The sequence below is a fragment of the Anastrepha obliqua genome, chromosome 2 (assembly GCF_027943255.1).
Source record: "Anastrepha obliqua isolate idAnaObli1 chromosome 2, idAnaObli1_1.0, whole genome shotgun sequence".
Lineage (NCBI taxonomy): Eukaryota > Metazoa > Arthropoda > Insecta > Diptera > Tephritidae > Anastrepha > Anastrepha obliqua.
The window spans coordinates 8,674,643-8,784,392 of NC_072893.1; the positions used below are offsets into that span (position 1 = coordinate 8,674,643).

General features: G+C 37.1%; 1 protein-coding gene across 3 annotated transcripts; it reads left to right on the forward strand.

Annotated features, from left to right (window-relative positions):
- Nucleotides 1-10,200: 10,200 nt before the first annotated feature.
- LOC129236752 (uncharacterized) lies at nt 10,201-100,476 on the forward strand. Of its 3 annotated transcripts, none has more exons than XM_054870948.1 (5): nt 10,201-11,078; nt 44,531-44,935; nt 45,044-45,273; nt 98,123-98,274; nt 100,244-100,476. In XM_054870948.1, the coding sequence occupies exons 1-5, from the start codon at nt 10,688-10,690 to the stop codon at nt 100,341-100,343; spliced, it is 1,278 nt and encodes a 425-aa protein (XP_054726923.1). In that variant the 5' UTR covers nt 10,201-10,687; the 3' UTR covers nt 100,344-100,476. The 3 variants fall into 3 exon arrangements, with proteins under 3 accessions (XP_054726923.1, XP_054726921.1, XP_054726922.1); XM_054870946.1 differs by lacking the exon at nt 10,201-11,078 and adding exons at nt 35,831-36,118; nt 36,201-36,779 and having other exon boundaries at nt 44,531-45,273; XM_054870947.1 differs by lacking the exon at nt 10,201-11,078 and adding exons at nt 35,831-36,025; nt 36,201-36,779 and having other exon boundaries at nt 44,531-45,273.
- The last annotated feature ends 9,274 nt before the right edge of the window (nt 100,477-109,750 follow it).

Genomic DNA, 109,750 nt, shown 5'->3' on the forward strand with positions numbered 1-109,750 from the left:
CTAATCAGGGGTACCTGGTCATAGCGACATTACAGGAAACTGCAAAGCGGACGAGCTGGCAAGGCAAGGGACCTTAGAAGTAGTTTCCCCGTGAAAGGAGAGGATCGAGATTAACTTGCACGCTATTTCTGGGTCTCGCGTCAACTCTGGAAAAGTCCATAAACTTGTAAGGTCACGAAATCCTTGTGGAGGTCACGTGTGGATCGGAGGCATTCGAGGGATGTTTCGAGGATGACAAAACCTCAGCTCTCAAACTTCGTGTGTGTCCTCACGGGGCACTATCCGCGAGGTACGCCGTGAGACTTGTAATTATTTCAAGTCCTTTTCGCATCAGCTGTATGGGAAATGAGACCAAATCATCTCAGCATCATCTCGTTAGATGCTCCGCTCTCGCAGGATTAAGATTTAAGCATCTTGGTTCTAACTTCTTTCCTACGCTTGCTGATGTAGCAGGCCTTGATACCAAAAATTTGATATCAGCATAAAGCGGCTAACATTACCGCAAATTAGTCACCGTTCGTAAGCCACAAATACTCAAACCCCTCCTTCATCCCCTTCCCCCTCTCTTTCACCTCTTTTCCTTTGCAATGATATCATAAAGGATGAACTGAAACTCTTTGTCCAAGTGGGCCCACTTTCTGGGCAACCTTTATAGCCTAACCTAACCTCACCTGCCTCACCCAAAGTCACTTTCAGTATTCACTTTTAATTGCCCTTTCTATGTTTCTTTTCCTTAGGTAGAAATTTGGTTGACCTCTGCCGACTCACTGAGCTACACATTTACACCAACAAACTCACATGTTTGGAAAATTTGATTCACATCACCTACAACAATCCACTGCGAGTGCTAGTAATTCCCAATGATCAGGAAGTATTCTCCGAAAAATACGCGTTTGAAATGGTCGAAAACTTAAAGTATCTCGAAGAGCTTGTGGTCGAGTATAATCACTGCGAATCTTGGCAATTGATTGGCACTTTACCCCTACTAAAGAAGCTTTGGATTTGGAATTTCGTTGTTCCCGTATGTGATTTACTCGGCTTATTATATGATACGTGCGCTGCCCCCCACGACAAAATCCTATTTGATGAACTGCGCAAAAGAAATCAATTGGAGGAGCTCACTTTTTATAATGGTCATATATCTGAATATCCTCTAAACCGCATTTCTGAATTGAGAAGCTTGCGGGTATTGAAACTTTCGGGCGCGGCTCACGAAGTCTCGCTAGATATATTTAAAGAATTGATTAATTTGGAGGAGTTACATTTTGGCGGTCAGGCAATAATTCCAGAAGAATCACTCGAATTTATAGAAAATTGTCAAAAATTAAGAGTCATACATTTTTGGGACGCAGCTGGCATAAATGCAAACTTTATTTCGAACGCAAATGATATCGTAAGTAAAAGGAAGTCGTCAACGGTTAAACATTTAACGCTTGGATTCAGCTCAATCACGGAAGACATGATCAGAGTGAGTACTGAAAAAGTTATACACTACGTGAAATTCACTTAAAGGTAATGGTATTTCTTCATTTCTTTACTTTCTGCATCATTTTTAAGTTGGGCATGAAATCATTTGAGTTTATACGTAAGCTTAAAATTTAGATTTTATATAACTACATAGTATCTGATTGAATACGCCTTAAATTCTCATAAAAAGTCATCAATCGAAGAGAAAAACAGCAAATGAGGAAAGAGCTGACATTCCAATGGATAGCCGAAGCATTTGCAAAGTTGTTAGAGTGGTAAAGTCTCTTAAAAGTAACAAGGCACGAGAAGATCTCGCCTGAATTGTTGAAAAATTATCTCGTGGTCAGCGCGAGCTTATTCCACCTATTGATTTCGAAATTCTGGGAAACATGCCGCTTGCCTCATGAACTGCAGAAAGGCGTGATCGTGAAAATCCCTAAGGAAGGCAACTGACGAAATGTAAGAACTGGAGGGGCATTACCTTGCCCAATGTGATCAACAAAATAATCGCACAAATCATAAACAGAAGACTTTCCGCGATGCTGCAACCAGAACTCAGACAGGAACAGGCGAGCTTCAGAGCGAACCGTTAATACTTCGACCACATCAACAATCTTCGAGTTATCGGTTAAAAGTAAGTGGAGTGGAGGACCCCACTCTATCTCATCTTTCTTCCAAAAAGCGTTCGATAATTTACTTCACAGCGCTATTCGTAACGCCCCACAGTGCGGCCGATTCCCGAAAAGCTGGCCAAAACTCAAAAAAATAAGTAATTGATTCAAAATTTCTTACTCGGGGGTTGTCGGGGTCGCTGATTACGAATTTGATCTTAAAATTTTGAAAATCCACCCCTATTGGCCACCCCCTCACGTGAAATAGCGTATATTCAAGAACATAATCGAGATGCATGTAAATTTATATGTTTTCGGGATCGCAAGGTAGCAAGTGGTAGCAGCTGAATCTTGTTTTATTCAGTAACCATTACTCTTTTGAGTAACCTTTAATAGGTTTCAAAGCAGCATATGACGGCGTTGTATTACTATACAGTTTGAAAACTCAAATTTTATAAAAAAATTGCAAAAAATGTATCTATGTATTGCTGCAGCTAAAAATTTTGTGTCGAGGTATTGATATGTACTAAAGATTTCTCGTATTTTACTAACCTTCCGAAGATGATTCCATTTGGTTTTGTTCAATTTACTCCATTACAAAATCTTTCAAATGTGTACAACTTTCACTATTCATCGACAGTAATACGATGCTCAAACGAAGGCCACGTTGCGACTGAAAATACAGAGGATACTTAGGGTACAGGACGTTGCTATGAACGGTTTTCACTACTCAAGGCATTACTGTAGCCAACCCAAAGACAAAAGAACTCTATCTAGAAACTTTTTTTTTCGACTTTTGGCCAGCTTTTTTGGAATCGGCCGCACTGTGCGCCCTCGAGTGCAGAGGGGTCCCATCGAACTGATTCAGCTCATCGATGCACTTTACACGGACGAAACCTGTCGGATATGAAAAACTTCTGGTACAAAATATTAGCAGGTGTACGGCACGGACATCGTACATCGTTTTGGACGTTGCCATGAAAAACGCCTCTTCATCTGGAGGCGGTATTACCAGGGGCAAGGGTGCCTAGCAGATCTTAACTATGCAAATGACATCTGTCTTCTGTCCCACAACTATCTTGATATGACGGTGAAGATTCAAACAGTGCGAGAAGCAGCTGAGAAAGCCGGTCTGAAGATCAGTATCCAGAAAACCAAAGTCATGTGTATAAACGCAGGAAATACTTAAAACTTCTCAATTGATGGTATCGATCTCGCAGACAATCTTTCTGCCATTAAGACTCGACGATTAAGGTCACTGGGTTCTACTTTCTTCGACAGCCTAGAGCAGTATCAATACTTGTAAGTGACTTAAACTTACCAGTGTGCAAAAAATTTCAGCTGCAGGTAATCGATTATTTTGGAAAAACTTGAGTCAAAGCCAACTCTGACGGAGCCATACAAACGTGGCGAGCTAGACTTTGCAAAACAGGACATGTCGTGGACCGATGAGGAGAAAAATGTGTTATTTTCGGACGAAAACCATTCAATGTCGATGATCCGACTTGTTTAAATTATTAGAAATATCGTTTGAAAAGCCTTGAGTATTCTTTCATCAAGCGAAACTTTTGAAGTGGCTCTTTGGTCGCGACCACAGAAAAAATGATTCATTACAATTCAATCCTCACAAAATGAAAAGGGAGAACTAAGTTGACATGACTATAAAACATAACTGAAGGCTTTAGGAAGCTTAAAATAAAAAAAAACTGGCGAGTTAAATGGGAGAGGATCGTTGAGGAAGCTGCAGCTCACCGCGAGCTGTACTGCTGATGGGTGATGATGATAATGAACTCAGATGGCTACATAAATTTATAGAACAAAGTCTTGATTAAATTTAAAGAGGATGTAATGCCTCATTTTAGCTGACTAACGCAGACATATTTGTCTCACGTGGCAGCCGAAGTTGGCTTGAGGAGAAACAGATTCAAGTATTTGAGTGAAAATCACGGTCCCCGAACTTAAATCCGATCGAGGACATGTGGAGGATTATTCATCGTCGAGAATACACTGGAAGGTTTAAGCTTCAGTTCTTTAATAAGGTATGCAAAGTGGTTATGAGGGAATAGTCGCGAATTCCACTTTCGTACTATCAAAATGTCCTTGCTTCGATGCCAAAACGGACCTTTGAAGGGATAAATAAAACTAAGGACTGGACTTTCTATTCATTTTATGTAACCAATATTTAGCATGTTTTTCTGAATAATTTCTTTGTTGTGGAAGCAGTGCCTTTAATCGAATTTCCTATTAAATTTGGTTGTGTTTACAAAAGAAATAGTATTTCAAGTTCTCATTGTGTGTAAATTTTATTTTTTATTTTTTGAACTCCTAATGAAACTCGCTACAGATTGTAAACAAACTATGTTTTTTAGGGTTTTTATTCAAACTACTTCAGGAAAAACAAGGTGCTTTTAATTGAATTTCGCGGAGTGTATATGTATATGTGAATATGGACTTATTAATTAATTTATTGCTATTTCCAGGGTTTGTGTATTCGGACACCAGTTTTGCATATAAGAATTACGATCTTAAGTCAGCATTATATTGGTGTAGAAGAATCGTATGAGTCAAATATAGAGGAAGCATTATGGAAGAGTATGGATTCAAAGTTCATATGGAAATTTCTAGAGTGAGTAGTTGCAAAATATGTACTTGTATAGGGTCCGGCACTCGAAGTGTAACCAACTTCAGACCGCTCGCGTAGCTGATGGGCATCAACTGTCTGTTAGTTGGCTAAATAACAGTCCAGAGTATTGTTTACAAGCGTGCGGAAGCATTTTGCCGAGAGTAAACGCGAAACAAGAAAATCAGTAATGGATTTCAAACGGAAGCGATTATTCATGAGCTCTAGCTCCTTAAATTAAATAAAGTTTTTATTTATCGCACCATTACTCGTTACAATGATACTGGTAGCATAGCGAAACGTCATGGAGGTGGTCATAAAAAAACTGCACCGTCACGTGAAATGGTTCAAAACGTGAAGAAGTGACTTGAGCGAAATCCCCGACGTAGTGCCAATCAAATGGCGAAAGAACTGAAAATATCCGACCGTAGCACCCGCCGCATACTGAAAAATTATCTCAAAGTCAAGCCTTACAAGATAGAAAAGACGCATGCTCTCACACCAAAGTAGCAACAAGTCAGACTTGAGAGAGCGAAGGAGTTGCTTCGCTTGTGTTTTCCGACAAGAAAATTTTTCAAATTGATCAATTCTTAAACTCCCAAAACAATAGGGTTTATGGGTCGATTGGCCACCAGCAGGCAGCATCCGCCACAGGTAATGGTTTCGCCACTGTAATCGCAGATGAGGGCTCTCCAATCGTTTTCATCGACCCTGGCGTCAAGGTAAATGCGAAATATTATCGGGAAAGTATTCTGGAGGTTGCTTTGAAAATCATGGACGTTTCTTCAGGAGTCGGCACGGTCTCACAAAGCTCGATTGAACCAAGAATGGCTAACAAACTACGTTCCGAACTTCATAACGTACACACAATGGCTCTCAAATTCACCAGACGCCAATCCGATGAATTATTCCCATTAGGGCATTTTGAAGAGCAAGGTCCGATCTAAAAGATTTCACCAGTCTGAAGGCGCTGAAAAAAGCCATTGCCCGCGAGTGGGTCGGGCAGCTTGCGATTCGTTTCTGGAGAGTCTCAAGGCCATAGTCAAGGCAAAAAAGGTGGTCGAGCAACACACATTTTTTACTTTGAATAGAATAAAATTAATTTTCCAAACTAAATTTATGGCCCTTTTAATTGGTTACACTTCCAGTGCTGGGCCCTGCATATTTAGATAAATAACACTGTGTAACAAAAAAAAAACGAAATATACTTTTATGGAGACCTAGCACAACTTGTCGATATAGGAAAACTTAAGAAAATGGTATAGGCGAAATTTTTAATACATCCCCAAAATCTTATCTTATGGTCAAAAAACCGTCTTCCAGTAGGTTGATGTGAACAATCACTCCTAACTTCGCCAATTTCCATCCGATTTCTAATTTTTTTTTAGTTCGGGGGGTGTATTGGAAACTTCTCCTATACCATTTTTACCTACAAGTTGTGCTAGGTCTCCATAAAAGTATAATATCACTGTCGCACAGTGTAATAATTTTGTATTATCCTTTTCTTATATAATTAGCATGAATACGGTAACCGAAGAGGAGGAAGTTGACATGGAAAACTTTCGTGGAACCGCAGCGTCAGAGGAGGGAAGTGAAGAGTCAGAGGAGGGAAGTGAAGAGGACGAATAAGAACACAAGAGTTGAAAGAAAAGGGCCCTGAAATTTGATTTAAAAGATAAAGAGGTTATAACTAATTTGAATATTATACAGCAAAACGAAAAATAAACAAAAAAAGCAAGCAAGACAAAACTTTTGTGTATCTCTTTTTTTGGATATTTGTGCTTTTCGTCTTTTTGTTTTTCCACAAATGGAGGAACGTACATTCTCAAGCCGCCTCAAAACGACAGATGTTTTTTTATGAAAGGCTTTTTTATGAGGCAACAATAAGGAGATATTCATTAATTATTGGCCATACGAGAAGTGTATTTCGCATGATTGTCTTGTTGAAATTTCCAAATCACCGACAAATTCTTTTCTGCATAAGGCAGCATTGCATTTTGAAGTATCTGAACGTACTTGACGTAGATAGATTAGATGGATTGGCCACATCATAAGAATGAACAACGAAAGAATCCAAAAAGGGTGTTTACTTTGCGTCCAATTGGAGGAAGAAAGAGAGGCCGACCAAGAAAGAGATGGCTTGATGACCTCGAAGTAGACTTAAAAACGATGAACGTTCGCAATTAGAGAAATGAAGCAAGAGAGCGACCGAATTGGAGGAGAATTGTTGATGAAGCTATGGCCCACCACAGAGTGTGAAGATAAGAGAGAGAGAGAGAGAATACTTGACCACATCCGCATGACCTGCAATACGATGAAGTAGCTCCACACCGTTCCACAAAAAACAGCGCCATTATTGAGCCTCACCCGTGCTTTATGATTGGGGAAGCGAATTCGGTGTCGAATGCTGCATATCTTGGCCACCGCACGTACGTCCTAACATCTGGACTAACTGTATTTATTTTCGATTCCTTGGCGGAAAAAAATATAACGCCACTGATTTTGAGTCCTGGGCATGTGCTCTCGATTCGGCATTGTCGTTGCGATGCTGTTACCAATAACTTCTTGCATGCCAGTCGGCCGTGAAGCGCTGCTTCTGTCAGGCGAAGCGCAACTCCTCTTTTCGTTATTGGCTTTTCCAGGTTAACAAAAATTTCTTGAAGGAAGTCAGCAGGTCTGTTTCTGCGATCCTGTTTTAATAAACTAATGATCATCCCATTAATCTGGCTAGTAGGCTTTCGCGCTTCTCTTCTGGGAGCTTTTTCTCTTGTTTTATACTCAGAAAAATGTTTCAATGTATTAGAAACCAACGTTTGTGTTCAAATAGCGCTGTAGGATAATCGTTTCTTAACCCTCCGTTAGGCATCCTTTTTAAACCCACCCTTCAGTTGGGCACCCTTGTCTGGCCTTTTTTCGCCCTGTTCGAGAATCGTTTTTAAAAGGTTATATCCGGAAGAAGCTACCAGGAAGCTCAAGACGTTAGCTATACTAGAAATATGTTAAATTCAATTCAGAAATATCTTAAAAATGAATAGTCCCGTCTGGCCAGATCCGGGTGCCCAACGGAAGGTTAAGTTTATTTCTCACAAAAATATCAGTGCTCTTACTAAAAATCGAAAGATCAACGCGAATCCTTCAAGAGAAATAAATAAATGTGATCACAGCGAGCGCAGAGAGTACCGTTATGGCATCGTAGTCGATAAAATATGCACATAACATAACTCGAAAAGTTATGGGTATTCTACTATGAAACTTTCAGGAATTACTGAGCACAGGCCCAACTATTAATGAAAAATATTGTTAATGAGAGATTTAGAAAAAACAAATTAGTTTTTAAGAAATTAGCAAACAAAATTGTTTCCATAGAAATTTTTAACAAAAACATTATTTACGAAGAAAATTTTCAAAGAAAAGTGGTATATTACAAAGCAAAAAATTTTAAATACATTTTATCCCAAAAAATTTTTAACAAACAAAATATAAAAACAATTATTACGAAGAACATTTTCAAAGAAAAGTGATATTTTACTAAGTAAAAAACTTTTAAATATTATCAAAAAAAAATTTTATAAAGAAAAATTTAAGAAGTTTTACGAAGAAAAATTTTTTACCCAGAAAAATTTTTTTACAAATAAAAACTTTTTTAGTTTTTGATTAATATATTTTATCCAAAATATTTTTAACAAATTTTACGAGCAAAAAAATTTTACAAAGAAAAAACACACAGAAAAATGTGTTTACTTGTTTTTACAAAGAAAAATTTTTTATAAAGAAAAATTTTTTTACAAAGAAAAATTTTTTACAAAGAAACATTTTTTTACAAAGAAAAATTTTTTACAAAGAAAAACTTGTTTATAAGGAAAAGTTTTTGATTAATATATTTTATCCAGAAACATTTTTAACACATTTTTTTTACCAATAAATTTTTTTACCAAAATAATTTTTTTTAGTATTTACTTACTTTCCTCAGTTCTTACCTTCTCGTGAAGCATAAAAAACGCAAAATATTGAAAAAACTACCAAAAAAATACATTTCCACAGAGATTTTTAACAAAAAAAATGTTTAGGAACTTTTGAAAAAAAATAGTATTTACAAGGAAATTTTATTATTCTGAAAAAATGGTTACATGTGAATCATTGAAAGTATTGCCGATCGCTGGCTACTACTTTTTTCCATCTTTCTGGAAGATCTCGTATACCGTTACGGTAAAACTGTTCATCTTTTGAGGCTATCCAAGGATCAAGCCATTTTTTGATGTCTTCATATGAATGGAACTGCTGGTCAGCTAGACCATGTGCCATCGATCGGAACAGGTGATAATCGGAGGGCGCAATATCTGGAGAATATGGCGGATGGGGTAGGATTTCCCATTTCAGTGTTTCCAGGTAGGTTTTAACGGGTTTGGCAACGTGAGGCCGAGCGTTATCACGCTGTAGAATCACTTTTTCACGCCCCTCCGCGTATTACGGCCGCTTCTCGCACAGTGCTCAGCTCAATCGCATCAATTGAAGTCGATACCGATCCCCAGTGATGGTTTCGCTTGGTTTTAACAGTTCATAATAAATAACACCATCTTGGTCCCACCAAATATGTAGCATAATCTTCGCAGCGTGAATATTCGGCCGAGGCGATGACGTAGAAGCATGACCGGGCAGACCCCATGACTTTCTTTTCTTTGGATTGCTGTAATGAATCCATTTTTCACCTTCCTTTTTTGCCGCTGGAGCAGTTGTTGGTATTAATATTAGGTAGGCTGCTGTTTTGACAATACATAAATGTAATCTTTGTAAGACTGTGATATTTCACTTAAAATATGGAAAGCTTAAATATCATACTTCTTAATTTTTTATAAGCGTGCGTAATTTTCGTTCTTATGACAATTATTTCTATACTAAACGTTTTCTAAGAATCCCTAACTATTTTGCATTTGAATTCTAAATATAACAGAATCATTTCCACTAGAAAACTTAAAGCAACGAGCTGTGATTCATTCCTTATTTTAAATTTCCCATAATTTCCCATGAAAATATGTACGTGTCACATGTAAGCATGCAATATTTTCTCAGAGTCAACCAAAACACCGGCTCTGAATGCGCGCTCTATTATTGACCCGATACAAAGCAAGCCCACAGTTGATTAATGCTTTCACTCTTCCTCGGCAAAATTCCATGCGAATTTGATAGGTGATAGCCGCTATTGAACGGTCATAGGTGCCATACATACACGCTTGTAAGTATGCTTTATTAATGCATTTGGATGTGAGTAGAGCAGAGAGTAAATTTGAGATGCATACTTCTTGATCGAATGCAATGCAACAAAAGCAATATTTGCGAGCGAGGCAGTAACAGTACGAGTTGAGTTCAAAACAACAATGTGTAAACACTGAGAGATGATTCTCTATGAGAGCTGCATTCGGTGATATGCAAAAATTATAGCACTCTATATACAAATTGCAAGCACAGAGTTTGATTACTTTCAGTTCATAAAATCGAATGGGGGTGTAAACATTTATTTAGTGGATTGGAGATGAAATTCCCGTAGAGGAATTATAAATCAATTAGTGGAAGTGAAAAATCATACGAAAGATATAATTATTAAATATGTGATTTACTGCTTTTAGACACAAGGCGCTCAAAAAACAAAATTACATATATCCTCCAATCAGTTGATTGTTGTGCGCTGTACGATCAGCCAATGTAAAGTAGATGCATCAAACTTCCTTACTTCTCGCAGTGGTGGGGTGAAACGCTAGCTCTTGTGAAATTCCCGGCCTAATAAGATTTTAAAAAGTAACTTGAAAAAAAAAGCGTGCGGATAAAGACGAATTTTTTAATGGAACCTGTTAGTTTTCTAAATAATTCGCTGCGATAATCTTTATAAACATATATACATATATGTATATATACAAAAATAGTAACAGTTGTGAATTCAAAATATGGTTTGCGTTTTTTTTACACTTTATAACACAGTAAAAAACGAAAGAGAACAATGGTGACAATACTCGACTTGCCTGATGAATGCTTGATAAACATTTGTAAGCGATTGGATCACGATATCCAGCGTTACCACTGGGTGAATGTGTGCAAAAGATTCCAGTACATCTACTATGAGTATTTCCATAACTGGACGGAAGTTAATGATTATTTAGCTCAAAACTTTGGTCACCTAATCGGCACCGACGATTTTCCCATGCAAATAATCAAGCGAATTAATTTATCGAAATCGAAGTGTTCTAAACGATTTTTAAACAAACTACGCAAATCTCATCCAGAGATTGAGGAAGCAAAACTCTTTTCGTTCACTGATCAGCATATGGCTGAGCTTTTGCCTTTGCCAAATCTGAAAGTTTTAATCTGCATTGGCACTTACGATCTACGTGGTAATTTATTAATATACATCAATATTTTATTATTTCATTTGCATGTAATGTTTATTGGGTGTTATGAGCTGTTTGCATGTACATATATGAATATAATTATAGTATATAGAAAAAATATCAATAATTCTCTGCTAATTTTTTTATATACATTCTGTGTCAGATGAAAAGAGCCGGTTTTTTTTTTCTTCTATCTTCAAGAAATATTTCGCTCTACTTTTTGTTGCGTAATAGTCCCACTCAAGGGCTAGGACGCCAGTGCTAACTCAGGTTAGTGTCGTTCGAAACTTTCCCCTAAACGCAACCAAACAAAAATAAGTAAGAAGTACGCGAAGCGTTTTGAGGCGGTATTTTTATGCACGCATTCGAAAGGGCCGAAATTATCTTAAACCCCAAAAGTGATTAAAAAATCAAAAAAGTATGTTGTGATGTGGAATCAGCGGTATAAGGTGCAGAATAATGTTGATGAATATTCCGAGCGCGGCTTGAAGCGAGTGACAACAAAGAAGCAGAATAAAGTGATCGTTCAACTTTTTACCCTTCTTTGTGACTACGCCAATCACGATCAGTTCTTGCTAAAAAGGGAATAAATATGAGTATCAACACCATCGAAGGAGACGAACATTTTCTGCCGTCCCACATCATCAAAACCACTGTTCTCAGGAAAACACATTGAGAACCAACAAAACAAGAAACAAAAAATATATATATAATTGGCGCGTACACCCTTTTTGGGTGTTTGGCCGAGCTCTTCCTCCTATTTGTGGCGTCCTATCCACAAAATGGAACAAAACAAGAAAATGGTTTCACAGTAATGTACAGGGCTTCCCAATCCCCAGACGCCAACCGCATTGTAAATGAGTGGGGGACTATGGAAACGCATCTTGCCGGAAGGCCATTCCATGATTTAAAGCAACTCGTGCGCCAAATTCACAAAATCTGCTCCTCTTTGTCGACGAACTACGCAGAAAAGCTTCAAAGCATGCCAAGAAGATGTCAGGCTATATTCGACAACGATGGAGACTACACAGCTTATTGAGTGATTACGACTCGTAGTTTTGTACATACTTTTATTTAAAAAAATTTAAATATATATACATACATATTTTATACTTCATGAATAATCGCAGTTCCTTTTTTCTGACACAGAACGAAGACCACCACAAAATAACGTGGGATATATTTTTGGTAGGCAGAATTTGCAATCGGTCTATGAGATAACTCACTTAGACCATTGACGATCCCCTCCTACTCCTTGTTAAACTATTTTGTTTAAAATGGAAAACCAAACAATGCCAAACAGACCTGACTGGCAATCATATCCCTAAGGCCATCAGTATCAGCCAAGAACAATGACAAGAGCAGGGTAGCTGAGAAAAAGGTGCTGAGAAGATTCCACTTCACCTTCCAGACAGCTTCTGCAGAACGGACTTCAGGCAATCTCGAGTCTCACCGCATGGACACTTAACGGACAATGTCCGGTACGGAAACCCACCAAATTCGAGTGCTGCGGCTTTGTTAGCCTTAGAAGCTCCCTCGAGCGCTCCCGATCTACCCGTGGGCAGAAGGGACTCGTCACTTTGCACGTTTGCGTACTATCCCAGCGCTCGCTGAGTTGACGCGAGACCCATCTTTACGGGAGTAGACCACAGGATCTCAAGGGAACCCCAATCCTATCAATTAAAATAAATGCATTGTTCTTAACAGGGAAAATTACGTTAATATCTAAACGAGTCGATGCTTGAACAATGTTAGGAAATATTTATTTATTTATTTATTTAATACACAAACGTCAATCAAAAAGAGAAAAAATGAATTTTGAGGGGAAAAGTTTAAACAAATTAATAGGGTATTTGTAACAATTAATTGATTCAAAAAAAATTTCTGAAATGTTTTTTGACCTAGGGGTATGGTAATAGACGTGATATAATATCTGGTACGTGCTTGCAAATTGTTGATGTGGAACTGGTCATAGATCTCAAGTGTTGATCTGTATCCTCCTTGGCGACTGTATCAGTATTCTAGGCTTCTGCAGACTTTCACTTGTATTCGTTCAACGCGTTTGATTGCAGAGTCAGTAAAAGGAGACCAGATTACAGTGCCATATTCCAGAATTGGAAGGACTAAGAAGGAGAAAAGTCTCAGTAAGGTGTTGGGATTTGTGAAGTTCTTGCTGGTTCTAGTAATAAAACCAAGAGTTTTAAACGCTTGGAGAGTAACCTTGTTAATATGTTTGTTAAATGTCAATCTGTTGTCTATGATGATACCTATTTACATAGATCCTTTATGCTGTCGATTTCACTTATTGCCTCGTTGTTTAAATTGTAGTTGGTTAAAGTACAGACGTGCGATCTTGAGATAGATACTGCTCCACACTTTTTGATATTCAGGCCTAGTTTGTTTCTGCTGCACCAGGCCGACAATAAGTCAATATCACTCTGGAGAATTTTGATGTCTTGTACACTAGTAATCGATCTGAAGATTTTTAAGTCGTCCGCATATAGTAGGTACTCAGACTGTAAATGATCGCCAATGTCGTTAACGAATATGTTGAACAGAGTTGGACCCAGGTGTGATCCTTGGGGCACACCCGACGATACATCATGCTTGGTGGATAGATGACCATCCACCCGCACTTGAAATTGCCTTTCAGATAGATATGAGTGGACCCAGCCCAGAGTATTGCCTTGAATACCGTATCTGTTGAGTTTATTTATCAGGATACAATGATCGACCCTATCGAATGCTTTGCCAAAGTCCATGTAGATGGTGTGCACTTCGGTTCCTTCGTTTAGCGCTTCTTGGAGGTAGTTGACATAGATAAACAAATTCGAAGTAGTAGATCTCCCGCCAACAAACCCGTGCTGCTTGTTGGTGATAACGTTCGAGAAAAATGCTGTGAGTTGGGGGAGAACTATTTTTTCAAAGAGTTTAGCGAGAGAGGATTGTACGCAGATTGCTCTATAGGACCGTCCTTGTAAATGGGACAGGCATAGAAGGATTTTCAAACTGTTGGGAAGGTACACGTTTGTAGAGAGAAATCAAATACAGGGTGGCTGATGAAAGCCGCTACCAAAACAAAATTGAATAACTTTTTTTCTTTTTAAGTTATCTGTTCCATTTTTGTTTTAATTTGCAGATTGATCTTTAAAATTTATTAAAAGGGATAACTGGGACACGCAAACAAGAATTTGGATAGTCCGCCGCTATCACGCACTGGAGTCCGTAGTTTTGGTACAGAGAGAGTACAGGCGGATGTTTGGCGGCGATCCTCCGAGCAGATGGACCATAATGAGACTGGTGAATAATTTTGCTGAGCAAGGAACAGTCACAAGAAGGCCTTATCATCGAAACCCACCAGTTCGGACGGAGGAAACGATCGCTGCTGTAGCTGCAGCTATACAAAGCAATCCAAGGGTTTCAACAAGAAGCTTATCTGCTCAACTTGGTGTCAGCCGACAGTCTTTGCAAACAATAATGCACAAAGATTTAGACTTATTTCCCTACAAAATTCAAATGGTTAACAAACTGAATGCAGCAGACTTGCCGATTCGCTTGGAATTTTGCCAGAAGATCCTGCAAATGGTGGAAGAAGACCAAAACATGTTAAACTGCCTTTTCATGTCTGATGAGGCCCATTTCGATTTAAACGGCAATGTGAACAAACAAAATTGTCGAATATGGAGTACTTCTAACCCACAGATACTCCACGAGACGGAATTGCATCCTCTTCGCGAGACAGTGTGGTGTGCGGTTTCTTCACGCTGTATTGTCGGGCCTTATTTTTTTTGAGAAAATGGTCACACCGTTACGGTTACTGGAGACCGTTATTTGAAAATGCTGAATGCTATCCAGAACTACGCCGAAAGAGAATTCCTTTCAACTCTGTGTGGTTTCAACAAGATGGGGCAACGTCTCACATAGCCCAGACTGTTATGACAGAGTTGTGACGAAAATTTCCCAATAAACTGATTTCAAGAAACTCCGAATTTCGTTGGCCTCCCAGATCGCCTGACCTTACTGCACCTGACTTTTTCTTATGGGGTTTATGTAAACAAGAAGTTTATAAAACAAAGCCAACAAATTTGGATGAACTAAAACAATCCATTCGGGCAACATTCCTGTCGCAACTCTCAAGGCAGCAATGAACAACTTTTTACTAAGATGCCGCACTTGTGTCAACGAGCTGGGGGGCATTTAAATTCAATTATTTTTAAAACTAGTTAAGCTACATTTAATAAAATTTAATGACCTTCAACTTGAAAAAAAAAATGAATGAATTCCACATACTAAAAAAAAAGTTATTTGAGTTTCTTAATGTAGCAAAATTCATCAGCCACCCTGTATATGTGTGAGATGTGGCTGGTAGCACAGTTTTTGAGGAAGGTGTTTGGTAGCCCATCCGGGCCAGCACCTTTCTTTGTATTCAATGTCAGCAGTGCTTTGTAAACATCATTTATATTAATCTTGAAATCGGTGATAGTATTAGTCGGCCTGTGTCCTAGATCCGTTCACGTTAAGCCTCGATGCGGATCCTGATTATATACACTCTTGAAAAAGGATGCGAACATGTTACTAATTTCAATGCCGGAGTCAGCCGACAGATTATTCCAAGTCTTATGTTTAATGAATTTCCAAAATGCACATGTATCAGTCCGAACCTACTGCTCAATCATATCTATATAATTTTTGTAGCATAATGTGTTGAGCTCCTTGCACTCCTGTCTAAGTTCACTAAATTTTCTATAGCACAAATTAGTATCGTTTTTCTTGTATTTCTTGTAGTTGGAATGAGCTTCTTTCTTGAGTAGTGTTTTGAATTTTAATTCACTTGAGAACCAGTAAGGGAAGTGACTTGTTCTTTGGACACGCACAGGAACATATGATGAGATGCCTTCCTGGATTATGTCATAGAGTACTTTTATTTTGCAGTCTAAAGTGCTTGATGAATAAAAGTTAGACCAATCAGCGTTTACGAAGAAGTTATTGAGATTATCATAGTCACCGTTCTTGAAATCATAGTAAGTCGGTGTTGCAGGCTTTAGACTGGGCTGAAGCTCGATAGTGATATCAAGAGCAGGGTGATACAGATTCATCGTGGTGATTGCCTGAGTATATTCTACCTGTAGAGAAATGTTACTAAAGCAGAGATCAAGCAAGTTATTATTATCGATATGGACACTGTTAAATTGTTGGCATTCCAGCGAAGAGAAACCTTCGTATACAGAATTTTCACAGTCAGTGCAGGGTGAGCTGCTAGGAAGGTTGAAGTCGCCAGTGATAAGAAGATTTGCGGCACTATGTTTTTCCTTCAGATAGTGAAGCGTATCAATGAATGTCTAGAAAGCTGCGAGTGAAGCTCTCGGAGGAAAGTAGACGCACCCGACGATGATATCAGAACTATTGAACTTCAATTTTACGTAGATGTGTTCTTCAGCTTCAAGCATTGGTCGTCGAGCAGTCGTCTTAGCTTATTCATTGTAATATTATCGTTATCTTCATCATCATCATCGTATTCAAGATCGTCCGTGGTGGCGACATTAACCTCCAATTTGCAGGAATCACATTTCCACAGGAACCCCTGTAATTTAACTTTGTTAGCTAAATCAGTGAATTCGGATTTGGCAAGCCCCGTACAATTGGTATGAGTCCACGTAAGGCAGGCTACACACAAAATACTAGATGCTCAGTCGCGTGGCAAACACCACATGTGTGCTGTTGCTGGGTGCCTTTTTTAGGAGGCATAGTTTGTCGCAGAAATTCACGTATTACTGAGAGAACTTTTACTGATTTTGATTGTCACTGCACGAGACTATGACTAAACTATTAATTTGAATTATTAATTAACTATAAGTTGCAAAAATAGGTATAAATAAACAGCAGTAAAATTGTGGTGTGCGTTTTGATGTTATTCCACAAATAGAGGGACCTACAGTTTCAAGCCGACTCCGAACGGCAGAAATTTTTCATGAGGAGCTTTTCCATGGCAGAAAAGCACTCGGAGGTTCGCCATTGCCTGCCGAGGGGCGACCGCTTTTAGAAAACATTTTTTTTTAATTTTGAATTCGAACCTACGTTCTCTCTATGAATTCCAAATGATAGTTACGCACTAAACCATTCCGCTACGACGGCCGCCATCGAATACTTTCAGATCTGGAGCGTTTGTATCCATTAAGACAACATGACCAAGTCAACAAAGCCGCTGGATCATTTTTCGCTGCACTATGTCTACATATGTTGCCGTAAATTCCTTTCTTACATGAAGCTATTTCAAATTTCTTCTTTAAAGTTTCAAACGTTAGACTTGGAATTATTTCAAGTCCTTTATGCATCAGCTGTATGGGAGACTCAGCATCTTCTCCTTTAATGCCCCACTCAAGCAGGATTAAGATTTAAGCATCTCGGCTCTCACTTCTTTTCTACGCTTGCTGATGTAGCAGGCCTTGATGTCAAAAATTTGATACCAGCATAAAGCGGCTAACAGTACCGCAAATAAGTCAGCGTTCGTAATCCACAAATACTCAACCTCTTTCTCCTTACCCTTCACCCTCTCCTCTCTCTCCTTTCATCCTATGGGTTTCTTTCACCTCTTTTCCTTTGCAATGATATCACAAAGGATGAACTGAAACTTTTCGTCCAAGTGGGCCCACTTTCTGGGCAACCATTATAACCTAACCTAACCTCACCTGCCCCACCCATAGTCACTTTCAGTATTCACTTTTTATTGCCCTTTCTATGTTTCTTTTCCTTAGGTAGAAGTTTGATTGACCTCTGCCGACTCACTGAGCTACACATTCACACCAACAAATTCATAGATTCGGAAAATTTGATTCACACCACTTACCACAATCCACTGCGAGTGCTAGTAATTCCCAATGATCCGGGAGTATTCTCCGAAAAGTATGCCTTTGAAATGATCGAAAACTTAAAGTATCTCGAGGAGCTTGTAGTTGAGTATAATCACTGCAAATTTTGGCAATTGATTGGCACTTTACCCCTACTTAAGAAGCTTGAGATTTAGGATTTCGTTATTCACGAATGTGATTCATGCGCAGAGAAACCCGATTTATATGAAACGTGCGCTCCCAACCACGACAAAATCCTATTTGATGAACTGCGCAAAAGAAATCAATTAGAGGAGCTCATTTTCTGTGATGGTTCTCTAACTGATTTTCACCTAAACGGAATTTCTGAATTGAGAAGCTTGCGAATATTAAAATTTTCGCGAGTTATTATATCACTCGAAGTCTTACACAAAGTCCCACTCGATATATTTAAAGATTTAGTTAATTTGGAGGAGTTACATTTTGATGGCGGTCAGGAAATAATTCCAGAACAATCACTCGAATTTATAAAAAATTGTCAAAAATTAAAAGTCATAAATTTTTGGTACGCAACTGGCATAAATGCGAACTTTATTTCGAACGCAAATGATATCGTAAATAAACGGAAATTGTCAACGGTTAAACCTTTAACGCTTGGATTCAGCTTTATCACGACCGAAATGATAAGAGTGAGTACTGAAAAAGTTATACGCTACGTGAAATTCACTTAAAGGTAATGGTATTTCTTCATTTCTTTACTTTCTGTGTCATTTTTAAATTTTCACTTTCTATGTCTTCAATTGGATAAGTTGGGCATAAAATCATTTGAATTTAGACGTACCATAAGTTTAAAGTTTAGATTTTACATAACTAGTATCACAACTAGCAATAAAATAACAACATCCTGACCCAGCCTAGTGGAGATTAAGGATGCAATTAAGAACCTGAAGCTCAACAAAGCTGCGGGCGACTATGGCATACAGCCTGAACTAATGACTGCCGACCTGCAAATGTCAGCGGAAATTCTTCATCCCCACATCACCGCCATCTGGAGCAACGAAAAGCAGCCTCCGCCCTGGACAAGAGGCGTCATAGTGAAGCTGCCCAAGAAAGGCGACCTGCGTGACTACGACAACTGGCGAGGAATAACCCTACTTAACAACATCTACGAAATTGTAGCCGTGATCATACAAAGCAGGCTCAGAGATATCGAACGCTCCTTAAGAGACGAGCAAGCTGGCATTTGCCCTCACGCCCCATCGTCCTTGATGAAGTCATGAGCCAACTGACACTGCACAAAAAAGGCATTTTCAGGACCTAGACTTCGCCGATAACATCTACCTCCTCTCTCACAAACTGTCTGACATGCAAGCGAAGGTGGACAAACTAGTCGCGCTGGCACGCACTGTCGGACTGGAGTTCAACATCGCCAAGACCAAAGCTATGAGAGTCAGCCACAAGAAAGCAAGACCTATAATAGTTGACGCGTGTCCGGTGGAATTTGTCGAAAGCTCCTGCTACCTCGGCTGCACTATGACGGCAGATGGTGGAATGGCTAAAGATGTCAACAACAGGTTAAACAAAGCAAGGGCGGTATTTGAGCGAATGCATACAGTATGGGGGAGTTCGCAAATCTCCAGGCGAAAAACATTCAACGTCAATGATCCGACTTGTTTAAATTATTAGAAATATCGTTTGAAAAGCCTTGAGTATTCTTTCACCAAGCCAAACTTTTGAAGTGGCTCTTTGGTCGCGACCACAGAAAAAATGATTCATTACAATTCAATCCTCACAAAATGAAAAGGCACAACTAAGCTGACATGGCTACAAAACATAACTGAAGGCTTTAGGAAGCTTAAAATAAAAAAACTGGAATAAGGTAGCCATTGGCGAGTTAAATGGGAGAGGATCGTTGAAGAAGCTGCAGCTCACCGCGAGCTGTACTGCTGATGGGTGATGATGATAATGAACTCAGATGGCTACATAAATTTATAGAACAAAGTCTTGATTAACTTTAAAGAGGATGAAATGTCTCATTTTTGTGGCCGCCGTAGCCGAATGGGTTGGTGCGTGACTACCATTCGGAATTCACAGAGAGAACATTGGTTCGAATCTCAGTGAAAACATCAAAATTAAGAAAAACATTTTTCTAATAGCGGTCGCCCCTCGGCAGGCAATGGCAAACCTCCGAGTGTATTTCTGCCATGAAAAAGCTCCTCATAAAAATATCTGCCGTTCGGAGACGGCTCGAAACTGTAGGTCCCATTTTTGGAACAACATCAAGACGCACGCCAAACACCCAAAAAGGGTGTACGCGCCAATTATATATATATATATATATATAATGCCTCATTTTAGCTGGCCAACACAGATATACTTGCCAGCCGAAGTTGGCTTGGGGAGAAGCAGATTCAAGTATTTGAGTGGACATCACGGTCCCCGAACCTAAATCCGACCGAGAACATGTGGAGCGATTTTTGGAGTCGAGAATACATTGGAAGGTTTAAGCTTCAGTTCTTAAATGAGGTATGCAACGTCGTTATGAAAGAATAGTCGCGAATTCCACTTTCTGACTATCAAAATGTCCTTGCTTCGATACCAAAACGGACTTTGAAGTGATAAATAAAACTGAGGGCTGGACTTTCTACTAATTTTGTGTAACCAATATTTGTCATGTTTTTCTGAATAGGGTCTTTTTTGTGGAAGCAGTGCCTTTAATTGAATTTCGCTATTAATTTCGATTTTGTTTAAGAAAAAAATAGTATTTCAAATTTTAATTGTGTGTAACGAAAGAACTTTTTATTTTTTGAGCTCCTAATGAAACTCGCTACAGATTGTAAAAAAACTATGTTTTTTACGGTTTTTATTCAAAGTACTTCAGGAAAAACAAGGTGCCTTTAATTGAATTTCGAGGAGTGTATATGTATATGTGAATATGGACTTATTAATTAACTTATTGCTATTTCCAGGGTTTGTGTATTCGGACACCAGTTTTGCATATAAGAATTACGATCTTAAGTAGGAAAAATACTGTTGTAAAAGAATCGTATGAGTCAAATATAGAGGAAGCATTAAGTATGGGTTCAAAGTTCATATGGAAATTTATAGAGTGAGTAGTTGCAAAATATGTGCTTGTATAGGGTCCGGCACTCGAAGTGTAACCAACTTCAGACCGCTCGCGTAGCTGATGGGCATCAACTGTCTGTTAGTTGGCTAAATAACAGTCCAGAGTATTGTTCGCAAGCGTGCGGAAGCATTTGGCCGAGAGTAAACGCGAAACAAGAAAATCAGTAATGGATTTCAAACGGAAGCGATTATTCATGAGCTCTAGCTCCTTAAATTAAATAAAGTTTTTATTTATCGCACCATTACACGTTACAATGGCACTGGTAGCACCGTGAAACGTCATGGAGGTGGTCATCAAAAGACTGTAGCGTTACGTGAAATGGTTCAAAAAGTGCAGAAGCGACTTGAGCGAAATCCCCGACGTAGTGCCAATCAAATGGCGAAAGAACTGAAAATATCCGACCGTAGCACCCGCCGCATACTGAAAAATTATCTCAAAGTCAAGCCTTACAAGATCCAAAAGGCGCATGCTCTCACACCAAAGTAGCAACAAGTCAGACTTGAGAGAGCGAAGGAGTTGCTTCGCTTGTGTTTTCCGACAAGAAAATTTTTCAAATTTATCAATTCTTAAACTCCCAAAACAATAGGGTTTATGTGTGCCGACCGTTCATACGAGAATTTGAGTCATCGATTGGCCACCAGCAGGCAGCACCCGCTACAGGTAATGGTTTGGGCCACTGTAATCGCAGATCGGCGCTCTCCAATCGTTTTCATCGATCCTGGCGTCAAGGTAAATGCGAAATATTATCGGGAAAGTATTCTGGAGGTTGCTTTGAAGCCGTGGGCAGGCAAGTATTTCGGTGGCAGACCATGGACGTTTCAACAGGAGTCGGCACGCTCTCACAAAGCTCGATTGAACCATGAATGGCTAAAAAACTACGTTCCGAACTTCATAACGTCCACACAATGGTTCTCAAATTCACCAGACGCCAATCCGATAGATTATTGGGCCATCTGGTTAAGCAAGGTCTGAACTAAAAAATTCACCAGTCTCGAGGCGCTGAAAAAAGCCATTGTCCGAAAGTGGGCCAAAATACCTGCAAGTCACATTCGGGCAGCTTGAGATTCATTTCTGGACCGTCTCAAGGCCATAGTCAAGGCAAAAGGTGGTCGAGCAACACATTTTTTACTTTGAATCAAACAAAAGTAATTTTCCAACCTAAATTTACGACCCTTTTAATTGGTTACACTTCGAGTGCCGGGGCCTGTATATGTAGATAAAGAACACTTTGTAACAAAAAAAAAACTAAATATACTTTTATGGAGACCTAGCACAACTTGTAGGTATAGAAAAACTTAAGAAAATGGTATAGGAGAAATTTTCCATACACCCCCAAAATCTTATTTTATGGCCAAAAATAATATGCATATGTGCTTATAATGACACTTATTATCATTTTCATGCCTCGAAAGCCGCCCTCATTCCCATTTAGCGTCAGCTATACGTACATACAAAAGTATATTAGTAAAAAAATAAAATCTTAAAACTCACACAACTCTATGAATTTTCAGCCAATTACAATAAAATATAGCTTATTCGACGCAAAATCAAATTTACTATAATATTAGTGTACTAAAAAAATCCTCAATATCGGATAATATCGTAAAAATGATGTCAAAGTTGAAAAAATAGAGAAAAAATCAAAAAATTCCAAATACTTTCGTCTACAGCCTCGTCAGTTATCATTTCAGAAGAATTGTCAATACACTGTCGAAAAGGCTTGTTTTTGTTCTTTCGAACTAAAGAAAAATATTAGAAATCGGATAGAACCTGGCGAAGTTAGGAGTGATTGTTCACATCAACCTACTGAAAAACGGTTTTTTAACCATAAAATAAAATTTTGGGGTTGTTTAGAAAATTTCTCCTATACCATTTTTCTTAGTTTTACTACACCTACAAGTTGTGCTAGGTCTCCATAAATGTATAATGTAACTGTCACACAGTCTAATAATTTTTTATTATCCTTTTCTTATACAATTAGCATGAATATGGTAGCCGAAGAGAGGGAAGTTGACATGGAAATCATAGCTAGAATGGCAGCAAGGGCAGAGTTAGAAGATGCATGTGAAAAAAACGAATAAGAACACAACAGTTGAAGGAAAAGGGCCCTGAAATTTGATTTAAAAGATAAAGAGGTTATAAAAAATTTGAATATTATGCAGTAATAAACTAATAGCAAAACGAAAAATAAACAAAAAACGCAAGCAAGACAAAACTTTTAAAAGTTAAAACTTTTGTGTATCTCTTTTTTCTGGATGTTTGTGGTGTGCGTTTTGATGTTTTTCCATAAATGGAGAGACCTACTTTTTAAAGCACCTCCAAACGGCAGATGGTTTTTTATGAAAAGCTTTTTGATGAGGCAACAATAAGGCAACATTCATTAATATTTTGTTGAAAAGCCTTTTTGCTTTATTACTGCTGCACAGCGTATTAGCATTGATATTATTGTATTAAACCTTTGCAACATTCAACAGGAATTGTGAATCCATGATGCTGATCTCATTTTTCCCCCTCTTGTTCACTACCCTCGAGAGCATAGGGCGTCGACAAGACTTGTCTTGTGTTGGTTTCGTTAATCTATTTGATTTCTGACAGGGCGGGTGATTGGGAACTTCGCTAAAGCGGTCGCCCGCTTCATCTTGCTGATGCCACTGATGAAATATGTAATTGCGTGTTTTTCTTTGTTTTTTTGCTTGTTCTAGCAGCCACAATGCAAATAATGCGCAGACTATTGTGCGGCAGTAAGGATAGAAAGGATAAGTTTTTGGGGTTGAGGAATGGAATTGGAGGATTGCAAAGGACCGTGCTTTATGTGGGATTCGAGCTCACAACCTCTGGGATGGCAGGCTAGTGCACTTATGCTAGACTACCGAGGCCGCTGATCCCATAGCCAATCCAAATTTGTGATATTCTGCTTACTGAGGGCATTTTTTACGTTGCTCCAAAGATGTTCCATTGAATTTTAGGCGACACTCAAGGATAACAAACCGAAAACAATGATCAAACTGTTTTCGGAATAACTTTTTGGCCATACGAGAAGTGTGCTTCGCATGATTGTCTTATTGAAATTTCAAAATCACCGACAAATTCTTTTCTGCATAAGGCAGCATTGCATTTTGAAGTATCTGAACGTACTTGACGTTGATAGATTAGATGGATTGGCCACATCATAAGAATGAACAACGAAAGAATCCAAACAAGGGTGTTTACTTTGCGTCCATTTGGAGGGAGAAAGACTGGCCGACCAAGAAAGAGATGGCTTGATGACTTCGAAGCAGACGTTCGAAGCGATGAACGTTCGCAATTGGAGAAATGAGACAAGAGAGAGACTGATTGGAGGAGAATTGTTGATGAAGCTATGGTCCACCACAGAGTGTGAAGCTAAGAGAGAGAGAGAGAGATAGAGAGAGAGAGAGCACATCCATATGCAATACGATGAAGTAGCTCCACACCGTTCCACGAAAAACAGCCTCACGCCATTATTGAGCCTCACCCGTGCTTTATGATTGAGGAGACGAATTTGGATAAACTGTATTTATTTTCGATTCCTTGGCGGAAAAAAATATAACACCGCTGATTTTGAGTCCTGGACATGTGCTCTCGATTCGGCATTGTCATTGCAATGCTGTTACCAATAACTTCTTGCATGCCAGTCGGCCGTGAAGCGCTGCTTCTGTCAGGCGAAGCGCAACTCCTCTTTTCGTTATTGGCTTTTCCAGGTTAACAAAAATTTCTTGAAGGAAGTCAGCAGGTCTGTTTCTGCGATCCTGTTTTAATAAACTAATGATCATCCCATTAATCTGGCTAGTAGGCTTTCGCGCTTCTCTTCTGGGAGCTTTTTCTCTTGTTTTATACTCAGAAAAATGTTTCAATGTATTAGAAACCAACGTTTGTGTTCAAATAGCGCTGTAGGATAATCGTTTCTTAACCCCCCGTTAGGCATCCTTTTTAAACCCACCCTTCAGTTGGGCACCCTTGTCTGGCCTTTTTTCGCCCTGTTCGAGAATCCTTTTTAAAAGGTTATATCCGGAAGAAGCTACCAGGAAGCTCAAGACGTTAGCTATAATAAAAATATGTTAAATTCAATTCAGAAATATGTTAAAAATGAATAGGCCCGTCTGGCCAGATCCGGATGCCCAACGGAAGGTTAAGTTTATTTCTCACAAAAATATCAGTGATCTTACTAAAAATCGAAAGATCAACGCGAATCCTTCAAGAGAAATAAATAAATGTGATCACAGCGAGCGCAGAGAGTACCGTTATGGCACCGTAGTCGATAAAATATGCACATAACATAACTCGAAAAGTTATGGGTATTCTACTATGAAACTTTCAGGAGTTATTGAGCACAGTCCCAGCTATTAATGAAAAATATTGTTAATGAGAGATTTAGAAAAAAAATCAGTTTTTAAGAAATTAGCGAACAAAATTTTTTCCATAGAAATTTTTAACAAAAAAACATTATTTACGAAGAACATTTTCAAAGAAAAGTGGTATTTTACAAAGAAAAAAATTTTAAATACATTTTATCCCGAAAAATGTTTAACAAACAATATATAAAAAAATTTTTTACGAACAACATTTTCAAAGAAAAGTGATATTTTACTCAGCAAAAACTTTTAAATATATTTTATCAAAAACGAAATTTTTACAAAGAAAAACTTTTTTAGTTTTTGATTAATATATTTTATCCAGAAACATTTTTAACACATTTTTTTTACCAATAAATTTTTTTACCACAATAATTTTTTTTAGTATTTAGAGTAGAATGGGGTAAGATAGGTCTTTTTTTTTTTTGGAGAGCTCTTGCTACGGTGTTTTTCCATTGATTTTGAAAAATAAGCAAGATTTTGAAAGGTTATTTATCTGCTAACATTTTGGTTATACTGACTTATGTTTGGCTAAATATTTTGGAAGCTGCATTCAATAAGACAAAGGTACTTTTTTTCGATATTTTCAAAATCGGAGGGCACGATAGGTCACTATATGTAACTTTTATTTATAGAGTATGAACACTGCACATGTTATTAGGAAGTTTTCTTTAATTCATCACGCGAGCACGTAATGTTTCGAACAGAATTTTAAATTGTTTAGAGGCTGATCGGACACTAGCGCCATCTCGGACTGCCGCGATTGCGTTTTTTACGTCCTCTTCACTTCGTTTCGGCGTTTTTCGCACATAATTACGCACCATTTTGCTGCAAAAACAATTAAAACTTATTTTATTCAATTAAAAGTAGTGACCTATAATGCCCCCAGGCGGCTGACCTATAGTGCCCCCAAGCACATGTTTTATGTTAGTGTCGATATTTTTTTTTTAAAACAAAAATATCAAAAAACTAACACATTATTCGTGTTCAGTATTATTTTCTACGTAAAATAAAATCCACCTGACAAATATTTACACACATTAATTGCACTGCACCGTAGAATAAAAAAAATGCTATGTCGGAAAAAAGCTCACAAAAAACAAAACGACGTCAGAACTAGGATAACTAATCAATGGTGACGGCCGAAATAACAGTCGCCAACGTTGTTCCCCACCACGTATTCAATTCACATAAGACGAGTGACCTCTGCAAAAACAGTGCGACGAAAACCCCACCTACCTATTGTGCCCCCATACCTATCTTACCCCATTCTACTCTACTTACTTTCCTCAGTTCTTACCTTCTCGTGAAGCATAAAAAACGCAAAATATTGAAAAAAACTACCAAAAAATACATTACCACAGAGACTTTTAACAAAAAAAATTTTTAGGAACTTTTGAAAAAAAATAGTGTTTACAAGAAAATTTTTTTTTTTAAATATATTAGGTACGCATCTAAGTTCTCGCTGTTTTTTCACTACTTTATTTTGAAAAAATGGTTACAAGTGAATCATTGAAAGTATTGCCCATCGCTGGCTACTACTTTTTCCCATCTTTCTGGAAGATCTCGTATACCGTTACGGTAAAACTGTTCATCTTTTGAGGCTATCCACAGATCAAGCCATTTTTTGATGTCTTCACACGAATGGAACTGCTGGTCAGCTAGACCATGTGCCATCGATCGGAACAGGTGATAATCGGATGGCGCAATATCTGGAGACTATGGCGAGTGGGGTAGGATTTCCCATTTCAGTATTTCCAGGTAGGTTTTAACGGATTTGGCAACGTGAGGCCGAACGTTGTCATGCTGTAGAATCACTTTTTCATGCCTCTCCACGTAGTGTGGCAGCTTCTCGTGCAGTGCTTGGCTCAATCGCATCAATTGAAGTCGATTCCGATTCCCAGTGATGGTTTCGCTTGGTTTTAACAGTTCATAATAAAAAACACCAACTTGGTCCCAACTTCGCAGCGTGAATATTCGGCCGAGTCGACGACGTAGAAGCATGACCGGGTAGTCCCCATGACGTTCTTTTCTTTGAATTGCTGTAATGAATCCATTTTTCATCACCCGTAACGATGCGATGAAGAATACTCTTCCTTTTTTTGCCGCTGGAGCAGTTGTTCACAGGCGAAAAAACGGCGTTGGGTTTAACTCAGAAGGAATCCAAGTTCCTGTTTCTTAATCATGGAAATGGACTAGACTGGTAACTCCTAGTACTGAAGCAAGCTCTTCGTGCGTTTGACACGGATCCTCATTGAGCAATGTCTCCAATTCCGCGTCCTCGAAGGTTATGGTCTTCCTTTACGCGGACGGTCTCACGGTTCAACCACCGTCTTTAAAGCGACGGAGGCAATCTCGGCACGTTGTGTCACGTAAAGCAGCATCTCCATGAACTTTTTGTAGCTCCCGATGCGCTTCAACCGCCGTTTTTTTCGAATGAAAGAGGAAAATCAACACTTCCCGCAAATGACGATTTTTCGGCACAAAATCAGACATTTCCACTAACCCAAAGGTATATGATGCCAAAACAAAATCACTAATGGGTCGAAGCAGTTTGTTTACCATATGTCTAAGTTTGGTTAATGACGTTCAGGTTATGTCAGAATCGACTAGCGCACACTGCTGGCGGCATCTATTGACAACCAGTTGCGCACCTAATAATTTATTGGGTTGAAATAGCAGTCGTATAGTGAAAGGGTAGACTGACAAAGCAGGGGATGTGTATACAAAAAACCTGAGATTGTGTTGGTGATACACGAAAAAATCAACACAGCCTCCCCTTATGTTGATTCGTTGTCATCTGAACAGCGACCGATTGGCCGAGTGTGTAAATATGTGGGAAACGAGCAGGCAGAAATCGGCTGCCGAGGGCCCTGTGAAGTAGGAGCCGAAGTTGCTCGCACAATTTTGTTTTCCACCATAGCTAAATCTAGTAAATCTTTCATCCTTGCAATAGCAGCACCAGCATATAACAGTATAGGTTTTTTGTATTTCATGGTATTGAACAATCGCGCTTCACACAGAGAATCCCCATATTAAGTTTTGACGGACTATCAACTGCAAACTCTAACTGGAACTTAAGGAGTATCCTTTCTTTTTCCTCAAATCATTTTTTTTTGTTCCTGAGTTATTAATAATTTTCTGTAGCTTAATTGGCCCAACTCTTGAAAATGGTATTGATAACATTTCAGCATTATAAATATAAAAACTACCGAAATTCAAACCTGCCATAGTCAACTCCCATGAAAATATGTACGTGCCACTTGTAAGCTTGCAATATTTTCTCAGAGTCAACCAAAACACCGGCTCTTTGATAGGTGATAGCCGCTATTGAACGATCATAGGTGCCATACACACACGCCAGAGAAGCTTGTAAGCATAGATAACTAGATGTGAAACTTATTCATTTTGAGAGAGAGCGCGCCCATGAGGACGTTTCAAAACTTGGCAGCACTCACACATTATGGGATTTTGAACAGCTGATAGGCGAAATGGCAGACTGCCAGAAGAAATGCGCCAAAAATAACAGACGAAAACAGTTCGTTTTTGCATAATGGAGAAATGACGTGTTAAAATGTTTATAATTATTTTTCTTAAAATTAATTCAATTGAAATGTAATAATTTGAATTTAAGTGAGTTTGTAGAATCCAAAGCTCGTTATATCCTTCTACTTTTAATTAGTCTTATGTACATAATGTAATATTATTGAAAACTGTGTGTTGGTTTATGTAAATTTGTATATACTTAAATATTCTATGGTTGAAAAGCGTAGGTAAGGGAACTGAATTTGTGTTTGAGATATTTTACAAAAATTTAAGGTAATCTGCTTTAACTTATTCTGTTCGTTGTTTGAGATTTTTTTTTTTTTGTTACCCAATTTCTGTGTTATATTAAAAAATCGCAATAAGTCATGTTTTTAATTATAACTTATGTTTTTCGCGTTCATTACTTTATTATTATTAAATTACTTTTGTATTTCAGTTTTAAATCATTTCATTTACATATACATTACATACATTCTGTGTTATATTAAAAAATCGCAATAAGTCATGTTTTTAATTATAACTTATGTTTTTCGCGTTCATTACTTTATTATTATTAAATTACTTTTGTATTTCAGTTTTAAATCATTTCATTTACATATAGATTTTTAAATTTATGTACATATTTCATACGGATTGTGCTTATTTTTAGTATATGTAGGTGTTTACGAGTGATATAAGGCTATTGGACAACCGCACACTAAATACTAACCTCAATGGTGGTGTGGAAACTAAAAATTCCAGACCTTTGGTTCAAAAATACCCAATTCATGTTTCTACCGGTGTGTTCAGCGCTCTCACGAGAAAAAGAGTTTCACATTTAGTCATCTATGCTTGTAAGCATGATGCAAAGAATAATGAGATGGCGCCCATCGTGGTCCCGTTACTTTGCGCTCAGCGAATTTGACAACTAGTTACGTGATTTTAGCTCCAGTATGGCCAGATTGCCATTTTCGTAACTTGATTTAGCATTTTTTTTTTTTTGTTATTTTTATTATTTTTTGTCTCGGAGTTTTAGTTCATTCCACATGACATTTTTCTAGCCTATTCTTATTAAAAGTAATGTTTATAATTTTGTAAAATATACATTTTTTAATAATTATTTAAATAATTCACTCAGTTTTATTTAGCTTTACTTTTTTTTAACATCTGGTGGCATTGCCCGCGATTGCCGGTGTTGTTGGTGTTCTTCTGCTTTCGGCAGTCAAATCTCTCTCTCGCTACTGCAGAGTTGCCTAGCTTTGGATATAAAAACGCACTAAATGCCCATTTAAAGAAAATAAAACACGAAATTTTTATTGTGTTACTTAAAGAACTTTGTATGCGTGACAAATTGTCTGTAGAATGTGCGTTTTTTTTTTAAATAAATGTGTTATGCTTATGTACAATTTAATTTATGAGTTTTTTTCTTAAGCGAAACTCTTTTGTTAAGGGAACGACTTTTTTACTATATTTGAAGTTATGTAACTAGATAAGGTACTCTTTTTGTAAAAATGTCAGTATGGTTTCTTTAGTATTTTCTGGTATTTTGTTGCTTATTTTTACTATGAATACACCTCTTGATGCTCTATGTCTCACTAAGGATTGATGACCGGAAGAAACGATTGCACCTCTATGGTTTTAATTCGCATTCAATAAATTCAAAGGCTTTTTAAAATGTGTAAAAAGGTTTTCAATCTTAAGAAGAGTTGAGAGAGGGGCATTTAATATTTTTGCATAGCCTTAAATGGAGCCAAAAATTAAATTTGCACTTTCAATTTATCAAATTTTATAGGAGTAAAAAAATTTTCATTAGCACTAAAATCTTCTCAGAGTGGCCTTTTTTAAACTTCTTTTGTACAATAATACAGTTTTTTTTTAACCTAAAGTTTCGCTAGCCTTAAATTAAAAACAAAAAGAAACAAACACCAAACTTAAAAATTGTCGCATTTTCGGTATAAAAAAGCACTAAATTTATTGCGAAGAGCAAATGGTTGGCAATACTGCACAACTCAGCAAACGTGACGTCACGTACGCTCTGATGGGCTCAATCTTGTTTCTATCATTCTTGGCTTGTAAGTATACTTTATTAATGCATTTAGATGTGAGTAGAGAAGAGAGTAAATTTGAGATGCATACTTCTTGATCGAATGCAATGCAACAAAAGCAACAAAAGCAATATTTGCGAGCGAGGTAGTAACAGTGCTGCTGTTTTTACTTCGTTTGGAAGATTTTACTTCGCTTTTTTCCAAATATTCCACCATTTCCTCTTTCGAAAAAATGCTTCACTTTTTGCCTCGTTCAAAAAAACACTTTCCTTTTTGCCTGTTTCAACAAAAAAACACTTCACTTTTTAAATACTTTGTTATTTCAATATCCCAATTCATAAATATTTCTATTTCAAATTAATTACCACTCATAGGGTAAACATGAATTTGCTGAACACTCGAAAACCCTATTAACTATTGTGACTGATTGTCATTTTATTCGCTTTGTTTGCTTGACTGGGCAATGTCAATTAATTAGAAGTTGTGCATTTGTATGCATACATACAAACACATTCGAAAAATACCGCTATGTGGCTTCAACTGATTTTACGTTTTGTCTTCATTTGGTTTGGAGTATTTATTTCTCGGAAAGCAAGTGCCTCATAGTTTTACAAAAGTTTTCATTCAAATTATTGTATTTTCGTTTCAAAAAGTGTGCTTTAATTTTAATAGCAAAGCATATCGGAACTCTCGTTTTCTTGGGTGTAAAATCATGGATCGGTAAGAAGAAACATTGTTTAAATGTGCGTGTGATACAAATATCTTAAATTGTACGCATTAGTGTTTTAGTCAAAGCAGATGGCACGCAATATGGTGCAATAAGAAAGGAGCCAACACTTCCAGTGTCTAGTAAATCAGTGTAAGTTGTCGTTAATAATTTGATTGCGAAAACTAATATTTCTAATATTATATTAGTATCAGCTCTTCTGACGAATCAGATGGATCAGCCTCCGAAGATGTGTCCAAAAATTGTAAACAAAAATTCCGTCCACATTGGAAAAATTTACATAGATGGCTTGATACTAAAGAAGGTAAATCGTACTGCGTGATTTGCAAAAAAATCCTTGCCAATAACATAACCAATATTAAAAGACACGGAGAAGGAGAAAGTCATAAAAAAAGGCAAGCAGCTTTGCGAAATCAAATTAAGCTGAGCGACGTTAAAGAAAGGTGTTATGCTACCAAAAATGCAATCAAGATAGCTGAATTAAAAATTATACTTTTTTTGTGCATTTACGATTTACCGTTTACACTCATACCGCCTTTAATAGAACTAATTAAAAGTGTTGCAGCCAATACAAATGTAATAAAAGGCCTGAAATGTGGTAGAACAAAGGCAAAAGAAACCGTAACAAATGTACTACATAAAAATTTTGTTGAAAAGATAAGCGATTGTTTGAGAAATAACAAATTCTCTCTTATAATAGACGAAGCAACAGATGTAAGTTCAGCAAAGTGTTTGGCTCTAGTGGTTCGCTATTTTGATAAAGAAAACGGGAAAATTCGAGATCATTTTTTAAGTTTAATCGAACTTGATAAGACTGATTCCAAAACAATTTTTGAAACAAACTTAATTGGCTTTGCAGCTGACAATGCCTCAGTGATGATGGGTCAAATAAATGGAGTGCAGAGGCTCCTTAAAGATATAAATCCTCACTTGTATGTTATTGGATGTATCTGCCACTCTATGCATTTGTGTTCATCGAAAGCTGCTAAGGCCATTCCAAGTAAAATCGAGAATCTTGTGAGGGATGTATACCTATTTTTTAATTATAGCAGTAAAAGGCAAAAAGAGTTCGTTAAATTTCAAAATTATTTCAATTTAGAAAACCATAAAATTTTGAAAGTATCTAATACCCGTTGGTTGTCTATGGAAAATGCCGTGTCCAGAGTATTGGAACAATGGAAAGCCTTAGTTCATTTTTTTTACTTAACAAATTTTGAACAAAACCATGATATGACAAATAACATACTGACAAATATGAATGATGCAAATAAATGCTATTTGTTTTTTTTTGCATACATTTTGAAAGAAATCAATAAAATTAACTTAGAATTTCAGTCAGAGACTCCACGTTTTCACGTAGCTCTGGAAATGTTGACCCTCTATTTCAAAAATATTTTAAGTAATTTTTTTGACTTAAACCTGTTAAATTTTGAAAGGTTAACAGTGGATAATTTTGATCAGCTAAGTGTATTTAAACCTTTAAAAGGTATTTATCTTGGACAAAAAGCTCAGAGTCTTTTACAAAGTCAGAATTTAACAAATTCACAAACTATTGAAATTCAGCAAAATTGTAAACAGTTTTATATAATTCTCTGCAAGCAAATTTTACGTAGAATCGATTTTAAAAACCCAATTCTGAATGCTGTGAAAATTCTAAACCCTCTTTCTTTAGGCTCTAGTTTAATGCCGTTAACCACTTTATTCCCAAATCTTGTAGAAAATGATGAACATCTAGAACTTTTGGAAAGTGAATGGAGGTTACTTATTCTACAAAATCGGTCCGAAGAAGGTCTTGAGAGTTTCTGGAAACAAATGTTTTGCATGAAACACAGCTTAGGAGATTTAACATAATAGCGCATCCCCTGAGCGTGTGTTTACAAGAATGAATAGTATTAAATCGTTTAGAAGAAATTGTTTGGATGTGGGTACAGTGGACTCCTTACTTTTAGTAAGAGAAATGGTGACTGCAAACGAAATCAATAATTGGGTTCCATCCCATAATATTCTAAGGGAATACAAAAAATCTTCAGAACGCTATATCCTTTTTCAGTATAAAATAATCACCATTTAAATGTTTATTTTTTTTACTTGAATAGTCATTAGATAAAATCTAATATAAAAATTATTTGTACGCCCATTTTATTTCAGTAGTAATATGAAGTCGAGGGATTTATTCAAGTGAATTTATTGGTCTTAAAATTAACTATTTTAATACATATTGTATATGTAAATGCAATTTTTTATAAACTGAATTTGTAAGCCTTTAGTTTAATTAAATGTCAATAAAATTCATTATATCTAACTATAACTAAAATAAATTTATTTATGAGGCTTCATTGTCCATAAAAAGTTTTAAACGCTTCGAAAATTTCGAAAATACAGCACTGGGTAGTAACAGTAAGAGTTGGGTTCAAAACAGTGCTGCCCATCCAAGGTGGATTTATTAAGGTGACAGCATTCACCCAGCTGGCTTACGTCAAAATGATATGCCTTGATAAATTCGCCTTGTGTCCATCCCATACAATGGCATACATCAATTGATCACACGTATTCTTACTCTCCATCGTTCAGTCGTTAGAAAATCAGCAACGAATAAACACCACGTTTGTCCGCGACGCTTAGTGTATGCAATACCCTGTGAGAACTTTTTTATGCTAGAAAATGCCTTTGGCGACTTGCAATGCCTTTTATGTTACAAGTCGTTCAAAGGAAGCTATAGATGTAATATAAAAAGGCATTTCGATTCCTCCCACAAAAATTTTCTACTCCAATCCAATATTTAGTTATTTTGGTTTAAATTTCCCACTGGGCTGCTCCCATTCTCTCATTCTCACTTATACACTCACATTTTTCATTTTGGACAGCACTGGTTCAAAACAACAATGTGTAACCACTGAGAAATGATTCTCTATGAGAGCTGCATACGGTGATATGCAAAAATTATAGAACTCTTTATTCAAACTGCAAGCACAGAGTTTGATTCAGTGATGGTAAATGTAGGGAAAACTCCCTACATGTAGGGATATTTGTCGAAAAAGAAGGACAGATTTTTTTGAATTCTGTAAATGTAGGGCATTTTCAAATAGGACAGAAAAAATTTTACAATAGCGGGAAATATTAAAAAAGTTCATTTAAAATAAAAAGCCGCAGTAAGATTTCATGCCAGTATTTTTTTCCTTATGGCAGCATACTTTTAAAGCGTTAATACGGCAATATTGCCATTTTTTCTTCGTTAACGCTAACACGATTTTTTCTTGGCGCGAAAATTATTATTGGTCCCCCGTTTTTTTTTTTTAGTTTTATCTTTTTTTATATTTACAATTTATATATTTTACAGAAATGAACTCCTCCTCTTCGACTGACTCTTCGGAGGAACACCAGGAGAAAAATTCAAGTATCGGAAACAAAAGTTCAATAACAAGTGGCTTGACGACGCCAATTTTAGTGGCTGGTTGAAAGCTGTGGCTGACGATCCATTCAAATGCAAATGCGCTGAGTGCGACAAAGTTTTGAACTGGGGCAATTCTGAATTGCAGAAGCACGCCGAAGCAAAAACGTACCAAAAAAATATGAAGACAATAAAAAGGACGCCTAAAATAAACAGTTTTTTTTAAGAAAAAGCCAAGTAAACCAAATGGTTCCAAAAATTTCGAAATAAGATTTAGCATGTTCTTCGCTGAGCATAATGTCGCGCTGCAAGTGGTGGACCATTTTATCCCAATCTTAAAAGTAATCGTGCCGGATTCTGAAAAAATAGAAACTCTTTCTTGTTTTAAACAGAACTGAATGTAATGAAAAAGTGTAATTTTTAGTGTTTTTGCTGAAGTTTTCTTCATATATGAGTTTATAATATAATAAATATGTGTATTTATATATATTTTTGAAATAAAATTTCTTATTAAAGTGTCTTATAAAGTGTCAAAATAGCACCAAGCCCAAAACTTAAGCAAATAATTCAATTTTGACGTTGCAAGTGCCTCATTATAGTGTAAACACAGGAGAAAAATATGTGGGAATTTTGTAGGGAAAATGGTTTGAAGCGTAGGGAAAAGTAGTGAATTTTTTTGGGCTGTGTAGGGATTTTTCAAAAACCGTTTACCATCACTGGTTTGATTACTTTCAGTTCATAAACTCGAATGAGAGTGTTAACATTTATTTAGTGAATTGGAGATGAAATTCCCGTAGATTATAAATCAATTAGTGGAAGTGAAAAATCATATGAAAGATATAATTATTAAATATGTGATTTACTGTTTTCAGACGCAAGGCGCTCAAAAAATAAAATTATAGCGTCCAATCAGTTGCCTGTTGTGCGTTGTACGATCAGCCAATGTAAAGTAGATGCATCAAACTTCCTTACTTCTCGCAGTGGTGGGGTGAAACGCTAGCTCTTGTGAAATTCCCGCCCTAATAAGATTTTAAAACGTAACTTCAAAAAAAAGTGCAAGTGCGAGTGTTTTGCATAGATTTTGTTTTTAAAATTACAGATTTATTCTTCAATATATAGCGTGCGGATAAAGACGAATTTTTTAATGGAACCTGTTAGTTTTTTTTAAATAATTCGCTGCTACATATAATCTTTATAAACATAAATACATATGTACATATATGTATATATACAAAAATAGTAGCAGTTGTGAATTCAAAAAATTGTTTGCACTTTACATTTTGTAACACAATAAAAAACGAAAAAGAACAATGGTGACAATACTCGACTTGCCTGACGAATGCTTGATAAACATTTGTAAGCGAATGGATCACGATATCCATCGTTTCCACTGGGTGAATGTGTGCAAAAAGTTTGAGTACATCTACTATGAGTTTTGTCACGGAGCGGAAGTTAATGATTATTTAGTTAAAAAATTTGGTCACCAAATCGGCACCGACGATTTTCCCATGCAAATAATCAAACGCATTTATTTATCCAAATCAGAGTGTTCTAAACGATTTCTAAATAAACTACGCATCTCTCATCCAGAGATTGAGGAAGCAAACCTCTTTTCGTTCACTGATGAGCATATGGCTGAGCTTTTGCCTTTGCCAAATCTGAAAGTTTTAATGTGCATTGGCGCTTCCGATCTAAGTGGTAATTTTTTTATACATCAATATTTTATTTATTTATTTACGTATAATGTTTATTGAGTGTTAACATAAGTATATAAGTATACATATATGTATATTTATTTTTATCGGGACAAACTAGCAAGTACGGCACTCAGACAAAATTAAGTCCATTGTACTGCACTCGGGTTCCCTTTTTAAGTTTCTTTAAATCTTCTCGACCTCCGAAGAGATCTGAGTAGATCTTGTGGTGCCAAGAAGCCAAGATGGTCGCTTCTTAACACATCAGTGTTAAGCCTGATCCGCGCAAAGGCAGGGCAGACGCACAGAAAGTGGTCCGCCGTCTCATCCTCCTCTCCACATGCTGGGCAAAGTGTACTATTTGAAATGCCCACCTTTTCCATGTGCTTTTCCCATAGAAAGTGGCCCGTCATCAGTCCAACCAGTCTCCTACAGTCCCTTCTGCTTAGTGACGGGAGGAACTGCGACAGTCGGTCGGACATCACTGAAAACATCGGTTTTGTCCATCTGCAGTCTCTCTCAGCCTGCCAAGCTCGCTTGTGGGTTGAAGTAACACGTTTGTTAACCGTGGCTTTCATGGCTGCATCAGGATATTATGTTTACTGATTTAGTTCAGCCTGGATTTACATGACTCGACGACCCTTGCAAGTGGTGGGAGGGCTGTCTAAGGCCATGATCACAGTTTGGCTGTTGCTGCAGACACATATAGATCTGCCTCTCCATCTGTTTTCCACAACAAAGTTCATTGCTTCTTCAACATCATACACCTCCGCTTGAAACACAGATACATGCATTCCAAGTGCAAAGTGCAACTTGGTTCCGCCGGAGCCGTGCTCGGCCTGCAGCCATCCGTGAAAATGCGAAAACATTGTTTTCCGGGTTCATTTTCTGAGTTTGACCCCGCTTGAGCCTTTGGCAGCACCACACTGTACTTCGTGTCAAGGACGACTCTGGATAGCATGGAGTCAAGGCGCATGGCGAGGATCGTTGGATCGAAGTCCATGCCTACTCTGTTCTCTGTTGTCCAATGCCGGACAGGGGCCGTACCAATTCCCATTGTGTTTCAGCCTGCAGATGGGCTTCAAGGCCTTTCTTTGGATGAAAACATCAAGTGGTGGTAGACTAATCAGAATATCTAATGCCGGGTCTGAAGTAGTCGGAAAAGCTCCGACGCAACAGATGGCCACAGAGCCTTGTAGTCCTCATGACTCCCACGAGATGGAGTCCAATCACCCAGGCCACTGATACTTAGGTGATAATAGGTCTTATCATAGCCGTATAGATCCATACAGCGACCGATTGACCGAGTGTGTAAATATGTGTGAAACGAGCAGGCAGAAATCGGCTGCCGAGGGCTCTGTAAGTGAAGGAGCCAAAGTTGCTCGCACAATTTCGTTTTTCACCATAGCTAAATCTAGTAAATCTTTCATCTTTGCAAAAGCAGCACCAGCATATAACAGTATAGGTTTTTTTGTATTTCATGATATTATCCAATCGCGCTTCACACAGAGAATCCCCATATTAAGTTTTGACGGGCTATCAACGGCAAACTCTAACTGGAACTTAAGGAGTATCCTTTCTTTTTCCTCAAAGAATTTTTTGTTTTTGTTCCTGTGTTATTACTAATTTTCTGTAGCTTAATTGGCCCAACTCTTGAAAATGGTATTGATTGCATTTCTGCATTATATAAAAATCAACACTAATACCAGGTATAAGTTATGCTGATGCAATAGCCTCATCAAATCCACAGGTAATAGAACCAGAACTAACTATCAAACCTCAAAACAACAAAGATATTGATGAACTCAAAGACATGATAAAAACTTTAATCACTCAAATGACTAATATGATGAACATAATTACAATGGTAATAAATAACTCGAAGGGACGAAAGTAATAACACAAAAATTCTTATCTGGAATGCAAATGGTCTAAATCGGCAATATTTAGAGCTGAAGCGGTTTTTAATTGACAGAAAAATTGATATTGCGTTAATTGCAGAAACACATTTAACAGACAAAAGTTATTTAACTTTTCCCGGATATAAATTATATGCAACTAATCATCCCGACGGAAAAGCTCATGGAGGAACAGCCATTATTTTCAAAACAAACATAAAGCATACTGAACGACTGCCCTATGTGTCACCTCACATCCAAGCAACGTCTATACAAATTGTTGACAACAATGGACCCATATCAATATCTTCTATCTACTGGCCACCACGACACTTGATAAAGACGGATCAATATGATGATTACTTTAAGACATTAGACAACAGATTCATTGCTGGAGAAGACTTAAACGCAAAGCATACTGACTGGGGTTCAAGGTTGACTAATAAAAAAGGTATATATTTAATTAACGCAATCCATAAAAAAATTGCAGGTTTATAAGTACGGGTGAACCAACTTACTGGCCTACAGATGTTAAAAAAATTCCAGATTTAATCGACTTCTGTATAACGAAAAATATTAACCATAATCAACTGAAGCTTAAACCAAGTTATGAACTATCTTCTGACCACTCGCCGATAATACTTAACTATACATCAAAAATTGACCCTATAGAGATAACACCCTAAATATTTACAAAGAGGACTGACTGGGATGAGTATCGAAAACACATCTCCCAACAACTCATTCTAAATACACCTTTGAAAACACAACTTGACATTGAGCGTAGCATCATACATTTTAATGACATAGTTATTGACGCAGGATTCAGATTCACACCGCAGCAAAAATATAGCGCACAAAACACTTCAAATGACATTTCTATTAAGAAGCAAATCAAAGAAAAAAGAAAATTGAGAAAAAGATGGCAAACAACCAGATCTCCTGCAGACAAACAGAGGTTAAACTTAGCTACAAAAAATTGAAGGCTTGTTTATGTGATATAAAAAATAAGGAAATTGAAAAATATCTAAAAAATTTAACTCCTGCACATGACACAAATTATTCCTTGTGGAAATGTACAAAAAAAGCTTAAAAACCAGATAAAGCATCAATCCCCACTAAGAAAAGATGACAACACATGGGCTTTTACAAATGATGAAAAAGCAGCGACATTGGGAAATTATTTTGAAAATGTCCTATCGAACGATGAACATAAACAAATTGACCCGATTAGTAATGTTAATACTGATACCATCACAAAAATAAGAAAAACAAGCACACAAGAAGTGATATTATGCATAAAAACTCGAATTAAACATAAAAAAGCACCCGGATATGATATCCTGACAGGCAAAGCACTTACCAATTGAGGCTTACCTATTTCTTAGAAACGTATCCAATACAATGTTTCGCTTACAATACTTCCCAAAAGTATGGAAAGTCGCAGAAATCATTGCGCTAGCAAAACCGGGTAAAAACCCAACAGCTTTAACTTCATATCGACCTATAAGCCTACTTCCGACTATATCTAAAATTGCAGAAAAACTTTTACATGACAGAATTACCCCAATACTTGACACGAAAAACATCATTCCAAATCATCAATTCGGTTTTCGAAAAAAACACTCAACTATCCAGCAAATACATCGAGTTACACAAAAAATAATTTCAGACATGGAAAATAAACGATACTGCGTTGCTGTATTTTTGGACGTCGCAAAAGCGTTTGACAAAGTTTGTCACAAAGGCCTCTTGCATAAAATTAGGACAATATTACCACTCGGCTATTATTTAATTATCAAGAGCTACCTTACTGACCGATGCTTCTACATTAAATACAATGACAAATACTCACATATACATCCAATAACAGCAGGAGTTCCTCAAGGCAGCGTTCTAGGGCCACTGCTATATGTCTTATTTACCTCTGACATACCACTCCCAGACGAAACTAATTCTACTATAGCAACATTCGCAGACGACACAATTTTATTGTCATCTGACAAAAACCTCTCAACCGCAACAACAAAATTACAGATGTACACCAACAATGTAAAGAAGTGGTTTGACAAATGGAGTTTAAAAGTAAACGAGGACAAATCTGTACAAGTAATATTTACGACAAGAACACAGATTGCTGCTATGCCGATTAAGCTCAACAATAAAAATATACAAATTGAAACATCTGCAAAATATCTTGGAATCCATCTGGACTCAAAACTTACTTGGAAAGATTATATCAAAAAGAAAATAAAACAAATAAAGGAAAAATTTCGACAATTGCATTGGCTAATAGGCAGAAATTCTAAGCTCAATATTTCCAACAAACTTTTAGTATACAAGGCGGTCATTAAACCAATCTGGACCTACGGACTTTAAGTGTGGGGAACTGCAAAAATAACTCACATAAACAAAGTACAGCGACAACAATCAAAAGTCTTACGTATAATAACAATGTCCGACAGGTACACAAAAAATGATGACATCCATACTACGTTCAATATACCATTAATCGACGAAGAAATAAAAGCGATATCAACAAGGTATTTTAACGAAATAAACCGGCACAAAAATAGAGAAGTCAATACACTCTCACAACTTGAAAGAAGAATATTTGCGAGCGAGGTAGTAACAGTATGAGTTGGGTTCAAAACAACAATGTGTAACCACTGAGAGATGATTCTATATGAGAGCTACATTATGGGCTGCTACGCAAAAATTATAGAACTCTTTATACAAATTGCATGCACTGAGTTTGATTATTTTCAGTTCATAAACTCGAATGAGAGTGTAAACATTTATTTAGTGAATTGGAGATGAAATTGCGGTAGAGGAATTATAAATAAATTAGTGGAAATGAAAAATCATGAAAGATATAATTATTAAATATGTGATTTACTGTTTTCAGACGCAAGGCGCTCAAAAAATAAAATTATAGCGTACAACCAGTTGATTGTTGTGCCTTGTACGAGCAGCCAATATAAAGTAGATGCATCAAGCTTCCTTACTTCTCGCAGTGGTGCGGTAAAACGCTACCTCTTCGGAAATTCCCGGTCTAATAAGATTTTAAAAAGTAACTTGAAAAAAAAGGAAGTGCGAGTGTTTTGCATAGATTTTGTTTTTAAAACTACAGATTTATTCTTCAATATATAGCGTGCGGATAAAGACGATTTTTTTAATGGAACCTGTTAGTTTTTTAAATAATTCGCTGCTATAATCTTTATAAACATATATACATATATATATATATATTAGGGCGGTTCGATTTAAAACTCGCTCATTGCTCTGTGAAAATCATATTCTAGGGATCAAAATAAGAAACTTTGCCGAAGGAACCATACCTCTAAAACGAATTCTGATGTCCCCCAATTTGGGTCGAACTTTTTAGTTTCTTTTCTTATGTGCTCGCAAATGCAGGACACTCACAGAGAAAATGCTGAATGTTATCCGCTTCCTCTAAGCAAGACAGGGTAATCGGGTGGAGGCTAGACAGGCGAATCGTATTAAGGTCGGGTCCTCAGTAATTCCACTGGTGGTCATATCCTGACCCCATGGTTTGTGCCCTGTAATAATACCGACCATCAACCGAACGTATTTTCTTCCACGTTTTAGAAGAAATTTCGACAGTTTTCTGTTCGGGCTTGTCACAAATCACTTTGCAGTTCTGCAGTTCTGCAGTCTTGCAGGCCAGACCATCGCTCTTTATGTAAATTACATCCGTAATCAGTGATCTAATTCCAATGGAGAGGTTTGGTGTTTGCGGTAAAAGAATCACTGGAGAAATACCTGCAGCCCTTCATTTATAGACGAATTAAATTTAGTTCCAACGCTGGATGGTCCACTCTGAATAATGAGCACACAAAATGCGCTTTGATCGCATCGATGCGATTAAACATAAAGAATGGAAAAGCTAGCATTTGAAACTAGAATTGCCGAATGTGCCAACTAAAGTTTACGTTGAGATAAATGGCTGCCCTTGCCAGGGGCTCACTTGGACAAATATTCAAAATTCGTTCATTGCAATACCATACAGGGGAAAGGAGAAGGGACGAAGAACGGGACTTGAAATTAGAGGATGATCACCACGCACTTACAACGACATCGACAATGGCTAATTTACGTTCGCGAGAGCCCAGATGTACAAATCTTTGGAACGGACATGAGGCAACCCCAAGTCCCACCGCATAGACTCTTAACGGATAACGTCCGGTAAGGATACCCACCAAATTTGAGAGCTGCGGCTTTGTTAGCCTTAACAGTTCCCTCGGGCGCCCTCGATCTAACCGTAGCCCGAAGGGTCTCCCGACTTTGCACGTTTGCGCACTAGCCCAGTGCTGAGTTGACGCGAGACCCATCTTTCCAGGAGTAGATCACAGGTTCTCAAGGGAACCCCAATTCTATCAACTAAAATAAATGTAATACGAAACGGGTCGATGCTTACCATAAAAGTACGTTCTAAAGTCAGTAGAACTGAAGTGCAATTTGTACATCAATTTATGAGACGTGTGCCGTGGACCTCTACAGCAACACGTTCTCGGGCTCTTATAGTGCGCACAGCCAAGCATCAACCAACACTTCTCAGCAGTTGAGCATGGAAGACACACCTTTGCTGTGCTGGAAAATTGGGTGCATGATGTCGGCTAATGCAAGGCCAGCGTTGGAAACCATTTGAATGAAGTAGTGTTCCATAATTAAATGTAAGGAAAAAGAAGTGAAAAATGCATTCATTTCTTCTTATTCCTTTTCTTAACCGGCGCCAGTTGGCCACATCAAGTTAAGCCAAGTCCTTCTCCACCTGATCCTTCCAACGCAGAGGAGACTTTCCTCTCTTCTCTGCTGCTATCGCATCGAATACTTTCAGAGCCGGAGTGTTTGTATCCATTCACACAACATGACCCAGCCAAAAAATAAATTCGTTTCTTACATGAAGTTATTTCAAATTTCTTCCTTAAAGTTTCAAACGTTAGCTGCCCCATCCATTTATTTCATCCCCTCCACCATATTTATTCCGATAGCCGTTATGGTGCAATCGAAATTAGTCAGGGAATGGTTTCACTTTCGATTACATCCGATTTCTTTGACATAAGGCTAATCAGGGGTACCTGGTCATAGCGACATTACAGGAAACTGCGAAGCGGACGAGCTGGCAAGGCAAGGGACCTTAGAAGTAGTTTCCCCGTGAGAGGAGACGATCGAGATTAACTTGCACTCTATTTCTGGGTCTCGCGTCAACTCTGGAAAAGTCCATAAACTTGTAAGGTCACGAAATCCTTGTGGAGGTCACGTGTGGATCGGAGGCATTCGAGGGATGTTCCGAGGATGACAAAACCTCAGCTCTCAAACTTCGTGTGTGTCCTCACGGGGCACTATCCGCGAGGTACGCCGTGAGACTTGTAATTATTTCAAGTCCATTTCGCATCAGCTGTATGGGAAATGAGATCAAATCATCTCAGCATCATCTCTTTAGATGCTCCGCTCTCGCAGGATTAAGATTTAAGCATCTTGGTTCTAACTTCTTTCCTACGGTTGCTGATGTAGCAGGCCTTGATACCAAAAATTTGATATGAGCATAAAGCGGCTAACATTACCGCAAATTAGTCACCGTTCGTAAGCCACAAATACTCAAACCCCTCCTTCATCCCCTTCCCCATCTCCTCTCTCTCCTTTCATCCTATGGGTTTCTTTCACCTCTTTTCCTTTGCAATGATACATATCATAAAGGATGAACTGAAACTCTTTGTCCAAGTGGGCCCACTTTCTGGGCAACCTTTATAGCCTAACCTAACCTCAGCTGCCTCACCCAAAGTCACTTTCAGTATTCACTTTTAATTGCCCTTTCTATGTTTCTTTTCCTTAGGTAGAAATTTGATTGACCTCTGCCGACTCACTGAGCTACACATTTACACCGACAAACTCACATGTTTGGAAAATTTGATTCACATCACCTACAAAAATCCACTGCGAGTGCTAGTAATTCCCAATGATCAGGAAGTATTCTCCGAAAAATACGCGTTTGAAATGGTCAAAAACTTAAAGTATCTCGAAAAGCTTGTGGTCGAGTATAATCCCTGCAAATCTTGGCAATTGATTGGCACTTTACCCCTACTAAAGAAGCTTGTGATTTGGAATTTTGCTAATCAGGAATGTGACTCATCCGCAGAGAAACCCGATTTATATATTACGTGCGCTCCCAACCACGACAAAATCCTATTTGATGAACTGCGCAAAAGAAATCAATTGGAGGAGCTCACTTTCCATCATGGTAATCTATCTGAATTTCATCTAAACCGAATTTCTGAATTAAAAAGCTTGCGGATATTGAAATTTTGGTTCGGTTTTCCACGCAAAATCTCACTCGATATATTTAAAGAATTGATTAATTTGGAGGAGTTAGTTCTTGGCGCTCAGGCAATAATTCCAGAAGAATCACTCGAATTTATACAAAATTGTCAAAAATTAAGAGTCATAAATTTTGGGGACAAAGCTGGCATAAATGCGAACTTTTTTTCGAACGTAAATGATATCGTAAGTAAACGGAAGTCGTCAACGGTTAAACATTTAACGCTTGGATTCAGCTCAATCACGAACGAAATGATCAGAGTGAGTACTGAAAAAGTTATACGCTACGTGAAATTCACTTAAAGGTAATGGTATTTCTTCATTTCTTTACTTTCTGCATCATTTTTAAGTTGGGCATGAAATCATTTGAGTTTATACGTAAGTTTAAAATTTAGATTTTATATAACTACATAGTATCTGATTGAATACGCCTTAAATTCTCATAAAAAGTCATCAATCGAAGAGAAAAACAGCAAATGAGGAAAGAGCTGACATTCCAATGGATAGCCCAAGCATTTGCAAAGTTGCTAGAGCGGTAAAGTCTCTTAAAAGTAACAAGGCCTGAATTGTTGAAAAATTATCTCGTGGTCAGCGCGAGCTTATTCCAAATATTGATTTCGAAATTCTGGGAAACATGCCGCTTGCCTCATGAACTGCAGAAAGGCGTGATCGTGAAAATCCCTAAGGAAGGCAACTGACGAAATGTAAGAACTGGAGGGGCATTACCTTACCCAATGTGATCAACAAAATAATCGCACAAATCATAAACAGAAGACTTTCCGCGATGCTGCAACCAGAACTCAGACAGGAACAGGCGAGCTTCAGAGCGAACCGTTAATGCTTCGACCACATCAACAGTCTTCGAGTTATCGGTTAAAAGTAAGTGGAGTGGAGGACCCCACTCTATCTCATCTTTCTTCCAAAAAGCGTTCGATAATTTACTTCACAGCGCTATTCGTAACGCCCTCGAGTGCAGAGGGGTCCCATCGCAACTGATTCAGCTGTCGGATATGAAAAACTTCTGGCACAAAATATTAGCAGGTGTACGGTACGGACATCGTACATCGTTTTGGACGTTGCCATGAAAAACGCCTCTTCATCTGGAGGCGGTATTACCAGGGGCAAGGGTGCCTAGCAGATCTTAACTATGCAAATGACATCTGTCTTCTGTCCCACAACTATCTTGATATGACGGTGAAGATTCAAACAGTGCGAGAAGCAGCTGAGAAAGCCGGTCTGAAGATCAGTATCCAGAAAACCAAAGTCATGTGTATAAACGCAGGAAATACTTAAAACTTCTCAATTGATGGTATCGATCTCGCAGACAATCTTTCTGCCATTAAGACTCGACGATTAAGGTCACTGGGTTCTACTTTCTTCGACAGCCTAGAGCAGTATCAATACTTGTAAGTGACTTAAACTTACCAGTGTGCAAAAAATTTCAGCTGCAGGTAATCGATTATTTTGGAAAAACTTGAGTCAAAGCCAACTCTGACGGAGCCATACAAACGTGGCGAGCTAGAATTTGCAAAACAGGACATGTCGTGGACCGATGAGGAGAAAAATGTGTTATTTTCGGGCGAACACCATTCAATGTCGATGATCCGACTTGTTTAAATTATTAGAAATATCGTTTGAAAAGCCTTGAGTATTCTTTCACCAAGCGAAACTTTTGAAGGGGCTCTTTGGTCGCGACCACAGAAAAAATGATTCATTACAATTCAATCCTCACAAAATGCAAAGGCACAACTAAGCTGACATGGCTATAAAACATAACTGAAGGCTTCAGAAAGCTTAAAATAAAAAAAAACTGGAATACGGGAGCCCTTGGCGGGTTAAATGGGAGAGGCTGTACGGGAGAGCACGAGCTGTACTGCTGATGGGCGATGATGATAATGAACTCAGATGGCTACATAAATTTATAGAACAAAGTCTTGATTAAATTTAAAGAGGAGGTAATGCCTCATTTTAGCTGACTAACACAGACATACTTGTGTCACGTGCCAGCCGAAGTTGGTTTGAGGAGAAACAGATTCAAGTATTTGAGTGAACATCACGGTCCCCAAACTAAAGTCCGATGGAGAACTTGTGGAGGATTATTCATCGTCGAGAATACACTGGAAGATTTAAGCTTCAGTTCTTAATGAGGTACGCAAGGTCGTTATGAAGGAATTGTCGCGAATTCCACTTTCGTACTATCAAAATGTCCTTGCTTCGATGCCAAAACGGACCTTTGAAGGGATAAATAAAACTAAGGACTGGACTTTCTATTCATTTTATGTAACCAATATTTGACATGTTTTTCTGAATAATTTCTTTGTTGTGGAAGCAGTGCCTTTAATCGAATTTCCTATTAAATTTGGTTGTGTTTACAAAAGAAATAGTATTTCAAGTTCTCATTGTGTGTAAATTTAATTTTTTATTTTTTGAACTCCTAATGAAACTCGCTACAGATTGTAAACAAACTATGTTTTTTAGGGTTTTTATTCAAACTACTTCAGGAAAAACAAGGTGCTTTTAATTGAATTTCGCGGAGTGTATATGTATATGTGAATATGGACTTATTAATTAATTTATTGCTATTTCCAGGATTTGTGTATTCGGACACCAGTTTTGCATATAAGAATTACGTTGTCAAGAACAAAATATGTTCATGCAGATGATCCGTATATGAAAAGTGAAGAGGAATGTGTGAGCCAATCGGATGTGCAAGGCGATTTGTTAAAGAGGAAATTTTCAGTGTAAGTAGTTGCGAAATATGTACTTGTATAGGGTCCGGCACTCGAAGTGTAACCAACTTCAGACCGCTCGCGTAGCATCAACTGTCTGTTAGTTGGCTAAATGACAGTTCAGAGTATTGTTTACAAGCGTGCGGAAGCATTTTGCCGAGAGTAAACGCGAAAGAAGAAAATCAGTAATGGACTTCAAACATAAGCGATTATTCCTGAGCTCGAGCTCCTTAAATTAAATAAAGTTTTTATTTATCGCACCATTACACGTTACAATGGCACTGGTAGCACCGTGAAACGTCATGGAGGTGGTCATCAAAAGACTGTAGCGTTACGTGAAATGGTTCAAAAAGTGAAGAAGTGACTTGAGCGAAATCCCCGACGTAGAGACAATCAAATGGCGAAAGAACTGAAAATATCCGACCGTAGCACCCGCCGCATATTGAAAAATTATCTCAAAGTCAAGCCTTACAAGATCCAAAAGGCGCATGCTCTCACACCAAAGTAGCAACAAGTCAGACTTGAGAGAGCGAAGGAGTTGCTTCGCTTGTGTTTTCCGACAAGAAAATTTTTCAAATTTATCAATTCTTAAACTCCCAAAACAATAGGGTTTATGTGGCCGACCGTTCATACGCGAATTTGAGTCATCGATTGGCCACCAGCAGGCAGCACCCGCTACAGGTAATGGTTTGGGCCGCTGTAGCCGCAGATGGGCGCTCTCCAGTTGTTTTCATCGACCCTGGCGTCAAGGTAAATGCGAAAATCATGGACGTTTCAACAGGAGTCGGCACCGTCTTACAAAGCTCGATTGAACCAAGAATGGCTAGAAAACTACGTTCCGAACTTCATAACGTCCACACAATGGCTCTCAAATTCACCAGACGCGAATCCGATGAATTATTCCCATTAGGCCATTTTGAAGAGCAAGGTCCGAACTAAAAGATTTCACCAGTCTGAAGGCGCTGAAAAAAGCCATTGCCCGCGAGTGGGTCGGGCAGCTTGCGATTCGTTTCTGGAGAGTCTCAAGGCCATAGTCAAGGCAAAAGGTGGTCGAACAAAAGTAATTTTCCAAACTAAATTTATGGCCCTTTTAATTGGTTACAGTTCCAGTGGTGGACCCTGTATATGTAGATAAATAACACATAACTAAATATACCTAGCACAACTTGTAGGTATAGGAAAACTTAAGAAAATGGTATAGGAGAAATTTTCAATACATCCCCAAAATCTTATCTTATGGTCAAAAAGCCGTTTTCCAGTAGGTTGATGTGAACAATCACTCCTAACTTCGCCAATTTCCATCCGATTTCTAATTTTTTTTTACTTCGGGGGTGTATTGGAAACTTCTCCTATACCATTTTTCTTAGTTTTACTACACCTACAAGTTGTGCTAGGTCTCCATAAAAGTATAATATCACTGTCCCACAGTGTAATAATTTTGTATTATCCTTTTCTTATATAATTAGCATGAATAAGGTAACCGAAGAGAGGGAAGTTCACAAGGAAATCATTCCTGGATACGCAGTAAGGGCAGAGCCAGAAGAAGATGGCCTCTGGCACTTTGATTTACATGAAGATTTTATATTTGGTTACTAAAGTATACATACGATAAAATATTTCTTATTTTCTTAGATTAAAATTGTTTTTCTTATTTTTTGCATCCTACACTAATAAATTAAATTAGTCTTATTATTTTAACAACACCGTGTATATTTTTTTGTCAGCGTTGATAAAATATGTACTAAAAACACTAATAATGCATCCCAGTAATGTTACATAAGTATACATACGCGAGTAGTTTTTTTTATACGCCGCTAATAATACCGTTAGAAATTTTATGAAAATGCGTTTTGCTCATTAATAGAAGATCAGTGTTACGACTGATATCAGTTTTTCCAGACTTAATTGTTATTTAAGATAAAAAAACGTAAAAAATGCCTAAACTAAAGAAATCTCCGAGGATATTAGTAAAATGGTTGTAAAACTAAGGCGCGAAGGAAAATCTTTGCAAGGAATTGGTGAAATTTTAAATTTAACAAAACCTACTGTACAGACAATAACACTGTACAACATTTTTGAAGTCATCGAATGTGCACTCCGTTTTGACTTCAGTTTCTGAGAGTACTTGTCACAACTAACAAAATTGCACTTGGGTTTTTTTGTATTAGCTCGGATTCCAATTTTATAGTGTTTTGAATATATTTTATCTAAAACTTTATTTTGAGCACTTTCTTCAATGAAAATGTAATTTTTCTCACTTCTATATCGCTTAAACCGATTGCAATTTTATTTTCCTTTCTTCAACATAAATGTAGGTAGAGACTACAAAAAATCTGTTAAAAAAACTACATCAAATGCCTTAAAAATGAAAAAGTAGAGAGAAGTTAATGTCTATATAATAGTCTAAGCAATCAAAATTTTCTTTTTTCTTTTAAATATTGTAAAAATGATTTGTATCGAAATCAGCAGACAGTGACACTGGAAGGGAAGCAGTGAGAGCAGCAATATATTTTTTGTTTCTTAACTTTTTTTTATTATTCCCAGCAGAGAAATTGATACACGCATAGCATCTGGATTCTTCATGCCCGTTTGAGTCTTTTACCCAGATTACGGGCTTGGAAAACTGCAACTTTGCTCTTCGTCCATGTAACCAATGTAAAAGATTGCTATAGCAAACATTACATACTGTATTTGGCGTAAAATCTTCACCACTTGTATCAAATTCATCGAAATATTTCGTATAGGCCAACTTAAATTCTTGAGAAAACAAATTTTTTCGTTCTTTTCCTTCAATTTTAGGCACTATATGAACACACACATAACAGAATTCATTTATTTTCGGGCACTTGTTATTATCCATTTTCACAATAGAATTTCTTAATAATACTAAGTACTAATACAAGTGCACTAAGCACAGAAAAAAGATGTTAAAAAAAAAAGACGAAAAAAATATCTTAGACGATGAGTTGCAAATTTTTTCTCTCCTTTCACTAGAGCAGTAAACAAACCGTTCCGAAAAGCTCTTTTCGTACGTGATGTAGCAACTACTTACAGGGTTGGCCATATTAAACTGACCCATGTGATTATTAAAAAAATATGGAAAAAGAAACATTTTTTTGTGTTTCATTGTGAAAAACATTTAATTTAGTTCAAGGAGATTCGTTTACATCACTTTTTGAATATGATATCGCGCAAGTGGTCGCCCTTAGCACGTATTTGGATATGTACAGGGTTAGCCATATTAAACTGACCCATGTGATTATTAAAAAAATATGGAAAAAGAAACATTTTTTTGTGTTTCATTGTGAAAAACATTTAATTTAGTTCAAGGAGATTCGTTTACATCACTTTTTGTGCCCGTTTTTCGGCGTTTTCCATAGTTTTGGCCAGCGTCTCGGCCGATATGGCGGCTATTTCCCGTCGGATATTGGCCTTAAGTGCGCCTAGTGTTTTTGGCTTGTTGACGTAAACCTTAGATTTCAAATTACAGTAAAAAGTTATAGGGTTACTCAATGGGTCAGTTTAATATGGCCAACCCTGTATAATAACGAACTCAACTGCTTGGTAACAAAAGCACGGGAAACATTAATGACAAAAGGTTCGAAAATTGTTAATTTCTCGATATTTGTTCAATTTTAAAGCATTAGATACAGCTTCAGCAAACAACTTGTTCGACACTTTGCCTCCTCAAAGAGAAAACATTGTGATGGTGTCAATTTTTGATTTTCCAAAAATAGTTTGAATCAAATCCTTCTTATCTAAAAATGATGTGTACGAAGTTTTAAGTTTTTGTATGTGTGTGTGTGTGTTTGTGTGTGTGACACTTTTTACTAAACCAAATATTTAGAAAACGATTTCAATGAAATTTTGTCAGAGTTATTGCCCTCAAAAAAATCTAGAAACGAAAACAGGAATTTTAAGAAATACTAAATCAACAAATTGTGAGCAGATTTTTGTCTCAAAAATAATTTTTGTCTTAAAAATAAGTTTTCTATAAATTCTTTATTTATTCTAAAAGAAATTTTAATTAGTAAGTCAAAAAATTAAATTCCTTGAATAGAAACGAATCGATTGACTTATATAAAGTGTATATTTTACCAAGAACTGATAGAGTAAACTACAATTTTTTATTATTTTTGACATTTAAAATTTGATTCTCAAATAATTATCCACTAGTATTTCTTTTATTTTTTACGCACATTTATGCTGAAGACAAGAAAATAACTTCCAATCATTTTACGATATATAGATGTGAGAAGATTTACGTTTTCTTTAAAAGAAAGACTGCTCAAAATCAAGTTTCAGAGGAAATATTCATGACGCAATAAAATTAGAATCCGAGCTAATCTAGAAAAACCCAAATGAGAATTTGCTAGTTTCGATAAGTACTTTCAGAAACTGAAGTCAAAATGGAGTGCACATTTTATGTGTTGCACTGTGTAATAAAAAATTTCGAAAATAATGGAAATTGTGCGAACAAACATCGATCAGGTCGCCCACGTAAGCTTACTGAAAGACTGGAGCGGACTATTATTCGAACAGTGAAGGATAATCCAAAAAAAAGTGCGGTTGCAATTAACAATGAAGTAAGGTTGAATCACGATATTGGGTTTTGTAGCCAAACGGTACGTCGTTGCATTAAGAGGAATAGGTTTTTAAGCAGAGTTGCCCGAAAAAAGCCCCTACTGAGAGCCGTAAATGTTGTTAAACGGTTGGAATATTCTGAAAAGTATAAAAATGTCCATGTTAGCGATGCAACATTTTGGGAACGAGTTATATTTACGGACGAATGCAAGTTTATGGTATTTGGAGGAGACGGGCGCGCTAAAGTTTGGAGAAAACCAAACACGGAGTTTTTGCCACAAAACGTTAATGCAACTGTGAAACATGGTGGAGGATCTCTTATGGTATGGGGATGTATGGCAGCAAATGGTGTTGGAAATTTAAGGTTTATAGAAAGTACTATGAATAAGACCATGTACATTGAAATTTTAAAAGACAGTTACATTTCCAGCACGCAAAAACTTGGTCTGCACGACAACGATCCCAAGCATTCCTCGAATCTGGTGAAAGAGTGGCTGCTATATAACGTAAAAAATAAACTGGAACATCCACCCCAATCACCAGATTTAAATGCAATTGAAAATTTATGGGATCATCTGAAAAGAGCCTTAAAAAATGAAACATAACGTCCATTCCATCATTAAAAGAGGCTTTAATTCAAGAATGGGATTTAATATCGGCAGAAACAACAAGAAAATTGGCACTGTCCATGCCAGCTAGATTATCTGCTGTAGTAGATGCCAAAGGAAGCCATACGAGATACTAAAATATATATTTTTTTAATTATTAAACAGCCGTATGTATACTTTAGTCACATAGCGAATAAGTGTAATTTAACAAAATTACAATATTTAACAGTCACCGTTTAACCTTCGTACCGAGCAGTTGTGCCCACAATCGTTCTCTCGTTGACTTTCTATTTTCGTAGTGACATTTCCAAGTGTGCTATTTTTATTCTCTTATTTTACTTCGCATAAGTAAGTTACTTTTCTCTTTCATTTCTTCAAATTAGAAGTTTACAAAAACAAACGTGTAGTGAGTATTTGAAATGGGGAAAGCTTCCCCGATCCCTTCGGGGAATCGGTATAGTATACTGTCCGACAGTATACCTAAGCCCCCAAAAGCTAAACGCAAAAAACCCATCATCACTGAAGACTCTTTCCCGGTATTACCGGAACCAGTGAAAACAATCAACGCAAATGATCCGAAATTTATTTTAATTAAATCAACTGATACCTCCAACCCTATTACTAAATACAGCGTTTTTGCCAAAAGAAGGCACTGGATAGCATTAGTACAGAATATAGCTCAGTGAACATACTTCGCGATGGGAATCTACTCGTACTAACTAAATCAAATAAAGTGGCGGAAAAATTTCTAAAATGCAAAAATTTCGGTGGTTTATGTCCAGTTTCAATTGAATTACACGCATCATTAAATACATGCAAAGGTACTATCTTTGATCTAAATCTTGCGAACTCAGAAGAACAAGAGATTCTTGAAGGTCTTAAATCCCAGGGTGTTGTTGCTGTATATAAATTTACAAAAATTTGTAACGGAGAAAAAGTCCCAACAGGCCGAATCGTTCTGACATTTAACCTTTACAAGGTCCCACATGACATTGATATCGCTTGGTACTCAGTAAGAGTAGAAGAATATTTCCCAACACCAATGCGATGCAGAAATTGCCAACTGCTCGGGCACACTATCAAAAGATGCAACAACAACCCCACTTGTGAGAATTGCAATATGCCCCCACACAACCCCGAATTATGTCAACGTACCATGTGTGCAAATTGTCTTGGCTCTCATTCAGCTTCTGACAAACACTGCCCTTTATATTTGCAACAAAAAGAAATATTGAAAATAAAAACACAGAACAAGTGTAATTATAAAGAAGCTAAACGTCTGTACAAAATCCATAATCCCACACCCGTTAACTCAAAGCAATCTTATGCATCGGTTGCTAACTCCACACAACCGCAATCAAGTACACTCAATTCAAACTCCATCTCTCTTTCTAACTGTTCAAACAGCTCTAACGACCCATCGATTCCATCACAAACCAATCATAACTCTTACTCTAACGGACCCAATAAATCATTCGATTTGATAAAAAATACCAATAACAACTACAACACAACAGATCTGCAAGCTCTCTTCTCTTCCTTCATTACTTCACACAACTCTCTTCCTCTTACTACTCACGACTCTAATGTAAATTCAAACCTCTCATCTTTTTCTACTCAACAAAATATAGTTACTACACACACGGTAACTCCCCAATCTCTTTCGATACGTAACTCTATTAATTCAACACCCAACTCCTCTTTACTCAATAACGAACATAACATTGCTACCACATGCTCTTCAAATAACGCTACATCTCTTTCATCCAACCTAAACCCAACAGAAAAACAATCTCTTACAACCATCTCTTATGAGCACTTGGAATGTGTAGATTCACATCTAAGCAACAAAGTGACTAAAGAAACTTATACAGACATCCTCAACAGCGACCACGAAGAACCCGTACTATAGGTTATTTTGCTCTGAAATAATCTGAATAGTACAATAGGTAACCATTATAAATATCGTTAATGATTCTTAATATTCTTCAATGGAATATGAAGGGATATTTTAACAATTACATAGAATTAGAAACTTTGATTAAAGATCGTAGCCCCCACTTAATTTGTATCCAAGAAACACACTTGAGACATAACTCTACACCATACCCTCCTAAACAATACTCAACTTATTTTCACAACTTCTCCCACTTCAATCATGCTAAGCAAGGTTGTGGACTACTAGTCCATAAAAGCATCCCACATAAATTCAAATCCATTAATTCTAATCTGTCAGTAGTGGCAGTTGAAATTAATCTAAAAACTCCTATAACTATTTTTTCTCTATATATTCCTCCAGCCCAAGCCTTTTCAGATTCAGATTTAATTCAGTTATTATCTAACATTACCACTCCTGTTATTCTCTGTGGAGATTTAAATAGCTGGAGTCCACTATGGGGCTCACCAATGGCCAATCGCAGAGGCACTATAGTCGAAGACTTCATACTACATTCCAATTTAGCAATTCTAAACAACAATAGCCCAACTCACTTTTCTACACACAAAACCTTTACGCACATAGATCTAACAATATGTTCCCCGCAACTACTTCCGCTCGCCTCATGGTTCACCTTAGATGATCTGCACAACAGCGATCATTTCCCCATAATATGCTCTATCACTCTATGTCCCACAAACTTCTCTTGCTTCAACAAAACCAAAAAATATGACACATCAAAGGCTAACTGGAATAAGTATCAAGAAATTTTGCTTACGAAGCGTCTACCAGCATTTGATGCCCAAAATATCAACAAAGAAGCAGCCACGATTCAAAAATCTTTACGCGAAGCTGCAAACTCTTCTATTCCAGTAGCTCACTCCCGCACAGCTTCAAGGAGAGTCCCTTGGTGGACACCCGAGCTCAACGCTCTGCGAACCGAAAAAGTTTCGGCGTGGAGAACATACAAAAAGTCACCCTGTACTTTCACACTTATAACATATAAAAAATGTAATGCCAGATTCAACAAAGAAAAAAGACTTGCTAAACGTAAGAGTTTTGAAGAATTCACAAAAAATTTAAGCCCAAATTCTTCAACAGGAAGCATTTGGAAAAGAATAAAGACGCTTACAGGTACATATACACCGAAAATCCCTAAATCCATAACTTCCAATAGCCAGATTTTTTCCGATCCATCGGACATCTCCATAGAATTCGCCAGGTACATTTCCGAGGCATCGCTCACATCGAACTTTCCTTCACAATTCATTGACCAATCAAAAAATACTTCGCACGCGCGCCCTGCCGACTACATAGACGGTTTGGCCATTCACCTTGAACATGATATTACCTTCTATGAATTAGAATCAATTCTTAAAACAATGAAAGGAACTACACCAGGACTTGATGATATAAATTATCAAATGCTGCGTTTTACTCCTGTGATTTTCAAAGAACGTTTGATTAAATTTTACAACGCTATATTTAGTTCTAGCATTATTCCCCAAAGCTTTAAAACAGCTCTCGTTGTTCCAATAGCAAAGCCTAATAAAGATCCTGGCTCAATTGCTAACTACAGGCCGATTTCCCTTATTTCGTGTGTCAGTAAAACTTTGGAAAAGATAATATCGACAAGACTAATGTGGTTTCTGAAGGAAAAACATAAAATATCTCCATTTCAAACTGGATTTAAACCTGGAATAAGCACTCTAGATGTCTTACTCTTCCTCGACCACCACATCTCTAAAAATATATCCTCGAGAAACCACACTTCTATTCTTTCCATTGATTTCACTAAAGCTTTCGACAAAATTGGTTGTCACGTTGTACTAAAAAAGTTACAAGAATGGAAGCTTGGCCCGAAGATATTCAACTTCATTAAGTCCTTCCTCAGCAACAGAAAATTCCGGTGTAAAATTAATAATGCTTTATCACCAATATTTCCGTTAGAAAATGGCATCCCCCAGGGGTCACCACTCTCAGTTACACTATTTCTGATAGCATTCGATGATGTAAGTCGATTGCTTAGCCAACAACATAACTTAAAGCATTGCCTATATGCCGATGACTTATACATATTTTGCAGTCACAAAAACACAACAAAAATTCAAGATGCTTTCAATAGCGCTCTAAATGCCATTGAAAGTTGGAGTGAATACTCCGGTGCTGGCATTTCATCAGAGAAATGCAAGCACCTACATATATGCAAAAAACATAGTTGTAAGACCTTTAATATAAGCTGTATAAATTTTAAAATTCCAAATGTAACTACTGTAAACATACTCGGTGTTATATTTGACAACAAACATAGTTTTAAGGCCCACTGTACTAATTTAAGATATGTATTAGCTACCAGGCTTAATATAATTAAATATCTAAGCTCAAACAAAAGCTTCGCACACACAAATACTCTTCTTAGTGTCACCAGGCTAACGTTACAGAGCAAAATCGATTACGGACTACAAATATATGGTAAATGCAGCAAAGACACCCTTAATAAGATCAAGGCGCCCTTTAACATGGCAGTAAGGCGAAGCCTTAGAGCGTTCAGGTCGACACCAGTAAAAAATCTTCTAGCTGAAGGTGGCTTTCTATCAATTGAAGACCGCATACAATATCTACGCAGTCGTATTGTCTACAAACTATTTTGCACCAGTGAACATATTCTACATCAAGAAATTCAGCTTCTTAAACAAAGGAAAACTTGCATGTCACATAAGTCAGCACTATACGAAATAAAAGAATTAGCGTCTGATTTGAATATGGACGCACACCCAATGAAGATCCCCGCCACCAAATTTCCACCATGGGCGCTTAAAAGAAACGTGTTTGTGAATGAATTAACTCTCCTGCGTAAAGAAATAACAAATAACTCTACTTACCAGTCACATTTTTATAGCGTAGCAAATCCATTGCAAGAGAATGGCTGGAATTTCATATACACGGATGGCTCAAAACAAGATGATGGAGTCTCATTTGCTGTTACAAACAGTAATGGCGACACTTTAACCTGTGGACTACTCCCGAACTATGCAACCATATTTGACGCGGAACTGCAGGGTATATTATCAGCTTTGTCTGTGACTAAAGTTATGAATAATAAAACGGTAATATGCACTGACAGTCTATCTGTCTTTAAAGCTGCAAAAAGATTTCGTATTACTGTCGATCCTCTATACCGTTCACAGCAACTACTAATTAGTCTGTCGCCAAAAGTAAAACTCATGTGGGTGCCTAGCCATGCAGGTATTACAGGTAATGAATTTGCTGACAAAGCAGCAAAACGTGCTTTAAAATTGTGTCTCCACTACCACATGCCGTTCGGACATAAATCCATCAAAAATATATTCTCCAAAGCTATGGGTTCACGGCAAGAACGTAGTTGGTCCAATTATAAACACCAATACAAAGAAGTGAATCTTCATGGGAATGGGATCATCTTACCAACAAACACATCAACCTGGATGAATAAATGTTTTATACGCCTAAGGTTAGGCCACTGCCTTCTAACACATGAATACCTTTTGAAGAATTCTCAACCACCTTCATGTACTTTCTGCAACAAATCTGATCTAAGTGTACGTCATATTTTGCTAAGTTGTACCGCTATTTCCCATCTACGCACGCAATATTTTGCAAATAAAAACCCAATTGAAATTCTCTCCAATGCATCAGAAACCAATGTAAAACTCATTTTCAACTTTTTAAAACATTTGAACATGGCGCATCTAATCTAAGATATTATAATAGATAAGTATAGTATGTAAATAAATATAAGTATATAATATACAATAAGTAATACTAATTATTTCACGTAATGACTTAGCCGATAGCCCTGGTAGCTAGTGCAGTAAACATATTACTTTATAATTTTAATTATAATTTAATAAATAAATAATAATAATACAATATTTAAGCATATTTAAGTGAAATTTACATTTTTGTTTATTTTGTTTTTATTAATATATGAAATAAAATGCTTTTAAGTTTAACATTTATATATCATGTTTGATTTCTTACCAAAAAATAGGACTTACGCTCCCGTATGTATAATTTAGTAACTATGTGTATATGGCATGTTTATAAAGTGTAGATTATGCAGCAAAACGAAAAATAAACAAAAAAAGCAAGCAAGACAAATCTTTTAAAAGTTAAAACTTTTGTGTATCTCTTTTTTCTGGATGTTTGTGGTGTGCGTTTTGATGTTTTTCCATAAATGGAGGGACCTACGTTTTAAAGCGCCTCCAAACGGCAGATGTTTTTCTATAAAAAGCTTTTTTATGAGGCAACAATAAGGCAATATTCATTAATATTTTGTTCAAAATCCTTTTTACTTTATTCTGCTGCACAGCGTCTTTGCATTGACATTGACATTAAACCTCTGCACCATTCAACATTAATGGATTCCCATGCTGATTGCTTGTTTTAGCAGCCACTATGCAAATAATGCGCAGACTATTCTGCGGGAGTAAGGATAAAAAGGTTAAGTTTTTGGGGTTGAGGAATGGAATTGGAGGATTGCAAAGGACCGTGCTTTACGTGGGATTCGAGCCCACAACCTCTGGAATGGCAACGAAAGAATCCAAAAAAGGGTGTTTACTTTGCGTCCAATTGGAGGAAGAAAGAGAGGCCGACCAAGAAAGAGATGGCTTGATGACTTCCAAGCAGACGTTCGAAGCGATGAACGTTCGTAATTGGAGAAATGAGGCAAGAGAGAGACTGAATTAGAGGAGAATTGTTGATGAAGCTATGGTCCACCACAGAGTATGAAGCTAAGAGAGAGAGAGAAATAGAGAGAGAGAGAGAACGTACTTGACCACATCCATATGACCTACAATACGATGAAGTAGCTCCACACCGTTCCACGAAAAACAGTCCCACACCATTATTGAGCCTCACCCGTGCTTTATGATGGGGGAGACGAATTTGATGTCGAATGCTGCATATTTTGGCCACCGCACGTACGTCCTAACGTCTGGACCAACTGCGATCCTGTTTTGACAATCTAATGGTCATCCCATTGATCTGGCTAGTAGGCTTTCGCGCTTATGGGTATTCTACTATGAAACTTTCAGGAATTACTGAGCACAGGCCCAGCTATTAATGAAAAATATTGTTAATGAGAGATTTAGAAAAAACAAATCAGTTTTTAAGAAATTAGCAAACAAAATTGTTTCCATAGAAATTTTTAACAAAAACATTATTTACGAAGAAAATTTTCAAAGAAAAGTGGTATATTACAAAGCAAAAAATTTTAAATACATTTTATCCCAAAAATTTTTTAACAAACAAAATATAAAAACAATTATTTCGAAGAACATTTTCAAAGAAAAGTGATATTTTACTAAGTAAAAAACTTTTAAATATTATCAAAAAAAAAAATTTTACAAAGAAAAATTTAAGAAGTTTTAAAAAGAAAAATTTTTTACCCAGAAAAATTTTTTTGCAAATAAAAACTTTTTTAGTTTTTGATTAATATATTTTATCCAAAATATTTTTAACAAATTTTACGAGGAAAAAAATTTTACAAAGAAAAAACACACAGAAAAATGTGTTTACTTGTTTTTACAAAGAAAAATTTTTTACAAAGAAAAATTTTTTTACAAAGAAAAATTGTTTACAAAGAAAAACTTGTTTATAAGGAAAAGTTTTTGATTAATATATTTTATCCAGAAACATTTTTAACACATTTTTTTTACCAATAAAGTTTTTTACCAAAATAATTTTTTTTAGTATTTACTTACTTTCCTCAGTTCTTACCTTCTCGTGAAGCATAAAAAACGCAAAATATTGAAAAAACTACCAAAAAAATACATTTCCACAGAGATTTTTAACAAAAAAAATTTTTAGGAACTTTTGAAAAAAAATAGTATTTACAAGGAAATTTTATTATTCTGAAAAAATGGTTACATGTGAATCATTGAAAGTATTGCCGATCGCTGGCTACTACTTTTTCCCATCTTTCTGGAAGATCTCGTATACCGTTACGGTAAAACTGTTCATCTTTTGAGGCTATCCGCGGATCAAGCCATATTTTGATGTCTTCATATGAATGGAACTGCTGGTCAGCTAGACCATGTGCCATCGATCGGAACAGGTGATAATCGGAGGGCGCAATATCTGGAGAATATGGCGGGTCGGGTAGGATTTCCCATTTCAGTGTTTCCAGGAAGGTTTTAGCGGGTTTGGCTATGTGAGACCGACCGTTATCATGCTGTAGAATCACTTTTTCATGCCTCTCTCGCGCAGTGCTCAGCTCAATCGCATCAATTGAAGTCGATACCGATTCCCAGTGATGGTTTCGCTTGATTTTAACAGTTCATAATAAATAACACCAACTTGATCCCACCAAATACATAACATAACCTTCGCAGCGTGAATATTCGGCCGAGGTGATGACGTAGAAGCATGACCGGGTAGTCCCCATGACTTTCTTTTCTTTGGATTGCTGTAATGAATCCATTTTTCATCACCCGTAACGATGCGATGAAGACAACCCTTCCTTTTTTTCCGCTGAAGCAGTTGTTCACAGGCGAAAAAACGGCGTTGGTTTTAACTCAGAAGTTCTAAGTTGCTGTTTCAGAATCATGGACTAGCGGGTAACTCCTAGTACTGAAGCAAGTTCTTCTTGCGTTTGACACGGATCCTCATTGAGCAATGCTTCCAATTCAGCGTCTTCGAAGTTTTTGGCTTTCTTTCACGCGGACGGTCGTCAACATTAAAATCCGGGGTTTTGAAGCGACGGAGCCAATCTCGGCACGTTGTTTCACTTAAAGCAGCATCTCCATAAACTTTTTATAGATCTCGATGTCTCGATGCGCTTCAGCTGCCGTTTTTTTTTTTTTAATGAAAGAGGAAAATCAACACTTCCCGCAAATGACGATTATTCGGCATAAAATCAGACATTTTCACAAAACCAAAACAAAATCACTAATGTATCGCAGCAGTTTGTTTTCCATATGTCTAAGTTTGGTTTATGACGTTTACGTTATGTCAGAATCGACTAGCGCACACTGCTGGCGGCATCTATTGGCAAACAGTGAGAACTTAGTTGCGCACCTAATAACTTATTGGGTTGAAATAGCAGTCGTATAGTGAAAGGGTAGACCGACAAAGCAGGGGATGTGTTTACAAAAAACCTGAGATTGTATTGGTAATACACGAAAAAATCAACACAGCCTCCCCTTATGTTGATTCGTTGTCATCTGAACAGCGACCGATTGGCCGAGTGTGTAAATATGTGTGAAACGAGCAGGCAGAAATCGGCTGCCGAAGGCCCTGTGAAGTAGGAGCCGAAGTTGCTCGCACAATTTTGTTTTTCTCCGTAGCTAAATCTTTCATCCTTGCAAAAGCAGCACCAGCATATAACAGTATAGGTTTTTTGTATTTCATGGTATTGAACAATCGCGCTTCACACAGAGAATCCCCATATTAAGTTTTGACGGGCTATCAACTGCAAACTCTAACTGGAACTTAAGGAGTATCCTTTCTTTTTCCTCAAAGCATTTTTTTGTTTTTGTTCCTGAATTATTACTAATTTTCTGTAGCTTAATTGCCCCAATTCTTGAAAATCGAATTGATTTCATATCAGCTTTATATAGAAATTATCAAAATTAAAGACCGCCGTAGTCAACACCAATATATAGAGAAGAAATTTTGATTTTCATAAGTCACTGTCGCTACATTCGTTGACCTTAACGAGAACTTAGATTTATTAACAGAACTTTGTAGAAAATTGTTGATATTGATACTAGGTAGGCTGCTGTTTTGACAATACATAAATGTAATCTTTGTAAGACTGTGATATTTCACTTAAAATATGGAAATCTTAAATATCATACTTCTTAATTTTTTATAAGCCTGCGTAATTTTCGTTCTTATGGCAATTATTTCTATGCTAAACGTTTTCTAAGAATCCCTAACTATTTTGCATTTGAATTCTAAATGTAACAGAATCATTTCCACTAGAAAACTTAAAGCAACGAGCTGTGATTCATTCCTTATTTTAAATTTCCCATAATTTCCCATGAAAATATGTATGTACGTGTCACTTGTAAGCATGCAATATTTTCTCAGAGTCAACCAAAACACCGGCTCTGAATGCGCGCTCTATTATTGATCCGATACAAAGCAAATACACAGTTGATTAATGCTTTGACTCCTCCTCGGCAACATTTCATGCGAATTTGATAGGTGATAGCCGCAATTGAACGATCATAGGTGTCATACACAAACGGTTGTAAGTATACTTTATTAATGCATTTGGATGTGAGTAGAGAAGAGAGTAAATTTGAGAATGCAAACTTCTTGATCGAATGCAATGCAAAAAAGGCAATGTTTGCGAGCGAAGCAGTAACAGTATGAGTTGAGTTCAAAACAACAATGTGTAACCACTGAAAGATGATTCTCTATGAGAACTGCATACGGTGATATGCAAAAATTATAGAACTCTTTACACAAATTGCATGCACTGAGTTTGATTATTTTCAGTTCATGAATGCAACGCAACAAAAGCAATGTTTGCGTACGAGGCAGTATAAATAACAGTACGAGATGAGTTAACAAAAACAATGTGTTACCTGTGAGAGATGGTTCTCCATGAGAGCTGCATTACATGCTGCAGTGCAAAAATTATAGAACTCTATATACAAACTGCAAGCACAGAGTTTGATTACTTTCAGTTCATAAACTCAAATGAGAGTGTAAACATTTATTTAGTGAATTGGAGATGAAATTAGCCGTAGAGGAATTATAAATCAATTAGTGGAAGTGAAAAATCATACGAAAGATATAATTATTAAATATGTGATTTACTGCTTTTAGACGCAAGGCGCTCAAAAAACAAAATTATATCCTCCAATCAGTTGCCTGTTGTGTCTTGTACGAGCAGCCAATGTAAAATAGATGCATCAAGCTTCCTTACTTCAACATCCCTTGGTTTTAACTCATAAGGAACCCTAGTCCCCTGTTTCTGAATCATTCCCAAAGCATGCAATCACTTGGAAATGGATTGGCGGGTACCTCCTAGTACTGAAACAAGCTCTTCTTGCGTTTGACACGGATCCTCATTAAGCAATGCTTCCAATTCAGCGTCTTCGGAGGTTTGTGGCTTTCCTTCACGGAGACGGTCGTCAACATTTAAATCACGGACTTTGAAGCGATGGAACCAATATCGGCACGTTGTTTCACTTAAAGCAGCATCTCCATAAACTTTTTGTAGCTCTCGATGCGCTTCAGCCGCCGTTTTTTTCGAATGAAAGAGGAAAATCAACACTTCCCGCAAATGACGATTATTCGGCACAAAATCAGACATTTTCACAAAACCAAAACAAAACCACTAATGTTCGACACATTTAATTTACCATATCGCACTTGTTACGTTAACCCTGCAGTAGTCGCGCGGTCTACATATGTAATCCACCATCGTTAAATTTTAAATTTTTTGAAAATCGTGCATCGATTTCATCGGAGATTTTTGCTACTTGTCACTAACAAATAGAGAGTCACTCTCAGTGTTCCGCTGTTAATTGTCGCATGCAGTTGTGTCGCTAGAGGTTCGTGAAATTCATGGTCTACGTATGTATGCCGCGCGACCGATTACGTAAGTATTTTAAATTAGGTTTTATGCTAATAGCTAGTTATACTTTGTAAAGAAAAGTGGACTTTTGGCATACTTTTTCATTTTACAATTTTGTGGAACTTTTCTGATAATATTTACATATGTATGCTACTCTGCTGAAATGACTTTGGACAAACAACTCTTGTCCTTTAGAGGGCGTTGTTCTTTCCGGCATTATATTCCAAATAAATCTGCTAAGTATGGACTGAAAGTTTTTGCACTTGTAGATGTTCATTACCCATACACCTATAACTTAGAAATTTACGCCGGCCCGAAGGTCCATTTCGGTTAAGCAACGAGAGATTTGATATCGTGATGAGAATGGTGCAACCAATTTTGAATAGACCTATCAATATTACTATGGACAATTGGTTTTCCTCTCTGAAAATAGCAAAGCAATGATTTGATAATGGAATTACAATGATTGCTACCGTTCGAAAAGATAAAAGAGAAGTTCCCCGGGAATTTAGAATAGCTAGAGGCAATCCAATATGCTCCTCAAAATTTGGATTTCACTCTCCATATACTCTGGTTTCTTATGTACTAAAAGCCAACAAAGTGGTAATAGCCATGTCTACAATGCACAACGATACAGCGATTGATTCACACCGGAGATCAACGAAAGCCGGAAATAATAACATACTATAATCGCACTAAAAATGGCGTTGATCTGGTTGACAAGATGTGTTCTCTTTATGACGTATCTAGGAATTCGAGAAGGTGGCCGCTGACTAAGTTCTATAATCTTGTAAACCTCAGTGCTCTCAACGCATTATGCATTTACACTGCAAACAGTAACTATGAATCTGTCAAAAGGCGTGATTTTCTCATAAACTTAGCCTTGTCTTGGATGAAACCACTGGCTCACCAAAGATTAACACTTACCACGCTACCTAGAACACTGACATTTAAAAGAAAAGACTTCCTGGATCTTCCACAAGTTGTAACTCATCAAGGTCCAACGCACAATAACTACGTCGGTCGTTGCTACGATTGTGGAAGGGCCCGTAATAAAAGCACCCGTAAAGTGTGTAACGCTTGCAATAAACGCATTTGTCCTAATCATTCCAAGACTGTATGTTCGTCATGTTTCGAAAACAATTAAAACATCTCAATTATCTTCTGGTTATTTTATATATATTTTATACTTTTGTGAAGTATCTTAATTTTTTGTTAAAAAATGAAGTTTTGGTTTTTATTTATTTTATGTAAGAACAGAAAGTTTATTTATGTTATTTTTGATTAATATTAATAAATGAAACAATAACAAGAATATTTAAAACAAAAGCAATGGAAGAATTAAATATTTATCTTTTGTATTTTTAATTTTAAAATGGATTACATATGTAGACCGCGCGACCAATTACGTCAGTTTCAGGGGCGCGACTACTGTAGGGTTAAAGCGTAACAACTCAAAATTTCCAAATGTTAGTTTTTTACAAGAAAACAATGTACAGTGGTCATCTCTACCTACTGTAAAAATCGTTCAGTGGTTTGTCTAGTCTTTCTTTAAAAAAACCGTTATGACTCTCTCTTTGTTTTCCGAATGACTTCTTTTGTCTCAACTAAAGAGTTACATTTTTGGTTGTCTCCAAGTGTTTGAACAAATTTGTATCACATAAAGTGTAACATTTTGAATTGTGCCTGTTTACAACCAAACGGTTTGTTTAAGTTGTTTAAGTTACGTGTTATTTCGGCTTATCACTCTTTAGTGTCATTAGGTAAGTTTATTCTACTGTGCTATATCGTATTGTTTCCATTATGATGGTAAATTCGTTACTGTGGTCATTTTGATAAAAAAAATAAAGTTTTCTTAGTGTGTGCTTACATGGGGTAGTTATACAGGGTGGCTGATGAATTTTGCTACATTAAGAAACTCAAATAACTTTTTTTTTAGTGTATGGAATTCATTTCATTTTCATTTTTCAAGTTGAAGGTCATTAAATTTTATTAAATGTAGCTTAACTATTAGTTTTAAAAATAATTGAATTAAAATGCCCCCCATGCTCGTTGACACAAGTGCGGCATCTTAGTAAAAAGTTGTTCATTGCTGCTTTGAGAGTTGCGACAGGAATAGCCGCAATTGTTGCCCGAATGGATTGTTTTAGTTCATCCAAATTTGTTTACTTTGTTTTATAAACTTCTTGTTTACATAAACCCCACAAGAAAAAGTCAGGTGCAGTAAGGTCAGGCGACCTGGGGGGCCAACGAAATTCGGAGTTTCTTGAAATCAGTTTATTGGGAAATTTTCGTCGCAACTCTGTCATAACAGTCTGGGCTATGTGAGACGTTGCCCCATCTTGTTGAAACCACACAGAGTTGAAAGGAATTCTCTTTCGGCGTAGTTCTGGATAGAAAAATTCTTTCAGCATTTTCAAATAACGGTCTCCAGTAACCGTAACGGTGTGACCATTTTCTCAAAAAAAATAAGGCCCGACAATACAGCGTGAAGAAACCGCACACCACACTGTCTCGCGAAGAGGATGCAATTCCGTCTCGTGGAGTATCTGTGGGTTAGAAGTACTCCATATTCGACAATTTTGTTTGTTCACATTGCCGTTTAAATCGAAATGGGCCTCATCAGACATGAAAAGGCAGTTTAACATGTTTTGGTCTTCTTCCACCATTTGCAGGATCTTCTGGCAAAATTCCAAGCGAATCGGCAAGTCTCCTGCATTCAGTTTGTTAACCATTTGAATTTTGTAGGGAAATAAGTCTAAATCTTTGTGCATTATTGTTTGCAAAGACTGTCGGCTGACACCAAGTTGAGCAGATAAGCTTCTTGTTGAAACCCTTGGATTGCTTTGTATAGCTGCAGCTACAGCAGCGATCGTTTCCTCCGTCCGAACTGGTGGGTTTCGATGATAAGGCCTTCTTGCGACTGTTCCTTGCTCAGCAAAATTATTCACCAGTTTATTATGGTCCATCTGCTCGGGGGATCGCCGCCAAACATCCGCCTGTACTCTCTCTGTACCAAAACTACGGATAGCGTGATAGCGGCGGACTATCCAAATTCTTGTTTGCGTGTCCCAGTTATCCATTTTAATAAATTTTAAAGATCAATCTGCAAATTAAAACAAAAATGGAACAGATAACTTAAAAAGAAAAAAAGTTATTCAATTTTTTTTTGGTAGCGGCTTTCATCAGCCACCCTGTAAGTGTCACAATGTAAAAGATGAGTTAGCAAACAAACATGATTGTTTGTTTGATTCATTGCACAAAATTACTATCATGAAATTAAAACTATATAAATATTACCCTCGCAGGTTATTTTATAAAATACCTAATTTTTATTGTTGCTGTTTCAATGAGATGACGTGCCCAAACTTAGAACACTATGCCACTACAAAGGCTTTAATGGAATCAACCAATATAAGCGATGATAGTACTTTAGATCCATTTAGCGACAGTTCAGAGGACGCTTTTTATCCATCTGAAGTTATTGCGAGTAGTTCTTCCGAAATTTAGACACAGGAAACAGTTGCTAAAAAAGATGTTCCAGATACAAATCCCAAAACAAAAAGCAAAACCGTCAAAAACTTTTAAGAAACCCTGTACTCTCGTACACATCACAATCTTCTTCCAAAAAAATAATAATAATAATAATAAAAAAAAATACAGTCACCGTGTAAAGAAGAGCGTCGTTTCCATTGCAGGGAGAAAATATCAGAATCCTCACGCACTGAAATCTTCAATAAATTTTGGTCCACTGGTGACTTACAGAGGCAAAGGGAGTTTATAGCTAGACACAACACCATTTAAACCCAAGTACAGGTAATCCTGCACTGAAAGTCTTCGCAAATTAAATAACGCCTTTTTCTTGGAAATAGACTCAACGCAAATTAGAGTATGCAAGACCTTTTTCAAAGCAACTCTTGATATTAATAACAGAGTTATAGATACAGTCATAAAAAAAAGGCGAACAAGGATTTGTAGAGATTGACCTTCGTGGGAAGCATAAGAACCATCCGACTATAGGCACTGAAATTAAGAACAGTATAAAGGAATTTATAAAAAATATACCAAAAGTCGAATCCCATTACTTACGCGCTCAAACAACACGCCAGTACATAGAAAGCGGCAAAAGTATTGGAGATCTATACATGGACTATAAAAAATTGCGAGAATCTGATAATTTAACTCCTGGAAGTAGAACTATGTTCTACAGGATATTCAAAGAAGATTTTAATATTTCATTTTTTAGGCCAAAAAAAGATCAATGTGATCTCTGCCAATCGTTTTTAAATTCAGATGAAAATGAAAGAAATGATCTGAACGAAATTTACACTTTACATCAAGGAGAAAAGGAATTATGCAGAAAAGAAAAAGATCTGGACAAACAAAAATGCAATGTAGCTGTATACGATCTACAGGCAGTTCTTTTATTGCCAAAAGGATTTTCCTCAAGCTTCTATTAAAAAAGTAAAATAAATTGTTATAATTTTACAATCAGTGACCTTAAAGCGAAGGTGGTAGATTGCTTTTTTTGGACTGAAACCGAAGGAAAGCGTGGTTCAAATGAAATAGGAACATGCGTACTTTTATATATTGAAAATCTTGTACAAAAGTCAGTCAATGTTCAAGATTTAGACTTAACATTCTATTCCGACAACTGCTGTGGACAGCAAAAAAATAAACACATAAATATTTAATTCAAGGCCACTCTCAAAATGAAGGAGATAACTTACATAGTGTAATAGAAAGACAAATAAAAAGACATTTAGGTAGCAAACCGATATATATACCAGATCAATATATCATGTTAATAGCAACCGCCAAAAAGACTGGCTCACCATACACAGTTCACGAATTATCGCATAATGAATTTTACGACCTGAAGTTACTACAAGAAGAATGGGGTCAAAATGGTTTTCTAAATGAGGCCAACCACAAAGTTAATTGGCGTAACATTAAAGTTCTACGCGTGGATAAGGACAACATTGACTCTTTTTTTTATAAAACATCGTATAAGGACACAGAGTTTATAAAAGTCAATGTACAAAAAAAACAACTTAAAGTCTACTGAATATTGGAATAGCTACAAGTAAGTTATTTTTATATTACAAATAATAGAAAAATATTATTGTTTAGCTTTATGAATGTCTTTTCTTTTATACCCTGGTAATTGTTATAATTTTTCAGAATCAATTTTTGTATGTGCATATTTATACTATTGACGATTAACCCTTTTTCGTTCTGAAAACATAACTGATTTTTTGTAAATTTTCAATTATTTCATTATTTGGAAAATTTGCCTTTATCAGAAGTTAAAAAACGAGATATAGGAGACCTGGTCAAAAAGAACATTATTCCAAAGAGTTTTTATGAGACATACTATAAAAACTTAATAGACACTTAATTTAAGTTTAATTCATTAATAATTTTTTTTTAATAAGCAATAACTTTTGTTTCGAATTACTGGAAATGAATAAATGTTAATAGTTTTTATTAAACATCAATAAATTGGCATTCCTGTATTTTATAAATAATATTTATAAATTCTAGTGAGAATTTTCAGTTAAACAGAGACAACTCAAAATAACACAACTAAGTGCATAAAAAAATTTCAGGAAAAGAGTAACAACTCAAAAATTTGTTATTTTAGCGCAACTACTAAACAAATAAGAATGAAACAACCGTCATATAGTTTTTAATGATATTTTCGTGCAAATACATATTTTTTTCCCTTGTAATATATTATTAATATTTACGGAAACAGTTTTTCGTCTCTACTGAAAATGTTCAGATTTTGAGTTGTTACGCTTTAACGTAACAAGTGCGATATATATAGCGTGCGGATAAAGACGAATTTTTTAATGGAACCTGTTAGTTTTCTAAATAACTCGTTGCGGTAATCTTTATGAACTTATATATGTTACATATATGTATAGAATATATACAAAAATAGTAGCAGTTGTGAATTCAAGAAATTGTTTGCGCTTTTTTTACATTTTGTAACACAGTATAAAACGAAAAAGGACAATGGTAACAATACTCGACTTGCCTGACGAATGCTTGATAAACATTTGTAAGCGATTGGATCACGATAGCCAGTGTTGCCACTGGGTGAATGTGTGCAAAAGATTCCAGTACATCTACTATGAGTATTTCCATAACTGGACGGAAGTTAATGATTATTTAGCTCAAAACTTTGGTCACCTAATCGGCACCGACGATTTTCCCATGCAAATAATCAAGCGAATTAATTTATCGAAATCGAAGTGTTCTAAACGATTTTTAAACAAACTACGCAAATCTCATCCAGAGATTGAGGAAGCAAACCTCTTTTCGTTCACTGATGAGCATATGGCTGAGCTTTTGCCTTTGCCAAATCTGAAAGTTTTAATATGCATTGGTGATTACGATCTAAGTGGTAATTTTTTTATACATCAATATTTTATTTATTTATTTACGTATAATGTTTATTGAGTGTTAACATAAGTATATAAGTATACATATATGTATATTTATTTTTATCGGGAGAAACTAGCAAGTACGGCACTCAGACACAATTAAGTCCATTGTACTGCACTCGGGTTCCCTTTTTAAGTTTCTTTAAATCTTCTCGACCTCCGAAGAAATCTGAGTAGATCTTGTGGTGCAAAGAAGCCAAGATGGTCGCTTCTTAACACATCAGTGTTAAGCCTGATCCGTGCAAAGGCAGGGCAGACGCACAGAAAGTGGTCCGCCGTCTCATCCTCCTCTCCACATGCTGGGCAAAGTGTACTATTTGAAATGCCCACCTTTTACATGTGCTTTTCCCATAGAAAGTGGCCCGTCTTCAGTCCAACCAGTCTCCTACAGTCCCTTCTGCTTAGTGACGGGAGGAACTGCGACAGTCGGTCGGACATCACTGAAAACATCAGTTTTGTCCATCTGCAGTCTCTCTCAGCCCTTCCAAGCTCGCTTGTGGGTTGAAGTAACACGTTTGCTAACCGTGGCTTTGATGGCTGCATCAGGATATTATGTTTACTGATATAGTTCAGCCTGGATTTACATGACTCGACGACCCTTGGAAGTGGTGGGAGGGCTGTCTAAGGCCATGAGCACAGTTTGGCTGTCGCTGCAGACATATATAGATCTGCCTCTCCATCTGTTTTCCACAACAAAGTTCATTGCTTCTTCAACATCATACACCTCCGCTTGAAACACAGATACATGCATTCCAAGTGCAAAGTGCAACTTGGTTCCGCCGGAGCCGTGCTCGGCCTGCAGCCATCCGTGAAAATGCGAAAACATTGTTTTCCGGGTTCATTTTCTGAGTTTGACCCCGCTTGAGCCTTTGGCAGCACCACACTGTACTTCGTGTCAAGGACGACTCTGGATAGCATGGAGTCAAGGCGCATGGCGAGGATCGTTGGATCGAAGTCCATGCCTACTCTGTTCGCTGTTGTCCAACGCCGGACAGGGGCCGTACCAATTCCCATTGTGTTTCAGCCTGCAGATGGCCTTCAAGGCCTTTCCTTGGATGAAAACATCAAGTGGTGGTAGACTAATCAGAATATCTAATGCCGGGTCTGAAGTAGTCGGAAAAGCTCCGACGCAACAGATGGCCACAGAGCCTTGTAGTCCTCATGACTCCCACGAGATGGAGTCCAATCACCCAAGCCACTGATACTTAGGTGATAATAGGTCTTATCACAGCCGTATAGATCCATACAGCGACCGATTGGCCGAGTGTGTAAATATGTGTGAAACGAGCTAAATCTGGTAAATCTTTCATCTTTGCAAAAGCAGCACCAGCATATAACAGTATGTTTTTTTATATTTCATGATATTATCCAATCGCGCTTCACATAGAGAATCCCCATATTAAGTTTTGACGGGCTATCAACTGCAAACTCTAACTGGAACTTAAGGAGTATCCTTTCTTTTTCCTCAAAGCATTTTTTTGTTTTTGTTCCTGTGTTATTACTAATTTTCTGTAGCTTAATTGCCCCAACTCTTAAAAATGGTATTGATTGCATTTCTGCATTATATAAAAATCAACAATAATACCAGGTATAAGTTATGCTGATGCAATAGCCTCATCAAATCCACAGGTAATAGAACCAGAACTAACTATCAAACCTCAAAACAACAAAGATATTGATGAACTCAAAGACATGATAAAAACTTTAATCACTCAAATGACTAATATGATGAACATAATTACAATGCTAATAAATAACTCGAAGGGACGAAAGTAATAACACAAAAATTCTTATCTGGAATGCAAATGGTCTAAATCGGCAATATTTAGAGCTGAAGCGGTTTTTAATTGACAGAAAAATTGATATTGCGTTAATTGCAGAAACACATTTAACAGACAAAAGTTATTTAACTTTTCCCGGATATAAATTATATGCAACTAATCATCCCGACGGAAAAGCTCATGGAGGAACAGCCATTATCTTCAAAACAAACATAAAGCATACTGAACGACTGCCCTATGTGTCACCTCACATCCAAGCAACGTCTATACAAATTGTTGACAACAATGGACCCATATCAATATCTTCTATCTACTGTCCACCACGACACTTGATAAAGACGGATCAATATGATGATTACTTTAAGACATTAGACAACAGATTCATTGCTGGAGAAGAGTTAAACGCAAAGCATACTGACTGGGGTTCAAGGTTGACTAATAAAAAAGGTATATATTTAATTAACGCAATCCATAAAAAAATTGCATGTTTATAAGTACGGGTGTACCAACTTACTGGCCTACAGATGTTAAAAAAATTCCAGATTTAATCGACTTCTGTATAACAAAAAATATTAACCATAATCAACTGAAGCTTAAACCAAGTTATGAACTATCTTCTGACCACTCGCCGATAATACTTAACTATACATAAAAAATTGACCCTATAGAGATAACACCCCAAATATTTACAAAGAGGACTGACTGGGATGAGTATCGAAAACACATCTCCCAACAACTCATTCTAAATACACCTTTGAAAACACAACTTGACATTGAGCGTAGCATCATACATTTTAATGACATAGTTATTGACGCAGGATTCAGATTCACACCGCAGCAAAAATATAGCGCACAAAACACTTCAAATGACATTTCTATTAAGAAGCAAATCAAAGAAAAAAGAAAATTGAGAAAAAGATGGCAAACAACCAGATCTCCTGCAGACAAACAGAGGTTAAACTTAGCTACAAAAACTTGAAGGCTTGTTTATGTGATATAAAAAATAAGGAAATTGAAAAATATCTAAAAACTTTAACTCCTGCACATGACACAAATTATTCCTTGTGGAAATGTACAAAAAAACTTAAAAACCAGATAAAGCATCAATCCCCACTAAGAAAAGATGACAACACATGGGCTTTTACAAATGATGAAAAAGCAGCGACATTGGGAAATTATTTTGAAAATGTCCTATCGAACGATGAACATAAACAAATTGACCCGATTAGTAATGTTAATACTGATACCATCACAAAAATAAGAAAAACAAGCACACAAGAAGTGATATTATGCATAAAAACTCGAATTAAACATAAAAAAGCACCCGGATATGATATCCTGACAGGCAAAGCACTTACCAATTAAGGCTTACCTATTTCTTAGAAACGTATCCAATACAATGTTTCGCTTACAATACTTCCCAAAAGTATGGAAAGTCGCAGAAATCATTGCGCTACCGAAACCGGGTAAAAACCCATATCGACCTATAAGCCTACTTCCGACTATATCTAAAATTGCAGAAAAACTTTTATGGTACATGACAGAATTACCCCAATACTTGACACGAAAAACATCATTCCAAATCATCAATTCGGTTTTCGAAAAAAACACTCAACTATCCAACAAATACATCGAGTTACACAAAAAATAATTTCAGACATGGAAAATAAACGATACTGCGTTGCTGTATTTTTGGACGTCGCAAAAGCATTTGACAAAGTTTGTCACAAAGGCCTCTTGCATAAAATTAGGACAATATTACCACTCGGCTATTATTTAATTATCAAGAGCTACCTTACTGACCGATGCTTCTACATTAAATACAATGACAAATACTCACATATACATCCAATAACAGCAGGGGTTCCTCAAGGCAGCATTCTAGGGCCACTGCTATATGTCTTATTTACCTCTGACATACCACTCCCAGACGAAACTAATTCTACTATAGCAACATTCGCAGACGACACAATTTTATTGTCATCTGACAAAAACCTCTCAACCGCAACAACAAAATTACAGATGTACACCAACAATGTAAAGAAGTGGTTTGACAAATGGAGTTTAAAAGTAAACGAGGACAAATCTGTACAAGTAATATTTACGACAAGAACACAGATTGCTGCTATGCCGATTAAGCTCAACAATAAAAATATTCAAATTGAAACATCTGCAAAATATCTTGGAATCCATCTGGACTCAAAACTTACTTGGAAAGATCATATCAAAAAGAAAATAAAACAAATAAAGGAAAAATTTCGACAATTGCATTGGCTAATAGGCAGAAATTCCAAACTCAATATTTCCAACAAACTTTTAGTATACAAGGCGGTCATTAAACCAATTTAGACCTACGGACTTCAAGTGTGGGGAACTGCAAAAAGAACTCACATAAACAAAGTACAGCGACAACAATCAAAAGTCTTACGTATAATAACAATGTCCGACAGGTACACAAAAAATGATGACATCCATACTACGTTCAATATACCATTAATCGACGAAGAAATAAAAGCGATATCAACAAGTGATTTACTGTTTTCAGACGCAAGGTGCTCAAAAAATAAAATTATAGCGTCCAATCAGTTGACAATCAGTTGATTGTTGTGCCTTGTACGAGCAGCCAATATAAAGTAGATGCATCAAGCTTCCTTACTTCTCGCAGTGGTGCGGTAAAACGCTACCTCTTGGGAAATTCCCGGTCTAATAAGATTTTAAAAAGTAACTTGAAAAAAAAGGAAGTGCGAGTGTTTTGCATAGATTTTGTTTTTAAAACTACAGATTTATTCTTCAATATATAGCGTGCGGATAAAGACGATTTTTTTAATGGAACCTGTTAGTTTTTTAAATAATTCGCTGCTATAATCTTTATAAACATATATACATATATATATATATATTAGGGCGGTTCGATTTAAAAATCGCTCATGGCTCTGTGAAAATCATATTCTAGGGATCAAAATCAGAAACTTTGCCGAACGAACCATACCTCTAAAACGAATTCTGATGTCCCCCAATTTGGGTCGAATTTTTTAGTTTCTTTTCTCATGTGCTCGCAAATGCAGGACACTCACAGAGAAAATGCTGAATGCTATCCGCTTCCTCTAAGCAAGACAGGGTAATCGGGTGGAGGCTAGACAGGCGAATCGTATTAAGGTCGGGTCCTCAGTAATTCCACTGGTGGTCATATCCTGACCCCATGGTTTGTGCCATGTAATAATACCGACCATCAACCGAACGTATTTTCTTCCACGTTTTAGAAGAAATTTCGACAGTTTTCTGTTCGGGCTTGTCACAAATCACTTTGCAGTTCTGCAGTCTTGCAGACCGGACCATCGCTCTTTATGTAAATTACATACATAATCAGTGATCTAATTCCAATGGAGAGGTTTGCTGTTTGCGGTAAAAGAATCACTGGAGAAATACCTGCAGCCCTTCATTTATAGACGAATTAAATTTAGTTCCAACGCTGGATGGTCCACTCTGAATAATGAGCACACAAAATGCGCTTTGATCGCATCGATGCGATTAAACATAAAGAATGGAAAAGCTAGCATTTGAAACTAGAATTGCCGAATGTGCCAACTAAAGTTTACGTTGAGATAAATGGCTGCCCTTGCCAGGGGCTCACTTGGACAAATATTCAAAATTCGTTCATTGCAATACCATACAGGGGAAAGGAGAAGGGACGAAGAACGGGACTTGGAATTAGAGGATGATCACCACGCACTTACAACGACATCGACAATGGCTAATTTACGTTCGCGAGAGCCCAGATGTATAAATCTTTGGAACGGACATGAGGCAACCCCAAGTCCCACCGCATAGACTCTTAACGGATAACGTCCGGTAAGGATACCCACCAAATTTGAGAGCTGCGGCTTTGTTAGCCTTAACAGCTCCCTCGGGCGCCCTCGATCTAACCGTAGCCCGAAGGGTCTCGCGACTTTGCACGTTTGCGCACTAGCCCAGTGCTGAGTTGACGCGAGACCCATCTTTCCAGGAGTAGATCACAGGTTCTCAAGGGAACCCCAATTCTATCAACTAAAATAAATGTATTACGAAACGGGTCGATGCTTGCCATAAAAGTACGTTCTAAAGTCAGTAGAACTGAAGTGCAATTTGTACATCAATTTATGAGACGTGTGCCGTGGACCTCTACAGCAACACGTTCTCGGGCTCTTATAGTGCGCACAGCCAAGCATCAACTAACACTTCTCAGCAGTTGAGCATTGAAGACACACCTTTGCTGTGCTGGAAAATTGGGTGCATGATGTCAGCTAATGCAAGGCCAGCGTTGGAAACCATTTGAATGAAGTAGTGTTCCATAATTAAATGTAAGGAAAAAGAAGTGAAAAATGCATTCATTTCTTCTTATTCCTTTTCTTAACCGGCGCCAGTTGGCCACATCAAGTTAAGCCAAGTCCTTCTCCACCTGATCCTTCCAACGCAGAGGAGACTTTCCTCTCTTCTCTGCTGCTATCGCATCGAATACTTTCAGAGCCGGAGTGCTTGTATCCATTCAGACAACATGACCCAGCCAAAAAATAAATTCGTTTCTTACATGAAGTTATTTCAAATTTCTTCCTTAAAGTTTCAAACGTTAGCTGCCCCATCCATTTATTTCATCCCCTCCACCATATTTATTCCGATAGCCGTTATGGTGCAATCGAAATTAGTCAGGGAATGGTTTCACTTTCGATTACATCCCATTTCTTTGACATAAGGCTAATCAGGGGTACCTGGTCATAGCGACATTACAGGAAACTGCGAAGCGGACGAGGTGGCAAGGCAAGGGGCCTTAGAAGTAGTTTCCCCGTGAAAGGAGAGGATCGAGATTAACTTGCACTCTATTTCCTGGCCTCGCGTCAACTCTGGAAAAGTCCATAAACTTGTAAGGTCACGAAATCCTTGTGGAGGTCACGTGTGGATCGGAGGCATTCGAGGGATGTTCCGAGGATGACAAAACCTCAGCTCTCAAACTTCGTGTGTGTCCTCATGGGGCACTATCCGCGAGGTACGCCGTGAGACTTGTAATTATTTCAAGCCCTTTTCGCATCAGCTGTTTGGGAAATGAGATCAAATCATCTCAGCATCATCTCGTTAGATGCTCCGCTCTCGCAGGATTAAGATTTAAGCATCTTGGTTCTAACTTCTTTCCTACGGTTGCTGATGTAGCAGGCCTTGATACCAAAAATTTGATAAGAGCATAAAGCGGCTAACATTACCGCAAATTAGTCACCGTTCGTAAGCCACAAATACTCAAACCCCTCCTTCATCCCCTTCCCCCTCTCCTCTCTCTCCTTTCATCCTATGGGTTTCTTTCACCTCTTTTCCTTTGCAATGATACATATCATAAAGGATGAACTGAAACTCTTTGTCCAAGTGGGCCCACTTTCTGGGCAACCTTTATAGCCTAACCTAACCTCACCTGCCTCACCCAAAGTCACTTTCAGTATTCACTTTTAATTGCCCTTTCTATGTTTCTTTTCCTTAGGTAGAAATTTGATTGACCTCTGCCGACTCACTGAGCTACACATTTACACCGACAAATTCACATGTTTGGAAAATTTGATTCACATCACCTACAAAAATCCACTGCGAGTGCTAGTAATTCCCAATGATCAGGAAGTATTCTCCGAAAAATACGCGTTTGAAATGGTCAAAAACTTAAAGTATCTCGAAAAGCTTGTGGTCGAGTATAATCCCTGCAAATCTTGGCAATTGATTGGCACTTTACCCCTACTAAAGAAGCTTGTGATTTGGAATTTTGCTAATCAGGAATGTGACTCATCCGCAGAGAAACCCGATTTATATATTACGTGCGCTCCCAACCACGACAAAATCCTATTTGATGAACTGCGCAAAAGAAATCAATTGGAGGAGCTCACTTTCCATCATGGTAATCTATCTGAATTTCATCTAAACCGAATTTCTGAATTAAAAAGCTTGCGGATATTGAAATTTTGGTTCGGTTTTCCACGCAAAATCTCACTCGATATATTTAAAGAATTGATTAATTTGGAGGAGTTAGTTCTTGGCGCTCAGGAAATAATTCTAGAAGAATCACTCGAATTTATAAAAAATTGTCAAAAATTAAGAGTCATACGTTTTGGGGCCCCAGCTGGCATAAATGGGAACTTTATTTCGAACGTAAATGATATCGTAAGTAAACGGAAGTCGTCAACGGTTAAACATTTAACGCTTGGATTCAGCTCATTCATGAACGAAATGATCAGAGTGAGTACTGAAAAAGTTATACGCTACGTGAAATTCACTTAAAGGTAATGGTATTTCTTCATTTCTTTACTTTCTGCATCATTTTTAAGTTGGGCATGAAATCATTTGAGTTTATACGTAAGTTTAAAATTTAGATTTTATATAACTACATAGTATCTGATTGAATACGCCTTAAATTCTCATAACAAGTCATCAATCGAAGAGAAACACTGCAAATGAGGAAAGAGCTGACATTCCAATGGATAGCCCAAGCATTTGCAAAGTTGTTAGAGCGGTAAAGTCTCTTAAAAGTAACAAGGCACGAGAAGATCTCGCCTGAATTGTTGAAAAATTATCTCGTGGTCAGCGCGAGCTTATTCCACCTATTGATTTCGAAATTCTGGGAAACATGCCGCTTGCCTCATGAACTGCAGAAAGGCGTGATCGTGAAAATCCCTAAGGAAGGCAACTGACGAAATGTAAGAACTGGAGGGGCATTACCTTGCCCAATGTGATCAACAAAATAATCGCACAAATCATAAACAGAAGACTTTCCGCGATGCTGCAACCAGAACTCAGACAGGAACAGGCGAGCTTCAGAGCGAACCGTTAATGCTTCGACCACACCAACAGTCTTCGAGTTATCGGTTAAAAGTAAGTGGAGTGGAGGACCCCACCCTATCTCATCTTTCTTCCAAAAAGCGTTCGATAATTTACTTCACAGCGCTATTCGTAACGCCCCACAGTGCGGCCGATTCCCGAAAAGCTGGCCAAAACTCAAAAAAATAAGTAATTGATTCAAAATTTCTTACTCGGGGGTTGTCGGAGTCGCTGATTACGAATTTGATCTTAAAATTTTGAAAATCCACCCCCTTCCACCCCTATTGGCCACCCCCTCACGTGAAATAGCGTATATTCAAGAACATAATCAAGATGCATGTAAATTTATATGTTTTCGGGGTCGCAAGGTAGCAAGTGGTAGCAGCTGAATCTTGTTTTATTCAGTAACCATTACTTTTTTGAGTAACCTTTAATAGGTTTCAAAGCAGCATATGACGGCGTTGTATTACTATACAGTTTGAAAACTCAAATTTTATAAAAAAATTGCAAAAAATGTATCTATGTATTGCTGCAGCTAAAAATTTTGTGTCGAGGTATTGATATGTACTAAAGATTTCTCGTATTTTACTAACCTTCCGAAGATGATTCCATTTGGTTTTGTTCAATTTACTCCATTACAAAATCTTTCAAATGTGTACAACTTTCACTATTCATCGACAGTAATACGATGCTCAAACGAAGGCCACGTTGCGACTGAAAATACAGAGGATACTTAGGGTACAGGACGTTGCTATGAACGGTTTTCACTACTCAAGGCATTACTGTACCCAACGCAAAGACAAAAAAACTCTATCTAGAAACTTTTTTTTTCGACTTTTGGCCAGCTTTTTGGGAATCGGCCGCACTGTGCGCCCTCGAGTGCAGGGGGTCCCATCGCAACTGATTCAGCTCATCGATGCACTTTACACGGACGAAAGCTGTCGGATATGAAAAACTTCTGGTACAAAATATTAGCAGGTGTACGGCACGGACATCGTACATCGTTTTGGACGTTGCCATGAAAAACGCCACTTCATCTGGAGGCGGTATTACCAGGGGCAAGGGTCCCTAGCAGATCTTAACTATGCAAATGACATCTGTCTTCTGTCCCACAACTATCTTGACATGAAGGTGAAGATTCAAACAGTGCGAGAAGCAGCTGAGAAAGCCGGTCTGAAGATCAGTATCCAGAAAACCAAAGTCATGTGTATAAACGCAGGAAATACCTAAAACTTCTCAATTGATGGTATCGATCTCGCATACAATCTTTCTGCCATTAAGACTCGACGATTAAGGTCACTGGGTTCTACTTTCTTCGACAGCCTAGAGCAGTATCAATACTTGTAAGTGACTTAAACTTGCCAGTGTGCAAAAAATTTCAGCTGCAGGTAATCGATTATTTTGGAGAAACTCTGACGGAGCCATACAAACGTGGCGAGCTAGAATTTGCAAAACAGGACATGTCGTGGACCGATGAGGAGAAAAATGTGTTATTTTCGGACGAAAACCATTCAATGTCGATGATCCGACTTGTTTAAATTATTAGAAATATCGTTTGAAAAGCCTTGAGTATTCTTTCACCAAGCGAAACTTTTGAAGTGCCTCTTTGGTCGCGACCACAGAAAAAATGATTCATTACAATTCAATCCTCCCAAAATGAGAAGGGAGAACTAAGCTGACATGACTATAAAACATAACTGAAGGCTTTAGGAAGCTTAAAATAAAAAAACTGGAATAAGGTAGTCTTTGACGAGTTAAATGGGAGAGGATCGTTGAGGAAGCTATAGCTCACCGCGAGCTGTACTGCTGATGGGTGATGATGATAATGAACTCAGATGGCTACATAAATTTATAGAACAAAATCTTGATTAAATTTAAAGAGGTTGTAATGCCTCATTTTAGCTGACTAACGCAGACATATTTGTCTCACGTGGCAGTCGAAGTTGGCTTGAGGAGAAACAGATTCAAGTATTTGAGTGAAAATCACGGTCCCCGAACTTAAATCCGATCGAGGACATGTGGAGGATTATTCATCGTCGAGAATACACTGGAAGGTTTAAGCTTCAGTTCTTTAATAAGGTATGCAAAGTGGTTATGAGGGAATAGTCGCGAATTCCACTTTCGTACTATCAAAATGTCCTTGCTTCGATGCCAAAACGGACCTTTGAAGGGATAAATAAAACTAAGGACTGGACTTTCTATTCATTTTATGTAACCAATATTTGGCATGTTTTTCTGAATAATTTCTTTGTTGTGGAAGCAGTGCCTTTAATCGAATTTCCTATTAAATTTGGTTGTGTTTACAAAAGAAATAGTATTTCAAGTTCTCATTGTGTGTAAATTTTATTTTTTATTTTTTGAACTCCTAATGAAACTCGCTACAGATTGTAAACAAACTATGTTTTTTAGGGTTTTTATTCAAACTACTTCAGGAAAAACAAGGTGCTTTTAATTGAATTTCGCGGAGTGTATATGTATATGTGAATATGGACTTATTAATTAATTTATTGCTATTTCCAGGGTTTGTGTATTCGGACACCAGTTTTGCATATAACATTTTCGATCTTTGCTACGATATATGCTGGAAAAGAATCGTATGCGTCACATATAGAGGAAGCATTCGGTATGGGTTCAAAGTTCGCACAGAAATTTATGGAGTGAGTAGTTGCAAAATATGTGCTTGTATAGGGTCCGGCACTCGAAGTGTAACCAACTTCAGACCGCTCGCGTAGCTGATGCATGGGCATCAACTGTCTGTTAGTTGGTTAAATAACAGTCCAGAGTATTGTTCGCAAGCGTGCGGAAGCATTTGGCCGAGAGTAAACGCGAAACCAGAAAATCAGTAATGGATTTCAAACGGAAGCGATTATTCATGAGCTCGAGCTCCTTAAATTAAATGAAGTTTTTATTTATCGCACCATTACTCGTTACAATGATACTGGTAGCATAGCGAAACGTCATGGAGGTGGTCATAAAAAAACTGCACCGTCACGTGAAATGGTTCAAAACGTGAAGAAGTGACTTGAGCGAAATCCCCGACGTAGTGCCAATCAAATGGCGAAAGAACTGAAAATATCCGACCGTAGCACCCGCCGCATACTGAAAAATTATCTCAAAGTCAAGCCTTACAAGATAGAAAAGACGCATGCTCTCACACCAAAGTAGCAACAAGTCAGACTTGAGAGAGCGAAGGAGTTGCTTCGCTTGTGTTTTCCGACAAGAAAATTTTTCAAATTGATCAATTCTTAAACTCCCAAAACAATAGGGTTTATGGGTCGCTTGGCCACCAGCAGGCAGCATCCGCCACAGGTAATGGTTTGGCCACTGTAATCGCAGATGAGGGCTCTCCAATCGTTTTCATCGACCCTGGCGACAAGGTTAATGCGAAATATTATCGGGAAAGTATGCTGGAGGTTGCTTTGAAAATCATGGACGTTTCTTCAGGAGTCGGCACGGTCTCACAAAGCTCGATTGAACCAAGAATGGCTAACAAACTACGTTCCGAACTTCATAACGTACACACAATGGCTCTCAAATTCACCAGACGCCAATCCGATGAATTATTCCCATTAGGGCATTTTGAAGAGCAAGGTCCGATCTAAAAGATTTCACCAGTCTGAAGGCGCTGAAAAAAGCCATTGCCCGCGAGTGGGTCGGGCAGCTTGCGATTCGTTTCTGGAGAGTCTCAAGGCCATAGTCAAGGCAAAAGGTGGTCGAGCAACACACATTTTTTACTTTGAATAGAATAAAATTAATTTTCCAAACTAAATTTATGGCCCTTTTAATTGGTTACACTTCCAGTGCTGGGCCCTGCATATTTAGATAAATAACACTGTGTAACAAAAAAAAAACGAAATATACTTTTATGGAGACCTAGCACAACTTGTCGATATAGGAAAACTTAAGAAAATGGTATAGGCGAAATTTTTAATACATCCCCAAAATCTTATCTTATGGTCAAAAATCCGTCTTCCAGTAGGTTGATGTGAACAATCACTCCTAACTTCGCCAATTTCCATCCGATTTCTAATTTTTTTTTAGTTCGGGGGGTGTATTGGAAACTTCTCCTATACCATTTTTACCTACAAGTTGTGCTAGGTCTGCATAAAAGTATAATATCACTGTCGCACAGTGTAATAATTTTGTATTATCCTTTTCTTATATAATTAGCCTGAATTGGGTAACCGAAGAGACGGAATTTAACGATAAAATCTTTCCTGAATACGCAGTAAGGGCAGAGCCAGAGGAGGGAAAAGAAGAGTCAGAGGAGGGAAGTGAAGAGGACGAATAAGAACACAAGAGTTGAAAGAAAAGGGCCCTGAAATTTGATTTAAAAGATAAAGAGGTTATAAATAATTTGAATATTATACAGCAAAACGAAAAATAAAAAAAAAGCAAGCAAGACAAAACTTTTGTGTATCTCTTTTTTTGGATATTTGTGGTTTGGGTCTTGATGTTTTTCCACAAATGGAAGAACGTACATTCTCAAGCCGCCTCAAAACGACAGATGTTTTTTTATGAAAGGCTTTTTTATGAGGCAACCATAAGGAGATATTCATTAATTATTGGCCATACGAGAAGTGTATTTCGCATGATTGTCTTGTTGAAATTTCCAAATCACCGACAAATTATTTTCTGCATAAGGCAGCATTGCACTTTGAAGTATCTGAACGTACCTCACGTAGATAGATTAGATGGATTGGCCACATCATAAGAATGAACAACGAAAGAGTCCAAAAAAGGGTGTTTACTTTGCGTCCATTTGGAGGAAGAAAGTGAGACCGACCAAGAAAGAGATGGCTTGATGACTTAGAAGCAGACGTTCGAAGCGATGAACGTTCGCAATTGGAGAAATGAGACAAGAGAGAGACTGATTGGAGGAGAATTGTTGATGAAGCTATGGTCCACCACAGAGTATGAAGCTAAGAGAGAGCGAGAGAGATAGAGAGAGAGAGAAAGCATACTTGACCACATCCACATGACCTGCAATACGATGAAGTAGCTCGACATCGTTCCACGAAAAACAGCCCCCCACCATTATTGAGCCCTACTCGTGCTTTATGATTGGGGAGACGAATTTGGGATCGAATGCAGCATATTTTGGTCACCACACATGCGTCCTAACGTCTGGACCAACTGTATTTTCGTTTCATTGCTGAAAAAAATATAACACCACAGATTTTGAGTCCAGGATATGTGCTCTCGATTCGGCGTTGTCGTTGCGATGCTGTTACCAATAACTTCTTGAGTGCCAGTCGGCCGTGAAGCCCCATTTCTGTCAGTCGAAGCGCAACACTTCTTTTCGTTATTGACTTTTCCAGGTGAACAAAAATTGCTTGAAGGAAGTCCGCAGCTCTGTTTCTGCGATCCTGTAAACTAAATGATCATCCCATTGATCTGGCTAGTAGGCTTTCGCGCTTCTCTTCTGGGAGTTTTTTCTCCTGTTTTATACTCAGAAAAATATTTCAATGTATTAGAAACCAACGTTTTCGAAACGTGTAATTGTAGTCAAATAGCGCTTTAGGATAATCGTTTTTTAACCCTCCGTTAGGCATCCTTTTTAAACCCACCCTTAAGTTGGGCACCCTTGTCTGGCCTTTTTAGCCCTGTTCGAGAATCCTTTTTAAAAGGTTATATACGGAAGAAGCTACTAGGAAGCTCAAGACGTTAGCTATAATAGAAATATGTTAAATTCAATTCAAAAATATCTTAAAAATGAATAGTCCCATCTGGCCAGATCCGGGTGCCGAACGGAGGGTTAAGTTTATTTCTCACAAAAATATCAGTGCTCTTACTAAAACTCGAAAAATCAACGCGAACCCTTGAAGAGAAATAAATAAATGTGATCACAGCGAGAGCAAAGAGTACCGTTATGGCACCGTAGTCGATAAAATATGCACATAACATAACTTGAAAAGTTATAGGAATTCTACTATGAAACTTTCAGGAATTACTGACCTCAGGCCCAGCTATTAATGAAACATATTGTTAATGAGAGATTTAGAAAACAAATCAGTTTTTAAGAAATTAGCAAACAAAAGTTTTTCCATAGAAATTTTTAACAAAAAAACATTATTTACGAAGAACATTTTCAAAGAAAAGTGGTATTTTACAAAGAAAAAAATTTTAAATACATTTTATCAAAAAAGAAATTTTTACAAAGAAAAATTTTTATACAAAGAAACACTTTTTTAGTTTTTGATTAATATATTTTATCCAATATATTTTTTTACCAAGAAAAACTTTTTTTTAAGGAAAAGTTTTTAATTAATATATTTTATCCAAAAACATTTTTAACACATTTTTTTTACCAATAAATTTTTTTACCAAAATTATTTTTTTTAGTATTTACTTACTTTCTCACTCAGTTCTTACCTTCTCGGGAAGCATAAAAAACGCAAAATATTGAGAAAACTACCTTAAAAAATACATTTCCACAGAGATTTTTAACAAAAAAAAACTTTTTAGAAACTTTTTTTTTTAAATAATATATATGTATTAGGTGCGCAACTAAGTTCTCGATGTTTTTTCACAACTTTATTCTGAAAAAATGATTACAAGTGAATCATTGAAAGTATTGCTCATCGCTGGCTACTACTTTTTCCCATCGTTCTGGTAGATCTCGTATACCGTCGCGGTAAAACTGTTCATTTTTGAGGCTAGCCACGGGTCAAGCCATTTTTTGATGTCTTCATATGAATGGAATTGCTGGTCAGCTAGACCATGTGCCATCGATCGGAACAGGTGATAATCGGAGGGCGCAATATCTGGAGAATTCGGCGGGTGGGGCAAGATTTTCCATTTCAGTGTTTCCAGGTAGGTTCTAACGGATTCGGCAACGTGAGGCCGACCGTTATCATGCTGTAGAATCACTTTTCCATGCCTCTCCGCGTTTGCGGCCGCTTCTCGCGCAGTGCTCAGCTCAATCGCATCAATTGAAGTCGATTCCGATTCCCAGTGATGGTTTCGCTTGGTTTTAACAGTTCATAATAAATTACACCAACTTGGTCCCTCCAAATACATAGCACAACCTTCGCAGCGTGAATATTCGGCCGAGGCGACGACGTAGAAGCATGACCGGGTAGTCCCCATGACTTTCTTTTCTTTGGATTGCTGTAATGAATCCATTTTTCATCACCCGTAACGATGCGATGAAGAAAACTCTTCCTTTTTTGCCGTTGGAGCAGTTGTTCACAGGGGAAAAAGAAAAAACGACGTTCAACATTCCTTGGTTTTAACTCATAAGGAACCCAAGTTTCTGAATCATTCCCGAAGCATGCAATCGCTAGGAAATGGATTGACGGGTAACTCCTAATACTGAAGCAAGCTCTTCTTGCATTTGACACGGATCCTCATTGAGCAATGCCTCCAATTCAGCGTCTTCGAAGGTTCTTGGTCTTCCATTACGCGGACGGTCGTCAACATTAAAATCACCGTCTTTGAAGCGATGGAACCAATCTCGGCACGTTGTTTCACTTAAAGCAGCATCTCCATAAACTTTTTGTAGCTCCCGATGCGCTTCAACCGCCGTTTTTTTTCGAATGAAAGAATAAAATCAACTCTTCCCGCAATTGACGATTTTTCGGCACAAAATCAGACTTTTTCACAAAACCAAAACAAAATCACTAATGTTCGACACATTTAATTTACCATATCGCACTTGTTACGTTAAAGCGTAACAACTCAAAATTTCGAAATGTTAGTTTTTTACAAGAAAACAATGCACAGTGGTCATCTCTACCTACTGTAAAAATCGTTCAGTGGTTTGTCTAGTCTTTCCTTTAAAAAACCGTTATGACTCTCTCTTTGTTTTCAGAATGACTTCTTGTGTCTCAACTAAAGAGTTACATTTTTAGTTGTCTCCAAGTATTTGAACAAATTTGTATCACATAAAGTGTAACATTTTGAATTGTGCCTGTTTACAACCAAACGGTTTGTTTAAGTTGTTTAAGTTACGTGTTATTTCGGCTTATCACTCTTTAGTGTCATTAGGTAAGTTTATTCTACTGTGCTATATCGTATTGTTTCCATTATGATGGTAAATTCGTTACTGTGGTCATTTTGATAAAAAAATAAAGTTTTCTTAGTGTGTGCTTACATGGGGTAGTTATACAGGGTGGCTGATGAATTTTGCTACATTAAGAAACTCAAATAACTTTTTTTTTAGTGTATGGAATTCGTTTAATTTTCAATTTTCAAGTTGAAGGTCATTAAATTTTATTAAATGTAGCCTAACTAGTTTTAAAAATAATTGAATTTAAATGCCCCCCATGCTCGTTGACACAAGTGCGGCATCTTAGTAAAAAGTTGTTCATTGCTGCTTTGAGAGTTGCGACAGGAATAGCCGCAATTGTTGCCCGAATGGATTGTTTTAGTTCATCCAAATTTGTTTACTTTGTTTTATAAACTTCTTGTTTACATAAACCCCACAAGAAAAAGTCAGGTGCAGTAAGGTCAGGCGACCTGGGGGGCCAACGAAATTCGGAGTTTCTTCAAATCAGTTTATTGGGAAATTTTCGTCGCAACTCTGTCATAACAGTCTGGGCTATGTGAGACGTTGCCCCATCTTGTTGAAACCACACAGAGTTGAAAGGAATTCTGTTTCGGCGTAGTTCTGGATAGAAAAATTCTTTCAGCATTTTCAAATAACGGTCTCCAGTAACCGTAACGGTGTGACCATTTTCTTCAAAAAATAAGGCCCGACAATACAGCGTGAAGAAACCGCACACCACACTGTCTCGCGAAGAGGATGCAATTCCGTCTCGTGGAGTATCTGTGGGTTAGAAGTACTCCATATTCGACAATTTTGTTTGTTCACATTGCCGTTTAAATCGAAATGGGCCTCATCAGACATGAAAAGGCAGTTTAACATGTTTTGGTCTTCTTCCACCATTTGCAGAATCTTCTGGCAAAATTCCAAGCGAATCGGCAAGTCTGCTGCATTCAGTTTGTTAACCATTTGAATTTTGTAGGGAAATAAGTCTAAATCTTTGTGCATTATTGTTTGCAAAGACTGTCGGCTGACACCAAGTTGAGCAGATAAGCTTCTTGTTGAAACCCTTGGATTGCTTTGTATAGCTGCAGCTACAGCAGCGATCGTTTCCTCCGTCCGAACTGGTGGGTTTCGATGATAAGGCCTTCTTGTGACTGTTCCTTGCTCAGCAAAATTATTCACCAGTCTCATTATGGTCCATCTGCTCGGGGGATCGCCGTACCAAAACTACGGACTCCAGTGCGTGATAGCGGCGGACTATCCAAATTCTTGTTTGCGTGTCCCAGTTATCCATTTTAATAAATTTTAAACATCAATCTGCAAATTAAAACAAAAATGGAACAGATAACTTAAAAAGAAAAAAAGTTATTCAATTTTTTTTTGGTAGCGGCTTTCATCAGCCACCCTGTAAGTGTCACAATGTAAAAGATGAGTTAGCAAACAAACATGATTGTTTGTTTGATTCATTGCACAAAATTACTATCATGAAATTAAAACTATATAAATATTACCCTCGCAGGTTATTTTATAAAATACCTAATTTTTATTGTTGCTGTTTCAATGAGATGACGTGCCCAAACTTAGAACACTATGCCACTACAAAGGCTTTAATGGAATCAACCAATATAAGCGATGATAGTACTTTAGATCCATTTAGCGGCAGTTCAGAGGACGCTTTTTATCCGTCTGAAGTTATTGCGAGTAGTTCTTCCGAAATTTAGACACAGGAAACAGTTGCTAAAAAAGATGTTCCAGATACAAATCCCAAAACAAAAAGCAAAACCGTCAAAAACTTTTAAGAAACCCTGTACTCTCGTACACATCACAATCTTCTTCCAAAAAAATAATAATAATAATAATAAAAAAAAATACAGTCACCGTGTAAAGAAGAGCGTCGTTTCCATTGCAGGGAGAAAATATCAGAATCCTCACGCACTGAAATCTTCAATAAATTTTGGTCCACTGGTGACTTACAGAGGCAAAGGGAGTTTATAGCTAGACACAACACCATTTAAACCCAAGTACAGGTAATCCTGCACTGAAAGTCTTCGCAAATTAAATAACGCCTTTTTCTTGGAAATAGACTCAACGCAAATTAGAGTATGCAAGACCTTTTTCAAAGCAACTCTTGATATTAATAACAGAGTTATAGATACAGTCATAAAAAAAAGGCGAACAAGGATTTGTAGAGATTGACCTTCGTGGGAAGCATAAGAACCATCCGACTATAGGTACTGAAATTAAGAACAGTATAAAGGAATTTATAAAAAATATACCAAAAGTCGAATCCCATTACTTACGCGCTCAAACAACACGCCAGTTCATAGAAAGCGGCAAAAGTATTGGAGATCTATACATGGACTATAAAAAATTGCGAGAATCTGATAATTTAACTCCTGGAAGTAGAACTATGTTCTACAGGATATTCAAAGAAGATTTTAATATTTCATTTTTTAGGCCAAAAAAAGATCAATGTGATCTCTGCCAATCGTTTTTAAATTCAGATGAAAATGAAAGAAATGATCTGAACGAAATTTACACTTTACATCAAGGAGAAAAGGAATTATGCAGAAAAGAAAAAGATCTGGACAAACAAAAATGCAATGTAGCTGTATACGATCTACAGGCAGTTCTTTTATTGCCAAAAGGATTTTCCTCAAGCTTCTATTAAAAAAGTAAAATAAATTGTTATAATTTTACAATCAGTGACCTTAAAGCGAAGGTGGTAGATTGCTTTTTTTGGACTGAAACCGAAGGAAAGCGTGGTTCAAATGAAATAGGAACATGCGTACTTTTATATATTGAAAATCTTGTACAAAAGTCAGTCAATGTTCAAGATTTAGACTTAACATTCTATTCCGACAACTGCTGTGGACAGCAAAAAAATAAACACATAAATATTTAATTCAAGGCCACTCTCAAAATGAAGGAGATAACTTACATAGTGTAATAGAAAGACAAATAAAAAGACATTTAGGTAGCAAACCGATATATATACCAGATCAATATATCATGTTAATAGCAACCGCCAAAAAGACTGGCTCACCATACACAGTTCACGAATTATCGCATAATGAATTTTACGACCTGAAGTTACTACAAGAAGAATGGGGTCAAAATGGTTTTCTAAATGAGGCCAACCACAAAGTTAATTGGCGTAACATTAAAGTTCTACGCGTGGATAAGGACAACATTGACTCTTTTTTTTATAAAACATCGTATAAGGACACAGAGTTTATAAAAGTCAATGTACAAAAAAAACAACTTAAAGTCTACTGAATATTGGAATAGCTACAAGTAAGTTATTTTTATATTACAAATAATAGAAAAATATTATTGTTTAGCTTTATGAATGTCTTTTCTTTTATACCCTGGTAATTGTTATAATTTTTCAGAATCAATTTTTGTATGTGCATATTTATACTATTGATGATTAACCCTTTTTCGTTCTGAAAACATAACTGATTTTTTGTAAATTTTCAATTATTTCATTATTTGGAAAATTTGCCTTTATCAGAAGTTAAAAAACGAGATATAGGAGACCTGGTCAAAAAGAACATTATTCCAAAGAGTTTTTATGAGACATACTATAAAAACTTAATAGACACTTAATTTAAGTTTAATTCATTAATAATTTTTTTTTAATAAGCAATAACTTTTGTTTCGAATTACTGGAAATGAATAAATGTTAATAGTTTTTATTAAACATCAATAAATTGGCATTCCTGTATTTTATAAATAACATTTATAAATTCTAGTGAGAATTTTCAGTTAAACAGAGACAACTCAAAATAACACAACTAAGTGCATAAAAAAATTTCAGGAAAAGAGTAACAACTCAAAAATTTGTTATTTTAGCGCAACTACTAAACAAATAAGAATGAAACAACCGTCATATAGTTTTTAATGATATTTTCGTGCAAATACATATTTTTTTCCTTGTAATATATTATTAATATTTACAGAAACAGTTTTTCGTCTCTACTGAAAATGTTCAGATTTTGAGTTGTTACGCTTTAACGTAACAAGTGCGATATATATAGCGTGCGGATAAAGACGAATTTTTTAATGGAACCTGTTAGTTTTCTAAATAACTCGTTGCGGTAATCTTTATAAACTTATATATGTTACATATATGTATAGAATATATACAAAAATAGTAGCAGTTGTGAATTCAAGAAATTGTTTGCGCTTTTTTTACATTTTGTAACACAGTATAAAACGAAAAAGGACAATGGTAACAATACTCGACTTGCCTGACGAATGCTTGATAAACATTTGTAAGCGATTGGATCACGATAGCCAGTGTTGCCACTGGGTGAATGTGTGTAAAAGATTTCAGTACATCTACTATGGGTATTTCCATAACTGGACGGAAGTTAATGATTATTTAGCTCAAAACTTTGGTCACCTAATAGGCACCGACGATTTTCCCATGCAAATAATCAAGCGAATTAATTTATCGAAATCGAAGTGTTCTAAACGATTTTTAAACAAACTACGCAAATCTCATCCAGAGATTGAGGAAGCAAAACTCTTTTCGTTCACTGATCAGCATATGGCTGAGCTTTTGCCTTTGCCAAATCTGAAAGCTTTAATATGCATTGGCACCTACGATCTAAGTGGTAATTTTTTATACATCAATATTTTATTTTTTTACTTACATGTAAAGTTTATTGAGAGTTATGAGCTGTTTGCATGTACAAGGTGAAGTCCAAAATAAACAAGACTGGCGTTATAAAAATGTTTTTGATGGCGCTAACTTTTTAATGAGTTAGTGCGTTGGAAGTTACATCCCTAGCTGACTTCCAGTGAAAGTGGAGTGGTGGCGTTCGGTTCAGTGGTGTCAGTATGTTTGTGTCGTCGGTACAAAAATGGGTTTCAAACAAAGAGCTAATATAAAATTTCGTTTTAAAATCGGTTAAACGTTTACCGAAACATTTGAATTGATGAAAAAAGTGTATGGCGATGATTTTCTATCTCGTGCTCATGAGTTCATGAGTGGCTTACGCGTTTCAGAGATGGTTGTAAGGACATAAATGACAACAGACGGCCCAAAATCAGTAATTACCGAAAACTCCTTCAAAATTCTTCGTAAATTTATCAAAAATGAACCAAAATCGTCGTTAAAATTCATGGAATCGGAGTTGAATGACTCCAAAACATCGATTTATCCCATTTTAACTGATCATTTAGGCTTACGAAAGGTCTGTGCACGTTTCATTTCGCACAAATTAACTGAGGACCAAAATTGCTCTGAATTCAACATTCGAAGGACCTCATTAAAGAAACGACAAAAGACGAGAACTATCTTTACAACATTGTAACTGGTGACGAAAAGTGGTGTTTCCAACGTGAATCTGAAACCAAGTGTCAAAGTGCCGAATGGAAGGCCCCAGACGAGCCACCACTCAAACAATCACGTTTGAAGAAGTCCAAAATTAAGTCGATGCTCATTTGTTTTTACGAGTCCAAAGGAATTGTCCACAAGAACTTCGTGTCAATGGGCCAAACCGCGTTTTGAAGCGTTTGTTGTATCGCAATCGTCGAATTCGCTCTGAATATCGCAAAGAAGGAAGCTGACTGATTTTTTGACTTGATATCGCTCCCAGTGACTTCTACCTATTCGGAAAATTGCATTTGGCCATGAAAGGAAAACGTTTTGCGTCCATAGAGGCCATCCAAAAGACTTGTACCGACATCCCGAAGGACATTCCGGTCAATGACCTGAAACACTCTTTCGAAAAGCTTTTAAATCGCGCAAAACAGTATATTGAGGCCAGAGTGGACTATTTTGAATAAATAAACTCGAAGTTATCAGAACAAAGCTCCTGTCGTTTCTATTTTACCTCAGACTTGTTTATTTTGGACTTCACCTTGTATATGCATGCATAAGTATATAAGTATATTCATTTTCTAGTAAAAATATCAGTAATTCTTCAATAATTTCTTTTCCTTCCCCTTCACCCTCTTTCACCTCTTTTCCTTTGCAATGGTATCACAAAGGATGAACTGAAACTCTGTGTACAAGGGGGCTCACTTTCTGGGTGACCATTATAGCCTAACCTAACCTCACCTGCCCCACCCATAGTCACTTTCAGTATTCACTTTTAATTGCCCTTTCTCTGTTTCTTTTCCTTAGGTAGAAATTTGATTGACCTCTGCCGACTCACTGAGCTACACATTTACACCGACAAATTCATATATTCGGAAAATTTGATTCACACCACCTACCACAATCCACTGCGAGTGCTAGTAATTCCCAATGATCAGGAAGTATTCTCCGAAAAATACGCGTTTGAAATGGTCAAAAACTTAAAGTATCTCGAAAAGCTTGCGGTTGAGTATAATCCCTGCAAATCTTGGCAATTGATTGGCACTTTACCCCTACTAAAGAAGCTTGAGATTTGGGATTTCGTTATTCACGAATGTGATTCATGCGCAGAGAAACCCGGTTTATATGATACGTGCGCTCCCAACCACGACAAAATCTTATTTGATGAACTGCGCAAAAGAAATCAATTGGAGGAGCTCATTTTCTATGATGGTTATCTAACTGGATTTCATCTAAACGGAATTTCTGAATTGAGAAGCTTGCGGATATTGAAATTTTCGCGAGTTATTATATCACTCGAAGTCTTACACAAAGTCCCACTCGATATATTTAAAGATTTAATTAATTTGGAGGAGTTACATTTTGATGGCGGCCAGGAAATAATTCCAGAAGAATCACTCGAATTTATAAAAAATTGTCAAAAATTAAGAGTCATAAATTTTTGGTACGCAACTGGCATAAATTCGAACTTTATTTCGAACGCAAATGACATCGTAAGTAAACGGAAGTTGTCAATGGTTAAACCTTTAACGCTTGGATTCAGCTTTATCACGACCCAAAATGATAAGAGTGAGTACTGAAAAAGTTATACGCTACTGAAATTCACTTAAAGGTAATGGTATTTCTTCATTTACTTTCTGTGCCATGACAAAGCCACAGGTGGCTATTTTAAAGTACAACCTAATAGTTATGGCAATTTTGGCAACGTATGGATGCCTGGTTTGGTGGGAAGCTCTTCCGAAGGACTATAATATCACTAAACTGGGGAGGGTATAAAGAATTGCATGTATTGGCATCACCCGCTTAAGTAAAGCTTGCCCCAGTGTTGCTCAGAATGTCGGTTGGCACTTACTTCACATCGACTTTTACGTTATTTCCATTGCTGCTCAAAGTGCAATTAGGTTAAAGGGGCTTGGTATCTGGAGGCAATCTCTCAAAGAAGCATTTTAAGACAGTTAACATCGTATTTCTCTGAACTTCGTGCAGATCTCTCTATCCGCAAACTGGAGTTTGAGGGTCGTATCAGGGCAATCTTTCGAAGTGAACAGAGTTGAAACAAGACTTCACAGACGGCTTCAAGATGGCATCGGAAATCGGAACAAGGGTTTTCTCTAACTCCGCCAATGTATCTATTTTCTTTAAACTGCCAAAGACTGCAAGTATTTTTCGGACAGAAGTCTTTGCGATCCTGCAGGCATGTAAAATGCCTCGAAAACATGAGAGCGTGAGAGATATTAACATTTTTCCCTGATAGCCAGACCGCGATTAAAGCTCTGACAACACCATGGTGCAGATCCAAACTAGTCAACTCCGGTAAGGAGGAGATCAAATCTGTTGGGTGGTCAGGCAACATTTCTCTGATCTGGGTTCCAGGACATAGGAGCATAGAGGGATATGAAATTGCTCATGAACTTGCCAGAAAGGGGTCAACTGAATTGGTCTCAGAGACCTCCTACCCGGTTATTAGCATTCCCTTGACTGCTGTTAAAAGGAAATTGCACAACTTATTTTTCAAAAAAGCGCAGAAGAGCTCCATTTCTTCATTTGTTATTTCGAAAACTCTTTGGTCCCAGTATAATAGACACACGACACAGAAAGTCCCGGGAGACTCCACGCCATTTGGAAACTCCTAACTATGTTTACCAGTGTTTGGACGATCAGCACGAACGCGGAAAATCGCGATTAAGGTCACTGAGTTGTACTTTCTTCGACAGGCTGAAACAGTGCGCAAACCTAAATTCTACTAATATTCTCCATTACATCAACGGCTCTGACTGACAGTAGATGTCTGCTTGTTAGGGGTCTTATAATGGTATCAAAATAACGCTTTAGTGATACTTGGAGAGTACCAGAGGTAAACAAGAATAACCAAAAGTTATTTTCATGGCAAACATCTGCTACAATTGGGTCTGGTTTATCGATTAGCTTAGAAACACTTTAATCAAAATCAACTCTAACGGAGCCACACAAACGTGGGAAACTAGAATTTGCGAAACAGGACATGCCGTGGACCGATGAGGAGAAAAATATTTTCGGCCGAAACCCGTCAGTGTCCATGATCCGACTTGTTTAAATTATTAGAAATGTCGTTTGAAAAGCCTTGAGTATTCTTTCACCAATCGAAACTTTTAAGGTGACTCTTTGGTCGCGACCAGAGAAAAAATGATTCATTACAATTCAATGCTCACAAAATGCAAAGGCAGAACTAAGCTGACATGGCTATAAAATGTAACTGAAGGCTTTAGGAAGCTTAAAATAAAAAAAAACTGGAATAAGGTAGCCCTTGGCGAGTTAAATGGGAGAGACTCGTTGAGGAAGCTGCAGCTCACACCGAGCTGTACTGCTGATGGGTGACGATGATAATGAACTCAGATGGCTACATAAATTTATAGAACAAAGTTTTGATTAACTTTAAGGAGGATGTAATGCCTCATTTTTGCGGCCGCCGTAGCCGAATGGGTTGGTGCGTGACTACCATTCGGAAATCACAAAGAGAACATTGGTTCGAATCGCTGTGAAACCAAATTAATAAAAACATTTTTCTAATAGCGGTCGCCCCTCGGCAGGCAATGGCAAACCTCCGAGTGTATTTCTGCCATGAAAAAGCTCCTCATAAAAATATCTGCCGTTCGGAGTCGGCTTGAAACTGTAGGTCCCATTTTTGGAACAACATCAAGACGCACACCACAAATAGGAGGAGGAGCTCGGCCAAACACCCAAAAAGGGTGTACGCGCCAATTATATATATACAGCGTTTTTCAATAGGTGCGCTTCAACTTTTTTCCGATAGGGAGGGCGAACGACGCAATATTTTTTATTTTTCGCTTGTCATTTGTAAATTTCATTAGTATACATTTCATCATGGAACGCTACACACTTGAGCTGCAAGCTTTGCTTGAACTGAATTTTATTATAAAAATGCGTGTTCTGTTAAGAAAGTTTAAAGTCGAAAAATCATCTTCAGTGATGAAGCTCACTTTTGGCTCAATGGCAACAAGCAAAATATGCGTTACTGGGCAGAAAGCAATCCACACTTGATTCATGAGGCACCGTTGCATTCCGAAAAAATCACTGTTTGGTGCGGTTTACATGCCGGCGGCGTAATTGACCCATATTTTTTCGTTGACGAGAACGAACGCCACGTTACTGTGAATGGAAATCGATACCGCGACATGATAAACGATTATTTTTGGCCGCAATTGAATGGTATGGACTTAGACGACATGTGGTTTCAACAGGACGGGGCCACAAGCCACACAGCACACGCTACAATTGATTTGTTGAAGAGTAAGTTCGATGAGCGCATTATTTCCAGAAATGGACCGGTCGAATGGCCGCCGCGCTCGTGTGATTTGACGCCTCTAGACTATTTTCTTTGGGGTTATGTGAAGTCATTGGTCTACAGTAACAAACCGGCGACGATTTGTGAGCTCAGAGCCAATATTGAATGCGAAATTGCTGGAATTTCGGCCGACTTATGCAAAAGAGTGGTCGAAAATTGGGTTCAATGATTGGACTTCGTAAAACGTGCACGCGGTGGTCATGCAAAAGAAATCGAATTTCATACTTAAATGTAAATGTTCAAACTCGATAATAAAAAAAAATTAGTTAAAAAAGTCAAACCGTTTGTGTTTTATTCAAAAAAAAAAGTTGAAGCGCTCTTACTGAAAAACGCTTTATATAATGCCTCATTTTAGCTGGCTAACACAGACATACTTGCCAGCCGAAGTTGGCTTGAAGAGAAGCAGATTCAAGTATTTGAGTGGACATCACGGTCCCCGAACTTAAATCCGATCGAGCACATGTGGAGGATTATTCATCGTCGAGAATACACTGGAAGGTTTAAGCTTCAGTTCTTAATGGGGTATGCAAGGAATTGTCGCGAATTCCACTTTCGTACTATCAAAATGTTCTTGCTTCGATGCCAAAACGGGCTTTTGAAGTGATAAATAAAACTGAGGGCTGGACTTTCTATTCATTTTATGTAACCAATATTTGGCATGTTTTTCTGAATAATTTCTTTGTTGTGGAAGCAGTGCCTTTAATCGAATTTCCTATTAAATTTGGTTGTGTTTACAAAAGAAATAGTATTTCAAGTTCTCATTGTGTGTAAATTTTATTTTTTATTTTTTGAACTCCTAATGAAACTCGCTACAGATTGTAAACAAACTATGTTTTTTAGGGTTTTTATTCAAACTACTTCAGGAAAAACAAGGTGCCTTTATTTGAATTTCGCGGAGTGTATATGTATATGTGAATATGGACTTATTAATTAATTTATTGCTATTTCCAGGGTTTGTGTATTCGGACACCAGTTTTGCATATAAGAATTACGATCTTAAGAAGGAAATATGTTGCTGCAGAAGAATCGTATTTGAAAAGTGAAGAAGAATGTGTGAGCCAATCGGATGTGCAAGGCGATTTGTTGAAGAGGAAATTTTCAGTGTGAGTAGTTGCAAAATATTTACTTGTACAGGGTTCGGCACTCAAAGTGTAACCAACTTCAGACCGCTCGCGTAACTGATGCACGGGCATCAACTGTCTGTTAGTTGGCTAAATGACAGTCCAGAGTATAGTTTACAAGCGTGCGGAAGCATTTTGCCGAGAGTAAACGCGAAAGAAGAAAATCAGTAATGGACTTCAAACATAAGCGATTATTCATGAGCTCGAGCTACTTAAATTAAATAAAGTTGTTATTTATCGCACCATTACTCGTTACAATTATACTGGTAGCATAGCGAAACGTCATGGAGGTGGTCATCAAAAAACTGCACCGTCACGTGAAATGGTTCAAAACGTGAAGAAGTGACTTGAGCGAAATCCCCGACGTAGTGCCAATCAAATGGCGAAAGAACTGAAAATATCTGACCGTAGCACCCGCCGCATACTGAAAAATTATCTCAAAGTCAAGCCTTACAAGATCCAAAAGGCGCATGCTCTCACACCAAAGTAGCAACAAGTCAGACTTGAGAGAGCGAAGGAGTTGCTTCGCTTGTGTTTTCCGACAAGAAAATTTTTCAAATTTATCAATTCTTAAACTCCCAAAACAATAGGGTTTATGTGTGCCGACCGTTCATACGAGAATTTGAGTCATCGATTGGCCACCAGCAGGCAGCACCCGCTACAGGTAATGGTTTGGGCCACTGTAATCGCAGATCGGCGCTCTCCAATCGTTTTCATCGATCCTGGCGTCAAGGTAAATGCGAAATATTATCGGGAAAGTATTCTGGAGGTTGCTTTGAAGCCGTGGGCAGGCAAGTATTTCGGTGGCAGACCATGGACGTTTCAACAGGAGTCGGCACGCTCTCACAAAGCTCGATTGAACCATGAATGGCTAAAAAACTACGTTCCGAACTTCATAACGTCCACACTACGGCTCTCAAATTCACCAGACGCCAATCCGATAGATTATTGGGCCATCTGGTTAAGCAAGGTCTGAACTAAAAAATTCACCAGTCTCGAGGCGCTGAAAAAAGCCATTGTCCGAAAGTGGGCCAAAATACCTGCAAGTCACATTCGGGCAGCTTGAGATTCATTTCTGGACCGTCTCAAGGCCATAGTCAAGGCAAAAGGTGGTCGAGCAACACATTTTTTACTTTGAATCAAACAAAAGTAATTTTCCAACCTAAATTTACGACCCTTTTAATTGGTTACACTTCGAGTGCCCGGGCCTGTATATGTAGATAAAGAACACTTTGTAACAAAAAAAAAACTAAATATACTTTTATGGAGACCTAGCACAACTTGTAGGTATAGAAAAACTTAAGAAAATGGTATAGGAGAAATTTTCCATACACCCCCAAAATCTTATTTTATGGCCAAAAATAATATGCATATGTGCTTATAATGACACTTATTATCATTTTCATGCCTCGAAAGCCGCCCTCATTCCCATTTAGCGTCAGCTATACGTACATACAAAAGTAGTAAAAAAATAAAATCTTAAAACTCACACAACTCTATGAATTTTCAGCCAATTACAATAAAATATAGCTTATTCGACGCAAAATCAAATTTACTATAATATTAGTGTACTAAAAAAATCCTCAATATCGGATAATATCGTAAAAATGATGTCAAAGTTGAAAAAATAGAGAAAAAATCAAAAAATTCCAAATACTTTCGTCTACAGCCTCGTCAGTTATCATTTCAGAAAAATTGTCAATACACTGTCGAAAAGGCTTGTTTTTGTTCTTTCCAACTAAAGAAAAATATTAGAAATCGGATAGAAGTTGGCGAAGTTAGGAGTGATTGTTCACATCAACCTACTGAAAAACGGTTTTTTGACCATAAAATAAAATTTTGGGGTTGTTTAGAAAATTTCTCCTATACCATTTTTCTTAGTTTTACTACACCTACAAGTCACTGTCACACAGTCTAATAATTTTTTATTATCCTTTTCTTATACAATTAGCATGAATATGGTAGCTGAAGAGAGGGAAGTTGACATGGAAATCATAGCTAGAATGGCAGCAAGGGCAGAGTTAGAAGATGCATGTGAAAAAAACGAATAAGAACACAACAGTTGAAGGAAAAGGGCCCTGAAATTTGATTTAAAAGATAAAGAGGTTATAAATAATTTTAATATTATGCAGTAATCAACTAATAGCAAAATGCAAAATAAACAAAAAAACAAGCAAGACAAAACTTTTGTGTATTTTTTTTCTGGATGTTTGTGGTGTGCGTTTTGATGTTTTTCCATAAATGGAGGGACCTACATTTTAAAGCACCTCCAAACGGCAGATGGTTTTTTATGAAAAGCCTTTTGATGAGGCAACAATAAGGCAACATTCATTAATATTTTGTTGAAAAGCCTTTTTGCTTTATTACTGCTGCACAGCGTATTAGCATTGATATTATTGTATTAAACCTTTGCAACATTCAACAGGAATTGTGAATCCATGATGCTGATCCCATTTTTCCCCCTCTTGTTCACTACCCTCGAGAGCATAGGGCGTCGACAAGACTTGTCTTGTGTTGGTTTCGTTAATCTATATTATTTGATTTCTGACAGGGCGGGTGATTGGGAACTTCGCTAAAGCGGTCGCCCGCTTCATCTTGCTGATGCCACTGATGAAATATGTAATTGCGTGTTTTTCTTTGTTTTTTTGCTTGTTCTAGCAGCCACAATGCAAATAATGCGCAGACTATTGTGCGGCAGTAAGGATAGAAAGGATAAGTTTTTGGGGTTGAGGAATGGTATTGGAGGATTGCAAAGGACCGTGCTTTATGTGGGATTCGAGCTCACAACCTCTGGGATGGCAGGCTAGTGCACTTATGCTAGACTACCGAGGCCGCTGATCCCATAACTGATCCAAATTTGTGATATTCTGCTTACTGAGGGCATTTTTTACGTTACTCCAAAGATGTTCCATTGAATTTTAGGCGACACTCAAGGATAACAAACCGAAAACAATGATCAAACTGTTTTCGGAATAACTTTTTGGCCATACGAGAAGTGTGCTTCGCATGATTGTCTTGTTGAAATTTCAAAATCACCGACAAATTCTTTTCTGCATAAGGCAGCATTGCATTTTGAAGTATCTGAACGTACTTGACGTAGATAGATTAGATGGATTGGCCACATCATAAGAATGAACAACGAAAGAATCCAAACAAGGGTGTTTACTTTGCGTCCATTTGGAGGGAGAAAGACTGGCCGACCAAGAAAGAGATGGCTTGATGACTTCGAAGCAGACGTTCGAAGCGATGAACGTTCGCAATTGGAGAAATGAGACAAGAGAGAGACTGATTGGAGGAGAATTGTTGATGAAGCTATGGTCCACCACAGAGTGTGAAGCTAAGAGAGAGAGAGAGAACGTACTTGACCACATCCATATGACCTGCAATACGATGAAGTAGCTCCACACCGTTCCACGAAAAACAGCCTCACGCCATTATTGAGCCTCACCCGTGCTTTATGATTGAGGAGACGAATTTGGATAAACTGTATTTATTTTCGATTCCTTGGCGGAAAAAAATATAACACCGCTGATTTTGAGTCCTGGGCATGTGCTCTCGATTCGGCATTGTCATTGCGATGCTGTTACCAATAACTTCTTGCATGCCAGTCGGCCGTGAAGCGCTGCTTCTGTCAGGCGAAGCGCAACTCCTCTTTTCGTTATTGGCTTTTCCAGGTTAACAAAAATTTCTTGAAGGAAGTCAGCAGGTCTGTTTCTGCGATCCTGTTTTAATAAACTAATGATCATCCCATTAATCTGGCTAGTAGGCTTTCGCGCTTCTCTTCTGGGAGCTTTTTCTCTTGTTTTATACTCAGAAAAATGTTTCAATGTATTAGAAACCAACGTTTGTGTTCAAATAGCGCTGTAGGATAATCGTTTCTTAACCCCCCGTTAGGCATCCTTTTTAAACCCACCCTTCAGTTGGGCACCCTTGTCTGGCCTTTTTTCGCCCTGTTCGAGGATCCTTTTTAAAATGTTATATCCGGAAGAAGCTACCAGGAAGCTCAAGACGTTAGCTATAATAAAAATATGTTAAATTCAATTCAGAAATATGTTAAAAATGAATAGGCCCGTCTGGCCAGATCCGGATGCCCAACGGAAGGTTAAGTTTATTTGTCACAAAAATATCAGTGATCTTACTAAAAATCGAAAGATCAACGCGAATCCTTCAAGAGAAATAAATAAAGTGATCACAGCGAGCGCAGAGAGTACCGTTATGGCACCGTAGTCGATAAAATATTCACATAACATAACTCGAAAAGTTATGGGTATTCTACTATGAAACTTTCAGGAGTTATTGAGCACAGTCCCAGCTATTAATGAAAAATATTGTTAATGAGAGATTTAGAAAAAAATCAGTTTTTAAGAAATTAGCGAACAAAATTTTTTCCATAGAAATTTTTAAGAAAAAAACATTATTTACGAAGAACATTTTCAAAGAAAAGTGGTATTTTACAAAGAAAAAAATTTTAAATACATTTTATCCCGAAAAATGTTTAACAAACAATATATAAAAAAATTTTTTACGAACAACATTTTCAAAGAAAAGTGATATTTTACTCAGCAAAAACTTTTAAATATATTTTATCAAAAACGAAATTTTTACAAAGAAAAACTTTTTTAGTTTTTGATTAATATATTTTATCCAGAAACATTTTTAACACATTTTTTTTACCAATAAATTTTTTTACCACAATAATTTTTTTTAGTATTTAGAGTAGAATGGGGTAAGATAGGTCTTTTTTTTTTTGGAGAGCTGTTGCTACGGTGTTTTTCCATTGATTTTGAAAAATAAGCAAGATTTTGAAAGGTTATTTATCTGCTAACATTTTGGTTATACTAACTTATGTTTGGCTAAATATTTTGGAAGCTGCATTCAATAAGACAAAGGTACTTTTTTTCGATATTTTCAAAGTCGGAGGGCACGATAGGTCACTATATGTAACTTTTATTTATAGAGTATGAACACTGCACATGTTATTAGGAAGTTTTCTTTAATTCATCACGCGAGCACGTAATGTTTCGAACAGAATTTTAAATTGTTTAGAGGCTGATCGAACACTAGCGCCATCTCGGACTGCCGCGATTGCGTTTTTTACGTCCTCTTCACTTCGTTTCGGCGTTTTTCGCACATAATTACGCACCATTTTGCTGCAAAAACAATTAAAACTTATTTTATTCAATTAAAAGTAGTGACCTATAATGCCCCCAGGCGGCTGACCTATAGTGCCCCCAAGCACATGTTTTATGTTAGTGTCGATATTTTTTTTTTAAAACAAAAATATCAAAAAACTAACACATTATTCGTGTTCAGTATTATTTTCTACGTAAAATAAAATCCACCTGACAAATATTTACACACATTAATTGCACTGCACCGTAGAATAAAAAAAATGCTATGTCGGAGAAAAGCTCACAAAAAACAAAACGACGTCAGAACTAGGATAACTAATCAATGGTGACGGCCGAAATAACAGTCGCCAAGGTTGTTCCCCACCACGTATTCAATTCACATAAGACGAGTGACCTCTGCAAAAACAGTGCGACGAAAACCCCACCTACCTATTGTGCCCCCATACCTATCTTACCCCATTCTACTCTACTTACTTTCCTCAGTTCTTACCTTCTCGTGAAGCATAAAAAACGCAAAATATTGAAAAAAACTACCAAAAAATACATTTCCACAGAGACTTTTAACAAAAAAAAATTTTAGGAACTTTTGAAAAAAAATAGTGTTTACAAGAAAAATTTTTTTTTTTAAATATATTAGGTACGCATCTAAGTTCTCGCTGTTTTTTCACTACTTTATTCTGAAAAAATGGTTACAAGTGAATCATTGAAAGTATTGCCCATCGCTGGCTACTACTTTTTCCCATCTTTCTGGAAGATCTCGTATACCGTCACGGTAAAACTGTTCATCTTTTGAGGCTATCCACGGATCAAGCCATTTTTTGATGCCTTCACACGAATGGAACTGCTGGTCAGCTAGACCATGTGCCATCGATCGGAACAGGTGATAATCGGATGGCGCAATATCTGGAGACTATGGAGAGTGGGGTAGGATTTCCCATTTCAGTATTTCCAGGTAGGTTTTAACGGATTTGGCAACGTGAGGCCGAACGTTGTCATGCTGTAGAATCACTTTTTCATGCCTCTCCACGTAGTGTGGCAGCTTCTCGTGCAGTGCTCGGCTCAATCGCATCAATTGAAGTCGATTCCGATTCCCAGTGATGGTTTCGCTTGGTTTTAACAGTTCATAATAAAAAACACCAACTTGGTCCCAACTTCGTAGCGTGAATATTCGGCCGAGTCGACGACGTAGAAGCATGACCGGGTAGTCCCCATGACGTTCTTTTCTTTGAATTGCTGTAATGAATCCATTTTTCATCACCCGTAACGATGCGATGAAGAATACCCTTCCTTTTTTTGCCGCTGGAACAGTTGTTCACAGGCGAAAAAACGGCGTTGGGTTTAAGTCAGAAGGAATCCAAGTTCCTGTTTCTTAATCATGGAAATGGACTAGACTGGTAACTCCTAGTACTGAAGCAAGCTCTTCGTGCGTTTGACACGGATCCTCATTGAGCAATGTCTCCAATTCCGCGTCCTCGAAGGTTATGGTCTTCCTTTACGCGGACGGTCTCACGGTTCAACCACCGTCTTTAAAGCGACGGAGGCAATCTCGGCACGTTGTGTCACGTAAAGCAGCATCTCCATGAACTTTTTGTAGCTCCCGATGCGCTTCAACCGCCGTTTTTTTCGAATGAAAGAGGAAAATCAACACTTCCCGCAAATGACGATTTTTCGGCACAAAATCAGACATTTCCACTAGCCCAAAGGTATATGATGCCAAAACAAAATCACTAATGGGTCGAAGCAGTTTGTTTACCATATGTCTAAGTTTGGTTAATGACGTTCAGGTTATGTCAGAATCGACTAGCGCACACTGCTGGCGGCATCTATTGACAACCAGTTGCGCACCTAATAATTTATTGGGTTGAAATAGCAGTCGTATAGTGAAAGGGTAGACTGACAAAGCAGGGGATGTGTATACAAAAAACCTGAGATTGTGTTGGTGATACACGAAAAAATCAACACAGCCTCCCCTTATGTTGATTCGTTGTCATCTGAACAGCGACCGATTGGCCGAGTGTGTAAATATGTGGGAAACGAGCAGGCAGAAATCGGCTGCCGAGGGCCCTGTGAAGTAGGAGCCGAAGTTGCTCGCACAATTTTGTTTTCCACCATAGCTAAATCTAGTAAATCTTTCATCCTTGCAATAGCAGCACCAGCATATAACAGTATAGGTTTTTTGTATTTCATGGTATTGAACAATCGCGCTTCACACAGAGAATCCCCATATTAAGTTTTGACGGGCTATCAACTGCAAACTCTAACTGGAACTTAAGGAGTATCCTTTCTTTTTCCTCAAATCATTTTTTTTTGTTCCTGAGTTATTAATAATTTTCTGTAGCTTAATTGGCCCAACTCTTGAAAATGGTATTGATAACATTTCAGCATTATAAATATACAAATTACCGAAATTCAAAGCTGCCATAGTTAACTCCCATGAAAATATGTACGTGCCACTTGTAAGCTTGCAATATTTTCTCAGAGTCAACCAAAACACCAGCTCTTTGATAGGTGATAGCCGCTATTGAACGATCATAGGTGCCATACACACACGCTTGTAAGCATAGATAACTAGATGTGAAACTTATTCATTTTGAGAGAGAGCGCGCCCATGAGGACGTTTCAAAACTTGGCAGCACTCACACATTATGGGATTTTGAACAGCTGATAGGCGAAATGGCAGACTGCCAGAAGAAATGCGCCAAAAATAACAGACGAAAACAGTTCGTTTTTGCTTAATGGAGAAATGACGTGTTGAAATGTTTATAATTATTTGCCTTAAAATTAATTCAATTGAAATGTAATAATTTGAATTTAAGTGAGTTTGTAGAATCCAAAGCTCGTTATATCCTTTTCGACTTCTACTTTTAATTAGTCTTATGTACATAATGTTATATTATTGAAAACTGTGTGTTGGTTTATGTAAATTTGTATAATTTATATATATTCTATGGTTGAAAAGCGTAGGTAAGGGAACTGAATTTGTGTTTGAGATATTTTACAAAAATTTAAGGTAATCTGCTTTAACTTATTCTGTTCGTTGTTTGAGATTTTGTTTTTGTTACCCAATTTCTGTGTTATATTAAAAAATCGCAATAAGTCATGTTTTTAATTATAACTTATGTTTTTCGCGTTCATTACTTTATTATTATTAAATTACTTTTGTATTTCAGTTTTAAATCATTTCATTTACATATAGATTTTTAAATTTATGTACATATTTCATACGGATTGTGCTTATTTTTAGTATATGTAGGTGTTTACGAATGATATAAGGCTATTGGGCAACCGTACACTAAATACTAACCTCCATGGTGGTGTGGAAACTAAAAATTCCAGACTTTTGGTTCAAAAATACCCAATTCATGTTTCTACCGGTGTGGCAATATTGGAAAATGTTATAAAAAATGCACTTTTTTCAGCGCTCTCACGAGAAAAAGAGTTTCACATTTAGTCATCTATGCTTGTAAGCATGATGCAAAGAATAATGAGATGGCGCCCATCGTGGTCCCGTTACTTTGCGCTCAGCGAATTTGACAACTAGTTACGTGATTTTAGCTCCAGTATGGCCAGATTAGCATTTTCGTAACTTGATTTAGCATTTTTTTTTTTGTTATTTTTATTATTTTTTGTCTCGGAGTTTTAGTTCATTCCACATGACATTTTTCTAGCCTATTCTTATTAAAAGTAATGTTTATAATTTTGTAAAATATACATTTTTTAATAATTATTTAAATAATTCACTCAGTTTTATTTAGCTTTACTTTTTTTTAACATCTGGTGGCATTGCCCGCGATTGCCGGTGTTGTTGGTGTTCTTCTGCTTTCGGCAGTCAAATCTCTCTCTCGCTACTGCAGAGTTGCCTAGCTTTGGATATAAAAACGCACTAAATGCCCATTTAAAGAAAATAAAACACGAAATTTTTATTGTGTTACTTAAAGAACTTTGTATGCGTGACAAATTGTCTGTAGAATGTGCGTTTTTTTTAAGTAAATGTGTTATGCTTATGTACAATTTAATTTATGAGTTTTTTTCTTAAGCGAAACTCTTTTGTTAAGGGAACGACTGTTTTGCTATATTTGAAGTTCTGTAACTAGATAAGGTACTCTTTTCGTAAAAATGTCAGTATAGTTTCTTTAGTATTTTCTGGTATTTTGTGGCTTATTTTTACAATAAATACATCTATTGATGCCCTATGTCCCACTAAGGATTGATGGCCGGGAGGAACGATTACACCTCTATGGTTTCAATTCGCATTCAGTAAATTCAAAGGCTTTTTAAAATGTGTAAAAAGGTTTTCAATCTTAAGAAGAGTTGAGAGAGGGGCATTTAATATTTTTGCATAGCCTTAAATGGAGCCAAAAATTAAATTTGCACTTTCAATTTATCAAATTTTATAGGAGTAAAAAAATTTTCATTAGCACTAAAATCTTCTCAGAGTGGCCTTTTTTAAACTTCTTTTGTACAATAATACAGTTTTTTTTAACCTAAAGTTTCGCTAGCCTTAAATTAAAAACAAAAAGAAACAAACACCAAACTTAAAAATTGTCGCATTTTCGGTATAAAAAAGCACTAAATTTATTGCGAAGAGCAAATGGTTGGCAATACTGCACAACTCAGCAAACGTGACGTCACGTACGCTCTGATGGGCTCAATCTTGTTTCTATCATTCTTGGCTTGTAAGTATACTTTATTAATGCATTTAGATGTGAGTAGAGAAGAGAGTAAATTTGAGATGCATACTTCTTGATCGAATGCAATGCAACAAAAGCAACAAAAGCAATATTTGCGAGCGAGGTAGTAACAGTGCTGCTGTTTTTACTTCGTTTGGAAGATTTTACTTCGCTTTTTTCCAAATATTCCACCACTTCCTCTTCCGAAAAAATACTTCACTTTTTGCCTCGTTCAAAAAAACACTTCCCTTTTTGCCTGTTTCAACAAAAAAACACTTCACTTTTTAAATACTTTGTTATTTCAATATCCCAATTCATAAATATTTCTATTTCAAATCAATTACCACTCATAGGGTAAACATGAATTTGGTGATCGCTCGAAAACCCTATTAACTATTGTGACTGATTGTCATTTTATTCGCTTTGTTTGCTTGACTTGGCAATGTCAATTAATTAGAAGTTGTGCATTTGTATGCATACATACAAACACATTCGAAAAATACCGCTATGTGGCTTCAACTGATTTTACGTTTTGTCTTCATTTGGTTTGGAGTATTTATTTCTCGGAAAGCAAGTGCCTCATAGTTTTACAAAAGTTTTCATTCAAATTATTGTATTTTCGTTTCAAAAAGTGTGCTTTAATTTTAATAGCAAAGCATATCGTAACTCTCGTTTTCTTGGGTGTAAAATCATGGATCGGTAAGAAAAAACATTGTTTAAATGTGCGTGTGATACAAATATCTTAAATTGTACGCATTCGTTTTTTAGTCAAAGCAGATGGCAAGCAATATGGTGCAATAAGAAAGGAGCCAACAATTCCAGTGTCTAGTAAATCAGTGTAAGTTGTCGTTAATAATTTGATTGCGAAAACTAATATTTCTAATATTATATTAGTATCAGCTCTTCTGACGAATCAGATGGATCAGCCTCCGAAGATGTGTCCAAAAATTGTAAACAAAAATTCCGTCCACATTGGAAAATTTTACATAGATGGCTTGATACTAAAGAAGGTAAATCGTACTGCGTGATTTGCAAAAAAATCCTTGCCAATAACATAACCAATATTAAAAGACACGGAGAAGGAGAAAGTCATAACAAAAGGCAAGCAGCTTTGCGAAATCAAATTAAGCTGAGCGACGTTAAAGAAAGGTGTTATGCTACCAAAAATGCAATCAAGATAGCTGAATTCAAAATTATACTTTTTTTGTGCATTTACGATTTACCGTTTACACTCATACCGCCTTTAATAGAACTAATTAAAAGTGTTGCAGCCAATACAAATGTAATAAAAGGCCTGAAATGTGGTAGAACAAAGGCAAAAGAAACCGTAACAAATGTACTACATAAAAATTTTGTTGAAAAGATAAGCGATTGTTTGAGAAATAACAAATTCTCTCTTATAATAGACGAAGCAACAGATGTAAGTTCAGCAAAGTGTTTGGCTCTAGTGGTTCGCTATTTTGATAAAGAAAACGGGAAAATTCGAGATCATTTTTTAAGTTGAATCGAACTTGATAAGAGTGATTCCAAAACAATTTTTGAAACAAACTTAATTGGCTTTGCAGCTGACAATGCCTCAATGATGATGGGTCAAATAAATGGAGTGCAGAGGCTCCTTAAAGATATAAATCCTCACTTGTATGTTATTGGATGTAT

Excerpts from the sequence above, each read along its gene's own strand:
- LOC129236752 (XM_054870946.1), top strand. The coding sequence starts at position 36,392 with ATGGTGACAATACTCGACTTGCCTGACGAATGCTTGATAAACATTTGT. Across the intron at positions 45,274-98,122 it reads TCACGAACGAAATGATCAGA|GGTTTGTGTATTCGGACACC; the intron begins GTGAGTACTGAA and ends TGCTATTTCCAG. Across the intron at positions 98,275-100,243 it reads TTGAAGAGGAAATTTTCAGT|CATGAATATGGTAGCTGAAG; the intron begins GTGAGTAGTTGC and ends TTATACAATTAG.